The sequence below is a fragment of the Panthera leo genome, chromosome D1 (assembly GCF_018350215.1).
Source record: "Panthera leo isolate Ple1 chromosome D1, P.leo_Ple1_pat1.1, whole genome shotgun sequence".
NCBI classification, from domain to species: Eukaryota; Metazoa; Chordata; class Mammalia; order Carnivora; family Felidae; genus Panthera; species Panthera leo.
In genome coordinates, this window is record NC_056688.1 from 19,462,240 (window position 1) to 19,606,418 (window position 144,179).

The 144,179-nt window shown below is 44.3% G+C and overlaps 1 pseudogene; it reads right to left on the reverse strand.

Annotated features, from left to right (window-relative positions):
- Window positions 1-5,370: 5,370 nt before the first annotated feature.
- On the reverse strand, window positions 5,371-5,869 carry LOC122201148 (annotated as a pseudogene).
- Window positions 5,870-144,179: the final 138,310 nt, after the last annotated feature.

The window sequence follows — 144,179 nt, forward strand, 5'->3', positions numbered from 1 at the left end:
TTGGGGGAAGCCCTGAGCCAGGCATAGGACATACATGATTTTATTTAAACCTATATGGCTGATACTGTGCCTTCCAGTTTACAGATTTTTTTAAAAACGCCCGGAGCATTCTCGTTACGAAATTTGCTACAACCACGTTGCTTGACAGCAATCAAGCTACACCTTAAAACCAGACCAGGCTCACTGCCAAGTCCATACCGTGCTGCCCTGTAGGTCATCACGTCCATCCCGATGCCTCTGTGAGCCAATTCACCCTCCCCAAACTCCAGGAGATGGCTATTGTCCCCGACTCGGAAAGTAAGTCTGAAGCCTTACTTTGTTAAGTCAGGAGGACGGTGGAAACTTTTGTGTTGTCAGTAGGAAGGTGGAAAACAGCCGGTCACCATTTCCTAGACAAGCATCCTCCTCGGACCAGAAAATTCCTCTGACGACACCTCAGTGTCATTTTCTCGAGTATAAAATAGAGCCGCCGTGCCTCAGAGAGTGAATGAAGGTTGTCCTAACCGCCGAGCTTTCCTACCCAGACAGAACTAGAACTTTCCGCAGGGAACAGGAGTGAGAGCCATTGGCAGGACTGGATAACCGTGGACAGGTGCTCCTGGATCAGATTCACGCCGCAGCCAGCCGTGAGGGCAAAGAAGCGAAGTTCATGGAGGAAAGAATGATGTTGAGAACCAACGCACCTTCCCAGTTACCTGCCACCGCCACTCGCGGGATATGGGGTGGGCGAGTGCGGAAAGGAGGCAAGTAAGCCACGGCAGCTACTGATTTGGGGACACCGTGGATTGGCAGGCAGCCCCCTGGCCCAGCACCTGGGGAATAAGGGCAGCTGCCCAGGACACATAAAAACACAGTGGAGACCGGAGGAGAGGAGCCTTCTGAATGAGAACCCAGCGGCAAAGCAAGACATTGCCAAGTGCCACACTGAACACGGGAAAGCTTTCCTGGGCCCTGGATGTGAAGGCCACGAACAATGAAAGGGGAAGCCCGGAGGGAAAGTAACGCGGACACTGACGCCTGCACTAGCCCAGTGAAACGCCTTCTGCAGTTCTTACGGGAAGCCAAAGAAACAACAGTCCGGCAGCGGCCCGTCCTCTGTCCTCCGCGCCACACCTCCTTCCCCATCTGCATGTTGGGTCAGGAAGGACAGTGGTGGGCCCGGCTCCCTGCAAGGGATCAGGACGGTACATCTCAGAACAAAGCCTGTGCTGTTCACCTGCAGAACAAAGTTCGCCCTTAATGAGATGTGTGTTGGGGTGGGGGGACGGGGTGGGGTGGGGGCGCCGACAGGAATGTTGTTCCTTCATTCCATTAAAAAGGGATTATGGGCTGACTGACCAGGTAAGCAGTGTGATCTGTGAACAGAAACTGGGCCTTTGGAAGCGGGACTGTGGTTTAAACAAAAGCCTTAAGAGACACAATCAGCAACTGTTCACTGCAGCAGGGTGGCAAAGCGTGATGTCTGTGTTTGTGCGTGCGTGCAAGGGCGTGTGCAATATTTTCTGCTGTTGCTAAGACGGTTTCCCCCCCTCGCTGGCCTCTCGCCCAATCAAAAGGTAGCTGCTCCTCATTGGCTGCCTGGCTTTATCGAATGACCATGACGAGCTGGGGTTGAGCCCACCTCATTGGTTTATTCCTATGGCCCATTGTCAGGGGAGAGCAAATCAGACACCTAATCAATATTTTGTGAAGTGGCACTAGACTCCTGGCTAAATTTGCATTAAACTCCTCCCTGTCTGTGCCTTTGCACTCAGATAGCATCATATTAACTTCGGAGGTAGAGAGCGAGGCAAACAATCAAACACTGCCATCCTTCAGCCATTTTGGATGTTTTCCTGACTCTTGGCAAAAATTTCAGAACGACAAACACGCACCAGAGGAATTGGTTATAAACAAGATGTAAATCTCCTGAGCAGAAACAAAACATAACGTAACTAGGCTAGATTAGTGGTGTCCCTTCTAGATGCAGATTGAAATCTTTCCTCCCTCCCTCCCTTCCGCCTGCCCTCCCTCCCTCCCTCAAGTCATTCAACAGATATTTATTGAACACCTACTCTGCGTCGTGTTCTCTTAGGGACCCCGGATACATCACTGTGCCAGACAAGAAATGTTTCCTTTCTGGGCTACTCCATAGCAAAGCAGGGCATGAGAGGGCCAGGGGTCACCATGCTCTATAAACCGTCTCAAAAGGAAACCGGGCTCTGATCATCACTCATGGAATGAGGTGGGACCGAAATTCCGCAGCTGGGTGTCTCCCAGCAGGAGACACGGATTTGGAAGCAAAAGTAGTTCTAGTGACCAGCATCTCCTCAGAATTCTACATAAATCTCAGATAAAACGTGGATGCATGGTGACCTTGAGGAAGATAAAAATGTGCGGTGTTGGGGCACCTGGGTGGCTCAGTCGGTTGAGCATGCGGCTCTTGGCTTCGGCTGAGGTCAAGATCTCACAGTTTAGAGGGTTCAAGCCTGGCCTCAGGTTCTATGCTGGCAGGGATGGAGCCTGCTTGGGATTCTCTCTCTCTCTCTCTCTCTCTCTCTCTCTCTCTCTCTCTCTGTCTCTACACCTCCCCCACTCATGCTGTCTCTATCTCTCTCAAAATAAAGAAAGAAAGAAATACGTAAAAAAATTTTAAATAGAACAATTGTGGTGTTAATAAATTTCCTCTCTTTCAAAGAAAAAATAGAAGCAACCAGAAAAGAAATTTCACATGCCCTCTACAACGTCTCAGCAGCTCACCCATGTCTGTGTTCCCTCCTGCTACAAGGAACAAAAAAAAAAATTGTGTTTTCATCAAACCAACCCATTTTATTTATGTGCTTACCCCATCCCCCTTCGCCCAGCTCAAGAATTCCTATAATTCTCCCTGCATTCTCCTACATCATCGATTTTTCAAATCTCCCCGCTCTTCTGGTCATTTCACATCATGAAAATATTCTGCAATATCCTCTTCTTTAAAAAATGAAGACAGGGCACCTGGGTGGCTCAGTCAGTTGAGCGTCCAACCTCGGCTCGGGTCCTGATCTCACAGCTCGTGAGTTCGAGCCGCACGTCGGGCTCTTTGCTGACAGCTGGAGCCTGCTTCGGATTCTGTGTCTCCCTCGCCCTCTGTCCCTAGCCCACTCGCATTCTGTCTCTGTCTCTCAAAAATAAATAAACATTAAAAAAAATTGTTTTAAATGAAGATAATAAAGAAAGACACCTCTTTATGGATCCAGGCTGATGTTCAACTAAAACACACTGGTACCACCATGTTGGTTGATAAAGTCCTGAGACACTTCTAGGCCCATCAGGATGCAACCACTGCCCTGAGCTTCCCAAGTCTCTCCTCTCCCATTTTCTTTCAACCCAACCCCTCCCCCGGGACCTCATGGGCATTCCATAATCCAGCAACCAAAGGCTTAAAGTCTGATCGGCGGGGCCCTCCAAGACCCTGCTCCAGACCTATAGCCAGCATCCTGTCTGACTCAGCAGTGCCTGGGCCATAAGTGCGTGCTTGCTCACACCCTACATTTCAAGTCGTTACCCCCTTCCCCATTACTTTCTTCCCCTTTAAAACAAAACCCTTGTAAGAGATGTCTGTTCTCACTCTATCTCTCCTCCTCTTTTCTTTTGAACGCCATCCAATCAGTGGTCACCTTCCCAGTGTTTCCAGGATCACAGTTTTTGTCAGGGTTATCAATAAGACGTTGCCAAATCTAAAGATCAGTCCTCAGTCCCCCTCTTATTGGGCTTACTTGGCAACGTTTGACACAGCGAACCACTCCCTCTTCCTCTCCTCGAAACCTCTTAATTTTTTCTCTTTCTTGTCTCTGAGACGCCAGTCTCTCGTCGAGTTCTCCTCCTTCTTCTCGGTCTCCTTCGGTCCTCCTTTGCTGATTCCTTCTTGTCTTCTTGACCGCTAAACGTTGCAGCGTTTGAGGGCTCACACTTGAGACCTCGTCTCCTTTTCTCTCTACGTCCACTCTCCGGTGATCTCTCCCAGTCATTTGACACTGAACCCCCATCTAGGCACCAATGATAGTCAAATTCCTATCTCCTCCTTCAAGGTTCGTCCTGAAATCTAGATTCAAATCTTGGGTATTTAATAGAAGTCTCAAATTTAAGTCACATAAAATTGTATCCCTGATCTTTCCCCTCAAAAGATTTCCCCTGCTCCTGGTTTTCTTCATCTCAGTAAGTGCTGACATCATTTTTCTCATGGCTCAGTCCCCAAACCCTTGGATTAGGGCTTGATTCTTCTCCTTTTCTCATACCACACTACAACCCACCAGCAAATTCTGTCATGCCAGCTTCAGATCGGATCCAGAATCCAATCATTTCTCACCATCTCCCACCACAGCCGTTTAAGACCAAATCACTGTAATGTCACCCTTTTATTATCACAGAGACCATCCAAAGGCCTCCCTGCTTTCACCTTTGCCCCCTTAACCATCTGTCCTCCACATAAGGCAGAATAAGTCGCTTCAAATATAGTCAGTTCATGATACTCCTCTGATCAAAGTTTTCAGAAGCCTTCCATTTCCTCCAGAATAAAACTCAAAGTCTATATGCTATTCCTAGGCAGTGAAAGGCACAGTTAACTATAAGACAGTTGCACTCAAGGAGTCCACTGTTCATGAGCTGGATTCCAGCTTTACTTTCCTGTGTGGCCATCTTGCAAATACGTTGTTAATCACAAGAAAGACTGGGTGAGAATATGAATGATGTAGTATACAAGTCTAAAAACAAACAAAAGCAATTTGTGTGCAGCTGAAATCTAATTGGTCAGTTATAAGCTGAAACATTTTATTTAAGGGCAACATAGTCCCTTCATATGCATTAAAGTGATTTCATTTTGTCTTCACTGACATCCTCAGCTGATGTTAAATCATATCTAATTTCCAACATACATAGTGAGCACTCAAAATACCTGGGGAATAAATTAATGCTCAGGAAATAAACTTATTTCTTACCTGTGATGATGGCAAGGAGAACCAGCAAGTGAATATCTACTCCATAAGGTCTAGTATTTCACTTACTTAAATTATCTTTTTATCCCAACTTTATTATTTTTTTTAGAGGGAGAATCCCAAGGAAGCCAGCGCAGAGCCCGACACGGGGCTCAAACCCACGAACCGTGAGATCATGACCCGAGCTGAAACCAAGGGTCAGACGCTTAACCGACTGAGCCAACCAGGAGCCCCTCAACTTTATTAATTCTAATTTAAAGGTGCAGCCACAGTTGTGTGGCTCAGGAAAGCCGAATGCCTTTCTCAAAGTATCCTAATAAGTGGCAGAGTTTCAGACTTGAACAGTGGTCTGTATGGCTTCAACACCTGTGCCTTTGCCATGGTCATCTCATGATGAGTCACTGCACTATCCCTCTGATTTTTCTTTTTCTTTCTTTCTTTTTTTTTGTAACAACCCATAATCAGTTCATTCAAAAAGCTGATTTAAGCGTCAGCACTGGTGACTTCAACCTCGACTCCTGGCTCGAGACCGATGGAAGTAATCTGCGAACAATCTCAGAAGGACTGTGCAAATCAATGAGTCGCCTGCAGCTCCTCACCTGAAAACAATCCCAAGTCTTAGAACCTTCACCACGAAGAGTTTTTCTTGTAGTGATTTTCAGAGTCTTGGTAGGCATCCGAACTGGTCCTTTCACGACGAGATTCTTTTCCTTTGCGCCTCTGAGCAGGTCAGCGTGTACCTTCTCCAATGATTGCACGTTGCAGCTGGTTAGAGTCATTCTAATTTGGTGAATCACCACCTCAGGTTCCCCGGGTATCTTCCCAGGGTCTTTAAAAGTGTGTTCCTCGGCCAGATTGAACAGTGATGAATCAGGAGCTGGAGTGGGCCATCCAGAGCTCCACTCAGCTGCAACCATGCCTTCTTCAAAGAGTCTCTCTGACACTCTTAATATTATAATGCTCTGATCCATTACTGTCCGCACAGACCTCCAAGATCACTGAAAATCGAGAGGCAGCTCATCTGTCCTTAGTTTATGGATGGGCATGCTTAGCTCCTAAAGGGCTCAAGGTCAAGTAAGGAAATGGAAAGTGCAGTCTCTTGCTTTCTTCTCTCAGTCCCTCCTTATTGGTGTCTCATGCTATCTTACCCACAGTTTTCTTAGTTAAGTGAATTGGACCATTGACCCTTTGAGTTCCAGAACCGATTTCCTAGTCTATAGCCTCACTTATTTTATAGCTTATTAATCATCTTTCTCATACACAATGCTTTAAAAAGCCAAGTCCCCATCTTCTGGAAGGTAGGAATATAATGTTTTTTTCTGAAGATGCTCCCAACCCCATGGGAGTCTGAGTCCAATCTGTCAGTCCTCTGATGTCAAATTTTCAATCAGGCATTGGCTTGTAATATGAAAAGACTAAACACATTTGTGCACATGAACTTGTATATTCTCACATAAGCAAATAATGAAAATATTCAGCGGGATGAAAATCCCCTAGATTGCACGGTATTTTTGAGACTCAAGTTTCTATTAAGTAATCACGATCTGCCCCTACTCACACACACAAAAATGCCCCCTTTTGTCAGTAGTTTCTGCGTTGAATGGTAATTCTACGGTCAAGGGCAAGAGCCGAAGAGGAGAATCCCACTGAGGAAACAGAACGGTAGAAAAACGGTGTGTAGCCTCTGGCCCAAAAAGACTGACCTCGGAAGCCGGGTGAATACGAAGCCCCAGCTGGCTGAGCGGGTCAAGATGAAAGCATAGTTATTAGAAGAAGCTCAGCTTCATTTCAATTCTCCAAAGTAGAAAACAGTAATTCACAGAGAGCTCTGTGATGGGGGTCAATGCCATGGAATGAATAAACGAATGAATGATCATTCGGTCATTCAACAAGTATACCTGCTGTTTTCAAGTCACTGTTGTCAGTGTTACAAAGGGAAATCCTTTGTGAAATGTTCCATTGTAAGTACAAGTTGTATATAAATAGCCACTTTGATTGAACTTTGCTCCTAGGCACTTCAGCGCTTGTAAACCTGTTCAGCCTGCCGAACGCAAACCCTCCTGGGAAAATCAGAGTCGGCAAAATACGAGCAGAGCAACAATCCCTTTAGTACAGACCACAGGAAGAATTTGAACACATGAAAACACACAATCAAGACAATGAAAACGGGTAAACCTCTTTTAAATGAATTCCTAAGATGATGTGCTCCTTGGAGGAAATATTTTTGCGATCAAGACAAGTCTAGCAGTTGATCTATGTAGCTCCAACTTACGGTCCAGGACCCCGAATAAGTGCATTTTTTTTTAAAGTAGGTTAGTCGGTTTGGCTTGCTAAAATTAATTCAGGAAACTGGCTTTTCAGAAATCAATCCATTTTCTTAAGATAAAGTATACCCCGGGGGTGCCTGCGTGGCTCACTCGGCTGAGCGTCCGACTCTTGATTTCGGCTCGGGTCATGATCTCGTGGTTCGTGAGTTCGAGCACCGTGTTGGGCGCTGCGATGACAGGGCGGATCCTGCTTCAGATTCTCTCTCTCCCTCTCTCTCTGTCCCTCCCCAGCTGGCGCACTCTCTCTCTCTCTCAAATAAATAAGCTTAAAAAAAAAAAAAGATCAAGTATACCCCAGAAATACAATAGATGCTGTCACATTCATGTAGTTAATGTGCTTTTTTTTCTAAGTATTTTCCATGTGTGACATGCTCATAGGATTCCTGAGGGCAACATTAGAGTTAAATTTTTTGGAGTCCAAACTCTAAATCCATGGCCTCCCCAGTGGAAACACTTCTGTGGAATGGTAAAAGGTTACCATCACACCAAACACCAAGGGCGTGTGTATGTTGGGGAGCTACCAACCCTTATGAGCCATACGAGTTGGTAATTTTTTGGTAGATCCAGTCTGATCCTCCTAGTACCTCCATGAAAACTGTAGGGCTCTGCAGAGAACAAGTCTGAACACCACTGGCCTACGTCCTCATTTCTCAGAGAGAGAAACTAAGGCCGAGAAAGACAAAATGCCTCGTCCAAAGTCACATAACCAGTTATTGCTGAGTTAGAACTAGTTTCCTGATTCCCAAGGTAGCGCTTTTCCTCCATCTAGACTCCTCTTAATTTCAGAGCCTACTGCAGTCTCCCTACAGCAAAATTTCCTCTCTATTTCAGGCAACCAGAGCAGGCCAGGTTGGGTCTGAGCCACCCAAGGCCATTTGTCAGTCTCCCACCAGGCAATGCCAACCCCAGCATCTGGTCCTGGTCCCTAGGACTTATGCTCTCGTAATTAAAGAGCTGGCATATATAAACAAACTGTAACCTGAGCACCGCATGGTCAGTAAGTAGAGGTCAAGCATGGATGAAAGCTGACTCACAAGGTAAGAAGGAGTCAGTTTCCTAATTTCCAGCCTTGTTTGTCTCTGGTGACAGGTACATAAATATTGCAATTGCTACAAAGAACCTTTTATAACTCTTAACCCAAAATATTCCTCACCCCCACAGCAAGTTTCACAAAACTCAACGCTATCCCATTTTGGCTAGGTGGGACTGTGTGGGGGCCAGGGGTTTGAGTTGGGGTTTGATTACTCAGTGAGACATGCCAGGGGCAGCATGGGGAGAAAACTCTCTGTGGCTCTTGGTGGAACACGAGGACAACCTTATTGGCTCAGACTATATAGGACTGTATAGGACTTTACCAGTTCTCTTCCTGGGACGGGTACCACTCCCAAGAGGCCCCACCCAGACAAGACTTGAAAGGTCTGCAGCAACAGCAGCAGCGTAACCTGAGACCTGTGCTATTGTTCCAATTGTTGCCGTCAGGTCGGGCCCATTTTGACACACCAACAAGTTGTATTTCCCTCCTTGTGAAACGGTCTAGACACGGACGACTCAAACCGTGGTCCAGGGTATCTCCCTCACCTGGAAGCTTTGTGAAACAGGAGGGATGTCAAACCCCAACCCCAGACTGAATGAATCAGAACCTACAATTTAGGCAGATCTCCGGGTGACTGGTGTGCATCTCAAATGTGGGAAGGAATGATCTAGAGATGGAGACCAATACTCTCTGGATGCACCATTAGCTCCATCAATAAATTTTCAGTTAGTGAACCTCCTTGGGTTTTTCTGTGAATTTAAATGGAGAAAGGACCCCAATGAAATCCAAAACCTCCTTAAGATGTATTCGTCTTTTGTTCTAGGAGGTTTTTTCCTCTGAGGGCTATTGGGGCACAATTTGCTTTGGATCACCAGTAAGGACCCGAAGCAGGACTATACATCACAGACTGTGATAACCAACAGTAAATATATTTGGCATTAAGTACTTCTCCTTCACATCTAGACATCCAGCTGGCTGCCAAGTCCTTTTGATTGTGCCTCCTAAATGATTTTTTTTGAATATTCATTTATTTTTTCAAGTATAATTAATATACGGTGTTGTAGTGATTTCAGAAATACGCACCCCTGTGTTTATTGCAGCATTATTCACAATCATCAAGATATTGAAGGAACCCAAGTGTCCCTCAATAGATGAATGGATAAGGAAAATGTGGTATTTATACATATTGGAATATTACTCAGCCATTAAAAATGAAATCTTGCCATTTGCAACCACACGGATGCTCCTAAATGATTTTTTAAATCCTCCTTTCTATCCCCCTTGCCCTGCTTTAGCTTAGGTCCTTATCATATATGATGTGCACATTAAAACAGTCTCTCAACTTCACACCCAGTCCCCTTATGCAATATTTTGCTCTCATCCAGTGCCTCCTCCAAACTGTCATCAGAAAGAACATTCTCAGAGGCAAGTTTGATCACATTATCTTCTTAAGTACTCTAATGATTTCTGATAAAGTCAATACTGTCAAGTTTTTCACACAAGGTCTTTGGTGATACTGCTCTTATTTAGCCACCCAACCCATTTCTCCCACTTTCTACTTTTACACCGACTTCCTAATACACCTGTTACATGCCTCTCCCTTTTCCCAAGCTGCTTCTCTGCTGCAAATCCTTTTCCCTTCTCTGTCAAATAAACCTCTTCTTATTTTTTAAGACCTTGGATAGACAGTCCCCGATTTATCATGGTTCAGCTGATGATGGTTTGACTCTGTGATGGGGATCTGCATTCGGTAGAAACCGTACACAGAACTTTGAATTTGGGTCTTTTCCCTGGCTAGCGCTAGGCGGTACAATCCTCTCTGGAGACACTGGACAGGTAGCAGCAGCCAGTCTCAGCTCCCAGTGAGCCTTGCAATCCCCAGGGCCAACAACCATTACACTGACAACTGTTCTGTACCCACACAACCATGCTGCTTTTCACTTTCAGTACAGTATTCATTAAGTTACATGAGATTTCCCAACACTTTATTACAAAAAAGGCTTCGTGCGAGATGACTGTGCCCAACTGCAGGCTAATGTAAATGTCCTGAGCGTGTTTAAGGTAGGCGAGGCTCAGCTACGATGTCCGGTGGGTTAGATGTATTAAACATATTTTCAACCGACAACGGATTTACTGGGACGTAACCCCATCGAAAGTCAAGGATGCTCTGGGATTCCTTTTATCACCTCTATCAGCGCCTCTTGACCATGACTCTCTACCACTGAGTAGAGCTGATCATCCTTGGATCCCAACAGCACTTCATGTTTGCCCAATTGGCGGCACTTTCATAAACTGTTTGTCAACTTGTCTCTGTCCTTGCACCAGTTTATGACACCTTGGGGTCAGGAGCTATGTCATATGCATCTTGTTCTTCTTGAGTACCAAGTACCCCTGCCAACACATAGTAGGCATTCAGTGCATGTTCGACGAAGGAAATAATGAAAGGGATATAGTCTCTGTGCAAAGTAGGTACCACATTATTCCTTCATATGTGAAGAATACATAGCAACCGCAGATCTAGTGGAAATATTTGCAACGGATTGACCTTTGTGATTCTCCAATGACGGATGTTAAGGAATTGAATTGATATTAATAATGAAATTACCTACGTTAGTTTGGTCACTACCCTAACGGGAAATGATCTACCTCATATCATTTATTAACCATGTAATTGCCTGTGACATAAACTCAGCAGAGTTATAGCTTCAAGTACAACCAAGCCCTACCTTCTGGGGACTGTCAGTCTAAGATAGCTGACATGGACACCAGCCACTCTCCCACATGGTCAGAGAACTCTTTCCCTTGGGGCCCGATGGTGTTGTCAGGAGGAGAGAAAGTCAAGAGATGAGGCCAATTAAACAGATGTAGAAATTGGGTCTCGGCCTCTGCTCCCCCATATCCCCACATTGGGGTTCTTGGGAGCCTCTGCTTCAAGCTCAGCTCAACTGGCCTTCAAGATCGATTTGGGACTCAAGTGGGAAAGCTTTCAAGAGCTCCGACTCAGCAGTCTCCACTCAGCGGTCAAGCTACATTGCACCCTATCTTCCACCCTTCCTTCCTATTCTCTACTCCTAAAGCCCAGAACCCACCTTCTACTCTGGTTTCTGCTGATGAGAACATGACAACAATACTATTTCACGTGTTAATTCAATCTTACCATGTGCCAGGTACCATTTGGTATACTTTATGTGTATGAAACAAATTTAATCTTCGCAACAAACCAATTTACTAAGTACTGAATTACCTACATTTTACAGGTGAGGGAAACACAGAAAAGTCTCCATAGATTGTTTACTTGTTGGTCTCTCCTGATCGTGCTCTGTCTAATTACTGCAGAGTCCATGATGTTAACTACTTTGGGCTGCCCTACCCTTCGGATATTATGCTCTGAGCTTTGCAGCTGGATCTGCACACCCTCTTTGCCCATGCCACATGTCCCCTGCCACCTCCCAGTCTGGCCATCCCATTACAGATTAATTTGCTCATTCCAGCCCTGTCCCGAAGAGGAGAGCAAAAGACAGGCATAAGGTCATTTATTTTCCACTCTATTGAATATGGATACTACATTAATACTCATAGGAAGAATTAGACTCAGGGTATATAATACGAATAAAACACCAAGTGGTGACAGGCATCCACACCACATGATATCTGAATTAGAGGAAGAGGAAAGACAAGGCACCATTTTTAAGAAGGCACCATTTTGCAGACATTCTCCCAGAAATCCATCTCGGTTCTACAAACTCTTTTTGTAACGAAACACAGGATGTCCATTAGCAAGCTGAAGGATCTACACACCATAAGAAACCAACCATTACCTGGGAGAGAGAACCATGGAAACACCTGGAACAGATTCCCGATTTTGTCCCTCACACGCCCTTTCAACCAAGTGCACATTCATTGACTCTCACATTTGCATAGTTAGATAATAACAGCTCTCTGTTTCATGCTCAGCACTGAGGTCAATGTCACAAGAAGCTGTTTAGCAACCATTCCCTTTTCAGGAAGTTCTGTGATCAGGTAGAAGACAGGACTTGAAGAAGGAACAGAAGCCACCCACTGCCCTGGGCTTGGAGCTCTAAGACAGACTTCATTTCCAGACACAGATATGTACATGGGGTGCCCATCAGTATCCTCTGTGTAGCTTTGGTAAACACAGATTAGATTTCATTGGCTTGGTCCAGAGCTCTAAATCAGAATCTGCTAGCCAGATAGATAGATATAGATAGATAGATAGATAGATACAGAAATAGATAGATGCCCGCCATATAGAAGATAGATACATATAGATACATAGATAGATATGATCAGTAACATTAGGAAGTACTGCTAGAATTCTCATTTTGGAAGAACAAGAACATTAATAGCATGTATGTTTTCTCCTCCAATAATGTCAGGAAATGTAAATGAGATACTGACAAATTAAACCAAAAAAACTAGGAACACAGGGAGTGTCCTTAAATCTATAAGTATTTGGTCATGTTCAAATGGGTTCTGAAAAGTCTCATCAATGATGATGGTTCCTCAAAGACATCTAATTTGAAAGAAGAGGAAAGAAATTAATGTATAGCAGGCCTTGGTGTAAGAGAAACATATTAAAAATTCTTAAATAATAAGAGATAAATTAAAGTATGATAGAGGAGTTTTAGAAAAGACTCATGGCAAGGTTTTTTTGATTGTAGTCCACTAGCTGGTACATTTAAATTGTAGTTTAATTTACAAATATTTGATGAGCATAATGTGAGGAGGGATATATTCATCTGTTTGCTCTATAAAAATAAATCGATGCCTGAATAAGAGTCTAAATCCGCAAAGGTGAATTTTCCAAAGTCACAACACTGAACGGATTAATCTTCTCGTTGCCCATCAACTTCGGCCCCCCTGTTGATGACAGCACTTGCTTAAACCAGAAACATCATCTAAGACAAAGCTGCAATCATGTGCTAGGTTGCGCGGGTCTTATACAAGCAGGACCTGCACAAAACTTCAGGAGCTTCGGGTCTTTTTTAACCAAGACAGGTCATTAAAAGAAATGAAAAGATGTCTTCTGGAGGCTTAATTAAGGAAGTTAATTCTAGGGCCCATCATAGGCCCATTAACCTTTCTCTGTTCCTAAAATATCTTATGTAATGTCAAAAAGAAGGAAAGATGGGAAAAGGAGCTGTGTAATTAAACCTACTTAACCTTAAAATGGAAATGTGTCAAGGGACAGAAGCAATTGGTATAAAGCTCCTAACCTGTATTTACGACCCCAAAACCCAGAACCCATATGCCCCGTCTTGCTTTGTTTGACTCACATTTTCTTTGCTACGATGTTGGACAATTTGGCTGGCGAATTCACTCGCTGTGTCTGGCCTGAACCATAAGTCAGTTCTCAAAATGCCGGAAGTGCAGTACTATCCTGGCACGGGGAACAAATAGCTTACTGGTTTCTATACAGATCTGCTGCCACACATTCTTCCAAAGTTCTTCAAGGCAATGATTTTCCCTGATCCAGGAACTCATTTCTTCCCCGGCCTCTGAGAGTGTGGCCGGGCTGGGGCTGAATTTGGTTCGGGATCCCAGAGTACCCGTTGTAATGTATTATTTTCCACGACGGTACATTGTTAGGCATGCAAATTCTTCCAGAATGCCCATGTATGGCTTGTTATAAAAGGACAGAGGCAGAGCAAGACTTTGCCTGCCGTCTTGACCCCAGCAGAACCTTGCCTGAGGAGTGTTACTGGCCGGTTTCCGCCCCATTGGGGAACCATTGCAAGGCTAGGGCAAGGTCATTACAATGGTTTCTTTCTCTTTGCTTTTTTCTTTTTATGTTTCATGTTTTTGCTTAAATTCCAGTTATTGAACATACAGTGTAATAGTTTCAGGAGTAGAATTTAGTGGTTTCGGTCGCACTTCGTCACCTAGCTTGCTCTGAGTTCTGTGCCTGGGGCCGTATCAGTAGGCAGAGGAGCATTTTCAACCGGTCCAAAACCAATCTGAAAATGCTACAAGTTCCAAAGCTTAACATAAGCAGTCAGGTGTCTATTAAATGCCAGAAGATCATGAACGCTACAGATCATTTGTGATGACTTTGTATCCTCCAGGGGCCTCTCAGGCCATCTTCTCATATTAGGGTTGACAGACAAGACACCTGTATTTGTATTTGCTAAATCTGGCAACCTTACCTGATCTCCAACTGGGAATCATCATCCAACACCATAAAACAGGACATTTTAGAGAGAACTTGGAACCAGCCCCTAAGGCCTCATTTTACATATGAGGAAACCCAGGCCAGTCAGAGACAGTGTTTGGACATGAATTCAGCCTGTTTTATGCCCATTTTATCGCCCACCACCCAAGCTGTCTATTAATGATGCAGTATTTTTATTGTTGTGATTGTGTTGTTTAACTGAGCTTTCCAAATATCTGACCTTTCTTGAACATTACCCACTTCTAGCCTCTCTGCTAAATCCTTTAGCTAGACAAATAGGAGTACTATGCCCTGCCCTAACCCTTTTGGCTTCTAGAACTTAAACTGGTTATGTGCCAAGGAAGATAAAAATTTTAATTTTTTGAATACAGGCAAAGCACCCCAAAAGAATGTTTTCAAACCTAAATATAAAGACGCTCTTGTATGGATACTATTTTTTAAAGTGTTTGGGCCTCTGTATCCCTCTATCAGTTAATCATCGATGCTGGTATTCCAGGCAAAAGTCATAAATATAGTCGAATCTCAGCCAAGCATTAGGTCACTCTGTTCTGCAAAATCAGCTGGGAGAGATTATTCAAATCCAGTCGGATCCTGCCTCATACCTTCTTCAGTCGCTATCCTTTCAAAACTTTCTTTATACACCTTTGCTAGAAGATGTGTTATGAAAATCCAATATATATAGAAGTCCCTCATTCACTTATGAAGACACAGATGGAAGAAAGAGACTTGGCTACATTCAAGATAAATTTGTTCCTCTCTGGCCATCCCGTGCTGTATGAACGTTATATGCGTGAGTGCCCTTCTTATTTGCGATATGATTTCTTTAGGTCTTTCTCTCAAAAATAACTGATTTTGCACATCGTTGTAAAATATAGCCTTGGACTTTGAAATATAGCCTTGGACAGGCATCACATACTAATATAAATGAGTTTAATCTAGGACCTATACAATACTAATATTAATCCAGTTGGAAATTCAGGTTTTATTCATGCCTTTAAAGGGTTCATATTTCCAGACGATCAGTGTTATCAATGGAATTGTGTCCTCCCAAAATTTGTATGTTGAAGCCCTAACCCTGACGTGGCTGTATTTGGAGATATGGCCTTTAAAAAGGCACGGGTAAATGAAGTCATGACAGCGGGGCCCTACTTCACTGTGACTTTTGTCCTTACAGGGAAAGGAAGAGACCTCGTTGATGGGCATGAGCAGAGAAAAGGCCACGTGAGGACACAACAAGGGGGTGGCCATCTGCAAACCAACAAGAAAGGCTCAGAGGAATCCAACCCCTGCCAGCACCTGGATCTTGGACATCCAGCCTCCAGGACTATGAGGAAATCCACTTCTGTTCAAGCCACCTGGTCTGTGGGATTTTGTTATGGCGGCCCCAGCAAACGAATGCAATCAGAATGACTCTTGTGACCATTAACCAAATAATGACTGGAGTGCAAGATAAACGAAAGCACAAATTCTATCTTGTTCACTGCGAAATTCACTCATACGGTGCCCAGCAAACTGGTCCCAAATTAACAGCTGACCCAATAAAAGGAATGGATGAATGTTTTTAAGCCCACACCCTAGCAAAGCAGGACCAGCCACTCCTTGTAACCACAGTGTTAAGACTGGAAGAGCAGAGGCTTTGGACCCAGACGGACTGCTTTCGTTCTTTACTACCTGCAACCTTGGGCAGGTGTCAGAACCTTTTCAACCTTAGTTCCTTGTCATGTGGTTGCTGTGGAGGCTCATGGAGATAATGCCCCTGGTGGATAATAAGTACATGTAAAAAGCGACAGCTGCTATGGTGATGATATTAATGACGGCGACCTTCATGGATTCATTCCTGTATTTATTCAACAACTGTTTATTGAGCAAACCCCTTCTATGCACCCAGCATTGTTTCTGGCATTGAGAATAAAATGGGTAATGACACATTGTCTTAGCATACCTGTGCCTTCCATTCTAGAGAGCAGAGTCAAAGATCACTGGAAATAATAAAATCATTTCAGAGAGGGATAAGTGCCACAAGGAAAACAAAGCAGAATAATGTGGTGGGGACCGTGTATGGCAGTGTGTGTGCAGGGGGGCAACCGGTAACTTCTCTCTGGGAAGGAGACCTTGGAGGCTGAGTTTTGAGTGATGAGAAGTCAGCCTGGAGAGTGTCTGGGGTAAGAGCATTCCAGAGTGAGCAGCGGTACAAAAGGCCTCGGGAGGGACGGCCTCGGCATCTTCAGGGAACAGAAGAAGGCCAGTGTGTCTGCAGTGCGGTGAGCAAAGGGGAAAGAGGTACAAGATGAAACCAGAGAAATTAGCTGGAGCCAGATTATATAAGGACTTACAGGCCAGGGTGAGGTGTTGGCATTTTTTTTTTCCTAACTGTAACGGAAAATCATTGTAGGGTTTCAAGCAGCGGCGTGAAAATGAGTTGATTTATGTGAAGACCAATACTCGGCTGCTGTAAGGGTGACAGGTAGTAGAAAGGCAGGCGTGGAAGTAGGAGGCTGCTCAGGGGTCATGTCCAGTAGTCGGGGAGGGACGGCATTGGCTTGGACTGTGGGGGTGGTGACAGAGCTGGATAATGGACGAATAGGGATTGTTGTGAAGGCAGGTGGACAGAGCCTCTTAGGGGTTGAATGTGAGCAGCAGAAGAATGAAAGGGTGAAGGACGACCCCTAGGATTCAACGTAAGGAACTGAGCAAAATGGTGCCATTTATCACGATCCACTGGGGGTAGGAAGCAGCGGGAGAGTCAATGGAGATGACACTGACCCTGACTTGGTCTCTATTTATCAGTAGAGTTGATGCAGCTTCATGGCCTAGCCAGCTGTAGCCTATCTCTTAGGAAAAATCACCAGAGCTTAGTTGCCAATATTGCACATTGATTAGCAACTCATTGATCATCACCAAGCCTCACCCTCTAAGCAGCCGTGTGAAAAGTGATGTGGGTGAAACTTGGCTTTGTCCTTACACGCCTGTTCCAGGCCTCGGTTTTCCCCCCTATGGAATGAAGCTCTGTGTGTGTGTTTATTTTTGGATATTTCCCACCTGAACCGCGTCAGCTCTCCTCACTCTGGAGAAGCAAAACCAGAGCAGGGGGGGCTCTCCTAAGACCCGGAGGACGCATGAGTAGCCAACGGTCAATACTTGAACACTGAGCTCCTCGTACAGACTTCCGATTTCTTGCCCTTCCCTGCTACTTCTTTCTCTCTCAGGCATCAGATTCACGGCATCACCTCCTTCACATAGAGCTCCTATGGCCGCCGGTGGCTGGCTTTAATTAGAGTGCGTTACTGAGCATCATTCCAATGTCGGCGGTGTTACATTTCAACATACTCAGACACCATGACAGCCACAGGGAAGCACGCGTTGAACTAAACTGGGAGATAATTAAAACAGGTAGGAGTAGAGATTGTTCATACTGGCCTCTCCTGCACTCCGACCCAACCACCCTCTTCTGGTGTCATGTCTTTCCGTCTTTGTCTTACTCATTTTTCTCTCCGGCAAAGGTGACTCTACAGTGGGCACCTAACAAGGATGACAACGCCATGAGCAAGAAAAGAAAGCAAGGAGAAATACAAAATGTTTGGCCCGAGAAGCTGCCTCTTGGGGTTTTAAAACCATCCTTGAATAAAGCCAGAATGAACTGCCCAGGTTACAAGTGTCCCTTCCTAGTTCAAAGACTTCATCGGTCTTCATTTTGTGTCTACACGAGGGTAAGCAGAGTTTTCTTTCCATTCCACTAAAGAGAGGAGAGACACAAGTGGCAGCTAACTGAAAATCACTGACAATTAGTTTTGGAATTTCCTTCGTGAAAATGCATCAGTCATATGCAGTCGCCAGACACGTTCTTTGTCACTTATTCCAAAAGCCACCCTCCCATTATTAACCACCACTGTCACCCCAGCTTCAGTAAAGTGCAAAGCGCTTTGACTGGCAAAATGGAAAAACTCGCCTCTCTGTGGCTTGGATAAATCCGTTAGCCTTGTTAGAAATCAAGGTAAGGCAGGATTCTGGGAGATGCCATTGTGAGCCATCGGTACAAAAAGTTAAGCAGGCGACTTGAAGTCAAGCCCAAAGTAGGGACATTTGGAAAATTGCCCCGAAATACATGGAGGATCCCACTTCCAGATTGAAATAATTTTAATGTGTATTGATTTTTGAAGGAGAGAGAGACAGAGCGTGAGTGGGGAAAGGGTAGAGAGAGAGACGCGCACAGAATCCGAAGCAGGCTCCAGGCTCCGAGATCTCAGCACAGAGCCCGATGCGGGGCTTAAACCCACAAACTGCGAGATCATGACCTGAGCCGAAGTCAGACGCTTAACCGACTGACGCACTCAGACACCCCCAGATTGAAATAATTTTAGACAAAAGTAAGTTCTAAGAAGAAAATCCACCAGGTGTGGTGGTAGAGAAATAAGGGGTGACCAGGCGAGGTTAAATTTAAAATGAAAACATGGAAAATAAGGAGGAGCCAGGCTAAGAACCAGAAAGGGAAAGACGACGACAGGTTGCAAAGCTCCTGGTGTCGGAAAGAGCTTGGTGTGTTCTAGAAAGTGTCAGGAAGCCAGGGAAGGCTGAGAAATGGTGACAAGGGGGACAGGAGCCCCAAATGAGGTTGGGGAGTTTAGCACGTGGACAGGAGCCATATCCCATATAGCATTTAAGGCAGGGGAAGGAGTTTAAATGTTTTCTGAGTAGAACTGGAGGTCATTAAGAGATTTAAGCGTGGGGAAGACATGAATTGGTTTTGTTTTGCTCTGTTTTGTTTTGCTTTTTAAACATCCCTCTAGAGGGGCGCCTTGCCTGGGTGGCTCGGTTGAGCGTCCAACTCTTGATTTTGGCTCAGGTCAGGATCTCACGGTTCATGGGATCAAGCCCCATGTCGGGCTCCACACTGACAGCAGAGCGCCTGCCTGGGATTCTCTCTCTCCCACTCTCTCTTTCTGCCCGCCCCCCACGCATATGTGCACACATGCACGTGCACCCTCACCCTCAAAAACAAATAAATAAACATTTAAAAAAAAAAGACGATCTCTCTAGATACTATGTAGGGAATGGCATGTCAGGGGTGGTTGGAAGGGCAGAGTGGCCACAGGGAAATAGATAAGGGAGCCACCGCAGTAGCCTGGCCAGGAGACAATGATGATGTGAGCTGAGATGATGACAAGAGAAGATGAGGAGGAACAAAGAGCGTGAAGTATATCGTAGATGTCCAGTCAAGGGGACTCACTCATAGACTACGTGTTGGCAAGGATGGAAAGACAGAAATTAAGGGTAACTCCTAAGTTTCCAGCCTGGGTCCACGGGGGCGCATGTAGGACCAGGAGGGATGGAGGTAGAGTATGGTAAGAAAGAGTTTGAGAGCAGGAGAAAATCAAGAGTTCCATTTTGGATATCTTAACACTGCGATTCCTGTGAGACATCCAATTACAGCATCCTCTGTAGTTAGTTATCAAGTAAAATATGTGAATGTGGGGCTCAGAGGAGAGTTTGGATGAAGATATAAATCTGGGAGCATCCACATGGTGATGCTATGTAAAGTCCTTGAGTTGGATGAGCTCACCTCGGGAGGGAGTAATCACAGATACAAGAGGATGACCCAGAGTTCAAATAGAGGCAGAGACTCTTACCTCCATGACAGGAAGCAAGGGTGATTCAAGGCACGATACCAACCCAGAGCGAATGGAATGGAAAAGAGAGAGACAGCCAGAGAGAATGTGTCTCCCACCCCGGTGCCCAGCGCCTACCTCGAAAACCACAATCAACCCTTGTGAAGATTAAGTGACATGATGCAGAGAAGGGCATTTAGTGAACTACAACTTGCTATTTCCTATGCGGTACAATTAGCTTACTGTCTGATCCTGGATTTATTTATGTGTTTGTTGCTTTTCTTCTCACGAAGAGGTATATTCCTAAGGTCGAAGATGCCATTATGTCCACTGGTGGTTCTAAAATAGGTAAATGTTGGCTGATGGGCTGACTGTTATCTTTACTATATTCAAGAGGATAGCTGGCCTGCCTCAGGTTGGGTTCTGAACAAACCATCATTCCATCCTGGCCACTTCCTACAATCTCACATTTGCAGGGCAGACATCAGAACTCTTTAATCCTGATGAAATTATCTGGCAGAAGCTCCTTTTCTCAAATCAATACGAGGAGGAGAGATGCTCATCTGTTCAGAAGGAGTTTTTTTCCCCCCTTAGCTTTGCCAAGAAATTTCAAAATCACACACAAGAATAAAAGCGCTCACTTGAACTAAAAGGAAACAAGGATTTAACAAGAAGTCTTGTAAGGGCTCTGTACTTCAGCGGTCTGTGCGGGGAACATCAATATGGCAGGCTATCAGCAAGAGCGGAGCAAATATTCCTGGAGAATTTTGTGACAAGCAGAAAAAAAAAAAACGAATCTTCTCATTTTCCTCTATCAAGTTGTGCTCGTCTGTTTTCCCAAGAAGACTTCTTCTTTGCTTCTGTCTTTTTAAAGCCAAATACAACCCCAATCAACAAAAATGTAAGATACTCTCACTCTTATTAAAACTTCACCTTTCTTTCTCACAGGACTTCTCAACTTCCTTCTCCACGCACATGACTTGCAGGGAATCAGAGGTGAGAAAAGACTCATCTTTTGTTGCCAAAGAGCAAGAGGTTTAGAGGCGAAGCCGTGTCACCAGCAAACAATAGGACGTACTTCCAAAAGCATGATATGGGAAGAGGCACACTGCCTTGTCGTCCACCAACAATAAACTCTGCGTTTATTTCAGATGTTGTCTACTGAACATGTTGTCTAAGGCTAGACATCTGAAAGGTCTAGCCTTAGAGCTACAAGTGATAATGACCTTACCTACATGGAAGTTGTCTAGATTTTGTAATCAAAGAGATTCCTAATCTGTGCGCTACGGGCCTTGGGCAAATTATTTCTTTGTGCCTATTTTTTTCATCTTAAAGATGGACTGATACCATTTACCTTGCATGTGAGGTTTAGAGCCAAAGCACAAAGAGCTGGTACAAAGCATGGTGGGAAGTTAAGGCCTGGGGGACAGACAGATAAAACCCAAAGGCCTGCTTCCTACGCTACGGCGGCTGTAAGGACTCATGGAAAACAGGGAGATACAGTAAAGACCAGAGATAATATTTCTGAGCTCTTACTGCATGTTAGAAATGAGATAGGACTTTCATGAAAACTAAGGCATTTTCTAAGTGACTCAGTAGAAGGTGATGGAGCTGGAACTCAGACCCAGGCATGTGGAGCCCAGACTTCCTGGTCTTCCCCACTATAAGATACTGCTTGCCTCACGGTATGTATAGAGAAGGCAAACACGTGAAAACCAGAATAACGGAGCTCCAGTTTTAATTTCCCATAAATTAAGCCACCTAATTTGGCCCTGGGAATGTCATCTCATTTCTGTGACCCTCAATCTTCCCAACTATATAATGGGGGTGCTGGATACGACCGGATTCCTAAGGTCATGTTTCTTCTACAGTCCTGCGGCTCTGTGATTTTTTTCCAGTTTTATGTAGATACAATTCACATATAACATTGCATTGGTTTAAGGTTTACAACCGATGATTCAATGCGTATATAATGTGAAATGATCACCACAATAAATTTAGTTAACATCCATCACCACACATAATTTCAACGTGTGTGTGTGTGTGTGTGCGTGTGTGTGTGTGTGATGAGAAGTGTCAAAATCTACTGTCTTAGCAACTTTCAAATATATAATACAGCTATGTCAACTACGGTCCCCATGCTGTACATTACATTCCTAGGACTTATTTATAATTGGAAGTCTATGTCTTTTAATTGTGGTCCTGTGATTTATACTTGTTAGAATCGACTAAGGTCATTCAGCTTTCCAAAACTGGTGAATTACTTGGCGGACGGAGTGGAAAGCATGAAAGTCTGTAAGATGAACCAGGTCTCAAAGCGGGCTAAAAAAAAAAAAGCCCACTGGTTCTACCTTGAATGTTGAGAAATGAAAGAAAATGGCATTTGTCAGACATAACAATGGGACATTCTACTGTGCCTCTCCATTTCATCGCCGTGACAGAGTTTCCCGCCACACTCAGACATGAAATGGTTTATACCACGAGCAACAAGGAAAAGGGGTGGATCTGAAGAAGCAAGGGCAGATCTAGAAAGCAGCCAAGGCCACAGTCACAGCCCAGTCATTACGGCATCCGTCGCACCTGTGGGAAAGCAGAGCCTAATACTTCCCTGGAAAACACAGCTGTCATGGGGCAAAACCAGGGTGGAAGCCACATGTCCAACACGCTGATCCTTTCCTTTGACTTTTCTGCTGAACAGCGTCAAGTAGGAACCAAAGATCGGACTGTCTTGATCCAGCATCATTTGGCCTCACGTTTTCAGGTATAGAATCATGGTGCTCCCTGCCCCCACTCCCGGCTTAAGCGTAATGATTAAGTCCCATCAGAAATGGCTGACAGAAAAGTCCTGTCGTGGCTCCAATCTAAATTGTGGAAGCATCAGAATTATATGGCGCTTTTATTATCTTGTGGAATGCGTGTCCCTGGGGTACTCCTTTGAGTTCAACTAAAATGACAGTTTAATTCTCAGTAAATGAGTGCTAATTAAAATGCTGGGGGAAAGGCTGTCATAATTGAATAATGAGAATAATGCAGCGTACATTTGTTTCAAGGTTCCTGGAAGCTGAATTTAGGGATCCAATAATGGTCTCTACGAGCTCACAGGCAAAATCAAGTCTCTGAAAAGCATTTACTACTCAGCGTGTGTATTCACTAAACTAAGTTTTTATCTCGGGTAGGAATTGTTTTAAAGCGGCTGCGAGGGATACCTTGGTGGCTCAGTTGGTTCAGCCCCCAGCTCTTGACTTTGGCTCAGGTCACGATCTTGCAGTTTGTGGGTTCAAGCCCCGTGTTGGGCTCTGTGCTGACAGCACGGAGCCTGACTGGGATTGTCTCTCCTCTCTCTCTCTCTTTGCCCCTCTCCCAAGCTCTCGCACTTTCTCTTTCTCCCTCTCAAAATAAATAAACTTAAAAAAAAAAAATACTGCTGTGAATAAGTCTTACCTTTACATGTGTCTCTTGCAAAATGTTGGTAAACATGGTCTCGCTGTAGATATTATGAAATGTAGAGCAGAGAGGAGCCAGTGATATAGAAATCTGTTTTTTATCTACTTTTAGACAGGTACCTGTGATCACCTCTCTAGATTCAAATCTCTAGAATGGAATACTCTTTGACATATTAATGCTCTTGCAAAACTGTAGAATTAAGGGGCGCCTGGATGGCTCAGTCGGTTAAGCGTCCGACTTCAGCTCAGGTCACGATCTCGCGGTCCGCGAGTTCGAGCCCCGCGTCGGGCTATGGGCTGATGGCTCAGAGCCTGGAGCTTGCTTCCGATTCTGTGTCTCCCTCTCTCTCTGCCCCTCCCCCATTCATGCTGTGTCTCTCTCTGTCTCAAAAATAAATAAACGTTAAAAAAAAATTTAAAAAAAAAAACTGTAGAATTAAAAGATGCCAAGATGAGAACTGTTCAGAAGGAAGTGACATGATCTTGTGGAAAGAGCATTGGATTCTCACCAATAATTCTAAGACAGGATGTAAATAAGGTAGCCCAGGTCCTGATCATTTAGTTGAACCTGTTTGGAGAATAATACATTGAAAGTAACTTTAAAAGGAAAACTATTACATAAATGAAATAAAACTTTAGCATTTGGTTGACTCTGGTATAAATAATAGGAGCCTTGTATTTATTTTTCTAATTCAGATAACTCTGGTAGATAGATAAATTTTAACAGGTTAGACCCATTTGGCCAAGCTCATTACTGTTAGCACATTACTAGGAGAATCTGAATTATCCTAAAATACGAAATTTGTCCTTCATCCCACACAATGCCCAATTTATATACGAGCCCCCACCCCCAGCTGCTGAGATAATTGGATTGACTTTCATGCTTCTGGGTTTCTGCGGTTCCTTTAGCCCCTTCCACCCCAGTAATAGTTAATTTCAAAGGCTTCAGCATTGTATTGAGTCCAACCTATTCAGTGAGTTTCTGTCCTGTCCTTAAAGATCTATGGGAAAAATAAATTCTATAACCTTCTTCTACGCCTAACAACTTTTACAGTGAGTAAATTCTGTACAATCTGAATTCCTTGATTGTGAAAAAATGTCCCCGGGGCCACCCATTGGGAGGCCTCCCATACACTTACTAATCCAACACAGCTTAGAGGCCTTGACAGATCCAACAGGGCTGGTTAGACACCCCCCTTATGAATATGCAAAGACAATCTTTCACTTACAAAAGAAACTGATATAGCCATTATGGCCTGTGGTTAATCAAACCTCCATTCACTTCCCTCTGCTTTGAGAACCGTCATCAAGAAAACGTGTTGCTAAGCAAACTTAGCAGTAAGGACCTGGGTCCCGTAAAAATGGTTGCCCAGAGGCCAGCCTGCTTAGAAGTAAGGATCCTGGGTTTGTTTCTTTTTTCTTTTTTTTTTTTTTTTTCAGCCTCTAATTTGATTTCCTATAAAATCTAAGCTCATCATTCAGTTAAAGAAAGATTTGAAAGTTGCTCACACATTCTTCATTTTAACAAGTTAGAGTTTACACACACACCAATTCACATGCACACACACGCTCACTCACACCAGGTCCTTCCACTTGCTTCTGTAACTGCTTCTTGGAAAACATCCAAGCTGAGGCCAAGGAAATGCATAATAGAGAAGCTGCTGACTTTCCAAGCATCTGGTGAATTCACAACTTTCATTGAGCCTTACATAATGTATCATCAATATTCATTCTTTCACAGACATCTATCTTAGTCATTCCCACCTCCCCCGGGGAAACACGGTCAAGAGAAAACATAAAGGACACTCTATCACAAATCCTTACTGAACAGCACACAGGAGCAGAAACTCACTTCTTAGCTTTGCGACTCATTTTCAGTGTAACCTTAAAATATCACTTAAAACTACTTTTGCCATGGGTTCCGTAGCCCCAGACCAGAGAATAACACTTTCTGTGACACCGAGGTGAATCTTTTAAGCCTGCCCACGCAACAGTGTAGTATCTTGGGTACTGGATTATCGGGTTCTCCCTAGGTTAGTCAAAACCTCTGTCTTGTGGCGTCTAGGTACTAATTTCCTCTACTAGGTGGTGGACCGGGGGTCTCAACTTCCTATTCCAGGCAGCATTTGCACGTTTCTGCTTGCACAAGGATTCAGAGAGACGTGATGGAGCCCACGCATTTGGAAATGAGATTCTGCCAAAATTGTCTTGGGAAAACTTGGTATAGTGGAGGGTGGGTGTCCGTTATAGAGTATGTCATATGATGCTCACATTTAATTGCTTATCCCAAATAACACTGCTTCTACCCTTCCCAGGCTTTTCCATATAATAAACGAATAAGAATGATATGTCTGCCCTCAAATTCATTTGTTGGGGCATTAGTGTTATTCGTGCATTAGATTATTTGTAAGCGATAACGACGACTAGACTGCCCTCTAAGACTTTTAGGCTCCGCTCAACTCTGACCTTCTGTGTAATACGGGTCTCTGTATCCCTGGCATAGCATTTGGCACATGCGAGGTTCAGATTAATCAGTTTTGAGTAAATAAATAAGAAAATGGCTAATGTAGTATTTTCTATTACTTGGATGGTGGCCATAGGTCAGGGTTTCTCAGAATATAGTCCTGCATCATCCAAAGAACTCGTCAAAACATGAGATTCCCAAGCCCTACTTGAGGCTTACTGAATCCTCCCCTCTCTTGGTGGGGCCCAGGACTCTGCAATTTTAATAAACTTCCACATGATTCTTAGGCACAGGTTGGTTAGGGAGCCTCTGCTTTGCTTTTGTTGTCTCAAAAGCATCATTTTTGGCTTTGCTGGAACTCTTCAGTCAACCGGAAGCAACGATGGTTCTAATGTATGAGGAAGTCTTATTCCCAAGGCTTCATGTTCCTACCTGGTTTGAAGACTCATATTTTTGATATTCCAAACACCTCTCCGGTGTTCAATCCATCTCTGATGTCAGATGCATGAAACCAGTTTCTCTTTTAATCTGTTTTGCCATCTGATTGGCATGGATTGATTAGTTAAATTTTTCCAATAAAGAGAAGCTAATGGATCTTTGACTTAAGTGATGTGTGTGTGTATGTGTGTGTGTTTTTATGTGTGTGCATTGAAATGCTGTGATTTTCTTTTGTTTTGACTTGACTCAATTAATTCATCAGCTTGCAACTAGTCAAGTGTGACTTCTTAATAGCATGGGTCATGCTTACTCCTTCAGTCAACTCTCTACCTGCTTTGTCTACGTCTTATGGAAAGGGTTCTTTGGTGGGGGGGTTATTTGTGGATTTTTATATTCAGTCAGGGGTAAAACATGCAAAAGTACACTCTAATAAATATCTAGGTCTACATTCCGGAAGGTCGTGCTCCTTGGGCGTGCCATGGCATAGCTTTATGAAGGAGCCCCGTCTAACAGTAGTTGATGGGAGTCAGAATCTCATGCAAGCCTTCAGAGCAGTTTTTCATCCAGTCTCCTCTCGCAGAATTGACACGTTTTGCACTTCTGTCAACACTGTACTTACGGCTTCCGTGACATGACTGAAACCCCCCGAGGGAAGTGAAGGATGGTATGTCTTTTTTTCTTTCATTCTATCCTCTGTCTCTCCCAAAAGCATTGGGGAAAAAATCCAAGATGAGATGCTCAGTTCTATGCAGGTGACAATGCAGTCATGTGAATTACTAATTAAGTATAACTCAATTTCTCAGACCTCAGGGTCCAGAGAGTTAAAAATCAAACATGGGGAGGGGAGTACACTGAGTCCCTCTGGTGAATCTGCTGGAGCCTCAGCTCCTCCAGGATCACCTCAGGGCCTCTGGATAGCTCACTCTTCCCCCTGAAAGTCTGAGGGTCCCCTCCAATGGCGCTGATCAAGTCTCTCCCCTGCTTGATGGCCTCCATTCTGGCTGCCCTGGGATCTGTTGATTTCATTGCTGGACACCACTGTCATTGATCTTCTCTCCTCCATGAGGTCCCTGATTCTGAGTTACTTTGGTCCTTACATGGTCTGGAATACTTCAAAACTTGTACAGGGCAAGATTGGGGTGGAAAGCAAAGAGAAAAGGTAGAAGAAAGGTTCTTCCTCCCCTAACAGTAGAATGGCTTCAATAAGTCCAAACAAAATGTCTTAGAAAGCCAAGTCTCTCATTGTGCCTCTGATGTGAGCATTATTTCACGTGATCGATTTTTCGGTTACTTTCATGAAACTACATCCCTCCAAGGACAAAAATTAAAATGTTGTCTCTCGCTTGGGGTCAGACAGCAGTGTGAATTTGACCACACCCAAGACCAGGGCTCTCTGCTTCCCATCTACTGGGGACCCTGGGCAAGAAGAGGGCAGTGACCGCCCCCTCCTAGCTGTCCTGGTTTCAGGGCCAGCCATTGGCATGACAGCACTAGCCTGTCCACTCCCTGCTTCTCCTCTATGAGACCCTGAGGGAGTAGGAGTCCAGCAGCCTGCCCAATGAGGCTCAAGTGGCCCAGAGCAGCTCCCTTCCAGACCCTTTGCTATGTACAACTTAGCCAGATCTGCCAGAGATGAAGGCAAGCCCCCTCCAGCTACCCAGCAAAATTGCCAATTAAATCAGAGAAACTAAATTGGATCTAGTGGATGTCTCTGACTCAGCTGGCCCTAGGGAAACAGTGACTGCCAGCAGGTGGTTCAGAGCAACTCTCTGTAATATTCATTTCACGTTGCTTAAAGATATGAAAAAGACCAAGTCTACCAGCTTCTGGTGTTTGACAAAGCAGGCTGCTGTTGGATAATATTTGAACAGACAGCTGTGTCTGAGTGTGCCAGGGGAAACCTTCCCAGGCAATCGAGTAAGGTCAGCATAAATTCCTCAGACTAGCTAAGAACTGGGATGTGCCTAACCCCACGAAAACCGAGGGGCAACTTACGTGCACTGTTGGTTCTTTCATACACACGCTGGTTCATTCACTCGTCATTCATTCACTAGTCACCCAACAATTATTTATGGAACTCTCATCTGTGCCCATCTCTGTCCTCAGTGCTGGGCACACACTGTCCCGGGCACCACAAAGCCTGAAGGCCGGGCCCAATTCTGACGATGCTTGTACTTCCTCATGCATCAGTCAGAACCTTTCCTGAAAAACCTGCAGGACACAGTTCTTGCTAATATGCATCAAGATTGTCAAAAGTACTTAACTTTTTAACGGCACAATAAAGTGGCCCAACGAATGAAGCATGTATCCTCTGTATTCAACGTCAAATAGAAGCTTTGTCTAAGCCAGCAAGAGGCCCAATATCGCCTAATATTCAATCTAGTCCTTACTTCATCCCTTTGCAAAGAAGGCCTGTACAAAGTGCAAGGTGCCTGTAGCTAGAAAGAACCCAACTTGGACGGTGCCTAGAAATAACACAAAACAACAAAATCACAACCACGCACAAGGCCCTCTGGATGAAGCCTTAGCCCAGCAGTAAATAAGGGCCAACAATGTCCGAATTCTGAATTAAATGTCACAAGAATGCCTTCCTGACCTCTGTCCCCTCTGGATACAGAGACACATGTCTTCGCGTATGTCTTGCTCATACGCAGTGGGTCGGCCGGAGCCTTCCCGACACTCAGCGACTGGCATATAATTCTTATCAGCTTCTTTCCGTGGTTGTTCAGAACATATCAGATTATAAACAAACTAGAAGGGAAGGGAGGGAGAGGGGCTCTCAAGTTAAGCAGGAGATGACAGGAGAAGCTGAAAGTTGATAATGTGGTAAGAAGAACTGACATCAGACACACAACTATTCCCAGTAGTTAATGCTCTTAAAAATAGTCAAAGTTCAACCTGCTTATACTCCCCTGCTCAAATGATAAAATACTTGGGATCCAAGTTAAAAGCTTTAAGAAGATAACAAAGTGTTTTCTCCATTTTAATATATTTCCATCCCAAAATGATAAATTAAGTTCGCCTGTGTGCAAATTTCGCAAGTAGTGCTTGAAATACCACCTTCCTCTAGAATGGCAGCTTGAAAAGTTTGTTAAAGTTCTTAGATGTATATTAAACCCTTTGACCCTCATAGCAACCCCGTGAGGCAAGTAGACCGATCTTGATGGTTCCACTGTTCATCTGTCCTTTCATTGATTCTGTCAGCCAATGACCATTTGTTGATTACCTCTCTGTTCCAGGTAGTGCTCTCCCCTAGGATCCTGTACTCCCCAGTATGGCAGCCCCGAGCCCCATGGGGCGATCAAATTAATTCAAACTACAATCCCAAGTCTGTATATGCTGGACACAAGGGTAAAGGAGAGGAGGAAAATGAGAGTATGTGCTTGTCCTGGTCCAGTAGATGCTCAACATGGCCCCGTATCTTCGTGTGGGAGGTGTCCTATGACTTCCCTTCTCCTGTCAGCTGTTCTTTGTTCTATCTCCAATGTATCCCATCCACCTGCCTGTAAGGCAGCACACTGCCAAAACCAGTTAGGCAGGTGACCCTCTCTCCCTTTTCTCAATGATTTCCAAGAACCCCGCACCCACAATGGTAAGCTACTCTAATGACTCGTAAGCGGTCTACCATTTTTATTGCTAATAACCGAAAATGTTTCCACTGAAACAATCCAGCTCTCTCCTTTCTTTGCCTTCACCTCTAATTTTCAGACGGAAGAAGCTCAAGACGGTAAAACTCTCTTTTCTCAAAGACGAGCTACATCAACCTCCACCTCCTGCTGTGCACCTCTCTGCCGTCCACCTCCAGAACGAGATCTGTCCCTTGAAGAATGTCTGACGCACCTTCCCAGGGACTACCCATGTCTTTCTTTCCACCAGGAAATCAGAGGTTGAAAATGAATGGTCTTCGGTGCCTCGGAGTTTTGAGAGGCTTGATTTCTTTTTTTAAGCAGAAAACAGAGAATCAGGATGCAGATGGAAGTGTTATCAGATCCCAGCAAGAAAACACATGAAGCAATGCAGAAACTAGGATGGGTCTGATCTCACAAGGGTGCTGGAGGCAAATCCTACGACGAATGCGGCTCATGAAAGAAACACAAAGGAAGTGACAGAAATGTGAAGAGGTGACTGTAGAGGCCAACGTGGAGATGCTTAAAGAAATTATGGGACAGGTTGCATTAAGCCCAAAGGGAAATGTAGACTCTGTTGTCACCATCAAAGGCTTAGCAAACATCTTCACCAGACATCAAACATTGGGGAAGCCCTGCAGCCTTAGCCAAAAAATTAAAATTAAAATTAAATAGGATAAAATAAAATAAAAATCACTAAGTGTTCCTCTGTGAAGACTGGCACAGTGAATGGATGAAGGGACAGTTGTGGGTCAGCACAGCTTTCAATTGTAAAAACCCTCTTTTGGCTCGGACCTTTCCCCCTGAATATCAAGTACTGACTGAACACTATGGCAGAACAGGCCACAGTGAAAGAGGCAAGTGGGTCCCCGCTCAGAGGGAAAGAGGATGATCTGAGGCTCAAAGCGAGGCCTGGATTCCAGAGGCCCCCATCCAGCTACAGGTGTTGAAAACCATCAAGCACGGGGCTTCTCTCTGCCTGACCCCGAATTAATATGAGCCCTGTGATGCTCCATAGCAGATGCGGCCCACAGGGGCTCATTCCGCCCTGAGTATACTTCAGTCTACCAAGATCTAACCTTCCTTCTTCCTCCCTACTTCCCAACCACTGGATTCCAGAATGCAAACCAGCTCCCTCCTGGACTGGAGTCCTGTTTGGAGCACAGGTGATTTGCTGGCTGTCGCTGGGGAGCTGGAACCCGCGAAGCAGCACTCTGACCTTAACAGGCCTGGAAGCATCAGCCTGGGGAGTAGTGTCACTGCTTTGAGAGCCTTATTGCAATACCCGGCTCCCAGACCGACCCCCTAAGAATACTGAGCCCAGCCTGTGTTGGACCCAAATCTGCCACCTGCCTTGATGCTGTGACTGGGTACGTTCCTACAGCTGTGTTTATTCTCCTAGACCTGGTCTACCCTCTCCCAGCCAGCTGATAACTAAGACTCTAGGAAGCTTCCCATTTTAACTGTGTGCAGATCTGAGATACCAGCACCCAGTCATACACACGAATGCGGTGGAGCCTTGTAGGCCCAAGTAAAGAATTTGGATTTTATTCTAAGCGTGATTGGAGAATTTTAGGCAGACGAATGATAAGCTTTGCCACGCCTTTTAAAAACGTAACTCTGGCGGGGCGCCTGGGTGGCTCCCTCGGCGGAGCGTCCGGCTCTTGCTCTCATTCAGCTCAGGTCACGATCTCACAGTTCATGAGTTCGAGTCCCGCATCAGGCTCTGCGCTGACGGTGCGGAGACCGATTGGAATTCTCCCTCTCTCCCTCTCTCTCTGTTCCTCCCCCTTCTCTCTCTCTCTCTCTCAGAATAAATAAATAAACCTTAAAAAAAAGTAACTCTGGCTACCATGTGACGAATGGATCTTGAAGCGGTAAGAGAAGATGCGAGGTTATAAGTTAGAGGTCCAGCTAGCCCTCTAGTACTTAACTAGTATTCACATGATAGCCCAGGTGAGAAAGAGTGGTGAGTGGGAGTGTGGTAGAGTGGAAACAGAAACAAAAAGGTTAGAGATGTGTTTTCAAGGCAGCTGATTAACATTCTTAAAATTTTTTTTTTAATATACTTATTTTTGAGAGAGAGAGGCAGAGAGCGAGCGCAAGAAGGGGCAGGGCAGAGAGAGGAGACACAGAATCCGAAGCAGGCTCCAGGCTCTGAGTTGTCAGCACAGAGCCCGACGCGGGGCTCGAACTCACGAGCCGTGAGATCTTGACCTGAGCTGAAGTCGGGCACTTAACCTACTGAGCCACCCAGGCACCCTGATTAACATTCTTTTTTTTTTTTAATTTAATTTTTTATTTTTTAAAATTTACATCCAAATTAGCATATAGTGAAACAATGATTTCAGGAGTATATTGCTTAATGCCCCTGACCCATTTAGCCCATCCCCCCTCCCACACCCCCTCCAGTAACCCTCAGTTTGTTCTCCATATTTATGAGTCTCTTCTGTTCTGTCGCCCTCCCTGTTTTTATATTATTTTTGTTTCCCTTCCCTTATGTTCCTCTGTTTTGTCTCTTAAAGTCCTCATATGAGTGAAGTCATATGATTTTTGTCTTTCTCTGACTGACTAATTTCACTTGGCATAATACCCTCCAGTTCCATCCACGTAGTTGCAAATGGCAAGATTTCATTCTTTTGGATTGCTGAGTAATACTCCATTGTATATATGTATACCACACTTTCCTTATCCATTCATCCATCGATGATTCACATTCTTATACAGATAAAAATGATGGCTGCTACCTTTGTCCATGTCAGGGGCACATGGGTTTAAACTGGAACACAACGAGGAACTCAGTAAGACATAAGTAAACCTCATGTTCATTCGGGACTAATTAGCACCAACATATTTATCCATACGTAGACCTTGGAATTTTCTAGGGCGACTCCTCCGGAATAAAACAATTATCTAAAGTAACCTCAAAGATGTAAACTTTATCAATCCTTTCTTCCTGGGACCTAATGGTGTTCTGCTCTAGAAAGTACTCCTTCCCTAAAGAAAACTTTCCCAGCGTTAAGTGCAACAATAGAAAACTAACACACAAACCAATGCTGTGCAATGGAAGTAAGAGCATCGCAAAACATTTTGAGGGAGTCTGCCGGAGTGTGTTTCAAAAATGTATCTTGAGTGCCTACCATGAGCACATTCGAGAAGTTCCACAAAACAATATGGGTCACTGACAAAGATTCCTCCATCCATTCCCCTGAAGGAACAGCCTTTGGGATAATAGGCCATATAGCCCGGAATATGTTACACTCATCGACAATATTTCCAACGTCATCACCAATTATACATCAACACAGAAGGCACCTATTAATGCTCTCATTTGAATTCATTCAACTGCATGCAAATGGCTCAGCCAATGGAAGGATGGTTTGCCTTCTAATATAACAGTGCAGTTTCTACACCACGGGCAGAAAAATCATTCTCCTTGCTGAGGAGTTCTTCACAGAATTGTTCATTTGCCTACCCCCTTTTTCGGGGTCAATCAATCTTAGATCCTTTAAAATATGGAAATATGTCATACGATTTTATCAACTGGAAAAGGTGAGTCAGGAATGGTCTAGTGGTGGCAAGCTGGCAAGCCTCATCATAGGCCCAAAGTATGTAGTTTATGTGTTACATACACGAAACGCACCAAAACCTAGAGCAGCACCCAAGACTCAGGGCACTGGTCTTACAGTGCTCCCAGATGTGTAGGGAAGTGTGTGGCCACGTGTACTAATTAAAGTCTTGAAATGCAAAGTTGATTTTATACATGCGATGAAAACCCATCGTTGAATGAAACTCCCAAAGAAGACTGTAAAGTAATACAAATGTGTAGCCATTGCTGCCACAGCATACGTCGAATTTCTTCAGTCCTATAATAAGAGCAAAGATCCCTTCTCGATTTGGATTGTGATTCTGTATTTATATAGGTATTTATACAAAGTATTCTTCAGGAGGAAACAATCGGGACCCCGGCGCTATCTGCTATCTCGTGGTCCTGTCCCATTCCAACATTTAATCATTCTATCACCTTATACCATGTGTTTTGAAGATTTCGCCAAGAAATGCCACCCTTTCCCCACAACAAAATCTAAAAGAAATTCCCAAATTTGCAGTTTGAGACAGATGGCTTAGTTATGCAGTATAAGCAGCAACATCCTAACGAGATTGTTGATTTCACTTATGAAATTTGCCTCCGAACAAAGACTGATGGTTCTTGGAATTAAAAAAACGACAAAACAGTGCTACAGTAATCCCACCCGTGTATCAAATTATCAAAGGTCTTAGAAGAACAATGACAGGTACAATTGTTACATGTGTTCTTATCCCAGAGACCATCAGAAGCGAAGCCACCCTTGTGGCCTCAGATCTTTTATTTTATTTGCTTCAAGACAAAATGAAAGTACTCTATCACCACATAGATTCCAGAAATGGGGCTTTAAAAAAAAAAAATGTCCAGCAGGCTCCCGGAGTAGTTTCAAACACAGGAGCTACTCAGTTTCCAGGTTGGAAGCAGCATTTGTTTGCTCTTGTGGTACCCGAGAGAGGATTTATACTACCAGACGCTGCCAGCTCTCTCCTAAAAAGGTTTTCTTCTGGTTGCCGGATGATCCCCTGCTAAAAAGTAGGTAAGGGCCACGAGGTCTTCTGCCAGCATCACTTACTGGAGCCAGATACTCCAAACTAAAACTCTAATAGGTAACAGCATCAACTCCACGATCTCAAAATAAACAGAATCTCTACAGTGACCCAGAATATACGTGACGTATATAAGGCCTGCAGTCTATGGAGAGGCAACAAGCACCTGGTCCCTTTAGGTTCTATCTACCTGGTCCAATAGATGTTTGGTACTTTTGAGGTTGATATCTAGTAAATTGATTTCTTTCTATACGTTTTTCTTTCAATAGTCCTTTCAGAGATAATGTATGCAAAATCACTGTTCTTGAAATGCCTTTATACATGCTTACTTTAGCAAGTTTTAAAATTATGCGATATGAAATTTTTTTTTAACTTTTTAATGTTTATCTATTCTTGAGAGAGAGAGGGAGAGACAAAGTGTGAGCGGGGAAGGGGCACAGAGAGAGGGAAACAGAATCTGAAACAGGCTCCAGGCTCTGAGCTGTCAGCACAGAGCCCGACGCGGGGCTCAAACTCACGAGCCGTGAGATCGTGACCTGAGCCAAAGTGGAATGCTTAACTGACTGAGCCACACAGGCACCCATGATGTGATATAAAATTTAAAAGGATATGGCAAACATCAGGGAGGAGGACTTTGGTTTCATCAAAGCCAGTCACCATGAACACACACCCATCTGGGATGGGAAGAGAGGAGTTCTGGTGTCACAAGTCCTAAGTGTATTAACGGTGTCTCTACCCACTAACTGCAAAACCCTGGAAAATTCCTCCAACATTTCCATGCCTCAGTCGCCTCAGCTAGAAAACGGGAATAACCCTATTTCCTCAGCCTACTTCACAAGATTAGTGAAATACTATATTCCTTTTGCAAATTTTAATTTCAATTCATGTAGGTGAATGTATGATCAATCAATTATAAAATTGGGATAATTTAAACAAGCAGAATAGAAAAAAAATCTCTCCCTTGTGAACCTGGAAATCAAATATATCTCCTCAATCTCCAGAGTCAAGAAATTTCTTTTTTTAATTCTGAGAGATATGTCTGGTAACAAAGCCAATAACAGCTGAGCCCTTACTATGTGAACATTTAATTCATTCTTGCCTCATCTCATTTAGTTCTCACAGGAAGCTTACAAGGGAGATACTCTCTCTTTTTTAACAAAAGTTGTATGTGTTTTATATGAAGCAAAGGAAGACTTATTTTTCCTGAGCCTTTTCCATATTTTTAACCAACTGTGTTTTTTATTTTTTAAATTTTTTTTTTCAACGTTTTTTATTTATTTTTGGGACAGAGAGAGACAGAGCATGAACGGGGGAGGGGCAGAGAGAGAGGGAGACACAGAATCGGAAACAGGCTCCAGGCTCCGAGCCATCAGCCCAGAGCCTGACGCGGGGCTCGAACTCACGGGCCGCGAGATCGTGACCTGGCTGAAGTCGGACGCTTAACCGACTGCGCCACCCAGGTGCCCCGCAACTGTGTTTTTTAAACAGTCTGATAGGGGATAAGTCAAGCCCTTTCTCAGTTTTTTATATGACTTTTTGTGTGTGTGTGTGGTTGTTATTTTGGGGCTTTAGGCTTATCTTTTTTTTTTTTTTTTTTTTAATACATCTGATGGACACACTGTAGTCCTGGTTCTAGTATTTTTCTTTTAACTGAAGTATAGTTGATGTACAACGTGATGTTACTTTCAGAGGTACAACATATGGGTGAAATACTCTTACTCCTGATTTAGGAAATATGAGTGGAGCTTAGCACATTAAGTGTTTCTGCCCCCTGTCACCTCCCTAGTAGGTAGCTGAGCCAGCATTTGAGCCTTGGATAATCTGACTATAAAACCCATACTTGAAATAAATGAAACAGAGAACAGAAAAAAACAACAGAAAAAAATATTAACCAAACTAAGAGTTAAACAAAAGATAAACAAAATTGGCAAACCCTTAGCTAAGGAAAAAAGAGAAAAAACTCAAAGCAACAAAATTACAAATGAAAAAGGAGACATTACAATAGATACCACAGTAATTCAAAGGATCATAAGAAGTATAAATAATTATACTTTGTTTCAACAAACTGGACAACCCAGAAGAAATGAAAAAATTCTTAGAAACATCTAACTTATCAAGACTGAATAAAAAATAAACAGAAACTCTGAATAGACCAATTACTAGTGATAAGGTTGAATCAGTAACTTAAAATCTCCCAATGCAGAAAATTCCAGGATCAGATGGATTCACTGGTGAATTTTCCTAGACATATGGAGAAGAATTAGCACCATTCCTTTTCAAACTCTTCCCAAAAAAATTAAAGAAGAGGGGACATTCCCAAACTCATTTTAGAAGGCCAGCATTATCTGGATACCAAAACCAGAAAAGGACACTACTAGGAAAGAAAAATAAAGGCCAATATCCTTGATGAATACAGATGCAAAAATTTTAAATAAAATACCAGCAAACTGAACTCAGCAGCACATCAAAAGGATCATTCACCATGATCAAGTGGGATTTGTCCCTGGGATGCAAGCATGGTTCAACATACATAAATCACTCAATATGCTATATTGAGTTAATATAATGAATTAAAAAAAAAAAACATACAGTCCTCTCAATATATGCAGAAAAGCATTCAACAAAATTTGACATCCATTCATGATTTTAAAAAAGACTCGACAAATTAGGCATAGAAGAAACATATCTCAACATAATAAAGGCCATATACGACAAGCTTACAGCTAACATCGTACTCAGCGGTGAAAGGTTAAAAGCTTTTCCTTTCATTTCAGAAACACGACAAGAGTGCCCATTCTCACCACTCTTTTTTTTTAACGTTTATTTATTTTTGAGAGATAGAGAGACAGAGTACAAGCAGCGGAGGGGCAGAGAGAGAGAGAGAGAGAGAGAGAGACAGAATCTGAAGCAGGCTCCAGGTTCTGAGCTGTCAGCACAGAGCCCAACATGGGGCTTGAACCCATGAACTGTGAGATCATGACCTGAGCTGAAGTCGGATGTTTAACTGACTGAGCCACCCAGGCACCCCTCCTTCTTACCACTCTTATTCAGGATAATACTAGCTAAAGCAATCAGGCAAGAAAAATAAAAAGTACCAGAATTACAAAGGAAGAAGTAAAATTATCTCTATTTGCAGATGACATAATTTTATATATAGAAAATTCTAAAGACTTACCCAAAATCTGTTAGAGCTAATCAATGAATTCAGTAAAGTTTCAGCATACAAAATTAACTCAACAAAAATTAGTAGCATCCCTCTACAATAACAATGAAATTTCTGAAAAAGAAATGGGTTCCATTTACAATAGCATAAAAAACAATAAAATATTGATGGCTTCCTGTCTTACATTGAGGTCTTTCATCCATTTTGAGTTTATTTTTGTGTATGGTGGAGAACAAACTGAGGGTTGCTGGAGGGGTTGCAGGAGGGGGGATGGGCTAAATGGGTAAGAGGCATTAAGGAATCTACTCCTGAAAGCATTGTTTCAGTATATGCTAACTAATTTGGATGTAAATTTAAAAAAAAAATAAAAAATAAAATTTTAAAAAACAATAAAATATTTAGTAATAAACTCAACTAAGGAGGTAAAAGATCCCTATGCTAAAAACTATAAGACATTCATGAAAGAAGTTGAAGAGTCATATAAATGGAAAAACAACCCGTGTTCATGGAGTGAAAGAATTAATATTATTAAGATGTCAATAAAACCAAAAGTCATCTATAGATTCAATGCAAACCCCATCAAGATCCCAATGGCATTTTTTTCATAAGTAGAAAAAACACTCATAAAATTTATATGGATACACAATGGCCCGACATAGCCAAAGAAATCCTGAAAAAGAAGGGCAAAGCAGGAGGTATTGCACCTCCTGATTTCAAGCTACGCTATAACGTTATAGTCATCAAAACAGTATGGTACCGGCATAAAAACAAACACATAGACCAACAGAACAAAATCGAGAGCCCAGAAATAAACCCAAGCATATATGGTCAACTAATATTTGACAAAGGATCCAAGAATACTCAGTGGAGAAAAGATAATCTCCTCGATAAATGGTACTTGGATAATTGGATGTAAAAGAATGAGACTGGACCCATATCTTACATCACTCACAAAAATTAACTTGAAATGCATTAAAGACTTAAGTGTATGTCCTGAAACCATGAAACTCCTAGAAGAAAACAGGAATAAAATTCCTTGTCATTGGTCTAGGTAGTGACTTTTTAAATAGTGACACCCAAAGCACAAGCAACAAAATAAAAAATAAACAGGCGGGGCTACATCCAACTGAAAAGCTTCTACGCAGCAAAAGAAGCCATCAACAAAGTGAAAAGACAACCGATAGAATGAGAAATACTATTTGCAAACCACATACCTGGTAACAGGTTAATATCCAAAACATATAAAGAACCCATACAACTCAACAGCATAGTAACTCAATTACAAATTGGGCAAAGGACCTAAATGGACGTTTCTCCAAAGAATATACATGAAAGGCCAACAGGTACATGAAAAGCTGCTCAACATCACTAGCCCTTAGGGAAACGCAAAACCACAATGAGAATTCACCTCACACGCGTTGGAATGGCCATCGTCAAAAAGACAAGAGATAAGACATTACGGCAAAGATGTGGAAAAAAGGAAACCCTTGTACCCCACTGGTGGGAATGTAGATTGGTACAGCCACTATGGAAAACAGTATGGAGAATCTTCATCAGATTAATATCATCCAGCAACTCCACTGTGGGGAATATATCCAAAGGAAATGAGAACACGAATTTGAAAAGATATCTACACCCTCACGTTCACATAACATTATTTACAAAGCCAGGATGTGGAAACAACCTAAGTGTCCATCAATGGTTGAACAGATACAGAAGCTATGGTAGACATATACAATGGGATATTATTCAGCTATAAAAAAAAAAAAAAAAGGAAAGGAATCCTACCATTTGCAACAACATGGATGGACCTTGAAGGCGTTATGCTAAGTGAAACAAGTCAGACAAAGACGGATCCTCTATGATCTCATACGTGGAATTTTAAAAACAAAACCAAACTCAGAAAAAGAGATCAGGTTTATAGTGACCAGAGGGGGAGGGTGGGTGGGAAGAGAGAGGAATGGAGGAAGGGGGTCAGAAGATGCAAGCTTCTAGTTTTCAGATGAGTAAGTCCTAGGGATGTGATGCATGATGCCTATAGCTAGTGATGCTGTATTGTATACAGGAAAGTTGATAAAGACTAAAGAGGTCACCTGACAAGGAGGGTTTTGCCCCCTTTTTTCTTTTTCTTTTCTTTTTATCGTATCTATACAGAAAGGTGAATGTTAGCTGAACCTATTGTAGTAATCATTCCATAATATATGGACATCAAACCATCACGCTGTATGCCTTCAACTGATACAGTGACGTGTGCCAATTGTTTCTTGGTAAAACTCGGGGGAGAATCCATGCTTGTGATGACTGTTTAGATGATCTCCTACAGAGCTGTGAATTCTTAACCCAGCACCTTCCAGGGCAGCCTCCTCACCCTCCTCCCCATTCCACATCCGCTCACCGGTTGTCTGCAGCTCTGGGCTGTTACTCCTGTTCTCTCTTCCTGAATTCGTCTCCTCTCACTTGCTGGATCCTCTGCAGCCTGTCAGACTCACCAAGAGCCTTGGCCTGAGCGTATGTGTCTCTAACAAAATCCCATTTCATACTGATCACTGTCTATTGTTGCGTTAATTTGTCAATCACGTCTTAGATGTGTCCTCCAGCTTGGCTCTTCTGTGAAGGCATCAGATGTGTCTCCCGTCTCCCCCCACCAGTGCCTAAGCCTATACTCGGTTGATAGAACATTCCTTTCTTTTTTTTTTTTTAAGTTTATTTATTTAGTTTGAGAGAGACAGAAAAAACGAGAGCACAGGTGGGGTAGGGCCAGAGAGAGGGGAAGACGGAATCCCAAGCAAGCTCCGCACCATCGGCGCAGAGCCCGATGTGGGGCTTGAACTCATGAACCGCGAGATCATGACCCGAGCCAAGATCGAGAGTCCGCCCCTTGACTGACCGCACCGCCCAGGCGCCCCTAACAGACCACTTCTTAAACAACTGCTTGCAGACATGAACAAGGCTTTTATTGGCCTTACTCAAGTCCAGCCTGGCTTTCCCATTCCTGACGCCACTCCAGGCAAATACGCCCAAACGACACGCTGTGCACGAGCGAACAAGACCAACCTCTTCACGTGATTGGGAACACAGACAAACGAGCAAAATGTGTGAGGCGAAAGACGTGTTAGGCACCCAGGGGCACAGCCACCCCAACCTCTGGGGCCACAAGAAGGTTATTTGGCAAGTCTGATGCTGACACTGAACTTTTTTTTTTTTTAATTTTTTTTTTAACGTTTTATTTATTTTTGAGACAGAGAGAGACAGAGCATGAACGGGGGAGGGGCAGAGAGAGAGGGAGACACAGAATCCGAAGCAGGCTCCAGGCTCTGAACCGTCAGCACAGAGCCCGACGCGGGGCTCGAACTCACAGACCGCGAGATCGTGACCTGAGCTGAAGTCGGACGCTTAACCGACTGAGCCACCCAGGCGCTCCGACACTGAACTTTTAAGGATTGTGTAGTGGTAACAACAACAAATGCTTATGGAATGTGTCCCCCCCCTTCCTGGCACTTCAAACGTGCCACCTCGCGTAACCCTCTCGATAATTCTGTGAGGAAGATGCTATCGTTATCCCATTTTGCTGACAAGAAAACTGGGGGCTGAGGTAGAATAATTAAGCCCAGGGTTTTCGGTAAGCGGGACGAGGAAGACTGAAGCCCAGGCAGGCTGGCTCCCAGAGCCCACTGCTTTAACCAGTATTCCCGCCTTCCTCTCAGGGAGGTTAGTCACTGAGGAGGGAGAGAAAGGACGGTCCGGGCCGAAGGCCCTGCACACGTAAAGGACACGTGAGAAGCTCAAGCAGCCTGCATAGCGAAGCTGAAGGAGCTTTCTACAAGCCTCTGACAGTTCCAGGTGAGGCTCTGGTTCCTCTGAGATGGACATTTCGTCATTTTCCAATGAAGGAACAGTGTAGCCACTCAGCCCTGGGCTGTGCCGCACAGAGGCCTTTTGTGAGCGGTGTCCGCCCTGCCCGCCTGTCCTCGTGGCCCAGTGTGGTCCCTGCTGTGCATCAGCAAGCAGATCTCTGACCTTGCCTCAGCCCCGTGGAATGAAGGGATCCGGAAAGATCCCAAGAGCTACCCTAGCTCATCTCTCTGCTTCCAGAAAGGACTTTTCTGTACTGTCAGACTCCTAGGGAAGATACCACAACTCCCTTGACCTTGACCTCCCCCTGCCATGTCAAACCACCCTTTCTATGAAGACACACTTCCTTGGGTCTAATATGATTCCTTCCTGCTCAAAAAGCCTGGCTTCTCAGCTCTGTCTTCGTGTGTGGCAGAACAGTAGGTGACCTCTGAAAAGACTGCCTCAAACACCTGTGACACAGCCACCCTTGGACCCCGGGATCTGGATTTTCCTCCTGGCCCGACCCCTTGCGAGCCGTGTGACATCTGACAAATCACTCAACCTTTCAGTGATTCAGGTTCTCATCTGTAAAATGGGCACAGTCCTACTTGTCTCTGAGGACGAAATATAGACAAAAGACTTCACACAGTGCCTAACTCATCATAAACGCTTACCAAATTGGAGCCTAAAAAGTGAAAAAGCTAATCTCTTGGGCACCTGCAGGTCCGTACACAATTTGGGGACTAACAAAGCTCTGGTCAGCTTTTCCAGAAAGAACAACAACAACAACAACAAACAACAACAAATCAAAGGCCTGAAAATAGTGAGTACACCTGTAGCCTTCTTTTCTACCAGTATGCAGAAATATTTGTAAGGAGCAGTTACCTATCAGTTACGTGTCAGTTATAAAAGTGTTAAATAAATCCATGAAGGCAAAGAAAAAAAGAGAAAGACACAAGCACCATCCTGCTGTTGCCATGACAACGAGGCAGGTTACCTGGACAAAGATTTTGGAAGTCTCTTAAAAGAAGAGCCAGAGATGTTTCCATCTCTTTGGGGAGGGACATAATCTTTCTTTATCTTCCACTAAAATGCACTTGTATGCTGAATGTGTCCCAATTAACACAGGGCAACATCTGAGAGGAGCGAGGACAGGACGTTGTGAGCAAGCAGGTGGTGGGATGGAAAGAGAGTTGGCAGGGGGCTGCGAGGTAGAGGCAATATCAGTGGAAAACGCAAGATCAAACTGCCAGGATCTGCATTGTTTCATTTAAAATGCCCAAAGAGCATTCACTCAAAAGCATCGTCCTTACCCACAAAGACCCCCAACCGCCGCAGATTAACTTTATAAGAAATTGAATCTTCACCGAGAACACTCTCGTTTCTATTAACAGTAGCGACACGAAGAAAGTGATTAAAAACTGTGGTGGGCAAGATTTTTCCCTGAAAGTCATTTTTTTCATACGTAAAGGAATAAAGAGCTTGGGACTCATGACGCGCGTCCCCCCCTCCCATCTCCTCGGGTGTTGCATACAGGTCGTGTGTCTGTGTATGTATGTGTTTCCCTCCTACGATCCGCAGTTTACACGTAACATAATAATCTTGCACACCTCTCTCTCATTTTTGAGTTAATCGATAGCATTTTTAAAGCAGCAAATAGGGGCTATTTGTAATAGTATTTCCTTTAATTGCATATTTTTCAAACACAAGACTATTAAAGTAGCTGTCCATGAAAGCACCCATTCAACTCTCCTCTGAGGTGCCCCTTCATTCTGAAAGGGCTCACTCGTCAAGCTCAATAGCATCTCTTGGCTGCCTGAGAAAAAGCACTGGAGGGAAAAAAAAAAAAAAAAGCAACCTATTTTCCAGATCAAAGTAATCCCTACTCCATTGCCATGGCTGCAGACGTCTCTTTCTTCTTTTCATTGACCAGACAAGGTCCTTCTCAGCGCCCTGCTTTTTTTTTTTTTCTTTTTCTTTCTTTTTTTTTTTTTTTTTTTTTTTTTTTTGCCTGAATTTGTTTTCTCGTTGGGAAAAGTGGTCATTAAGGTATTAGTTTAGGTTGATTGGTTCTTCAGCAACAGAAGAGGCTTCTGATGCTTTGTTATCTCTGACACGATCTCAAAACAGTGGCCTGATTATTATACAATATAGAAATCATAACTCAAGGCAGCAGGCTTCCCGTTGAAACCCATGCAGTGAATGTGGGTTTGTGATTACACGCCTAACCTACTGGCTGCCTTTTGGGCCTGAGTGTCTGGCCACATCCCCGGACATTGCGTGGGACTTCACCTCCCTGCCCTGGCCGTTGAGCCCCCCTCCCGTGGACCCGAATCCCACCCCCACCCCTAGTCGTTGAGGCCACCGAGCACTTGCCTCCATTTACTCCAACCAGTGGCGCATTCAGTAGAAAGAATGGGGAGAGGGAGAGGGATGGCTTTGATGTGTCCCGGGGCAGGAAATCACTTGGATGATTCTTCCAGGGCCACTTGGCAGCAGGTAGAGGGTGGGACAGCTGGTGGGAAGGTCGGCGGCTGGGATGTGACTGCTCAACCGTAGCGGGTTGACTGTGCTGCCCCTGCAAACTTAGAAGTTTATTCCTATCGTCTGGTAGGGGGGTAGGGATAAGGCAGAAAGATCAGAGGGCTTGGCACATACACCTGGGAAAAGGAGAATTCCAAACTATCAAATAACATGCTGGAAGCTTTCATTGACTTTTCAAGACCAACTGACCCAAGTCTTCAAGCCCAATCTGATAAGGACGTATGACTGCCAACACCCAAGAGGTGGGATGCATGGTAGTTAGCCCCATGGAGCCTGAATCCAGACTTCAAGCCTCTTTCTACTCATCTGCCAAAATACAGGTGGTAACAGGTTCGCTGTGGGGATTAATAATAATAATAAAAAAAAAATAATAATAATATGTGCCATTCTCACTACGTGCCAAACACTGGGCTTGGCACTTGATACATGGTGTCTCATCAAGCCTATGGAATATTTCCTATCCAACGCCCCCTCTTTCTTACAGGGAAACAGGCGTAGGAACCTGAAGTAAGTTATCCAGGGTCCTGCAGCTGGAAAGTGAAGCGGGATTCAAACCCAGTCGGCCCAAACTCCAGGGAACTATCAGCCAGTGAAATCCTATACAAAGTATTGATTCTGGTACAAGACACTCAGCAATATTACTGAGCGTTCATTTTGCATCGCCAACATTAATTGTCAACCTCCCTCTGTGGCTTCGTCCAAACGAAGAAAAGTACGCGACGGGGCTTCGGTCAGTGAAGGCTTTACGAAAGCAAACGCAGCAAAGTTAATTACGGTGACTGGAACTGGCACACAGGATAACGGACAACATTTCTTGACTCGAAACTTCCGTGGAGATCAATAGCGCTTGAGGCCTCCCTGGGGGAGGCAGGGGGCGGGGGGCGGGTCGGGGACGGGAGCTCATTTCTAAAGGCGGCGCAGCCAAGAGGTATGGCCAAAAGGTCTACAGACACTGGCGTCACGGCCGCCTCAGCTGGGTGCAGGTGGTGATGTGGATGGTGCTTCTGCATTAGCCGCAGGGAGATGGCGAGCAGAGCCGAGGGACACAACCCAGTTAGCCATACCAGAGAACGCCTGACCACACACTCCCTGCCTCCCATACTCAGAAAATACGTTCACAGAGGCTCTAAATCTTTCCCTGTTCCTATGTGAAGACGCCCGCAAGGAATCCGGTGCTCCTGCAATCTACAAACTCTTAGGGAAACCCAGAAAGCTTATTTAGAAGCCTCCTTCGTTTCCTTATTGGATTAGTATTTACTGAGACCCCTCTAAGTGCCAGGCACAAAGAATATAAAAAGGATCGACTAGGTCCCTGACCTGTGGCAGGAGGAGGAGTCAAGTGGTCAACACTGAAGCGGACCGTATTATGTCATTTGAGGGACCGGTGTCCGGAGAGCCCTGGGAAAGACGGCGAAGGCCAGGGGTGCCTAATTCTGATGTGGAGGTAGAAGAAAGTGGGGTGGTGGCAGGGGGTGGGATCCTGGAAGGCTTCTCAGAGGAGGTGCCGGGTAAAGACGAGGGTGAGGCAGTATGTGACTGAGGTCCTGACGACTAAATCTGGCTCCGTCCAACGTTCTTGCCTGTTGTGCGTATCAGTAAGAATCATGGGAACCCAGAGCTCCCTCAGAGGCTGTGGAGGACACACAAAATAAGTAAGAGATAGGTCCCCCCTCCCTCCGGACACTTAAGATGTGATAGCGATACAATCCCAACTTTGGCTTTACCACTCTGCAAAGCCTTCTAACGTTTCACACGCAACAGAGTAAGAGGAAGCCAAGCGTTAGCGGGAGGCCGGGAACACTCCTGAATGTGACCGCCAGCTGGCACCACGGGAACGCCTACAAAGAGCCCAGTCGCGAACATGGTTCTTAACCATCGCCTTGGAGTCAGGTCAGCTCCCCCACACGCTGTTTGAACTTGGCCAAGCCACCTAACCTCCCGGAGACTGTGTCACCTCATCTTCAAAATGGAGATCCTAACGGCTCTGCTTTCTAAGGTAGTTGTGAGGATAGTTGAGATAAAGCAAGAAAAGTGCCTGGGTCAAGGTCTACCAAGAGGAAGCTCTCGATAATAACAATAAAGTTACGGGATGCTTATGACTTATAGTTATTTACTTTTTAAATAAATGCGTTTAAGTAATATTATTCTTGAGCTGGGTGACACGGTAGATACAATACAGCTAATGGCCACGTTTAGACTCTTAGCACGTGCCAGTCACTGTTCCGGACACTTTACGTGTCTTATTTTAATTCACTGGATTCTCACGACACTAGGAAAGGTGTTATCATCCCCAGTTTACAGGTAAGATACCTTGGCCACAGAGAAGTTAAGTAATTTGCCCAAGGCCACACAGCAAAGCCAGGATTCCAACAGATGGGAGGGTGGCTCAAGCTGTACTCCCAACCACCCTGGGGTGCTGCTTCTTGTCACAACGAATCAGACACGACCCTCGAAAAGAATGCTGGAAGGCAACCTGACGTATGATAAGTCTCCGGAGAAGTAAAAATCATCAAAGTACCCAAAGAAGAGCTGATGAGATTGACCCAACCCAAACGGGGACATCAAGGAAAGGGAACCGTGAAGGAAAGCAGGAGCGTGCTGCGTCGTGGAAGCAAGAGGAAAAGAGTTCGGAAAGAAGCGGGTAGGCGGTGGCCGGCCACGCCAGGTACTACAGTGATGGAAAGGTGGAGGAACCTTCAGAACAACTAGGATATAGCACAGCGAGGAGCGCAGTTAAGGGAGAGAGCAGATACCACGGAGGGCGGAGGGTAAAGCCAAATGACAAGGGACGGTAGGGAAGCGACACCAGTCGCTGTAGACTTCCCTTTTGAAAAGGTTAGTAACAAAAGGGAGGCGAGAGAGGAATGCCAGTTCAAAGGATTTTTCCCCTCCCAGACGAGGGTCCTTTGTTTGTTATCAGAATGGAACTTACGCGTAGAGAAAGAGCGAAGGTGCGGGAGACAGTTGTGGACAATTTATGAATGAGCGGAGAACGTGCACAGCTTCTGTGGAGTGGCTCCAGCAGGGGCTCTGGCCTCGGCCAAGAAGGACGCGCTCCTGCCTCTGATTCAAGAGGGAAGACGAGACGGAAGGAGACAGAGAGACATTTTGATATGGAGGGGCGGTGAGACAGCTCCCAGGAGCTGGTTCTAACCTTCTCGGCACGGACAGTTCTGGGAAAAGAAGCAAGGATGTTGCTGGACGCTGTCTGGACAGCTCACGATGGAGATGCCATTTCCCCTTTTGGGCCGGCTGGCAAACTCTTACTAACCCTTCAGAACTCTGACCACCTCCTCGGGCCTCCTAGGTGCCAAGGCAGACCCGGGGTTCGGTCACCTGCACTCGTTCACTTATCCCTCCCTTACTACATTAGTCGTGCCGTCTTGTAATCAGTTTCATTTACGTCTCTCTCTTCTTTCAGTCTGAAGTCCTGGATGGTGGAGACCACATTACACTTACCTTAATTTCTCTCCCACCTAACCAGTATTAAAAGATACGCAGTAAATGGCACGTCGAACAAATAAAGACATCAGTCCATAAGCCATACATAAAAGGACTCCAATTCGGACCCAGAAAGGGAGTGACGTTTTCGAACTAGCATCCTAAATGTCTAGGTTCGTTTCAGATAGAAAACAGTCTGCTCTTGGGCAATTACCCTAACCTCTCTGCATCTAATAACCCAAGCTCTGAAAAATGGGAGCACGATCCATGGAACTGTGGGCTTCATTAGTGAATGCCAGGAAAGGGCTTTTTAAGTGGCAAAGCAGATAATTACAGAAAATGCCTCTGAGGGAGAAAGATGACAAAAATGCGTCTGAGGGACAATGGAGGAGCTTTCTTCCAGGATTTCCCCCACATCTCGCTCTGACATAAGCAGCTACAGAGGACTCAGAGCCCTCTCAAAGGCCCTGCGCCCCTAGGTCCCAAGGTTATGTGTTCACCAAGTTCACGAACGGCTGTGAAAGACTATCTGTTAGAAAGCACAAGAGTCCTGCTACTCAGCACCTCCCAGCTCAGGGCCGATCTGCTCCCTACTTAACTTCCAGCTTTTTCTATTGTTCTGTCTTGTGGCTCCCGATTTCTGCCTTTCTAGAGCAGCAACAGAAGCCACTCAATGTGCTTGACCCTTGGAAACACACTCGTGCTCCCAGGAAATACACGATCATTTATCACTGCCGTTTTCCAAGTGTTAGCTAGATAAAGAGATACCTAGGTAAGCCCTCAAAACAGCCACCAGCTTATTTGCTCAAGATGTGATACAGCCTACTCCAGGTAAGCTGCAAAAACAAGGTGACGCTGAGTAGTAAGACACGTTTGCATTCTGGGCTTTTTAAAAACAACAAATTTATGATTGACACATTTTACACTTATTTCTAAGGCCAGAGAAATAGAAGGCATAATGTATTCTGGATGGCTGGTCCTAAATGTAGAGGAACATTGCAATGGAAAAGTTTAGAGATGATAATTCTAAAACGTCTGTGTTTGAGTAGTATTATAATTCCTCTCTACACACACAAAGAGGCACGTGGGCACACGCACACTCCTCTAAAATTGATTTTGCCGAAGATAAATTCATAATTAGTTTGCCCCCCAGATACCCACATTCCATATTCGTAATATGTGTGATAATAATGGGTAAAGATAGTCTAGAATTTTTAATTGTCACAGTTAATCAAAAGGTGACTATATATAGAACAGATCGGAGCTGGAAAGAATAGTAGAAGAAAAAAAAAAAAAAGAATGGGGGTTAGAAGTGAAGAAAAGAATGTGACACAAAAAAGAAAGATAAGAATAAGAATTTATTACGAGATTTCTGTGTCAGTCAGGGGTCCCAATTCTTTTCCAGACTGATTCTCAATCCACGTTCAGACATCTTCAGAATGGGGGCACTTCAGGTTTGAGAAAGGCCTTAAATTGGCTATGTATGTGACACCGAAGAAGGTTTTATTTCTTTTTTTTTTTTTTAATTTTTTTTAATGTTTATTTATTTTTTTGAGACAGAGAGAGACAGAGCATGAACAGGGGAGGAGCAGAGAGAGAGGGAGACACAGAATCCGAAACGGGCTCCAGGCTCTGAGCTGTCAGCACAGAGCCCGACGCGGGGCTCGAACTCACGGACCGTGAGATCATGACCTGAGCCGAAGTCGGACGCTTAACCGACCGAGCCACCCAGGCGCCCCAGAAGGTTTTATTTCTAACACTGCAGGTTGCTTGCTTAGTATCAAAGCAGTTCACTGTCTGTAGTTCTGCAACACCAAATGTAGAAAATTTGCGACGGCTCTAATGAAAAGTCTGCTTGGTATCTACATTAGCTAGTTGATCTTAACGTTAGCCACTCAGAGCTCCTTTGGAAACTTATAATTAGCTGGGAGAGAGAAAATGACGGCGTGTTCTTACTACCGACAGGACTTCAAGGTCCACACAGAAGCGGAAAGGCCCTTAGTCAAGGATACCATATGAGGAAGCCTTTCAGTTGTTGGAAAGTCCGGCTAAATGACTTCTAATATCCCTTCACAGCTGTGAACTTGTATGATTCAATGACCTCACAGGCAAATCGCGAGATTATTCTGTGATGTGGACATCACCGGGACATCGCATCCCTCCCGGAGAGACCTCCTGTTGAATGCATGGAGAAACTTCTGAAACAAGAGTCGACTGTACTCTGAGTGACCCACACACCTTGCAGTGACCCTCTGTGCTGCCTGAGCCCTGAGGGCCTGCTCCGTGCACCCTGATGACCTGATGATAAATTCGCTCGGCCCCCATCCATCCAATGAAATATCTGTCCTTAGCAGAACCTCAGCTGGTGTCCTTCTCTGGGCAAAGTCGAGGTAAGTAATTTTAGAGCGCGCCATACCTTAGAAATTTGGGCTCACCTGTTCCATCAGCCGTCAAAACAGAAACTAAAGCCTCACTCAGTAAAAAAAAAAATAGTGTTCCACCAGTATGTCATTAGTGTTGAACGGACATAAATTAAAAGAGTGGAGGAGATCTTTGGTCTTTTTTTTGAGGTCTAGGACCTCAAATCTCCCTCCTTGATGCCTCCACACAGGTTTTACTCCAAGTACTGAATGTGGAAAGATTAAAGTCTAGGGAAGAAAAAGTAGGGTGGAAGGAAGTCGGGCGGGGGAGGGGCCGGAGGGGCCACATCATGATTCAAATTCTACCGTGCAAGTAATCAACTGTGAGGTATATCAAAAGCAATCATAATAAAAAGCATAAATCCTCAGTGCATACCCTTAGAATCCAAGACTTCCAGAAAACTGTGGGATACAGGACATCATTTCAGCTATGCACTTATAGGTTTATACAAAGGCTTTGGCTTTCAAGTGACTATTTTGGAGTAAAGAAGAAGCAAAGCCACAGCCAGAATCTAAGGGCCAAGATCTGAAAACCAAGCAAATATATAAAAATGTACAGTAATTCATAGGTAAGGGGTTTTGATCCAGTTGTCTGAATATCTGCCTCAATTTCTATTGTCTGTTTATTTGCATTCATATCTCTTGCCGTGCTCACCATGGTTGACTAGCATCCCATAGAATCACTAAAAATGTTTCACACGAATCCAAATTCTGCTTGTCCTTAGGTAAGAGAGATTGGTTGAAGCGCTTCATATAAATGTCACTAAGGAAAGTCTCCATTTAAAGTGTGGGTAACATGGGGCGCCTGGGTGGCTCAGTCGGTTAGGCGGCCGTCTTCGGCTCAGGTCGTGATCTCGCGGTCCGTGAGTTCAAGCCCCGCGTCGGGCTCTGTGCTGACAGCTCAGAGCCCGGAGCCTGTTTCGGATTCTGTGTCTCCCTCTCTCTGACCCTCCCCCGTTCATGCTCTGTCTCTCTCTGTCTCAAAAATAAACAAACGTTAAAAAAAAAAAATTAAAAATAAATAAATAAAAATAAAAATAAAGTGTGGGTAACAGGGGCGCCTGGGTAAGTCAGTCGGTTACGCGTCCTACTCTTGATCTCAGCTCAGGTCAGGATCTCACGGTTCGTGGGTTCACGTCCCACATCGGGCTCTGCGCTGATGGTACGGAGCCTGCTCGGGATTCTGTCTCTCCCTCTCTCTCTGCCCCTCCCCCACGTGTGCTCATGCTCTCTCTCTCTCAAAATAAATAAATAAACTTAATAAAAAATAAAGTGTGAGTAATAATTACTCCGTATCTTCTTTCATGTGTATTTGAAGTCCCTGCAACTTTTCAAAGCGTTTTCACGGAGAGCATTTCATTGTGGTGTCTGCTTCGTGAACAGACTTCAAAGAACATTACAACCACAAACCTGCCAACCGCCCCGCTGAAAGTTATGCCTGGAGCCTGGTGCCTTTTGGTAAACTGTTAGCTGTAGGTCATTCCTACTCCAGGCAAGTAAACATCCATTGCAATTCACCTGGCTAGAGTACAACAGCAATCAGCGTTAGAGAAAGACAGTGCTCAAGTGACAAGTCGTATCAACTCAGGCTGTAGAAAGATCCAGAAGGTCAAAATACAGGTCTTCTTAGTCCTTGCAATGTCGAAGGAAGAGATCTGTGTCCTTCAATCACCCCCATAAGTAATGTGTCCACGGTGTTTATAGCTTCCTCCCATCCTGACATTTCCTCATAATTTAGCATTCCTGGTAAGGCTGCAATGAAAGCTGAATTTTTCACTGGAGCTAGGTCATGCTGACAGTGATAGCAACTGACAGGAGATTAAAAGGAACCAAAGATACTGTGCTGAAAATGTCTCATCAAGGTCACCCACTCGTGATAAGGCAAGTGGAGAGTGAGGGAGAAATACAGGCTTATCGCTTAAGAACCAACGGGGACAACGACATTATCTAATTATTCTTCTTCAGTCCCATCTCCTCCAGCCTCCCATTCGTACACACATGCTTTTAAGCAAGTCTATTATTTAAAAATTACCATAAGACGGTTCTCTTTATCCGCCAAAGGTACAGCTACTATAAAGGCGGTGACGCCAACTTTCCCAATCCTGCTGAGCAGAAGTCACCCCTGTGTCACTCAGCTCATGCCTTTACCACAGCACATACATGTTATGTGACATTCTCCCCCCAAACTGTGACCCCTTCATGTGTTTGAAGCACGTCTCCCTCTTCTTTCTTTCTTTCTTTTTTCTTTTTTTTTTTAGTGTTTATTAATTTTTGAGAGAGAGAGAGAGAGTGAACAGGGGAGGAGCAGAGAGAGAGGGAGACACGGAATCCGAAGCAGGCTCCAGGCTCTGAGCTATCAGCACAGAGCCCCACGCGGGGCTCGAACTCACGAGCTGCGAGATCACGACCTGAGCCGAAGTCGGAGGCTGAACCAGCTGAGCCATCCAGGCGCCCCCCCGCCCCGTTCTTTCTATTTAACTACACGAGGTCAGAGCTACCTAGCTATTAAACCTCGTGATTCTCCCTCTCTAACACAGAGTTGCTGCTGAGAAGTTCCTGCCAAGCTAGGGACTACTTTTTCCGGCTTCATTTACATCCAGATTGGCCACAGGACGAGATTCACTCAGTAGAATGTGAGCGGAAGGGACGTACTTGACCTTGAGGTGTTTGTAACGCACCACACAGCCACACTCTCTTTTGCCCGCTACCAGCGAGGTGTAAAACTTGATGAGGCGAGATGCTGCCCGCCTGATGAGGGCTCAGGAATCACTGCATGGAAGAAAGCTACTACGGACTAGAAGCAATGTATTGGACCAGGACAAGAGGAAGAAATGGACTCCTATTTAAAAAAAAAAATCTTTACATACTGTAGGGTCTATTTGTTATCTGAGCACACCCTAACTAATACATTGAGCCTAATACAGTGGCATATATATCCATTCAAGAGCTAATGAAGAACTAAATGGGGCAGTCCACCATTTTCCTATGAAAGAGCCTGATTATTTTGTACTTTGCAGGGGAAAGGTTAAGCAGGGACTGCATCTCACGAAATGACATCCAGTTCATCGTTATTACGGAAATCATCTCAGAACGCTATATGGAACGGACTGATGCTAGCAGGGTTTTTATGTTCCTTCAGATTCATAGAGACATGTTTAAATTTTGCTACTGTGGGAAAATGTTGAGGTTGTCATGGCGACAAGTTAAAGCAACAGAGTGCATGTGATGTACTGGGATGCTTGGTGCTAGCCATGCCAGCAAAAACATAAAATGATTCTATCGTACGGAGAAAACTCTACTAAGGGTTATGGTGTGATAGCCAACTCTTTGTCTTTCGCCTTCTAGGAACGATAATGGAACGCACCGATTTGCTAACAATCTTGACGGTACTGCTAGTTCCACAACGAAATGGATTTTAGAGTAAAGATGAGACAATTGGTAGAGGATCATCACTGTATCTCCACCCTTCTGGAAAAATACATACATACATACACACACACACACACACACATGCGTTGGGCCTACACAAGTAAAATCCGACTGAGTTGATGAATTGAATGGACAATAAATTGGAAGTAAGCAATCAAATTAAGCCCCTCCTGAGCAGAGGTTTTAGAGCAAATTTCTTAAGTAATTACCCCAACTCTTTGATTTACTTCACCATGCTCAGAGAGTCTTTATTGATCCCTTCTCTGTGGACCAGGAGCCTAATTCTCTGCAATATACTTGCTCCTTATTCAAGTTATCATCACTCTCTTATGAAAATTAAATGTTTCAAGCAGGGCTGGTCTACCTTCCCCCGGGATATTACTCTCCTCTCTGAGTGACCTTAGGGCTTCAAAATGTCTGGAAGCAATAATCATGAGACAGCACAAAGGGCAGGTGGCTCGGATCCAAATTAAAAAAGAAAAGAAACAGGTTTGGGCTCATGAAATGTGGCAAGCTGGAGTAGAGATGTTTGATGGGCAAGCACACTTTGGGGAGACCAATATTGCTAGCTGTTCTTTGAATGGTAAAGGTAAAGAAAAAACTCTCCTGACATCTTTTCTCATTAATGCCCGAGAAAGTAATTCAGGAAAACTTTCAACTCTAAGAAGAAACACGGAAGGGGCGCCTGGGTGGCTCAGTCGGTTGAGCGTCTGACTTCAACTCAGGTCACGATCTCGCGGTCCGTGAGTTCGAGCCCCGCGTCGGGCTCTGGGCTGATGGCTCAGAGCCTGGAGCCTGCTTCGGATTCCGTGTCTCCCTCTCTCTCTGCCCCTCCCCCGTTCATGCTCTGTCTCTCTCTGTCTCAAAAATAAATAAATGTTAAAAAAAATTTTTTTTAAATAAAAAAAAAAGAAGAAACACGGAAAACAATATGGCATCCCTACTTTTGGTCTAGACTCCCCTTTTCCTCTTTCTCTCACCCTATCATTTCGGTTTCTATGTGCTGATCAACGAATGTCTTCTCCAGCCCCTCCTAGTCTCATTCCGAAAGCATACTGGCAACTTCCTGGAGAAGAAATGCAAGCTTTGAGAGCTCTTCCCTCCCTGGGACAGTAGAAGCCATGCAGGAAAGCGATTCCAACCCAGAGAAGCCATTACTATAGTGAAAAGCATGACACAAAGTCATGTGCACTTTGGACCCCACCTGCAATGGCATAAACCATTTCAAGGCAGAACAAAACGGCATAGACAAACATAAAGAGGAACTGAATTCAATCACAATGCCAGATGGTCTCAGGCGGCCCTTTGACTGCTCCTGGTGCAAACCAGGGTCAAAGACATCTGACGTGGCTCAGTAGACACAGGAGATCAATAATGCTAAATAGCAGTGTCTGCAGTGAGAAACAAATCATTGCAAATTTAGATAAAACGCTCTCCGTGCTCAGGGCTCCTGATGGAAGCCCTACATCTACTATACTGGCATTGCCCCCATGACACCCTCTCCCTGGGAGGGGAGAATGAGGAAGAGAGGCAGGGAGAGAAAGAGCAGGAGCCAGGGGTGGTCCTCTAGCTGCTGTGTTGTCTCCCACTGAGAAGCCCCAAATAGTTTAGCGCCCATCTGGCCAATTCAAGGAGAAAACACGGAGAGTGTGAGCTATTTTGAGAATGATGAGGACAAACCATACCTCCGTCTCAGAAGAGACTGGGAGGTAGCTAAATGAAGTCAGGAACAGTAGGATCAACAGAAAGCAAATTCTATTTAATGACTTAAACTTACTGAGGACTTATCACACGAGCCAGGTCCATTTTACTACCAAGGAAACTAAGACTTGATGAAGTTAAGCCACATTCCCCACATCCCAGGATTGTAAGCAGTAAACCCAGGACTCACGCCAGCGCTGACTCACTACGAAGTCAGAGAATGGTCTTAACTCGATGCCACACAGCTCTACATACGGCTCGCTTGTAAATGCCACTCGATGGGTTTCTCAAAGCCCCTCTCTTCCTCATGGTCTTCATCATGTCGGGGTCAGTGGTTGTGTCCTTGACCTATCTTGATGCACAGAAACAAGGACAAAATGTCTCCAAAGGCCACTGAGCTGTCTGGGCGGAGGGTGGAGGCAGAGAACAATGGCTTACAGGGAAATGCACAGGGCACGGAGGTTGAAGCGTGGCACTAAGCCATTTGCTTCCCTTGGCCAAGTCTCCTCAGAGAAGCTTGGGTGGTTGAACTAAGGATAAACTGGCAAATTCTATTGTGGCTTGCTCAAACCGCCACATTTTCATTGTTATCGTATGACACATTGTTGTAAGAACCCACGCTAACAGAAATACACAGGATGCAGGAGGCAGTGTCGATTTCCAAGACTTCAACTCCACGTTGGGAGCACACTTCTCAGGACCCTTCTGCTGAGGCCAGCGGTCTGTGTCTCCCCAACCCTCCTGACCCATTTCACAGATGCTGCACTCATAGGAAAAAAAAAAAAAGAAAGGGAAAAAAATCATACGGCCAATATCGACTTTGTTTTACTTGCGATTAAAAAATTACTCTTCGGCCTTCGGAAGGAAACTAGGATTTACTCAGCAGGTCCGATGCATAAGCCTCTATGCAAGGTGATTTAGCCACATGCTAGCTTATCAATTTCTCACAACCACCTTTTGAGGTACCCCACACCCACCTTCCATGGAGGTTGATGGAACTGAAGTTTTCAGTGATCAGTCTGCCCGGAGCCAGGACCTACGTGGCTGCTCGGGGACTCAAGCCTATATTCTTAAGACATTCAAAATCAATACTCTTCCTTCTTTTAAAAAATTTTTTTTTTACATTTATTCATTTCTGAGACAGAGAGAGAGGCCAATCGTGAGTGAGGGAGAGGCAGAGAGAGGGGGAGACAGAATCTGAAGAAGGCTCCAGGCTCTGAGCTGTCAGCACAGAGCCTGACGCAGGGCTTGAACTCATGAACCGGGAGATCATGACCTGAGCGGAAGTCGGATGCTTAACTAACTGACTGAGGCACCCAGGCGCCCCAGTACTCTTCCTTCTATGCACTTCTCTGGTCCTCTTTAATGATTTAGGTCCTTGCCACCCTTCTGGGTCATCATTCTCAACTTTAGCCATCGTAAGTCACTTAAGTAGAAGGTAGAGCATATCGAACTGAAAAATTGTACTGAGATAAATGTAAAGTCAAGAAGTTAAGGCTCTGTCTACAATCCTACATTCAGTGGTTTGCCTCTCCTCTGTCTCTCTCCCCTAAAACCGAAATACAGAAGGATCATTCCAATTACTTGAAAGTTGATTAGTTGATTGGTTAGTTGATTCCAGATTCCCAGAGACTTAAAGAGACGCATTTCCTGTCCACAGAAACTTTCATGGATAATGTCTATTTGGAAAAGGATCTCCGATGAGCAGACGTAACTCACTTACGGACTGTTCCACCTCTGAGAAACAGGGGTGGTAGCAGAAAGAGCGGGGACCTGAGAGTCATCCAGACCCAAATGAGAATCCTGGCTCCCCCCAACCCAGGTCAAGACAGGCAAGTCATTTTCCTTCTCTGAGGCTCAGTGTCTTCCTGTTTCATATCGGAACGATGCCACCAACCTCAAAGTGGCGCTCTGTGGACCAAATGGGATCATCCACACAAAATGCCAGCCATCACGCCTGGCACATACACGCGTTCATTCAGTAAAGTGGAGTTTCCTTCTCAATCCCTCTGATCTACCTGTTTATTGTCCCTGAAGGAGACGGCGTGAGAGCATGTGCTGTGCCCACTGCTGGTCGAGCCCAGAGTCCACCTGGCGAAGGGAGGAGGCATCGATCTTTTGGCTTCTCGCTTTCCGCAATTTTAATTGGCCGAAGGAGGCGGCAATTTATAACCTTGCCATTTATCCGCGGCTACCCTGGCGCTGGTGGCCAGGAAGGTGGCGTTTCAAAGATGCCTGACAATTGTTAAGGCCAGATGATTACTTTACTACTATTTTGTGTGTTGTGTAACAGATCTCCATATTGTGTCATTCAGAGTCTCTCACAACTGCTTGGATCCCACAGATGGCGTCTCCGCTTTTATACCGCCCTACTTTCCCGGAATTTCTACATCTCCAGGGCCATTACCGCCTCCTGACTCTCTCACACTTATCCTATTATGCTATTATCCTGCACCCAGCACTGGCTGTTTTATTTTCTACTTTCTGCCACAATATTATGGGCCCTGAGTTGCAGCCTAATCTTAGATAGTGTCTGTCTGTTTGTGCACTCCACTGGGGAAAAGGGAGGTGTGGAACATTCATTTGTGTACATACCAGGCGAGAGACAATGCCAAAGCCTTTCAGTGAGCAGGAAGCAGCATCCTAACGGAATGCTGCAGGCAGAGGAAAAGGTAGCGTGCCCCAGCTAAAATAACTAAAACCCACAGTTGAAAGTCACCACACACCCTGATATGTACACCATCCACACTGAAAGGGAAGATTAGCAATTAGCTGGTAAATTATCTTTACATGCGTTCCCCTCTAAAAGTCACTTTGGAGCCTTAACTCTTTAAAGGGACTCCCTACGCAGCATTCTCTGTCTCCATCGCAGCTGGCTTTCTGTGTAGATGGAAGACGCTAGAACCCGAGGGTTGTTCAGATCTAGGGCCGGGTTCAAATCACACCTGGATTTCCGAGTAGTGGTTGCATCAGCCAGGCTATAGTCTTAGCTCTGTAACCAACTTAGCAAGTTGCTCAATGCCTTTGGGCTTCTATGTCCTCATCTATAATATGGGGTTGACACTGTTTACCTGGCATGGTTTGGGGAAGGTAACTGAAATATGTGTGAGCTTGTGATATTGTGCCCGTGACCAGAAGAACTGATATTTATTTATCCCGCCCCCTTCTTTAATACTCAAATAAGCCACCAACCCACACATGGCTCTAGCATGTTAATTCCAATGGCCTAGCTTCCTAGGTAAACTGGTTTCCATGGGGCTGGGTTCATCCCCCTCTTACTCAGCCCAGGGACTTAGAATAAGGGCTTAACAAATATTAGTGGAATTAGGGACAAGTGGAATTACAAACCTGCAGAACAATTGGTGAGTTCAAAGGAAGAGAGGATCACAGCTTTTTAAATTAGATTCTTTTCAGCCATACCCTTACAGATTACCATTCATAGCACCCTCGTCGAAAATGGTCTATTCCTCCATTTTATATACAAAAAATAGAGAGGGGGGAAGAGGGAGGGAGGGATGGGGAGGGGGAAGGGAGGAGAGAGGGAAGGAAGGAAGGAAGGAAGGAAGGAAGGAAAGGAAGGAGGAAGGAAAGAAAGCAAGAAGGCAAACACCTGAGAGCTTCCTATGTCAAACAACAGTCCCTGACTGCCCATCTTAAGCAGAATGCTCATAGAATACAAATCAACTTCACTACTAGCTACTTCTAAAGGGTAATTAAGAAGGACAATGTGATTTGGGAAAGGTGGGAGGAAAGAATCCCTAACTCCCAAGGCTGACCAGAAATGACTTGAATTCTCTGACGTGTTATATTATCAGCGTTACTATCGCATCCGGGCGATGTAGCAGATGGAAAGCTCACAGCGTTTCGTGGAGTCCCAGGCAGATCATAACCAGACGGCATCTTTATTTACTGAGCACCTACTATGCGTTCACAGCTCAGCAGCCCAGAAACTAATTCAGATCAGCTTAGCCCCGGTGGGATAAAGTTTGAGCCATGCATGATAAAGCTTGAATTAAATGCTTATTTAGAAGGAAGGAACAAGCAAGCTGCCTCGAAAAGAAGGGAAAAGGGCACCGGCCCCCATTCTGGGAGGGGCAACGTCTAGACCTCCCCTCAAAGAAAGTCTTATGTGTGGACCCAGGTGCTGCTGAGGGGGGCCTGGTGGGGCGGTGGGGGATAAAAGGCTTTCTGGAGGCCCTCTGACCCCAGCCGTCCCACGGGAAATGAGCGAGGAGGCTGCTGGCTCGCAGACAAGCAGGTGTGCCCTTAAGAAGCCACGGAGATTAGCTGAGGCTTATCCAAACCTCTGCAGGAGGCAAATCTCTCCTGGCTCTCTCAGGGGACCTCAGCACTCTTCTGGAATCAAATAAGCCAGATGCAGAATGGACGTCAACTTGGCCTTTGTGAATCCAGGGCCCCAGAGCAGGAATCTGGACCCCATAACACTCACCAGGGCCCCCGGTGAAAACGCATTTGCGAAGAATATGTTCAGAAAAAGGAAGAGAGAGCAAAAGAAATGACCGTGAGTTGGAATCACAGATAAATGAAGCCTTGCTTACACTTGGATCTTTGTCTTTGGGGCAATTTTGACACAGCCCCCCTCAACACTCCGCATTTGGCAATTTGACCAAAAGTTTCTTCTTTCTCCGGAAAATGTGGCTTTGGGGGAACGTAGGCGGCATCTGCTCTTCAGCAAAGGTAAAAGCCAGAAGGCTCAGGAGGTTGCGATCCTCCTTCTGAGGAGCCCTAAGAGGAGAAAATGTGCACTAGGTGTGCACAAGAATCCTGATTCTGCTGCATACAAGCTGTGTGACTCTGAACAAGTCCCCTAACCTCTCTGAGCATCAATTCTCCCATCCTAGGATGAGTCTAACAAGGGCTCCTTCATGGAACTGTTTTGAGTATTGAACAGAATAATAGCTTGTACACGCAGCTGGCAGAGGACCTTGTATACAGAAGGTGCTCGATAAAGGTAGTTCCTTCTACTCTTCCCTCTTTCGACAACCCAATTCCCTGCTTAAAACAGTAGATAAAATCCCTTCTGTTTGACACTTGTCAACAGCCATTCCCAGTGAGGGGTAATTCACTTGCCCAGAGCTCACGCAGAGGGAAGAGTGGAGATCAGAATCCAGATTTCCCCAATGCCCTCGGTAGTCCTTGCTGTTTGATTGGCACCATCAAGAAGCCCCAGTGCCCAGTCTCAGAAAGGTCCAGGAAGGGCTGTGGCAGAAGGGAGACCTCAGAATCAGATGCTAGTATACACAGGGTACCTCACAGAGGAGCCCACGAGGGGGCCAGCGTCGAAACCGTCTCTGAAACGTGGCTGAAACTCACCAGAAGACACGTGGGATGTGTGGGGTTAGAGGTGGGGTGACCTTCACAGCTGTAACTAACATTGTGACCCAGAGGCCCCTTATCTTTTAAATTGGTCGCACCGCACGCGTGCCCACGTACAAGACCATTGGCTCCGGAGTCTCTGAGACGTGGAGACGTCCCCGGTGCAAGGATAACAATGGTATGACTGTTTCCACAAACCGTCCCCTTCCCTGGAGCACACGTGGCGTGAGAAGGAACGTAACGCCAGTGATAGGGTCGAGCCTTCTCTCTACCTGGCTCTCAGGTCCTCTCTGCCAGCCAGACTGTGGTGAAGCTTATCTTTGTTTCTTCCCAGAGGAGGCTGAGTTCCTACTTCGGTTTGAAATACTGGATGATTTTCAAACTAGAAGGACTCTCCTATGTGTTTCTTGCTCATTTCATAAATGAAGGAACTGAAGGAGGCTCTGAGATGGGGAAATAACTTGCCCAAGGACACGAAACTAACTTATCACCTCCTCCACCGACCCACCCAGGGTGTTGGGGACCCACGTGGACGGGAGAAACAATCTCTTTGCACGGTTTCATCATGGTAGAGCTAACTGCTCACAGAGCGCATGAAGAAGGCGGTCAAGGTCAAGTGTGATAAGAACACAACCAGGATGACAAATGTGCGGATATTCCGTTATACATCTTCAGGAAAAAGTAAATACGTAAAATGCCAAAAAGCCCTCGCAAGTAGTATTACTTTCTTAATTCAGAGATTTCTTTACGGGTCCCCAGGGCAGTCTGCCATAATTACTATGGAGATGGAAAGTCACTATAAATACATTCTTTGGTTTAGTCTCATCACGTCTGATAAAGTTGTTTCATTCAGCTGTGATTTACTGATCACCTACCACGTGTCCAGGTATGTCCTATGTGCCAAGAACATGTAGGTGGACAGCCGTGGCCTCTATGCTCAAGAAACTCGCTGTCTAAGGAAGGGCAAAAACAGGTGCTACATAAAATAAATCAAAGACCCACATGTAAGGCCTCCAACTATAAAACATTTTAAGAGAAAATATAGGGGGGAAGTTTTATGACATTGGATTTGGCGATGATTTCTTGAATATAACATCAAAAGCCAAGCAGAAAAAGAAAAAAAAAATAGATAAATCATCCTACATATAAATTTAAAACTTCTGGGCATTGCATGACATGATCGGCAGAGTGGAAAAACAACCTACTGAATGGAAGGAAATATTTGCAAATCATCTATCCGACAAGGGATCCCAAATATACAAAAAAATTCCTATAACTCAGCAATGAAAACAAACAACTCGATTCCAAAATGGGCAGAGGACTTGAACAGAAATTTTTGGCAAAGGAGGCATACGAATGGCCAAAAAGTACACGAAAACATCACCACTCCTCAGGGAGATGCAAACTAAGAGTACAGTGAAATACTACCTCGTGCTGCTTAAGATGGTTTGCTACCCCCCAAAAACAGAAGATAAGCACTGGAGAAGGCATGGAGAGATCAGAAGCCTCGCGCACTGTTGGCCGAATGGAAAACGGTGCGGCCAGTGTGGAAAACAGCATGGTGGTATCTCCAACACTTAAAAATAGAACTACCCGTGATTCCGCAATCTCACTTCTGGGTACACATCCAAAAGAACTGAAAGCAGGGTACTGAAGAGATATTTGTACATCCATGTTTATAGCAGAATTAGTCAAGGTAGCCAAAAGGTAGAAGTGACCCACGTGTCCATCAACGGATGAATGGATGAGTGAAATGGAATATTACTCAGCCTTAAAAAAGAAGGAATTCCTAACACATGTTACACTACGGATGAACCTTGAGGACCTTATGTTAAGTGACAGCAGCCAGCCACGAACAACAAGCTGTGAGGACAAATGGTATGTGAATCTAAAAAACAAAATAAACAAACAAGCAAGACAGAAATAGATCCAGAAGCACGGAGAACAAACTGGTAGTTTTCTTTTTTTTTTTTTAATTTTTTTTACATTTATTTATTTTTGAGACAGAGAGAGACAGAGCATGAACGGGGGAGGGTCAGAGAGAGGGAGACACAGAATCTGAAACAGGCTCCAGGCTCTGAGCTGTCAGCACACAGCCCCACGGGGGGCTTGAACTCACGAACCGCGAGATCATGACCTGAGCCGAAGTCGGACGCTTAACCGACTGAGCCACCCAGGCGCCCCCAAACTGGTAGTTTTCAAAGGGAAGGAAAGTCACGAGGGGGAGAGGGTGATATCAGGGAAGGTGGATTAGGAGACACAAACTTCCAATTCTAAGTCACAAGGATTAAAAGTACAGCCCAGGAAATAGAGTCAATGATATTGTAATAGCACCATTAAAAATGGTTAAAGGTAGTAATTTTTATGTTGTGTATATTTTACCAAAAATTAAAAAAATAGGGGGACCCTGGGTGGCTCAGTCGGTTAAGCATCTGACGACGGCTCAGGTCATGATCTCACGGTCCGTGAGTTCGAGCCCCGCGTCGGGCTCTGTGCTGACAGCTCAGAGCCTGGAACCTGCTTCGGATTCTGTGTCTCCCTCTCTCTCTGCCCCTCCCCAGCTTGCCATCTGTCTCTCTCTCTCAAAAATAAATAAACATTAAAAAATTTTTTTAACAATTTAAAAAAAGAGAAATACAGGCACTGCCATTAGTGAACTTACCAGGGGCCAACGTAAGTCTCTAGGGCCCCAGCAAAGCCCATGCTATAGGTGAAGCCCCTATAAAACCACTTACAGGGAAACATCAAGATTCTCTGTGAAAGCATGTTATCCTGAGAGGAGAAGAGGGAAAGCCTTGCTGAAGAAAGCTGGTACACGGCAGAGCCCTACCTACTCTCTCGCAAACCATAAGCCTCACCTGATGATCATACAACCAATAACGTTAAACTTCTGCTTCAACAGTGAGAAACCCCTTGAAGGCGCCATCTTGCTAGACGAGACCTCCCCGGACGGCCTAAAAGTTCTAAACCATTAACTTCTGCTTTTGACCGTTACAAGGTTTTGCTTCTTGTCTTTGGGCCGGGGCGCTAGGGACTGAGGAAATCTTTGTAGGTATCCGGCACGGCTTTTGAGACAAAACATTCAACTTGCAGAGAAGGACTTACCAGTTTATTTCATCTGACGGTATTCCAGATCTTGTAGGGCAGATCTTCTGGAGCACCACAGTCGTGGAAAGACGGGAATGACTGAATGCGGAACACCAGCATCTTTATGGAGAGGGAATTCAAGAAAGACAAATTAACTGAGGGAAAAGGAAAATAATTTCCCCATGGTCCCAACATTCATATATCTCACCCAGCTTATGGGTGCCTTGAAAACATCATGCCTCTCTCTTCAGCATTTAAGGTTTTTTTTTTTTTTTTTAATGTTTACTTTTGAGAGAGAGAGAGAGAGAGCGCTCGAGCAGGGGAGGGGCAGAGAGAGAGGGAGACAGAACCCGAAGCAGGCTCCAGGCTCTGAGCTGTCAGCACAGGGCCCAACACAGGGCTTGAACTCACAAACTGCGAGATCACGACCTGAGCCGAAGTCAGTCGCTCAACCAACTGAGCCACCCAGGCACCCCTTAAATTTTTTTAACATTTATTTATTTTTGAGGATGGGGGGGAGCGCAAGCCCGTGGGGGAGGGGCAGAGAGAAGGGGACAGAGGATCCAAAGTGGGCTCCACACCGACAGCAGCAAGCCTGATGCGGGCCTTAAACTCAAGAACCATGAGATCATGACCTGAGCCGAAGTCAGCCGCTCAACCTACTGGGCCATCCAGGTGCCCCTCTCCTCAGCATTTAGTAAGGTCCCTTTTCATGTGTTGGGTGGGCTCGATGCTGTGCTAAGGCTGGGGGTACGCGGAGAAGAGACGCAGCCCCTTGCACTCAAGTTTACATCCAACGGAGCGAAAAAGCATGAATTACCCTGTCATCTTGGACGACATATTGTGGCTCTGTCTACGGAAACTAAAGGAAGCCAACGTGCCCCCCACCCCTTCTGCCGCCGTCAGACAAGAAAACGAAAGCCCAGAGGAACAAGAGGATAGACAGGGAGCGTCTCTTCACGAGCTTGGCCAGATGAGGTGGCGGTCTCAAAGCCATGCTCCCCGGTGCACAGCATCCCTCTCCCTACATGCCCAGTCTCTGCCGGGACTTGGTCGGAACCCGTGGCTGAGGCTGAGAGTACAGGACTCCATCCCTATCCAAGCCCGGTAGCCTCCCAGCAAGGAGACGCTCCCTGTCCCTTGGCCACAGAACATGCAGTCATAATACCTCGGGTCAAAAGGCGAGCAGCCAGCCAGTGCGCAAGGCGAGCCCATCAGCACCACTGTCCCAAATGCAAGGCTGTCTTCGCGAATTAAATATGACACATCCCCATGATCCCACGGCTCTGATAGACCTCACCGCCTGACATGCTGGGTCAGCCTAATTCCCACCCGTTTCAGACACCCAAACAAATTAACACATGCTCCCCGATGACGCAAAACTCTGTGTGTGCGTGTGTGTGTGTGTGTGTGTGTGTGTGTGTTGAAGCCTCCGTGCAACTCCATGACCATCAGTGAAATATTCATTAGACTGGCACTGACCTATAAGAGGGAGGCGACATCAGCCGGCCCTCGAGCCTCCGCTATTTCGAAAGTCAGCTTCTCGCCTCGGTCAGGGGAACGTATTTAAACCTCAGTGCGGGGCCCTCACTCTCTTTTGCACGGGCTCCATCCACCAGGCTGAATGAAGCTTTTAGAACCAGCAAGGACCAGATGGCCCTCCAAGATCATTTCTGAATGTTTGCATCTGAGTCATTTGTATGCGGAAGTCTTCACAAAATCGCAATCTGGGTAGCAGGCTCCAGGCTGAGTCCAGCTTTCCAGACAGCCCATCTTTGCCTACAATGGAGAAGACAAGCACAATATTGTAAAGCTCCACAAAAATATTACAGCGTTTATCTATATGTGTAGCATCAAATACATGAAGTGTCCCTGTCAGGCTGTCACTACAACGGTAGCGCGCCACAGCCTCCCTCCCCACCACCCCCCCCCACCCCCACTCCCACCCCCGGTGATTTTCCTTTTTTCCACTGCACCTACCATTTCTCCCCCCACCCCACCCCCTCCCCCGGCACAGGCTGAAAGCCAGCTTTGTGGATCCGCCAGCAGAGGGAACTAAGGTACCGGTGCAATAAGCCGAATCCCAGCAAAGAAGTCAGAGCCCAGAGAGATTTAGACTAATGGCAACGGGCTCCAGTCTCAGCACATGCTGGGAGCTCTCTCGCCAGAAAGTGGCGTGGGATGTTGCCAGAAGCGCTTTGGCAGACGGGGCTGCTCAACCGAGGGAGAGGGAAGGCAGCGAGGCGAGCAGGGCGTCAGAAGCCCCGGGGAGGGCAAACAGGCTCGTTAGTGGGAGGCAATCAATATAAAGGGGGTCCACCCAGCACTCCCCATCCTGGGTATTCACCCTGGAGAAGAGAAAGCTTACGCTCGTGCAAACGCTCGTGCATAGATGTTTATGGCAGCTCTATTCATCATCACCCCAAACTGGGAACGAGCCAAATGTCCTGCGAGCAGCGAATGAATAAACCAAATGTGGTATATCCATACAACGGAAAACCACCCAGCATTCAAAAAAAAAAAAAAAAAAGAAAAAGAAAAAAAAGAACAGGGGCGCCTGGGTGGCTCAGTCGGTTGAACATCCGACTTCAGCTCAGGTCATGATCTCACGGTTCATGAGTTCGAGCCCCGAGTCGGGCTCTGTGCTGACAGCTCAGAGCCTGGAACCTGCTTGGGATTCTGTGTCTCCCTCTCTCTCTGCCCCTCCCCCACTCACGCTCTGTCTCTCTCTCTCTCTCTCTCAAAAATGAACAAACGTTAAAAAAATTGTTTCAGGGGCGCCTGGGTGGCTCAGTCGGTTAAGCGGCCGACTTCGGCCCAGGTCATGATCTCGCAGTCCGTGAGTTCGAGCCCCGCATCGGGCTCTGTGCTGACAGCTCAGAGCCTGGAGCCTGTTTCGGATTCTGTGTCTCCCTCTCTCTGACCCTCCCCCGTTCATGCTTTGTCTCTCTCTGTCTCAAAAATAAATAAACGCTAAAAAAAAAATAAAAAAAAATTTGTTTCAAAAATCAAAGGTGTAGAACATGAGGGGAAGGACGGGACAAGCAGACAGCAAGATCAATGAATCACGGGCATCACGGATGTAGAGCTGAGGTAAAGCACAGAAGACCAGAAGCAGAGTCAAGCCAGGAGGACGGGCTGATGGGGACAGGCCCAGAAGATCAGGCTGAAGGGACCAGATCAGCCGTCTGGACCCTCGCGGGGTTGGTTGAGCAAGGAGCCCACCAATCAATGTTCACGTGGCCCCAAGGGACTCTGTTCACCCTTAGGAACCATTCATGGTAGCATAGAGCAGTCTCAAGCTCTTTCTCCCCCTCACTGGCTGGGAAGGAGGAGCTCATCCGCTTTGGGCAGGGGTTTAGCCGAGAAGGCAAGTGACAAACAAAAGCTAGACAAATCTAATCTAATCCTCTGATTTCCAGATGAGGAACCTAAGAGAGCCCTCACATCTCACAACCTGTTGGTGCCCCCAGAGGTCCTAAATCCCAGCTCTGGACCCTTTCCACCATGGCTCACGTTACTCTCTCATCAGTTCTCTACCCTGGGATGGTATTTCTTCTCATCTGACCTGGGCAGGCGGGACTATGCTTTTCCATTTAAAAAACAGCAAAACAAAGGTGACTCCTCCTACGTCCTATCCATGTTTCTCCTTTCCAACTAACTCTGTAGAGCTCAGAGGACGGAGGACGGCCTCACACTTTGCACCCATGACTCTCTTGGACTGAATGGTATGCAAGACAAGCCCTAGCTGAAGAAACAACGGAGATCAAGGTACTGATTCACTCTGATGATATGAGACGTGAGATTTCACAATAGGAGCTGCGATGTGCAGGTGAAATCGCAGTCAAGTTACTTCCTCTCCCGAGACGTAACTTGCTGCCCTGTAAAGTGAGCTGATTGGGTTTGAAAAGCATCACGGTGCTTTCCAGTCCTACAACGTTATGTTCCATGTTTAGTCTTAAGTATAGACGGCAAACATTTAAACCACCGCACACACAAAAATGAGAAGTTTAATTCAATAGATAGTTATTGACAGCCGCCCTATTTTCAGGCAACACGCTAGTGAGGAGGTATTTAAGGATATGTAAGAGATGAATCCTACCTTTAAGCACACACAACCTAATGGATCAGAATAAGACTCTAGATTAAAGGCTCTAGAGTGAAGGCACACTGTTTCCCTTGGAACCTTTTGGGTCAGTTGTTTAACCTCTCTGAACCTACTTCGTAATGTGTAAATTGTGAATGATAATGGCTCCAGCTAGGAGTGAGACATAAATGAGGGTATATGAAGTTTTGTTACTAAGCCATTTATATTACCGTTCTGCCCTCCTGAAACAGCATTTTTCTTTCTCAGCCCGGACCGTTTTGCAAACCGTCTCCATTTTTAATCGCCTCATTTCTTGAAGTTGAATTTTCTATCAATGCTTTGAGATGCATCTCAAGTTCCACTTCTCCAGGCCGACTTATCTGTCTGTTTCAGCCAATACAAATCTCCCTTGTCTCTGGGTTTTTTGGTGCCTTGTTAAAACCTTTGTATGGTCTTTTCTATGGCTTCATAATTGACTCAGGTGTGTATGGTTGTAAGTATTCTTGAACCCCAGCTTCTTATGCTACTAACTGCCTACAGGGACCTTGAATTCTACAGGTGTCAAGTCGAATCTATCCCAAAGATGCTGTTCCTCTTCTAGGGCTCATTTCAGTTAATAGTTTCTCACTTGCTTCCACTAGCTACCTAAGTACTTATCATGTTTCCTGTCCATCACACCCCCCTCCAGTCCATGCTATTAATCCCAATTTACATGCATCACTCAAATCATCCTTTCTCAACTCCATTGTCTCGGGCTTACAGCAGCATTTCTCGACTGGGTTAATGGCATGGCAGAGGGCAGGATGTCTCAGTACCACCGAGCCAAGCTTTTCAAAATATCCTTATTTACCTTCCAGTCACCCCATATCAGATCAGAAACTTGGTTAAGGGAAAAGACAGAAGACCAGGGAGGGGAAAAAACAGCCTGTGTCCTCTGCACAAAGCTTCCCTGGTTATTCCGATGTATTGCTCATCACTGCTGAGAACCAGCGTTTCAACCCTCCTCCTCCCCAATCCTTTCTCCCTCTATTGCCCAACTTACTTTTCAAAACTTCCAATAACAACGGCGCCTCATTGCCTTTCAGGAACAAACAAACAGACAACAGATTCCTGAACCTGGCTTTCACATGGCCCCAGGCCGCTTTCCTGACCTGGTGTCCTCCAATTTCTTCCATGCCCAGGAAGTTCCAGACAAACCAACCAGACCTCGTTCTCCTAGACACAGCATACCCCCGATTCACGCCATTTCCCCCTTGGAATCGCCTTCTGTTCTCAGCTCACTCACCTCGCTGAAAAAAAACCCACTTAACTTTCGATGTCCAAGCCAACGCCAGCTCCTCCAATGCCGACCCTCTTTCAGGCAGAATTAGCTGTTCCCTCTTCTACACCTTCCCAGCATTCTATTCACGGGGCTAACCTACTGACCAACAGTTTGGGTAAGCTACCTTTCTCGCCTCCCTCCAAAAAGACATAGGCCCTTCTTTTTGGTCTCCTCCGTAACCAAGTAACTCTGTTACACTTACACCCTATTCCACTGTGTGTGCTTGAGTGGGTGCGTGTGAGTGGGCACTGAGTTTCATAACCTGTCTGTCTACTACATTAAGCCACGATCTCCTCAAAGATCAATACTGTCTTATCTTTCTTTGAATCCCTCGCGCCAAGAGAGAGCACAGAGTTTTAGTAGCCACTAAATAATTCTTCAGTCAAAATTAAAATTAGACATCATCCCCTAGTCAGCCTCTCCCAGCCCTAAGAAGTGGGCTTCGGTCACCACAGCACACTGTGCATACCAACTTTAACTGAGACTATCTGCCGATGAGTCCGTGTCCTTGACTAAGCCTGGAGACCAATGTTCGAGAACAGCGGAACAGAGTTTCCCGTTGTTTCTTTTCAGGCATACGCACCGCATCTTTCCCCACTCTTACGTTTTGACATCTCCTCCAGCCCTGGACTGAGAGCAAGCATTTAGCAAGTATCTGTCAAGTGGCAGACCCTTCTTGAATGTTCCAGAATAAGTTGAGAGGACGCCATGTCCCTCTCAGCTGTGTTTCCAGGAAAGGACGGATTGAGCCTTTCAGGACTACACCCCCCCAACCTTAACTGGTGTCCTGTATCTATCCTGGTATTTCAGTGTGATTCGTCAAGTCACCACAAACGAGAATCTGTCACTGTCCTCATTTCCGGCTCATTTACATGGTCCGACACCAGCCACTTTGCTCCTCTCCAGTTGTCCCAATATGTTCACCAGATTGGCATGTATCATACTAACCTTGCCCAGGAGTAAAAATAAAATAAAATAAAATTAGATGAGACACAGAAATAAAATTCTCAGATAAATTAAAAGTAATGCCTACTTATGTGACAAGTTCTATTCGAAACTGAGGGTTGGGTCACTGTTCAATGCAATCAGAGTACACAGGCCTACTGAGTAATGAAAACTTTTAACATTACTTTCCCCACAACTGAAGAATTTTTGAAATTTTGTTTTTAAAAAATACACCACAAATACCAGGCCGTTTATAAGCATAAACTCAATCTCACCTTATTATGAAAAGTTATGGAGACACTGCATGGTGTGTTTTATTTTACGCAGTAATAACTACCTTGTTTTTTAAAAGCGTAAACATGATAAAACCTCCCTTTTTCTCCATATTTAAATAAAATAATACACATAACCTTATACAAGTTTATAAACGGCTCTACCATTTTGAATGCTGAGGCACAACTTAGTGGCCACCATCATTCAAAACATCGTTAGCTCCCGAGCAACCAAGGAGATCATTTTTCTAGAAGTTGGGAAATCGCATTAACTTGTGTTAAGTAAAAAGGAAAAGCTCACCATGAGTCACAGCACACAGACAGGGAGGAGGGCAGAAAGCACGGTAGCCATCATAACATATCACAATAGCAGAGATGTCAAAAAATTTTAGAGTTTCCTTCCAGATAGGTCTAGGTGTGAAATTACTTGGAGGCAGAAAATAATGACCCTGAACTTCTTATTTAAGATAAAGGACATGGGATATTGGTGAACTTTAATTCACATTTTATGACAGTATTTAAAAGTCCCCAGAGTCATGATTACTCTCAATTTCTAGGATCTAGGACAGATGATTGTCTTTCTGCAGTGAAGTCATTTGTGTGATTAGCTGCAGTGCTGTATTTTAAGGCCCCATTGAGAAGAACAAAATGAAGTCAAGAATTGAGGCACTAGTCCAGATTAGTCTTATAAAATCTGATACTAGAAAGAAAGATTAGTCTTGGCTTATGGGATCGTAACTGACCATCTATACCACCAACACTCACTGGTATAAAATAAAGTGACATGGAATGTCCAACCAACCAGTCCTAATCAGGGAAGGACAGGCCCCAGTTCAGATCCCCATGCTGAGTTGCCATTTTAGGTCATTTCTCAGATTAGCAACGAGTGGGCAAGAAGAACCATTTTTAGAAGTTTTCTTTAATCCATCCTAATGTTCCTAGATGTTCCACTTTGTCCAGGCTTTACATGAAAAGAAAGTTCAAAACTATCTTAAATGTCTCTCCAATGTGCAAAAAGATTGATCCTCTTTACCAGGGAATAGGTCTCTGAAACCAATAAAGTGCATCTTACTGAAACAATCTTCCTCTTCGACTGTGAATTTTTAAAAAATGGTTTCATGTTTATTTATTCTGAGAGAGAGCGGGCGAGCAGGGGAGGGGCAGAGGGAGAGAGAGAGAGGGAGACAGAGAATCCCAAGTAGTCTCCACGCTGTCAGCACAGAGCCCAATGCAGAGCTCCATCCCACAAACCATGAGATCATGACCCGAGCTGAGATCAAGAGTTGGACGCGTAACTGACTGAGCCACCCAGGCATCCCTCGATCATGAGTTTTTAAGGGCAGGCCAGGTCTTGGGTCCTACTTATGTATGTGAGGTGGGGGGAAGTCACTCCTGTCAAGAGTATAAAGACACATTAGACTGTGGTCATCAAATGACTTCAGCTTTTTGAGACATAAGCTTTGCCAACAGTGACAATAATCGGTTTCCTTCGAAAGGCTAAACAAAGTCAATAAATTACATTCACTCTAGGGGTTCTTGGATGCTTGGATGACCTGGTTTCACTGGGCAAATGGCACCGGTATTTCCTGGCAGGCTTTATTTTAGTCCTACCTTGCCAGTCATTGGAGCGAGGAGGGAAGGACAAGAGGGCCCAAGGGGATGGGGACTTGTAAAAGGGATCGGGGAATACCGGAGAGGCATTACAAAATGGCTAACTTTTGGAAGGATGGCTAGCTTGAGACATCCCTTTTGTTTTTTTAATTTATTTTTTAAATTTACATCCAAGTTAGTTGGCACCTAGTGCAACACTGATTTCAGGAGTAACTTCCTTAATGCCCCTTACCCATTTAGCCCCCCACCCTCCCACAACCCTCCAGGAACCCTCTGTTTGGTCTCCATATTTAAAAGCGAGATATCCCTTTTTAATGGCCTCCCACAAACTTTCTAGACGGCACTGCCGGAGTAAGCATTTTCTGGATTACATACTCATGCATATGCATAGGTAATATTACATTTCCTGTTCTCATCGTTCCAGATCTACTCTCAGAGAAGTTGGTAGAGGAGGGATTTTCTCCAAATCATCAGTGTTTCTTTTACATAGAATTCCACAGTAAATGAATAAAAAATAAAAAAAATAAAGCCTTGGAGTGCCACATTAACTTCTCCTAGAATACTGTTGGGAGCCTTATGCTGTGCTTAAAATGTCAACTGTCAAAATAATATAGTTATTTTTCCAGGAAATCCCAAATATCTGCAGTGACCCTAGCAAGTCTATATAAATGAAATAGTACCTACATCCCTCTGACCCTAGAAAAATAAATCTGGGGAGAAAAGAGAGCTTAGTCAAAGCATCCTTTGTCCATGGAAACCTCGTTTTCCATATTTGCTTATTTTTAAACCCAACTCCTGAACATAAAACATCATATCCAAGTACCACCTCTTTGCTAATTTAACAAGCCATTAGAAGCTCTCGGTTTGCCTCCCAAAAGATGACAAGAACAGTTTGTTGTCCTGGTTGATGATCCCGGTAGAAAGTCCTCATTTTACGCTTCTTGTGAGTACAAGGAACCCTGTGTCACAAAGGAAGTTAAATGAGGGACTTTATCTCCGAAGGCTTCATACAGTTGAGTAGGAGGTGTACTATTCATTCGGAAGGGGATAACACAGCTCACCTACAAATTTAGAAAAGAAAAAAGAAATCCAAAAGGGTTTAAAAGGTGGTAACCCTGAAAGGTGTGTCTGGTACTTAACTGCAGAGTCTCAAAAACTATATGCTTTTGGGGGGGAAAAATGTTTTCAGTTGAATGAACGCGTTTGGAATTAATGAGGGGACTGAGCATGAGTTTCCTTAGCATTTTGGGCCAAACCCTGCCATTTTGGTGGCTATAGTAAATCAGCCTGAGGGCATGTGGACAAACAGAAATAGAACAGCTACGTCCTTCTTTTATCTTCCACACACACACACTCATACGTGTGATCTTTTGCTTGATTCTTGGCAAGGTATTCTTCTAAAATGCCAACAGATAACTATTCTTCCCTTTGATTTTTAAAGAGGTTTGTATTTTCAGCGCCCAGAAGATACAACGCACAAATAATATGCCAACCACGTTGTGTTCAATATGTACGATAATAGAGGTGGGCGGTCCATTTTTCAGAAATGCCCAGGTTAAGTCTTCTGTTTGATTTGTAAGTTCTACGTCTACTGAAACAGCTAGAGCCAGCTGTGTAAAATATTTGGATTACTGCTTGAACTTGTGCCTTTAAAATGTCTGGGGACTGACCGTGGCCACAAGAGCAGTTGCTCCTTTTAAGTAGATCCAGCAGAAATTAAATATCTGCAGGGGGGCACAGGCTAAGAGATGGGGCTCCCTCCAAGTCTGTTCCCCCATGGCTCTGAACATCCCTTCCAGCTCCCTGGAGAACCACGCTGTTTGGAGTGCAGCAGGAACTTGTTTACAGCACTTCAACCAGAGGGAGACCCTGAGCCTGTCATTAACCTCTTTGCCATCAGCATTTTAAAGTGGAAATACTAGCCAGCCTTGTAATATTTCAGCCATTTTCCCCTCACTTCACAATGTTGCCAAAGTAGACGGGTCAGAAGATGGGACTCTCCATTTCTCTCGGCTCAAAACGCTCAGAAGAAGTTAGCAATACCAACTTCCCCATACACAAAAGGCCTTGGGAACATTTGTTTAAATTTGACTTTTGAATCCACCCCAAGCAACTGTTCCTTGGCAAGGGATATGTAACTTTATCACAGATAAATTTTCCTTGCTCACAATTCCTGGCCTGGAGTTGATGTGGGGATCATGCAGATGTGTGTTGGAAATTAAACAGGGTACTACCAGGGTGGCCGCAATTAAATTCAGACTTGCATTCAAACCATGCCCTGTGCTGCATTTCCTCGAGAACTTTGCTTTCTATAGACATTTCGAAATGTTCCTTCACAAAAGGAGGAGGCAGGGTGGCTGGGCCCAAGTCCCCTAAATCAAGGCAGTGAGAAGAGAAAGGGGGGAGTGTAGTTGTGGGGTGTCAAAGTAGCTGTTCAAATACATGGATGCTCAGACTTCTAATTTAGGGTGTTTTCTCGGGGAGCCCAAAAGTTATTCTCTCCTACATTCGCAGACAGGCTACAATCATTATTTGGAAAAGAAAGAAATTATGAGCTCATATGGAACATCAACCCACCAGCATGTGTTACAAAATGGAATGGTTCCTTGAAAGAAAAAAATGTCTTCCTCTGCTTAACATACATTTTAGGACGGAAAGGCTGAATGTTAGCAAATCCTGATAATAGTAGAGTCCTGGGCTCCTGTAAGAAGTTGTTACATGGCTTGAGAAAAAAAAAAAAAAAATGACCGATTTGGAATAATTTTCTACAGAATTACAGATAGTACAATATTTAGAAGGAAGAAAACTATGGAGAATCAATGTTAGACGTGATTTTTCCAGGCTACAACTAAGTTTATAAGAATCTGGAAGTTTGTTTGCTTTTTGGCAAAATCGCTTGAACGTGGAGTTCAAATTTAATCTGCTTTCTGATTCTAGGCAGAATCGGTTTAATCGCTTTTATGCATTTGAAGAAATATGGATTACATTAAGTTAAAGTGGCTGAAAACAATTCCCAGCATTTTCATGCCTATGCCAAATGGCCATTTGAAATACTATGCTAAAAATCTACTTGAGAGTATGCTTCTATAACCTTTGAAAAGTTTGGGAGTTATCAGAGGAGTTGGCCTGCTCAAAGCAGATAATCACTTTTGCATAAATGTCGCCCAAAAGAACAGCTCTCTGATTAAGGTGCAAAATAACATAATCCCAAGATTCGTAACCACACCCGGGATGGTCAAAAGCATTTTTTTTTTTTTTTATAATATACATTGGCAAGTTATCACACACATTTCACATGCAAGCTTAAATGATCTGAAAAAGACAATCACTGGCTCAGGCTGAACTGATTTCAACATTTGAGCAAATCACAAACAGCAGATCTGGCCTTACTTAAAATTTCCATCTAGTTGTTGAACGGAACAAAAATAAACAAATGGAAACCTTGACAGATGAATAAGACTCTTCTCATGATTTTTTAAACCCGAAAATGCAGCAGGAAACAAATCCCACCATGGAAGTCCTTGCAGACAAACTGCCTTTGGCATCTAGTCTGGAGCAAACAATCTCCAAAGACCACCCCCCTCGCTCTCCCACCAGAACCCTCCACTCTTGCTTTATTTCCTAATTCCGTGGACTGGATTGCTGAGCTGTTTATCAAACAGTGTGCAATAAAATCGGCTTCACTCTACTACTCTATGAACTCTTGCAATTTTCTCCCTCCTCCTGGACAGAGGCCACTAGTCAGGGAAAGCCTCAGGAAAAAAAAAAAAAAAAAAGGCAGATCAGGGAAAGCGAAGAAACAATAGACAACCATGGCTTTGACAATGCCTTCCCTCAACCCTCTTTCTGCTCCTGCTGTGACACTTGCATTCAAGAGCAAGGGTGGCTGCCATCGGATGCGTGGACAATGGACTGAGGAATACAAGGCAGGGGGGAAAAAAGGAGATCAGATGAATTCTGAGCTACGATGGCAGGGCTCTCACCTTTTCCGTGTGTTTGCGAATAGTCTGGATGGAGGCGTCCCGCAGAGAAGAAATAAAAAGGGTGTCTGAATTGTTGGATGGTTCTGAAGGCTTCTGCATGTTGCAAACGCATTTTAGAACTATTTGCAGGGGTATACTTGCTGCCAGCCATCTCCCTCTCCCTCTCTCTCTCTCTCCCTCTCTCTCTCTCTCTGTCTCTCTCTCTCTCTCTCTCTCTCTCTCTCTCTCTCTCTCTCTCTCCTGTTTTATGTCCTGCTATCTCCATCACACCTCTATTAGTATGAAGACTTTCTGCCTGTGTAAGTAAGTGAGAGTGTGCGTTCCTTGGTGTTTGAATCAAGACCCACGTCCGCATGCATTTCTAATCTAAGGAGCCTATAGCGGTTACTAGAACTATCAATTAGTCAGCAATAGCAGAGACCCTCAACGCCTCTGAAGGAACAAAGGTGGAAAGACATGCAAATACCCTGGCACCTGGATCACGCAACTTGCTGGCTACAAATAGGGGCATCTTTTCCTGGTTTTTTTTTTTTTTCTGTTTAACTCTCAAATCTATGTGATATTACAGGTTACTAATGTATCCAGCTGCATAATTAGGTATGGGAGCGCCTCTAGGTATATATGTTTCTTTGGCATCATTGAAATGCATTAAGCTGAACTGAAAGGAAATACCCAGTGACAAATCAGAGTTTATGACATATTTGATCCATGCTCCATTTTAACAACTGTAAGTAGAGCTTCAATTAAGTATACGGTAGAGTTCTTTGTGCATTTCAGTGGCTTTTATGAAAGAAGCTAATAAAATAGTGACACAAAGAGGAGGGGGAGGGATTCAGCTATAGAAAAGCGTACGTGAAAGATCAATTCTCCCCCATAACAGATAAAATTACTTTGATTAAAATGCAGGTCTGGGTGTTAACACTGAGTGGTCTGCTCTGGGGTGTGTGTGCATGTGTATTTTTTTTTTTTTTTTAATTGTACGTGTTGGGAGTCCCAGCGTACAGTGGAAAGTTCGCTGGTAACTTTCTCCGGATATATTCTGTGCTAACAATCTGAAGCCACATCAAGAATTCTTTTATCTCATTTTGCAGAAGCCTCAAAAAAAAAAAAAAAAAAGAAAGAAAGAAAGAAAGAAAAGAAAGAAAAGAAAAGCCAACCCTTTTGAAAAACAATGCTTTGCCTTACAGTTTTCAAGGACATCAAAATATTGCTAACTTGAATACACAGGCAGAAGAAGAGAGGTCTAAGTAACAGTTGATCTTACTCACTTTTGAATATGGATAATTTCAAAGGGAAGGGTGTGCTCTGTGTGCTCTGTGATTTTTCCCTCTTGTCTGGGCCATGAAGAGCTGCATTTTTCCCCCAGCACTTCTTGCCAGAATCGAAACTATTTGCAGACAAGGTATGGTAAACATCCTGGAAGTTACGCATGTTCTCTAACTCCATAAACAAGACAGAAAAGTCTCGCCTGAAGGCATGCATTTACAGCCAAGCGGTGGCAGGGGTTGCAAAAACAGTGTCACCTTAGTTCCATCTGCTATTTACCCCTCTTCTGGGGTCTGCCACCCTAAAGAGCAATTTCTGTTTTCTTGCTTCCTATAGACAAAATGGCTCAAGCAGTCATTTTTTTCCCCCTTTTAATCTGGCAGGTAACTACGCAAGCCGTGCAATTTGGAAATAACCCTGGAAGAGAACACCGCAACGACGGAGCCTGAAAGCGGAGTCGCAGGGAAGGGCAGTGAGCCCAGCAAGCTTCCTTCCACAAGGAGGAGACGTGTCAGAAAGGAGGGTGCACCGGGTCCCCAGCAAGATAAAGCCGGGGTAGACAGGGAGGCTCAGGATCCCCCCTCCCCTCCCCCAGCACACCCCATCACTTAAGAAAGAAAGAAACCCTCGCGAGGTCGAGAGGGAGAAGGGAAATAGTGCTAAATAGCTGGCGAGGTAACCCACCGTCCTGTTTGCTCCTTGGCGCTTGCGGAGGGGGATAACAGCCACAGCAGTGACAAACGGAGCTGCCATGTGCCAAGTGCAACCTCTGCCCAGTGCTCTCTGCCTCCCAAAAAGGAAAGAAAAGCATGCCTCGGACAGAACACACAACGGGAACGAGCAGGCGCCATCGGCAAGTCACGGACCCCAGCAGCACCGGCTGGTCTCTGAAAGCCCTGTATCAAGGGTCCCATTCAAAGGCAACGAAGAAGCAGAGACAATGGCAAATCAAAACCTGGCAGGGCTTCCGGAATAATTTAACTCCTCACTCCAGAATTTAGATGGGTATAGCAAGAAACACAGGCGAGAGAGAGAGAGAGAGAGAGAGAGGGAGGGAGAGAGAGAGCTCCTTCACACCAAGGCGCGAGCATATGCCTGCCTCTCTGTGGATGTATTTTTAGACATAATATCAGGGGTAAGGCAGCCTGTGCATTCATCAATAGCATCCACTTCTCTTTTTCACTCTCAGAGTAGCTGATGATCATCGGAAGCAGCCCGCATTTCTTCCCAAGCCGAAGGTCAGTGAGGAGCACCCCAAGCCCTGACCCATTGTCTCTGAGCTCAGAGAGCGTTAAATCCATTTTCAAGATGCGTTCCCAAATGAGGTCATTCCATGTGGCAATTGGTTCACTTCCTATCTTTCCACAAATGACTTATGCTACCATCCAAAAGCACAGCCAGGATCAGAGATCGCACCTTGAGAAAGGCGATTCAAACAGCATAGGCTAAGGATAAAAAAATAAATACATGCAAAATAAATATGTAGTAGGACATGTATTATTAGGAACGTGCACGAAACTTCTAAACTTCTCCAAACAAAAATGTTTATTGAAAGCAAGGAATGGATATGACTTAGATGTGCTTTTACATCCGAGTATTCTACGCATTCACTTGAAGCTTCAAATACTTAAAAATAATAAACACAACAGAAAAATAGAATGAGTGGAAAGTAAAGGAGACATGCTCAGCCTTCGTGAACAAATCAGATATAATGTAGTATATGCTCTGGTCCAAGCCTAAGAATTTTCCCTTCACGTGGAGGATTACAGTATTTAAAAACATTCCTTTGAATTTTCCATATTAGAGTACACTTGTGAAATATGCTTGTGCGCATATCTACACGTATACAAAATTCTCAAGTTAATTTAAATTTATGGGAGAAATTCAAGGGATAGTAGGTCAAACAATCCAAAAAGAAAATAGCCATAAAAAACAATCCCTAACCACACAGCCTCTCTCTCAAGTTTCACACAGCACTTGAATGAGATGGACGCAATGGTGATGAATGAAAATAATGGTTCACAACCACAATCTTCCAAATGAAATTACTTCAGATAAAGAGCAAAATGCCCACTTCCTTGTTTTTGAGTCAGAATTTGTTTCTGCCAGAATTGGTTTGTTTTTTTTTTCAATGTCATATACATGCAAGATGGATGATTTCCAACTCCACAAATAAGCATTCTGAGTTTTGATTTGCCTTTTAAGAGTAGAAACAGTTTATAATTTCACATTGTAAATCTCACTAGGACTGAATGCTCTTACAAGGATTTACAGAGAAAGAATAATTCATGTCGGACCAAAAGGCTTCTTTCAGTCAGTTTCATGCAGCTTTCTTTCCAACAGCTCTGGGCCAAAACGAATGTAGAATCTTGAGCTGAACTATCCATCACATTTCCCTGGTCTTTCAATTAATGACACTGCAATCAGATCGATAGAATGTAATAAGAAAAGAGCTTTGCATTTCTATACCTATTAATTCGTTGAGTAACTCCAGCCGTAAAACGTGACTTGAAAGGAAAAACACTCAAGGAAAATGAATTCTCTTAGCATATTGAGCAATGACACCCTGACCCAAAAGTGAACGCTGGAGTTTCTACCTTCCAGCCAGGGTTATTAGGATCTAAAGATCAGACTGTTTGGAAGGAGCAAACTTAACTTTGTTTTTTGTTTTTTACAAAATTTTACAAAATCGGTCAATTTCTGGAATTTTGGAACAAACATCCTTGAAAGGCAAGTCAGAGTATAGGCTGAGGTAGCCATTGCTTTCTACTTCCCAGGGCAGCCCAACTGCCCAATTTGTGATCTTAGTTTTCTAGGGCATTGTGCATAGAGGAATTAGATTTAGAAAGAGCGGGACGGGGAAAGAATGGTGAGAAGGCTAATGGAGCTCGGCCACCTCCCCAATCGCTAGCCTTGGTCCCAGACCATGCGGACAGAGACAGACAAGGATACAACAGTGTCTGCACTCTCCATGTTTACCACGAGTGACAGAGGATGGGGCAAGTAGGAATTCTCTGTGGGAAGGATGAGGCAAAAAAAAAAAAAAAAAAAAGGCTGTCCTCCGATGTCCTCTAGAATCATGGGCACGTCCAGACCCTGATGTCACTAGCGATGAGCACACAGTGACTTCATGAACTCAGAAGCAGAGAGAAGAGAGGCAGTTGCCAGGGGCAGGGGGATGGGGGAAATGGGGAGATGTCAGTCAGGATACGATCTTCCAGTTACAGGATGAGCAAGTTCTGAGAACCTAGTATACAGTGTAGTGACTATAATTAATGAGACTATATTGTGCACTTGAAATCTGCTAACACACACACGCACGCATAAACAGTATGTAAGGTGATGGACGTATTAATTAGCTTGATTATAGTGACCATTTCATAATGTATACATATATCAAACCATGACGTTTTATACCTTAAATACATACAGTTGTTACTTGTCAATTACACCTCATAAAGTTGGGGAAAATCCCAGTAACTTCAGTGGTAAGAAGCAGACTCAAGTAAATGAAGGTTCTGAGATGGTCCAATCAACCACTGGTATAGTAGAAAGACCTTAGGTTTTGCTGCCAAACTAGGGTTTGAATCTCAATTGTATCATACACTCTGAACCTTAGATTTATGTTAGCAAAATAGAGATATTATGGCTTAATTCAAGGGCTATTATGAGCTTGAACGACATCGTGTGTGTCACACACGTGCACGTGCTAGCTAAATTTTTTTTAACTTCTTTAAAATTTACTTATTTTGAGGGGCACCTGAGTGGCTCTGTCAATTAAGCGTCCGACTTCGGCTCAGGTCACGGTCTCACGGTTCAGGAGTTCAAGCCCTGCATCAGGCTCTGTGTTGACAGCATGGAGCCTGGAGCCTGCTTTGGAGCCTGTGTCTCCCTCTCTCTCTGCCCCTCCTCTGCGTGCTCTCTCTCTCTCTCTCTCAAAAACAAACATTAAAAAAAATTTCAATTTACTTATTTTGAGAGAGAGAGAAACAGAGCACACGAGTGGGGGAGGGGCAGGGAGAGAGGGAGAGAGAGAGAATCCCAAGCAACATGAGGCTTGAATTCACCAACTGTGAGATCATGACCCGAGCCAAAGTCAAGGGCTGGATGCTTTGCTGACTGAGACACCTCAACTCCCCCTCTTGCCGATATTCAAATTTCCACATGTAACACGGCAATAAAAATCCAAGCTTATTGCACAGATTAAATGAGATAATGTCTAGGATGCTCTCTAAAGTGCCCAGCACTACATAACAAAAGTGTATTATTATTATTATTATTGTTATTAGTATTATTATAAAATAACAATCAGGCTTTTTTAAAACTGCACACCTTATTCAGTGCAAGACGTATAAGATGAATAATGTAGTCCAGTATCTCACCGTGGGTGCAATTATATATTTCAGAAATCTCAGTTATCATTTCTACCGATGGAGGCGTGCCAAGGACTTGGTCACCATCAACCAGCCTTCAGTGGATTCTCCCTTAGTTGAGGATGACACTGTTTAAAGGTAAGAAATAAGGATTGGAAGTTCCTCGATGAAATTCCAAGACGAAATCTAGCAATGTGTCAGAGACACCTGTGCTAAGAGGTAAGCCTATCACTACTCAGTGTTCCCTGTGTTTGTAATAGAAGGAGAAAGGACCAGGGCACCTGGGTGGCTCAGTAGGTTAAGCGTCCAACTTTGGCTTCGGTCGCGGCCTCACGGTCTGTGAGTTCAAACCCCGTGTCAGGCTCTGTGCTGACACCTCAGAGCCCGGAGTCTGCTTCAGATTCTCTCTCTCTCTCTCTCTCTCTCTCTCTCTCTCCCCCTCTCCTACTTGCTCTCGGTCTCTCTCTCAAAAATATTAAATTCTTTTTAGAGAAAGGATCTAATTATTCATTTGTTAATATTGGCATGACAATAAAATATTCACAGAGAGCAGTCTGTGTGGGAGGTATAGGAAGAAAGATTTGGCCCACGAAGAGCTTGAAGTCCAGGGAAAAAAATTTTAAATCATAAAACGAAAATAATTTACGAAGTGTTAAGTAAGAAAAATACTACACGTCTTGGCATAAAGTTTTGTGGCAATTGATACTTGGCATCGGCAGTATTGGAAATATTTTTAAAGGACCCTTTCTATCACTTTGTCATGACAGTTATTAACTAATGAAATGAGACAATAGATGAGGGAGCTTAAAATAGTTGCTACAAAATATCCAGCTTTATAAAGACATCAAGTTCATTATCTATGCATGGTTGGATGGAAAACATCAGGAGGTTTAGAGAAACTGGAAACTATGGCAATGGTTAACTGAAGAGAACGCCTGCTGCTTGTTAGGAAAAAATTAATAATAAGAAGAAAAGCTTCTACTTAAGTAGCATTTAAGCAGTGCCAGGCAATGTGCTAAGCGTTTGAGGCCTAAAAACCCACCTAATGCCCACAACATCCCTGGGAGGTACATCCTATTGCTATCATCATTGTTACACGGATGAGGAAACTAAAGCACAGAGAAGTCAAGTGACCTGCCCCCCGTCACACAGCTAGCACACGGCGGTGCCACATTTCACACCCACGCAACGGAATGCCTGAGCCCACGCTCTTGACCGCTGCACTCAGCCATCCCTCAGATTTCTTTTCTTCTCTCCCTAGACTCCCACCAATTCTAATGTGCAGCACAAGGTGGGACTGAATGGCCAGCAAGCCAAGCCTACTGTGGGTGAGCTCTGAGAGAAAAAGAGAAATAGTACACACGGTCAAATAAAATGTAGGGCCAGAAGCAAAATACAACACTGTGAAGCTGCTGGAAAGCCCGTCTTCTTTCCTCTAGTTTAGTTTCCAAGCACATGCGTTTGTGCATTTATTCAGCAAATGCTCACTACCTGCCAGACCAAGCAGGTTCCCCCCCCATAATATCCTACAGGCTAGTGGAAGAGACCGCCACTAAAACAAGTATAATGTAAGTGGTTGGTTAGAAAAACTAGAATTGAAAAATCAGAATATTTGTTTTCCACCCAGGATAACTTCCAGGAGATCAGAAATGTGTGCATCCAGAAACTTCTCAGAGAGGAACACATCTCAATAGAACTTTCATCTGGTGGTGTTCTAACCACAGTCCCTTCTTTTAATTTGTCTTTATTGTCTCTGTACCCGCGTGCTATGGGTTCCTCAGCTGGAGTCCCTGCTGACTATCTTGAAGATACGGGTCGTCTGCTTCTTAACCTACCCCATCCCAGATACTACAAGTGAAGGAAGGAAGACTCCTTCCTCTCTGCCTCTCTCCCTTGATGTTTAACAGACGCTCAAAAAAAAAAAAACCCAAAAATTCAAATAATGCAGGTATACGCTTTTTAATATTTATTACTTTTCCTGATTATAACAGCAACATACGCTTGCTACCAAACTTTGAAAAGAAAAATAACAAAAATCTAAAGATTATAATTAAAATTATCCATAATAATAGCAATTAAAGGTAGCCACGTCTGCTATTTCAATACATTTCCCTCTACTCTCTTATATAGGTGGATGTTCATGTTTTCATATGTTTATGTATGTTTTACAGCATTTGGGTCATCACGTGAATAACTCTGCCTCCTACCCTTTTAGTGCGACATCATTTTAAGAGCGTTTTTTGGCGTTTAGTATCTTTCAAAACATTGTAACACATTATCTAATATTCTATTCTCTGGATATAAGTTATTTAACTATTTTCCCAATACTGGAAATTTAGGATGCATCTAGGATCTGTATTATGTATAAGGTTGTAAGAGACATCTTTTTACATAGCTATCTGACCTCTTTCCTTAGGACAGATTGGGAGTGGATCAGATTGGACCGAAGTGGTTTTTTTTTTTTTATGTCTTGCAAAACTGCTTTCCAAAACCTTTTTGCCAATTCACATACTTAGTTACTGGAGGAAATTCTCATTTCTCTGCAGTATCATAAGCCTTGAGTTTTATTTACTTTAATAGCTACTAGTTATTTAGCAGAGCTGTTTAATTTTTATTTCTTTGACTCTAGTAAGTTTGGACTGATATTTTAAGAACTCATTAAGCATCTCGAAAATTTTATTAATTACCTGTTTGTGTCATATATATACATACATATATATGTATACCTTATACACACATATATGTATATTTATATATGTATACCTTATACACATCTTATATATGTGTATATAAAGGTGTGTACCTTTACCTTATATACACAAATATATATGTATTTATATGTATACTTATACACACAGACACACATATATATATGTATACCTTATACATACCTTATATATACATACCTTATATATACACATCATATATATATATATATATATATATATATATATATACACACACACACATATACATATATATATATACACCTTATACACCTATATATATGTGTATATACATACATATATACATACATATATATATGTGTATATATATATATATATATACACACCTTATACACACACATATTGTCAACTATTGAGAATACATTTTCCAAGTTGCTTATGACTTTTTTAGTTTACCAAACTTTTGGATTCTATATATGCAAATGTATTGATATTTTCCTTTGTGGGATCATCAGATGCTTTTACATCTTGAAGTACTTTTCACTCAAAATTAAATATTCACCTACGCTATCTTCAAGTTATTTTATATGAAGACGTTTTACACGTCATCTGCCCCAAATATATTTTGGTGCATTTTGTAAGATAAGGATATAACTTGAGGGTTTATTTCCCTTCAACTGGCAATTTTCCAATATCCGTCCCCATCTCCATGATATTTTAAGTGTCCTATAGTGTATATGTTTGAACCTGTTTCAGGGCTACCTATTCCATTCAGATGTTCATATTTAAATTCTTTCCAATAAATGAACTGTCAAAGCAGTTTTCTATGTCATCATCTCTCAGACTGGAAGACTTCTATCAGGGTGAGAGACAAAAATAACCTACTATTAAGGACTGGGCTGAGTTGTATTGCTGATTTTAGGTGTGATAAGACAGCTGCTAAAGCTAGCTGGGTCTCAGGATTGGCCTCGATGGCTAAAGGGCTGAAATTGAATTCACAGGAGCTGAGATTAGGGCAGAAGATTCCACCTTAAGGCAACAGGGAGAGGCAACAGTCGAAGGGGTTAATCAAATAAACATCTGCAGGAGAGAGTCAAGACTCGGGTACTGACAAGACCACTTACAAATTCAAGTTTGAAGGGACCAGACCGGACTTGAGCTCATCCTCACAGAACTCGATGAAGACAGGAGCCAAAGCAGCTCCAAGAGAGGAAGACAGAATAGGAAAGTAGTGTTGGAACGGTTTGGGGGTAGGGGGGGTGAGGGGTATCCAAGCTCACCTCCTGAGCTGGCATAGGGACTCTGCATGGATAGACAGAGTGAGTCAAGGCCCAGAAGCACAAATTCATTTGGGTGCCCTTGCTAAGTTTATACTTCTCCCAGACAAATACATGACGAATGTATTATAGAGAACCGACGTGGGTCATTTAGAGTCCCCTCTTTTTCTCTGGTACAAAGATTGAGTTTTGACTGCAACGAACGGAGGGGAGACCTGCCTCAGTTCACCTTCTCCCAGGCAGCGGCAGAATCAATTCAAGTGGAAAGCATGAACGGCGAAGCAGCTCACTGAAGTGTGCTTAGTCCTGCAAAAGAGAAGAGGCGCCAAGGGAGGGAACGGGTCAATCTGACGATGCGTGGTTGTCAAAAGAAAGAACACTTCCCCTTTCGAAGGTGCAGGGAGCGAAAGGCTGTGGCGTTAATTGTGGAAAACCCTGTCAGCTTTCTCCTGCAGTTTGGATGGACCATCTGCACGGCACACAACTGACTAGTCCCCCGCTGCCGCCACTCTGAATGGTCACACAAGCGCATTTCTGGGAGCGCGTAGGAAGCAACGCGCTGTGGCTGGAAACATGGCCTTTCGAGGAAGCTGATCAGAGCGTGAGTCTTGCTACACCAACAGCTTGCTGTGTGATCTGGAGTAAGTTCCCTGACCTCTCTGAGCCTCAGCGCCATCCCCTGCAATGTGGGCACAGTAATTGTACTGACCTCACCGCGTCGTTCTAACGCTATGTGAGAAAGCCCCTGTGGTCTATACACACGATACGTGAGTCTGACGACGTCGCAGCATTCAAATAAATATCGGGCTGAGCTAGGAGGCGATATAAGGAATGCCAGCCAGAGAACGAACCCCGAGTTCAAATGGTAGCTCTCTTACTTGTTTGTTCGGATACATCCCTCTACGTCTCGTCTACCAAATGGGCATACGCGTGCCGCGACCCACGCTCCACAGTGCCGCAGCGAAGGTTTAATGAAACGATACATCCACAGAGGCACTTCGAACAGCGCCTGTCTCTGTAAAAGTCAGCTGTTGTTCTTACTCTTGTTTTAGCAGCCAGGACGTGCGGCTGAAATCCCCGGGGTCAAAAGTCAGTAAGAAACTGAAAACGTGAAATCAGGGGAAACTGCTTCTCCTCCGGAAATACACTATAACCGAATCTGATGTTCCGAGTTGATTTTCCCACCCCTAATGGGAAATCCACATTGCAATAAAACGGATTCCTGTGGCAACGCTAGAGGCCTCCAGCATGTAATCACAGACAAGGCAGCACCCTCTACAACAGCTGGGATGACGGTTCCGAGGGTCTGGTGAGTTCATTCGGAGGGCACAGGGATGTCTTTCCTCTAGACTGTGACAGCAGGCATTCTCTCTCAACTGCCCTCTTGGAGGTCCTATGGGTGGTTTCCCAGCCAGGAGCCGGGAAACCTCCCTGCCTATTATAATCATCCCGAGGAGACCCTGAGCGTCCTGATTCCCAAGACCATGCATCTCTACCCACACTTTTATGTTTATTGTTAAAACATTTTTTAGTGTTTATTCACTTTTGAGAGACACAGAGAGACAGAGCATGAGTGGGGGGAGGGGCAGAGAGAGAGGGAGACCCAGAATCCAAAGCAGGCTCCAGGCTCCAAGCTGTCGGCACAGAGCCCCATGTGGGGCTCGAACTCAGGAGCTGAGATCGTGTGAGATTATGACCTGAGCCGAAGTCGGACGCTTAGCCGGCTGAGTCACCCAGGCGTCCCACGCTTTTATTTTTAAATTCATTCACCCAACTATCAAACATTTATTTCTGTGCCTAGGCCAGGGGCTAGGCAAATCAGATTCCTGACTCATGGAGCTTACATTCTAGAGGGAGAGCCAATCGCTAATCTAGTAACCACACAGGTAAACATATAATTACAAATTGTGATCAAAGTACAAGATCATGTGCATCTGCAGGGGAAGATCGCCCCAGGCAAGTGGCGCCTAAGCTTATGTGCAGCATGAAGCAACACCAGCTTTGAGAATAAAATTTTTATGAACATTGGCTTGAAGGGGGGAGCCTGGGTGGCTCAGTCGGTTGAGCGTCCGACTTCGGCTCAGGTCATGATCTCACAGTGTGAGTTCAAGCCCCGCGTCGGGCTCTGTGCTGACAGCTCAGAGCCTGGAGCCTGCTTCGGATTCTGTGTCTCCCTCTCTCTCTGCCCCTCCCCCACTCACGCTCTGTCTGTGTGTGTGTCTCTCTCTCTGTCAAAAATAAAAATAGACATTAAAAAAAAAATCCATTGGCTTGAAGGAAGCAATCCACAAGGTTGAGGAAATTACTGATCGTGCCCTCCAGAAGTTATGCTGTTCTTAGTGAGCACGTGTCTAGCAATGCAAGAAGCCTTACTACCTACGCTTACCAGCCCTCGGTTAAAAGATACAAAGGTAAAAGCACATGCCAGTCCAGGACTGCCTAGGACGAGGAAGGGAAAACAAGATGGCCGGTCACAGAGGAAACAAGATGGCCAGTCACAGAGACTTTTCCATGGAGCCAGTTCCCCCTACAGCCCCTATTCTGCATCTCATAGACAGGGTCCTCTCTGGAGACCGGGCAGCCCAAAGCTCCGTCAACATGAATAACAGAGGCCTTGGTGGTTGGGGAAGGGTGGAGACTATTGACCATAACATAGATGGGATGGTCCCTGCAGCTTGGATAGGAGGAGCCTCTGAGGAAGAAAGGAATGGAATCTTAAACTCCCAGATAGTCTACACAGAAGTTAAGATGTTCCTTCCAAACCCTTTTTCATCCTACCAAGAGCCAATTCAAGACTGGCCTGGTTCCATGCGACTTCCCTACCTCCCAGAGCACGTATCGTCTCCCCTGCGGTCTCCTACTTCCACGGCGCTGTGCTGCATTGTTCTCCAGTCACTTAATGAATTATTTTCTTACCCGCTCAGTATGATAGACTCCTCAAGGACAAGTACTATCCCTTTCCTTCCTTTGTATTCCACGAGGTGCTCAGTTTAGCATCGTGCCCAATCTAGGCATTTAACATATCAATGCCTGTTGGAGAACTGAATGGTTTAATTAATCCATATAGCTGTAAGGTTTCAATAGGTTAAAAAAAGAAGAAGGTGCTCTGAGTATAACAAAACCGAGCCACCTCTGGCTAGGGCTAGAGAGTCACTTTAGGAGAGTGTGTTACATTGCGGATTGGTTATTTAAATGGAGGGCATAACGTCCTAGATGTGGAGATTGACATCTATCTAGGGCAGTTAGAGGGCCTCTTCACCTAGCAACATGTGATGGACAAGAAAGACCTTTGTAAGCCCTTCCATTTCTAATTCTGAGTCTGTAGGTTCGGACTTGTTGCCCTCTCAATCCCAACAGTCCATGGTGTGAATGTTAGCCAAACCCTGGAACAGGGTCCCGAATCGTCTCACTCAAAAGATGCTCTGAACACATCAGATCCCTCTAGGCTCTGGAAGAGCCTCCACCACCGCCACCAGCACCCCCAAGCACCAAACCAAAGCATATTCTCAGAAACCATCAGGGTGCGGCCAGGGGGGTAATTTCACCGGCGCCAGGCTTACATGGGCGGGGGGGGGGGGGGGGGAGTGAGGAGAAAGAGAAACTGGTTGCCCGAAACAATTTGTTTGAAAGCAAAACAAGGAAGATTCAGGCCGAGGTACACGTGCTGTTTTACTCTCTTCCTGTCTTAATAGAAGTACTGTAGCAGGTGACCGGTTTTTTTCTTTTTTTAATTCTATGTTTTTTAATGTTTGTTCATTTTTTTTTTAATTTTTTTTTTAACGTTTTTATTTATTTTTGAGACAGAGAGAGAGCATGAACAGGGGAGGGGCAGAGAGAGAGGGAGACACAGAATCGGAAACAGGCTCCAGGCTCCGAGCAGTCAGCACAGAGCCCGACGCGGGGCTCGAACTCACGGACCGTGAGATCATGACCTGAGCCGAAGTCGGACGCTTAACCGACCAAGCCACCCAGGCGCCCCATTGTTTGTTCATTTTTTCAGAGACGGGGCGGGCGCCGGGGGGCGGAGATAGAGGGAGACGTGGAATCCGAAGCAGGCTCCAGGCTCTGAGCTGTCAGCACAGAGCCCGATGTGGGGCCTGAACCCACGAACCGGGAGATCATGACCTGAGCCGAAGTGGGACGCCCAACCGACTGAGCCACCCAGGCGCCCCCATCAGGTAACCTCTTGAGGCAGTTTGGGGGAGCTGATTATTCTCATTTAAAAGTCCTAGCTCTTTCATTCCCAGGTAGGATTAAAGGACTCCTTTCTACCTAGTTCTAACAAGCTTTAGGAAGACACACAGGAACATAAAACTTGCCTCTCTGAAGGCGCCGATAGCCATCAAATACGATGTCACTGCCTCGGAAGCCGCTGAAACAAAGGGCCAGTCCTGTCCCAGGGTCCGGCAGCGGCCAGGCTGCGGGAGAGAAAGGTCTGAGCCTCCGTACAGAAAGCATCCATCACTCCCTGGACTCGTGCCCCAGCACAAAGGGCTTGGTTTTCTCTCGTTAGGCAGCGCAGTATGCCTCTTACACACCCCTGGTCACACTCCGTGACCTCCTCAGTTGGTGTGTTCTTTGTTTCCTCCCCTCCCTTCAGAGTAACTCAGCCAGGACAGAACTGAAGCCCAGCTAAGTTTTCATTTTAAATGGTGGCCCCTCTCTTGGGAGTCTCAGATGAGTTTTCTGCCAGGCAGGTCACAGGCTTTCAAGTCAGAGAAAGTCACGGCTTTCCTACCTATTGTCTACCTGCAGGCAGGGAAAAAAAAAAAAAAATACACGCAGCCTCCCCACAAAGAAATGGGAATGTGCTTTCCCGGGATGACTCCTACTGGTCCACCAGTTTGGAATTATTTTGCTCCCTTGGACTGTTCTAGTCCTGCTTAGTACCTACCCCTGTGCTCACGGTGCCCCCTCCCCCTTTCACCCCACCCCCCCCACCCCAGCCTAAACTCCATCCAGTCGGAGTTCAATGAAATCAATTCACAGATGAAGGAAGAAAAGTATTCAGAGAGACAGATTTCCCCTACGCAGCAAAAACTGGCAGCATAAATCACAGGAAATGATACGAAGGGGCAGGAAAAAGCCCAGTGGGCTTCTTAGTCCATTTCGCATTCAGCCTGGAAAAATGACCCCCTAATTTATTTTAGCCACATTACTCTCTGGTCGGGATGCCCTTAACCTCACTCTGAAGATTTCCGAGTACTTCTCGGTTGTGCTTCTTGTCTTTAAACCGGGGAATCTGGCTCATTCTCTAGCTGTTGAGTAGTCCATATACTTAGACGTTTCCCCCTACATAACCATCTGTTCTAACTTGCTTTTTTTTTTTTTTTTTTTTTTTACCTCTTCCTCCCACTAGCTCTGCCTCGGCCTGCTCTTCTGGCTGATTCACTGATCTTTAACTTCTCCTCTGCCTTTATGTCTGGTTGCTTCTGTTTTGAGGCAGACAATGGAGGTGATATAGGCCATTATTCATGAGCACTTTCAAGGGTAACTGTGAGAAGTGCCTCCTCTCCTGACCCCTCTTAGCATAAGAATTACTGGTAAAATTCTGAACTGGAAACAGAAGTGCGGAGAAACATATCAGAGCACGACTCCCTCTTGGAGCAGCTTTCTAGAGAAAGAACCTTGGGGAGAAGGGGTCCTTAAAAACAAACTCTTTGAAGCGAAATTTTAAAAAGCATGGCCCACGCAAAGTTGAATGTTGGCCGTAATCAAGACCGTCAATTCTCCACCATCCCCCACGGCGTGGGTATGGCAACACAAATTCAAAAATAACCCTACAACATCATGATAGCCAATCGCTCAAATGGGGTCATCTCCAGTCCTAATCAACTATGGGTCTTTCACCTGTAGCCAAGGGGCCTCTTCTGTTTTCTCCCCTCCTCACCTTTACTTGATTCGGCCTCAGAGGAATAGTGACGAGGCAGAAGGTGAGTAGTGGGGAGGAGAAAGCCTAACTCACCCGCTGGCTACCTAATCACTTCCTAATTACTCAGGAGTTGCCGGTCAGAGAAGTGTGGGGACCCTGTGAAAGGCCTGGAACTGTGGTTCTCAGAGAGGTTTCATTCAACAATTATCATTCATGTGCTAAACCCCCTGGTCTCTGTAAACACAGGCAAAACAAAGCAGCTCCTCACTACCCATTCTCCCTGGGCCATCTTTTCCAGAGCAGAAGCTTCAACTCCCGTCTCTCTCACTGATACGGCTCATTCGCATTCCCTTTGCCATCGAGATCTCTCTCCAGAACACCAGACAGATACTGTGGAAGTCCCACTAGACTTCTCCCGGTGCTAATAATGGCCAGCAATCCACCCTGCGACCCAATCCAGAAACCTGGGAGTCACCCCGGCTTCCTCCTCTAAATTACCCACTCCCAACAAGTCCTCCCAAATATCTCCAAACACATCACTGACCTAGGTCACTTTTCCCGTCCCCTGCTGTAGTCTTAATCCATCTCTGCAGTTTCTCTTGCTTAGACAATAGCAACTCTGCTTCTGATAATCATATTCTCTAATCCTTCTCCACGTAAACACCAGAGTGTTCGCTTTCAAAAAATGAGCCTGCCATTTTGTTGTTGTTTCAAATCATGCACTATGCCTTGGGCACGTTTAAGATAAATGTCCATCCCCTTCGCATGGCATAAAATCCCTTTGCAATCTGACTCCTACTCGCTTCCTCAGACTCAGTTTCTGTCAACCCCTCAGACCCTCACGGAGGTCCAACCATACGGAAGTACTTGCGTTGTCTGAGTGTGCCGTGTTCTCCCACGATTCTTTCCTGTCTATACACCATTCCCTCTATTCATAATGTCCTCTCTTCCTTTGGCCTTTTGACTAGCTAACACCCGCTCATTAGTCAGGACTCAGCTCACGCATAACTACCAAACTCCCCTGCCACTTAGGTGCTTTCTTCCTTGTACCTTCTTTCATTATTCAACCAACATTTTTTATGAAATGCCTGACACATTGTTTCCTACACATCTGTCTCACCCACTAGATGTGAGCTCTCTGGGCCCAAAGGTTGTACCGCTCTTGTATTTTAGCATCCTCAACGCCTGGCACAGTGCCTAACCCAGAGCAGGTGGCTCTAAGAGCATATTGAGTGAATATACTGGGCACGTAGAGACCAAGAGTAAAGCCAACGGTCCACCCTTTCCCCTGAAGAAATGCTCCTTCTGGTTTTCTCACGGACCTTGATAAACAGTACAGTTATTAGCAAGAGCCCTCCTCTCTGAGTTAGAACACCCAGGTTCTAGGCCAGCTCCATTATCAGGAAGGTATGAGATCGGGAGCAAGCCCCCAAAAAACAGCCGACACTCATTCAACACTGACGATGCCGTGGACTCCCAGCTAAGCATGTGACGTGCATGATTTTATTGTTTCCTCACAGCCAACCCGGGAGACAGATATTACCATCATGCACATTTTACAGATGAAGCATTTAAGTAACTCAAACCCACGTTTGATATCGCCCCCCCTTCAGCTAGACTACCGAGATACAAAATTGAGACATGGTATATACAGGAGCTTTATAAATTGTTGAGAGTTATACGAACGTTACGTCGCCATAGTCACAGAGAGCGATGAAGTTTGTCTAAGTGTCATGGATGTTGTGTGATTATCATGAAAAGTAAGAAATAAAGATTTTTTTTTACAAGATGAAGATCCAGCTTACACGCCCAAATTAAGAAGATTCAGCTGAGGAGCGTCTGGATGGCTCAGTCGGTTAAGCTCAGCCGACTTCGGCTCAGGTCATGATCTCACGGCTCGGGAGTTTGAGCCCCGTGTCGGGCTCTGTGCTGACAGCTCAGAGCCTGGAGCCTGCTTTGGACTCTGTGCTTGTGTCTCTCCCTCTCTGCCCCTCCCCGACTTGTGCTCTATCTCTGTCTCTCAAAAATAAATAAATGTTTTTTAAAAATTATATATATATATATAAAAGACTCAGCTGAAGCACACTCCCAAATCAGAAGCGTATTATAAAATCGGAAGCCAAGGAACACAATGTGTCCAACCCCTTTTCATTTTGTAATGGTAGAAAACCAACGTCCAAAGCTGCAGAAAGCCACATAGCTCAACTGTACATAGGCTAGGACTCCTGAGTCAATACTACACTATCTATAGCCCACCTTGTGTAGACAGAAGTTTATGGATATGAATATGAAGCTTAGAAAATAGAACTGTTGGATCTGAGTGTTCCCTTTAGAGAGCACCTGAGTATTTCAGAGCCAACATTCAGCTCACAACATGCTCCTGACATCTCTCCTCAGAGGCATTTTTCATGACCATGTCTCGGGGCACCTGGGTGGCTCAGTCGGTTAAGCGGCCGACTTCGGCTCAGGTCATGATCTCACAGTCTGTGAGTTCGAGCCCCGCGTCGGGCTCTGTGCTGACAGCTCGGAGCCTGGAGCCTGCTTCAGATTCTGTGTCTCCCTCTCTCTCTGACCCTCCCTCGTCATGCTCTGTCTCTCTCTGTCTCAAAAATAAATAAACATTAAAAAAATTTAATAAAAAAATGACTATGTCTCTCTGTCCTAGGCATCCAACGAGTACCACATTCAACAGGGCCAACATACAAAAGGCAAAAATAACATTTATCTGGGAAACTGAGCTTAATAAGAAGCATTAAGACGTAGTAGAATGAGTAAAGGCTTTTGCACCAAACAGATGTGAGTGGAAATCCTAACTCAACCACTTCCCGGCTCCTTGGTGACCGAGCAAACCACTTTTCTGAGCTTTGGTTTTTCTCACCTCTGAAAATGAACAAATGATGCGTCATTCCTGCAGGAATAAAATCTTTGCCACAATGTGCCATCAGTGTTGGCTTCTCTTCGATTCATTCGAGGTGCTCGTGCACAAGATGAGCCTTGGCCGCCTTGCCTACTCATAACTCTACTTCTCTACTTTTAAGAAGTGACAGCGTGCGTCTGCTATAACCACATGTAAATACAGGTGCATCAGAGGCATCAAACATATTTCTCCTTTCCTTATCGCAACCACCAAGTCTACATCCGGGCAACTGGAGGGTACTTAGACCATCCTTAGTGAAGAACGGATGTGGGGTGTGTGCGGTGATACTGAGTTCTCCTGCATGACACATTTCAGAAGTCTAAAGAGGATGATCCAATGTGGTGAAGAAAATTCACATCAGTTGAGTACAGACTCTACTGACTGCAGTGAAGAGTCTGGGCTCTGAAATCAGACCCTCGTGGGTTCAAATTTCAGTCCAGCATATACTGGCCGCCTAGTGTTGGGCAAGTTACTTCTCGTTAGACATGCAACTTCCTTGTCTGTAGAATGGGCAGAACGATGGAGCCTATTTTATAGACACATGGTGACAAATCATTGCATATGACATAGTTAGCACCAAGCCTTACACAGAGTTAAGGATTTAATAGATGCAACCTGTGGTCATACCTACTTCACATGCGTTGTTAGGTGGGAGAGAAAAATAGCAAGAGAAATATACACTTGATTCTGCTGAAAGAGCTGTGTTTTAGTCGTATTGTTTGGCAGCTGGTATCTAAGGCTATACTACTTTGTGTGGGGAGTTTTTCAAGAAGTCCACTTGTCCACAGGTCCTTCCATGTTTCTCAAATTACATCATTTGTCTGGGAAATTCCCAGGCCCAGTCCACCCTTTCGTCCATTAAGAAGCCTTTAAAATGCCTCTTGAGGACTCCTCACCCCACGAAACGTGCCAGGAATCACCAAAGGAAAATGGCGGCCGGTCCCACTTGTGTCTTACCTAAAAATGAAGTTCTAAAGACTTCTCCCTTCCCTCAAGACCCCATCAATGCACTTTCCTTTGGTATCCATTTATACGTGAACTGCCCATTACTTTCTTACCTGAAGGAACTGAGATTCACAGAAATAGCATTTGAAATGGCATCAAAAGATGTGGAGCTCAAACCCTGGCTGTGTGTTCACGTGGGCTTCTGTGTAGGTGCTTTATCTCACTGACCCTTGTTGTCCTCATACAAGAACGGACGTAACAACATCCAGACAATGGAATATCACTCAAGACAAAAAAGAAAGATGCTATCAAGTCATGAAAAGACAGAGAGGAAACTTAAATACATATAACTAAGACAGAGAAGCCAATCTGAAAAGGCTACACACTATATGGGTCCAACTATGAGATATGCCAGAAAAGGCAATACTGTCGGGGCACGTGGGTGACTCAGTCGACTGTCCGACTTCGAGCCCCGCGTCAGGCTCTGTGCTGACAGCTCAGAGCCTGGAGCCTGCTTCGGATTCTCTCGCTCTCTCTCTCTCTCTCTCTCTCTCTCCCTCCCTCCCCCACTCAAGCTCTGTCTCTCTCTCTCTCAAAACTAAACATAAAAAAAATTTTGTTTAAAAAGAAAGAAAAGGCAATACTATGGAGACAGTAAGAAGATCAGTAGTTACGTAGCTTGAGGACAGAGGAAGGAAGAGGCAGAGCACAGATTTTAAGGGCAGTGAAACCACTCTGTATGATACTATCCATAATGGTGGAGACATGTCATTATACATTTGTCCAGACCCTTAGAATGCACAACACCAAGAGTGATCCCGGATGTAAACCACACACTCTGGGTAGTGTCAGTGGGGGTTCACCGATTGTAACAAATGTCCCACTCTGGTGGGGGATGTTGACAGTGGGGGCAGCCAAGCTTGGGGGTAGGGAGGTCCATGGGAACTCTCTGTACTTTCTGCTCAATCTTGCTGTGAACCAGAAAGTACTCTAAAAAACAAAGTTAATTTTTCAAAAAGGGCTATAATATTATCACATGCGGTTGCTGTGAAAAAGATCAAAGGAATAAAGCATGTACACCTGCTTCCCAAAGCACCCAGAACGTTGTGCGTGCTCACTAAATGTCAGCTGCATCTAAATGTTCCCTTATATATCCTGCTCGATTGTAAATTCCAAGAAGGAAGGCACAAGCGACCACAGCATTCTAGAAAATATCTAGCAGAAATCTAAAAACAACTAGTCACGAAATGTTGATAGAAATGAGGATAATAATTATTCTATGACTCTGCAGGCTATGTCGTATACATTCATTAACTCTTTCGTCTGTGCTTCCTTAAGGAAGCGTGCGCTTTTTCTACGACTGAGACAATTTTTTTTTAATTTCACTCATTAGCAGTGCACACACAGATCCGCACATTAAAATCAAATGAATGAGGGCTGAGACTAGGGTCAGATGGGTGAGGCCGGGGCACCGATTGAAGGTAGATACAAAAATCCCAATCATCAAGATATATAATATATTTAATTTTTTAATGTTTATTTATTTTTGAGAGAAAGAGAGAGAGAGACAGAGCGTGAGCAGGGGAGGGTCAGAGAGAGAGGGAGACACAGAATCCGAAGCAGGCTCCAGGCTCCGAGCTGTCAGCACAGAGCCCAACACGGGGCTCGAACTTACGCAAGATCATGACCTGAGCTGAAGTTGGACGCTTAACTCACCGAGCCACCCAGGCTCCCCAAGACATGGAATATATTAATGCAACATTATAAAAAAAATCAATACAAAATATCCTTTTAAAAAAGACAGGATCAGTATTAGTGATTTGTCTTTTTGACTTAGGTCCTAATATGTCTTGGCACAGATCTGAGGCGATCCTTGGACACCTGCCACAGGTATGCCACAAAGTTAAACCTTAACGAGCTCTTATTCAGGCACCTCCTCTGCACCGATGGTACCAGATGTATCATTGGTCCTTTATTTTGAGGAGCAATTCACTTTCGTAATCATGCCCAGAACTACTCTTTAATTTTTGCACCGGTGTTCATTAGAGGGTATGTTTTAGATGGTGATTTTAACACCATCTTACTAAACATCTTACTTTAACATCTTATTAAAAAGTAAGAGCCACAGAGGGGCACGTTGGTGGCTCAGTCAGGTGAGTGTCCGACTTCGGCTCAGGCCATGATCTCACGGTTCGTGGGTTCGAGCCCCGCGTCGGGCTCTGTGCTGACAGCTCAGAGCCTGGCGCCTGCTTCGGATTCTGCGTCTCCCTCCCTCTCCGCCTTCCCCTGCTCATGCTGTCTCACTCTTTCAAAAATAAGTACATTTTAAAAATTAGAAAAAAAAGTAAGAGCCACGGAGCTATCTGTTTCCAATATCTAACTCCAGCTCTCTTATTCTCTCTCCATAACACCGTGGAATAGTTCACTGGTCTTTGTCACTTGGTTATGGTAAACCAAGAAAACATGCTCAGTCCCACAGCACGTCCCAGGTCTTTGGCTTGAGCAAAGGGTCCGGCAGTTTATCCACACACAAGAACTGAAGTACAATGAATGGCAGATGTTCCTGGTCCTGCTCTCCCCTTGCTAAAACACAGTGAAAGCCAGGAAGAACAGGGAAAAGGGAAGTGTGAGTATATTAGGGAGGCTGAGGGATGAGAAGCTTGGGAGGAGAGTGTCAGCAAATCTCCACGATCTCACGTTCCCAGATGATACCTGGTCTCATTTGTCAACAGACAAACCCTACAAAGACAATGAGCTGGCTCACTCTCTTCCTCGTGGAGATGATTCATCATTCATTCCATAGATATTTCCTGAGCACCTGTTAGAAGCAAAGCATCATGCTTTAAACTGTTCAGGATACCAAAGGAAAATGTCAGCCTACAAGCTGCAGGTTTGGCTTTCATAAGACTGGCCAACCGATATAAAAGATAAAGTTCAACAAGAGCCTTGTTACGATCTATGCTACTTTAACATAAATGCCATTTCCGTATTTATCTTTGTCACACTATAACAAAAGACAGGTAGGCATCTATCACCATTCCCAGTTCAAGGGTGAATATGCCACTTTTGCTTATAAATGGCGGAGCTAGAATGAGAACCCAAATGTTCTGGCTTCTGCAAGATAATGCAGTGTGTGAGGAGGTCCAAGGAGGGAGGATAAATCACCTAAGGGTTGTAGGAGAAGACTAGAAATGGCAGAATTACTTCTGAGTGGTGGGGCACAAAAAGTGGTTGTGAAAAAGAAGAGTAAAAATGGGTGAAAGGATATGGGGAAACATCTGTACCTCTGAGGATGCAAACGAAGGACATTCCAGGCAAAAGAGGATGGTGTGGGCAAAGAATACAGGTAGGCAATCAAGGTGTCCATTGGCCAAAGCAAGCAGCACAGAGGGCTGCCGCAGGAAGTTTTTGCTTGGGAAGAAGTATCAGCCAGGGGCGCCTGGGTGGCTCAGTTGTTGGTAAGTGTCTGACTTCGAGTCAGGTCATGATCTCACAGTTCGTGAGTTCAAGCCCCACACTGGGCTCTCTGCTGTTGGTGCGGAGCCGGCCTCCCTCGGATCCTCTGCCCACCCCCACCCCCGCCCTTGCCCCTCCCCTGCTTGCCCTCTCTCTCTCCCTCTCTCTCTTAACAATAAATAAACTTTTTTTTTTAATCTTAAAAAAAAAAAAAGAAATATCAGCCAACGTGGGAAAATCAGGTCATGGGTAGATTGTGAAGCCTTAAATATATGGCTCAGGAGTTTGCGCTTTATTAGGTAGGAGGCAGAGAGATTAGAGCTCCACACAGAAAAGTGGTATAAATATTAATTTTAGGAAGGTTAATCTGTTTGTGGATTGGATGCAGGGTGGTCTGGTGGAGAGAAACTCTGGACCAAGGAAACCCATAAGGAGGCCATTTCAGGGGTCTACGTAATAAGATCCTCAGCTAGTGATGGAAAGGGAGAAAAATCAAAGGGAGTTGTCAGAAAATCTGGTTTCAATTCTTTTACTGTATTCATTTCCAAATGGACTGGGGAAAACTAATACGGCCATGTCATTTGATGTATATTTTTATTAATCAAATTTCATAATGGAATACATGCCAGACATTGTATTAAGCATCAGGACACCGGGGGTGAAAAAGACAAGTCCTTGCCTCTGAAAGGCCAGGGGAAAGTTCCAGAAAAAGCAAGCAGCTGTCCTGGGGAAGTCAGGGAAGGCTTTATAGGATTGATGCTTGAACTAAGCCTTGAAGCATGCGTAGAAAGTTTGACAGAAAAAAAGGAGTGAGTATGTTTTGTAAAGAAGGAGAGAGTATATGGGAAGACATTAAAGCAGAAACAGCATAGGGAGTTTTAAGAATTCCAAGTAATTTGGTGGGGCTAGAAGAATGGCAAATTTGGTTGGGGTTTTTTTTTTTTTCAGCTTTATTGAGATATAATGATATAAAACATTGTGCAAGTGTAAGGTGTACAACGTGATGATTTGATGTATGTATATCGTAAAATGATCACCGCCATAAGGTTAATTAACATATCCATCACCCTTTACAGTTACCTTTTCTGTGTGTGGTGAAAACATTTAAAATCTGCTCTCTTAGCACCTTTCAAGTACACAATAAAGTATTGCTAATTATAGTCACCATGCTGTCTGAACGTTATATCCCCAGAACTTAATCATCTTATACTGGCATTTCATACCGTCTGACTAGTATCCCCCCCATTTCCTGCCCTTCACCCCCAGTCCTTCAACCACCACACTACTCTGTTTCTATGAGTCCAGCTTTTTCAGATTCTCCGTAGAAGTATGATCACACGGTTCCAATGGTGAATTTGGGCAAATGAGAGCAAGCAGGAGGAAAATGAGAAGTGGCCTTAGCGTCCACACAAAATTATTGAGACCTGCTTCTGAAAAGGAAGTGGGGCCATCACAGCATCCTAGCCGGGTGATGGCATGATCAGGGTGGTGGTATAGAAGGGTAATTCGGACGAGGCTGTGAAGAAAGGACGAGAGAGGATCAAGGTTGGAGACGGGAAGGCTGTTAAGGGAAATTTACCAGTTTTCCGGGGATAAACAAATGAGAAGGCAGGGCAATAGAACCAACAGCGATGGGTTGATATTTAGGAGGAAGAACCTTAAGAATGTTCCTTAAGGGACATTCCAAAAGCCACTCATCCATTCATAGAGGACAAACAGCTTCTAACTTGTATGCTACCTTCAGTTGTTTGCAGTCTCCTGGAATTTCCTGCAATACTGTCTTAAATATCTGGGACCAGACCAGGGTGATCAGTCAGCGCTGCCTGCCGCAGGTAGGGCATGGGGGACAGGTGACAGGCATACTGTGTATTTGTCATTTCTGATAGCCAGCACACTCTCTTGGAACAAGATTAACCTAAAGCAAGACAGATAACACACTATGTATGAGCTTGTTTAAAGGATCCCCCAGACAAGGAAACCATGGCATCTCATAAAAACTCATTCTACAGTCTCACAATTTTGATTATTAAAAAAAAAAATTAATCTCTGAAAATTGTTTTCTCCCCTCAGTCCTCTTCTCCAAAATGAATAATTCTCATTAATTTCATCTTTCCTCTGGGGCCTTATTCTTCTCACATCTGCCCTGGATGTTTACATCTACAACCTGAATCCTTCCTTGCTTCCTAAATCTATCACAATAACCTATGACCAAGATTTATGCTCTGTCACTATCTGTCCTACTCAATATTGACAATAAGCGTATCAAGACCCTCTATCTCCTTGCTGCCAGCAGCCTCCTTACTCTGTGCTCACCACACATTATTGTGTCCTCTTGCAGTGCTGGCCAATCCCTGTCGAGAATTGGCCCTCTTGCCTTCCCCCTGTAAAATATATCCTTCCCCAATTTCCAAGCTGTATTCAAGATGGCGGGAAGACTTTCTGTTGTGATACCTTGCTCAAAAACAGGAGCGCACATGCACACATTAACACACACACACACACACACACACACACACACACACCCCTTTCGGGTGTAGAAAGTAATGGCACTACATTATTAAAGCCACACCCCTTCTGCATTTATGCATACAATAAAGGACAGGATAGCTTAATGGTTAAGAGCTTGACATCTAGAGCCAGACTGCCTGGATTATAATCCCAGATCTGCCATTTATGGGGCCAATGATTTACAATTGCCATGATTCCGTTTCTTCAGGTGTATAAGGGAGATCATAAAAGTATAGTACCTACCCCATTGGCTTATTGTGAAAATTGAATGAGTTAATATATGCGAAATGCTTGGAACAGTGCCGGGCACATGACGAGCTCTATATAAATGTTAGCTACTATTTATTATTGTTGGTGTTACAGTGCAGTGGTTAAGAGCAGAGTGCTGGAGCTTTCTGAATCTCAGTTTCTTTATTTAAAAAAAATGGGTGAGATGGGGCATCTGGGTGGCTAAGTCGGTTGAGCGTTTGACTTCAGCTCAGGTCATGATCTCGCAGTTCGTGGGTTCCAGCCCTGCATTGGGCTCTGGACTGACAGCTCAAAGTCCGGAGCCTGCTTTGGATTCTACGTCTTCCTCTCTCTCTGCCCCTCCCCTGCTCATGTCCTGTCTCTCTCAAAAATAAATAAACATCAAAAAAATTTTTTAACTTAAAAAAAAGGGTGGGAAAATACCTATTTTATAAGATTGCATGAGGAGGCACTGAAAATGCATAAAGACTTAGCACGTAATAAATTAATAGGCTATAACAACAATCATGTTGTTATTATAACTCAATGCTCTCTAGGAACTATATGAACTTGTATTTATTTTGTAAAGAGTCTGGAACATCAGAGACCATCTACTCCAGTGTCTTCACTTTACGGAGGGTCTGCCGGAGAGAAGGTTGACGTGACCCCGGAAGGCAGATCCTCTTTCCACCCAGATCCTCTTTCCATCAGATCCCACAGCATTTGCTGTTTGCTTTTCTTCTCCTCTGCGTACATGTAATCCCTTCCAAACCATACAGTGCACCGAAAACAAGAACTAATTCTCCATACCTTTGAAGTTCTTGGGGTCCCTGTCCATACCCCAAACTCTCTGGCCACCCCCAAAAGACCCAGAACCGCACTGAGTGGACAGCAGAAGCCCAAGCCGTGCGATCGCCTGTCTAAAGTTTTCAAGTTCTTCACCTCTGAAGTCTTGCCATACAGGGGTGGCTATCTGTAATGAAAATGTCTCGTTTATCTATGATGAAAACAATTGACTCAGCTCTTAGTGCAGCGTTTGGCATTCTCTATGTTCCGGCTAGTATCTTTCCATGAGCCTCATACCCTATCAGGTCTGAAGCCATGAAAAGACACAGACAATGATGTTAAGGGCAAGTGAGGGCTGGTTTCATGTCTTACGTATCCCAAAGAGTTTCCCTCGATGGCTATAAATTGAGTGGAAGCAGCAAAGATCCGTTTCAGTCATTGAATAGTGAGTCCAAACAAACTTTGCAGGTCACAGCCTTTGAGCCTAATGAGATCCTTCTTGAGCAGACTCTCCATTTCTTCCAGTGCCCCCTCCATACCTTGGCATTATGCAGAGACTGCATTTTATTCTTCTCTTCCGTTCCCTTGCCCTCTCAGTCTCTCTCCGTTCTATCCTTTGCTTTTTTCCTTCCCTCCTTCCCTTCCTTCTCCCGTCCCTGCCTTCACGATGTCATGTTTTTCCCAAATGACAGTGAATAATGGCATCTCCTTACGAGTGTGAAGTTTTTTCAAGTATTTGACATATTTTGACATATTTCCTTGGTTTTCTCACTGGATCTTTCACATCAGCCCCCATGAAATAAGGCCAAGTGGCCATTTTTACAATTACTAAAAAGAAACCCAAGGAGGTCACACAATGAGTTAGTAACAAAGCTAGGAAAAGGACCCATGTCATTGATTCATTGGTTCGCCCATTCATTCACTTATCCATGTTGAGATCTGTGATGTAGAACTATGGATCTTCATAGGAAGCCAGACTCTGTCCAGGTCGGATTTCTACACCAGCGGTGCCCACCAGCAGTGGATGCTTCTAGACCTCCAGCACCAGGAAGTCAGCTAGGTGGGATGGGGCCTTTTCGTCCCAGTTACTAGAAAACACTAAGAGAATGTCTAGGGAAGCGCAAAGTGCTTCCGAGAGAACACCAGACTTTCCATTTCTATCTTCACCCCTTGGTGTGACCAGCCATAAGAAATGCTAAGTGCACCTTTCATCAAGCCCGTCCTCCATTTCTCCCCATCGTTCCTACATATGTTCAACTATAGTATGTATGACACCTCAGTCCATTTTCTTGTGTACATGTTTATCCGGAACAGCTAAACTCTTAGCTCTTGAATATGAAGACTTAGCTCAGTACCCCACACACTATGAGCACCTAGACGGTGTATTAGATGAGTAAGTGGGTTAATTGATGAATTAATGCACTGCGGTACTGTACCATACTTCCTCCAGGACACAATGGGAACCTGGAAGCCAAAATGATAGCTCACCGACTGCCGTATCCTCTTTCCTTCTGGCCCTGAAGTCTAGACTGAATGACAATGGGGCTGATTTTCATCATCCGACTTAGTAAGGGACTCGATGCGGCAATAGCAGAGGAGGGTTTGATGTTTGGCTCTTTGCTGATGCGGAGACAAAGAGGCAAAGGGAAATAGTTCTTATCAGAGTATTTAATTATCTAGACTTTGTCAGGACATGCATTATTCTTCCACATATCTCTGCATGCTTCCAAAATGTTCAGAGTAACAGATTTCCACTTAGGAAATTTGAGAATGCTTAATGACTTTCTTTGGTCTGAAAGAATTAGCATTCCTTCTAAAGGAAATTAACTTCCTCTAAAAAGAACATCTTTTACACCGGGGGAATCTGTCCCCACACTTAGGCCAATGTTTATGAAAAATCATCAAGCTAGAAATAACTTCTGGACCAGAGAGAAGGGAGGATGGTACGTGGGACTTGGGACTGAGGCTTTGCCAGTGAACCCTTCAGCCTCCTTCCATTTCTTTTGGCTCTCAATTCAGTAATTTGAAATGTTGGCAAAGAGGCTGGTGGATGTACAGAAAGACCCCTTACATGTCAGCCGGTGCAGCTTTCTTCCACTCTGAACACAATGAAATATGTGACTTACCACAGACACAGGCTGCAGGGCTGAAGAGAAAGGATGTTATAACTCCCTAAGACAGTCCCGAGACGAGCAGGAAGCAGGGAGATAAATGCTAGAGAATGCAAATAAGATCGCCTGTGTGTTGAAGCCCTGGGAGAACAGGAAGGGATATGAATTATAATTTTTTTTGGCTTAATGCACAAATCTCTCCAGATGAGGCAGCCCTGAGACATTTCCACAAGCTAGTGAAGGGGAAAATAAAAAAAGCAACTTTTGCGGAAACCCACAAGCGAATACTTGATCTTGCTCAATTTCAATCTGTTTCTTTAGGAACTTTTTCCCATAAACACAGGCCTGGGAGCTGAGCAGTACGTGCACAGGGCCCATCTTCCAAGGGCTCAGAGACAGACCTCCATGTTCCATACTCAAGCCAAGGAAAACAGACTGAGAAAATGATCACCTCCAAGGAGCTGCTTTCCATCATCTGCACTTTATATAAGGGGGAAACATGCATTCACAAAACCCCAGGGACCCAGATTGTATATTGACATCTTCCTTTGCTGAGTCTAGGAAGAGTTAATCAGGTTTTGTTGAGCCACAATTGGACTTCAGGCCCAGGTAGAGATGCATGAAAGTTCTAGGCGCTCCCTATATTCAAAAAGATTGTCTTGTTGTATGTGTACGTTGGCACAGAGTTCCCATCAGCCCAAGGCCCGAAGATGACATCCCTACAACAGATTATTCAAAGTGCAAACAACTTTGCCAGCTGAAATGCCAGAATCCTTGAAATTGAGGAGTAATGGATCGTAGAGACAATTCTAGAGCTGGAAAGGGCTTTAGGAAAGGATCTAATGACACCTAAAGCACAAGCAACAAAATAACAAACGAGTGGGGATACATCAACTGCAAAGCTTCTGGACAACAAAGGAAACCATCCACAAAGCAAAAAGACAACCTACAAAGTGGGAAAGAATATTTTCAAGCCATATATCTGATAAAGGGTTAATACCCAAAATATATAAAGAACTCCTACACCACAATAGCCAAACAAACAATGAATTACAAAATGGACAAAGGACCTTTGTGTGACTTCTCCAAAGAAGACACACAAAAGGCCAACAGGTACATAAAGATATTCAAGATGACTAGTCTTTAGGGAAATGCAAATCACCATGAGATCTCACCTCACACATGCTACAATGGCCATCATCAAAAAGACAAGAGATAAAAAATGCTGGTGTTAACGTGGAGAAAAGAAAACCCTGTGTGCTATTGGTGGGAATGCCAATTGTTACAGCCCCTGTGGAAAGCAGTATGGAGGTTCCTCAAAAAATTAAAAATAGAACTACCATATAATCTAGCCATTCTACTTTTGGAAATATATCCAAAGGAAACAAAAACACTCACTCAAAAAGATATCTGCACCGCCATAGCAGCATTTACCCACAACATGGAAACCTAAATGTCCATCGATGGATGAATAAAGAAGTTGTGATGTGTGTGTGTGTGTGTGTGTGTGTGTATATATACACACATATATATGTACATATATATACATGTATATGTACACATATGTGCATATATACATATACATGTACATATATACATGCATATGTGCACATATACATATACATGTACATATATACGTATATGTGTATATACATGTACATACATGCATATACATGTACATATATATACATGTAATATATATGTATATATATGTATATATACACACACACTATTATACATATAGTGTACATATAGTGTACTTATAGTGTATATTATACATATAGTGTACATATAATTATACTATTATATGTACATATACATGTACATATATACATATATATGTATATACATGTACATATATGTATATACATATATATGTATATATATACACACTATTATATATGAAGTATACATATGGAATGGATTTATATAATATATATGGAATATATATGGAATGGATATATATATATTACTATATATAATATATACTATATAATATATATGGAATGTAATTACATATACAATGGAATGGATAAAGTTGTTATACACACACACACACACACACACGTATATGGAACTCGAAGCCATTACGCTAAGTGAAATAAGTCAGGCAAAGACAAATACTGTGTGGTCTCACTTATATGTGGAATAAAAAAAAAAGCTCACAGAAAAATAAATCAGACTTGTGTTTCCCAGAGGTGGCAGTGGGGGAAGGGGGAATTGGAGGAAGGTGGCCAAAAGGTACAAAGTTCCAGTTATAAGATAAATAAGTACTGGGGATGTCATGTACGACAAACAAGACAAGTTCAGGTAACACCGCTATGTGACATACAGAACGGTTGGTAAGAGAGTAAAACCTGAGCGTTGTCATCACAAGGAGAATCTTTTTCCTTTAGTATTTGTTTCTTACTTTTTGTTTCTGTTGCACCTATATAAGAAGATGGAAGTTAACTGAACCTACTGTGGTAATCACTTCAAAATATATACAAATCAAATTATCATGCTGCACACCTTACACTTATACAGTGATGTATGTCAATTATTTCTCAGCAAAACTGGGGCATGGGGAGGGGGGCGAAGGAAAAACAAATGAAATGTTCCAGGTCAGCACACGGCATTTTGCTGACATCGTATGTAAGCAATGCCCACCCAAGAACTGGCAGTGGTCTAATTTTAATTGTCCTTCACAGTGTGAAATTAAGACTTAGAAAGTCACTTTCTTTACTACTATCTTAGGCGCAATGTGCATCTTTCCTTAGATAAGCACAGCTTTAAAAAGTTCACACAACTGAGGGGCACCTGGGTAGCTCAGTCAGTTAAGCATCAGACTTTGGCTCAGGTCATGATCTCACAGTTCGTAGGTTTGAGCCCCACGTTGGGCTCTGTGCTGACAGCTCAGAGCCTGGAGCCTGCTTCGGATTCTGTGTCTCCCCCCTTCTCTGCCCCTCCCCTGCTCATGCTCTGTCTCTCTCTGCCTCTCAGTAATAAATAAATGGTAAAAAAAAAAAAAAAAAAAAAAAAATTAAGACAGTTCACACAATTCAGATTGTTCAGCTCAACTGAATAGGTTTTGATACAAAGTTACATTTATAGCTATTAACCCTTTTTTTCTTGATTTCATACAGAATAGTTCAAATAAGACCCAATAGAAAAGTTTTAAAAATAAATAAATAAAATGATGTTTGCTGTAAATGAATACTCCATTCTGTAAGAAAACACTAAGTAAATGTTCTTTAGAAGGTCATAGTATACACAAGTAATAAAAGAGAAGGGAACAATTTTATAAAGAGACATGGAAAATTGATTGTCAAAGTATATTTGAAACCTTCCTTAACTTTAGGATAATATCAAACAGAACATCTCCTCCATGGTGATACTAATCTCTTTTTAAAAGAATCAAAGTAAAATCCCATTAATTTGGGTCACACTAATTCAAATTGAGGATGATTCAAACCAGACAGCTAAACTTACTTTTATATACAAATCTCTTGAAAAGTCAATTAGAAGCTTCTGCACAGCAAAGGAAACCATCAACAAAAGAGCAAACAGAACCTAAGGAGTGGGAAAAAATATTTGCAAACCATACCCAGAAAGGGGTTAATATCCAAAATACACACGGAAATCATACAACTCAATAGTAAAAACCCAAGTAAACCAATTAAAAAATGGTCAAAGGAACTGAATAGTAGTTCTTCCAAAGAAGACAAACAGGCAACAGATACATGAAAAGGTACTCGACGTCATTAGTCTGGAGGGAAATGCAAGCCAAAAGCTAATGAAATGTCATCTTTCACCTGTTGGAATGACTACCATCAAAAAGACAGAAGATAACAAATGCTATGAGCGTGTGGAGAAAAAGGAACCTTGTGCACTGTTGGTGGGAGTAAATGGGTACGGCCATTATGGAAAACAATATGGAGTTTCCCTAGGAAATTAAAACTCGGGGGGGCCTGGGTGGCTCATTCGGTTAAGCATCCAACTCTTGGTTTTAGTTCAGGTCACGATCTCTTTCATAGTTGGTGGGTTCGAGCCCTGCGTCGGGCTCTATGTTGACGGCTCAGAGCCTGGAGCCTGCTTCGGATTCTGTGTTTCATCCTCCCTGCCCCTCCCCTGCTCGTGCTCTGTCTCTATCTCTCAAAAATAAATATATGTTAAAAAGATTTTTAAATAAAAAGGAGGAGGCCCTGCTGTTTGCAACAACCATGATGAACCTGGAGGGTAGTGGAATCTAAAAACAAAAAACAAGCCAAAAAAACCCAAAAAACAAAACACTCAAAGAAACAGAGTAGAATGGTGTCGTGAAGGACTGGGGGAGGTGAGGGAAATAGGGAAATACTGTATTATAGAACTGAGATTTGCAAAGAGATTACAACCTAAGTGTTCTCAATACTCACACAAATAAGGTAAATATGTGAGGTAACGTGTTACTCAGCTCGATGGTGGGAACCTTTTCACGATGTATGTTTATCAAATCATCAGGTTACATACTTTGAGGATGTTATCGTTTTTATTGGTCAAAAGTCAATTAGTACAAAGAAGAAAAAAACAAAACCCTAATCGGGTTAAGGCACTTTAGCAGCACCAATTACACACAAATAAATGTCGTGTCATACATTTCCTTATCCATTCATGAAAAGTGACATGAAACTTGCAAATGGCGGTGCTTTGCTAATTCTAAATAACAGCACAGAGGGGAGCAGACAGCTTTGTTCTAGGAAGACCAGATTCTGGCATTTCTTGGGCCATGTACCAGCTGCACACTCTTGGAGAAAATTCCTTGATGTCCCCGGGTCTCCATTTCTCTGGGAAAAGACACTTTAGTCTTATGTTACCCAGGGACCTGAGACCTTCTTGAGCCTTTCAGCTTTTAGGTCTCTGGTACAAATTTCCTGCGAATACCAAAAATGTATTTCTTTTACATCCCTCCTTTGGGTCAAATTTCATATTCGTTTCGATTGACCTTCCCACCAATTAATTCAACCTAACAAGATTTTGTTGTAATAACATACACATCTTTCAGGCTGCAAATTGAGGCATACATTGACGAAAAGAACGTATTTATCTTTGGTGCTGCTCTGAGCACAAACAGATCGGCAAAGCAAACACAGTTTGATGAGGATGATGTTCTTTCTTCCCCGCCTTCTTCATTTCTGTGGCAATCTCTGCCATTTGGAATCGAGCGGGTCCTCATAGTCGCGGGATGACATTTCTTCCTGGTTAGTACTCGCCTCTTTGCTATTTCATAACCAACTTACAGTTTACATTTGAGAAACGTCTTCATAACTCAGTGCCCATATGAATAATTCAAGCGCAACTTTATGCTCCAAAAGCTCATATACCAGAGTAAGATTTACTATAGGTTAAAAGCAGGTTTCCTGTGTATATAAATGGTATATGGTGATAGTCTCACTTGAACCAGGAAAATTGATGCCATAATATCACTTACTTCTCAGAGAGGAGAGCCTCTACATCCAGTGAATTATAGTGTAAATAAGGGAAAAAATGGGATTTGAACCATAAAAATATTTTTGAGATCTAGTTGCCAACTACTACCTGAATTTGGTAACTCTATGGCTTTGGACTAATTACTTAAACTTTCTGAGCTTCGGCTTCTTTAACTATGAAGTGGGCATAATTATACCCAACTCACAATGAAATTAGGGACTAAATGAGATAATAGATCCGACAGTGTTTAGCACATGATCTATCCCAGAGGAACCCAGAAACCCAAAGAATACACAGATATTCATCTTTACCTATGATGGGCAGGACATGAACCTCAAGTAAGCGTTTCTATGAAGAGAGATATTTTTAGAAAGTTTTTCTTTAATGGAATCAGAAGAATTGAAAACACACAAAGCATAGAGACGAGAAAACAAGTTTTCTGTTTTTAGCCCTGGCTGTTGGTATTTGTTTATTCCCTCTACTTGATTGTTGGCTTTAAAAGGGCAGTCACAGAGTGTTATCTTTGTCCCCTGGTGCACCTTGCAAAATCCTTACATATAATATGTGCTATGTGAATATTTGCTGAGCGGAATTTATCTTAGAAATCTTCTGTCCATCGAGACTTAGATTGCTTTTAACCGATAACGGTATTTAGATACAAAATAGTCAACTTCCATGACCCTAGATGGGTCAGCAGACCAGACACTGCACAAGAAAAGTACTGGACGTCTGTGAATCCCAACTAGAATATTCCTATATCTTGGCCCTGTAAAAATACCTGTCCCTACACAGAAAGAAAGGCTAGAGTTCTGAGAGCATGTGGAGGTTTGCTATTTGGTCTCTCCCCAGCTCACAGTGGGCACTCCATTCGCTGGTGACAAAAGACTGAAACTAATTTGTTACAGAATTCTGAGCTACCAACCACTTTTAAGAGTCACGAAACCCATTCTTCCCTTGGCCTATCAAGCACCCACTTCCCGGGGGAAGAGCTTCCACCCTTAGCCAACCAAGTACCCTTTCTTCTTCAAGTGTCATCAGAACTGATATTAACGAAATTTTGATGATGTTGGAAGATCACGCGTTGATTCAATATAGATTGGAGTGACTACTGCATGCCAGGCAATGTTCTAGACGCTGGGGATTGTTGTAGTACGAACACACACACACACACACACACACACACACACACACACATCCATCAGGCCCTCTTGTATTGTACATTCTAGCAGAGCAGGGACAAACAGTGAACAAATAAGTTGAATATGTAGTAAGTCTGATGGTGAGAAGTATTTGGAGAAAAATAAAGAAGGGAAGAGGGACCAGAAAAGCCAATGGGAAATGAACTCTTGCAAATGGCAAAATTACAGCAAGAAATAACAAAAACACTGGACCTCTAAGCATATGTGTTACATATATATATGCATATATTCATATATATATGTATATTCATATATATTCATATATATGTATATATATGCATATACATATACATATATGTATATATGTATGTATATACACATATATTTACGTATATATGTACACATATACATATATACATATATACATATATATGTATATATTCATATATTCATATATATACATGTTTCTGGTGTATGGACTGGACACACACACACACACACACACATATATATACACACACACATATATATATATACACAATGTTATATATGTATAAAGGTCCAGTCTATACACCATACACATGTATATATATGAATTTATATGGACTATTCTTTGTATACATATATATTTATAAAATAAGCCCATGGTGATTATTGTAATAATAATTACTATTTCTATTAAAATCTTTCCAGAAGGTGTAACAACTAAGCGTAGATACAATGACAAGCAGAACCCAGGCAAATGGCAACACCTAACACTCGCCGAGTATCAGGCATTCTACCAAGCAATTCCGTGTTTCCATGTTAATCTTCACAAGACTAAGAAAGAATTCGTGTTCTCTTTTAACCAATAAGGATAAGAGAACAGCACCATGAAGCCATCGGCCTGAAGTCACAGAATTAGTGGCACAGTTAGATGTGACTCTAGGCCCCAGGCTCTTGATACCAAACTGCCCTTTGCCCCAAAATCATCCTTATTTGAGAGATTTAAATACCCATCTCCAAGAAATATGAGAAACCCCCAATTTTCCACAAGATAGAGTATACCTTTGATGTTTCACTTACAGAGAAAATCCCATCACTTCACTCTAAATTACGGTAAATTCCAAGTGTATCTTTCTGGGGTGAAAGCGTGCAGCATGGCACTGTTTTGAATTCTTCCTTAAGCTTCTCTGTTCAGAAACACCAAAAATCTGTTGTAATTTATGAAGATGAGACAAGACAGACCTGAAGAGTAAATGAACAGTGGGTTCAAGAGGAAAGAAACACAAGGTGGATTAGATGAAGGTCACTGGCAAAGATTTGGGGAAGACTGTAAGCCAAGACCGTCCTCTGCTCCCTGCAGTGGACACCCTAAATTCTGGACCAGCCACTTGGAAATGAGAGTTGGGGTCCTAGGGAAGACGGAGTGAAAGTATGTGGGCTGGTACAAATTCACCCCTATTTGTAGTGGCAAATAGAAAAGTGAAACGCTTAAATTCCATGCTATGGCCAGGTACTTTAATTACATTTTAACTATTGAGATCCTGCTTTGTTCCAGAAATGATAAGACAAGCTAGATGTAGAAGAGAAAAAAGGAGAAAAATAAGGATGCTACCATAAAACGGAGACAGGAATGAAGCCAATGCAAAAAGACATACGTGAAAGATCTCTACATCTGCAGGGGACACGGTGGGGGAGGCGGGGTTCAAGTTTTGCTCTAAACTGGCTGGCTGTCAATCAAAGAGGAAAACCTGATCAGCTATACAACTCCCAGTATCCAGAAGACAGAATATCTTGGTAGTCTTCATATACAAGGAATTGTTATTAAAGATGCCTCTTCTCCCCACAGAGCGAACCTCTCCAGCTGCAACAGAAGGCGGAAGAGGGTGAGCCCTGTTCTTCACGAAAAGGAAGACAGGATGGGGTGAAAAGAACATGTGTTCCTTCCCTTCCAGATGATTCTGTTTGTTACAAGGATTAAATGGCGCCATGTTTGTGGGTGGTATCTGACCCATGGGAGAGGCTCAACAAAATGGTGTCCTTGATCACGAGGATGAAGCTAGAGAATATGAGATAGGTCAGGGGGGGTACTACTCGGGAGGCTCCTAGCTCACTCGTCGTTAAGTAATCTTGGCAAAGCCGCCCTATCCCTGAGCCTCATCTATAATGGTGGGACAACGTGATCGACTTCACGGGCTTAACGTAAAAATTAAATGCGTCCAAAAACATTTGAAGTGAAAGTATGTTCCACAAGGAGGGAACCATTGGCCGGCAATCACGCTAAGGCAGCGAAGACAGAGCCACACACAACTGGTCCCTAGGGAATGCTTTCTTCCCATGGTGATGAAGAGCGGTTGAGGTAAGACCTCTCTCCCTTTGCACTCTCTGCCCTGTCACCCGAAGACCTTCATCCATACGTCTCCCCCTGCTTTGAATAATCTTCCTCCACTGCCACCCTTCACCTGAAACCACCTACTCACCGCTCAGGGCTCAGCCTCAGACTCCCTTTTCCCAGAAGTCTTCCCTGCCTTTCCCAACTGGGCTCCATGAATCCCGATCCAGCTGCCCTACTTGTGTCTGGTGAGAACACGGTCTTATACTATTCAGTTTTCTTGTGCAGACCCATCCACGGGGCTGCAAACTCCTCGAAAGGAGGGAACCCATCTCTTCCCTCTCAACTGTGGCTGGAGCCCTGTTCCAGCACATAGAAGGCACTCGGCAAACACTGAGTTGTGAGATAACGAATGTGGATTCAGCACCTAGAAGGCTGGTCACGTGGCACTCGTTTTTCTTGGGGGGCTACGATGCTTAGCTGATTGTCATCCTTTCTTGCACTAACACGGTAGCGTCCAGGGCCTCTACTCGAATTATCAAGTGCTGGAAATTAATGGCTAAACCTACACTCGTTCAAGATTCAAAGCCCTCTTCTAGAAAGCTTAGCAACATAAAAAAAAAAAAAAAAAAAAAAAAAAAAAAAGGAGTTTAGATTTGAATTTTTCATCCCAGAGCATTTAGAAGGGATCGATAAATCAGTTCAACAAACATTTACCTTGAATCAAGTCCTTTTGCTTCAAGTTTTTTACATCTTTGTACAGTTCAAAAGAAATGTAATCCCTTATAGTCTCCCTTCATTTGTTCATAAAGCATTCATATGCTGGTTTGAATGAGCTTTTTAAGATGAAAAAAATTGCCCTTTCATTGAAGAAGTTGAAAGCAGTTTTTCCTCTTAAATATGGAGGTCGTTTTTTACTGACTGGAAACGTTAACACACCAAGATATTGCTGCCTCCTAATGCCAATATTGTTGCCTATGAATTGGGAGTATCAGATTTGACTAAATTCATTTTCCTATTATCTATCTATATTTTTAGGATACATCTAAGATTGCGGTGGGCCATTCCAAGCTACTCAGCAAGTCAGCTATGTAAGCTGTCGGACAACAGTGAAATTTTCAGCAAATAGTGAAAAGCGAGTCAAGTTTTGGTCATTTACAGCAACAAAGAGCCGCTGAATGGAAAAATAAAATCATTTGGGCTACTCAGTGCAGCTAACACCCAACATATGACCTTTCTTCACAGCCTTATAAATATCTTCTGCATCACAAGGACTGCCAGAATTGACGAGACTTTAAAACAAAGCTCTTTATAGACAATGAGCTATTATCCTCTAGGACTTAGCAAACTGGCTGTCAGCCAACCTTATATTTGGATACTCCTGGAAGGATAAAACATGACAGTTAATTGGTTTATGTGAGAAGAGTAAAACATCTTAAACAAAAATATAGCCCATGCCAGTCAAATGTTATAGAAAGAGTATTTTCTCAGGAAGTCATGTCCACAGTATCAGACAGATAGAAACAGAATATCTTACATAATAGCTAGTAATGTATTTCCTTTGGTATTATGTCTCTCTCTCTCTCTCTCTCTCTCTCTCTCCCTTTACTTACTAGCTATGAACATGTACAATTCCTTCAACTGAACCAATCTTTCAGGGATCCCCAAACCACAGCAGTTGATAGATAAGAGATCCAATCTCATATATTCCTAGAATAAATTCCCTAAGGACTCTGTCCACTACCGCCACTGAGACTTCCATGCCTATTTCTTATGAATCAGGAGCTAAATTACTATTCTGCAGTTGGGTTTGAACACACACACACACGCGGACACGCACATGCACGCGCACACACACACCTCAAAAGAGTATCAACAGTTTACTTGATTAAGGAATAACTTGTATAGTTTCCTGAATCTGCCCTAAAGGAGTGGAGTAAAATATCACTTGAATGAGCAGTGCCATGGAAAAGGTTCTAGAAGCCAAAGAAGGATTACCTGGAAGCTTAGTGATCAAACTGAACAAGAGAAACAAAAGAAAAGCCAGAAGGAAACCCTACTTACAGAAGGTGAATAGTGTGCTCGCTCAGTAGAGGAAGAGCACAGATATGGGTAACAAGGTCAATGGGGAAGATGAGGCAAGGGTTAGGAAGTGTTGAATTGTCAATCCTAGAATGGCCAGTTGTGGACATGTGGTGAGGTGTTCCTTGGAGGAAAGTCCCATACCTCTCACTGGGCGTTGGTGGAGAACAGTATTCCTAAGGCAGGCCATCTAGTTAGAACATCCTCCTTGGTCCCTGACACAGGGAGGACTCCGTGTGTGGTCACCTGTTGTCACTGTGATTCTGTACTGGATGGCATGGTCCCTGCATCACGTTCCAACTGGAAAAGTCCTCTTCCACTTGCAAGTTCAGACTTGCGGCTCTTCTCATTCAGCCCTCGCTGCCTCATCCGGCAAACAGATCAATATCTAACCTCCCTAGAGACCAAGGCCAAACACCAGGTTGAGGAACCATAGGAGGCAGGGAGTGCAAGGCTGCCACGCCCCCTTTGGCGAGGGACTGGGATCAAACCAGAACAAAACCCAGCTGAAAGCAGCTAATAATGTGTTGCCGGTGGGTGTTAAGCCTGGATGAAGAGGCAGAGGCAAGGAAGGTCTATAGTGGGGGATACGGAGTGTTCAGTAGGGTGGGCAGGGTAAGGATGTCAAGAGAAAGACATTTTTTCCTTCCAATCATTCTACTGTGCGCTTTCAAAAAACCTGAACATCACAGAGTTATCGATTATGGATAGGTATCTTCTGATTTGCAATCTGCTACAGGATAATGTTTTCCTAATTTGAAGAATATCCTTATTGGCTCAGAGAAATAAGACAATGGGTTTAATTTTCTGTACTTCCAATGGCCCCAGTTATTTCCAGTAAGGAATCCTAAATTAACCCAGGAGACATTCCAGGGTTTCTTTCATTGGTAGCTATTCCCTTCCACAGGCATTTGTTTCCCCAATAAGCCATGAGCTCTCTAACACCCAGGCACTTTACTGCTCTAAGCCCTCTGGACTCCAAGACTTCTCAGATCCCTCCCCTCCGGCAAGCCATACATCTGGGAATATACTCTGTGTTTGGCCCGAGTATGTCTTTACGTAGGTATTTTATCTATCTTACTACAATAACAAGCACACGCCCCAGATGGGAAAACTATGCTGTGAAAAAACAAGGCTCTGTCAGCACAATGTCTGGGTGTGGCGAACACAGGCAACCAGATTGTGTGCAAGTCAAAAAAAAAATTAGAAAAAAAAAAGCGTTTTCTGATAAATAGCTCAAGCTAATGGAACACAGTTAAGAAAGAGAGCGTATCAGATATTCCATCGATTCAAATCTGCTATCACGTGGCTCAGACAGGGTAGAAAATATAAAATAAAATAAGATGCTCTCAGAGTGACTCCGTAGTAAAGCCTCGCTAATGTTACGGAGCCCACATTCTCGTGTAGGTGGCTTTTAAATTTTCTCAACCCCGTAACATGTGGTCAAAACACTTCACTGCTTAGTCCTCTCACTCCAAAATGAAATTCTGCATTATTCTGGAATGTGTTGTTTGCATTTGAGGAAATTCTGAGCCATCAAACGATTAGATTTGGATAAAATAAGAAGGGAAAAGAAACATCCCTCCTAATTATTTCCACTCTAGATGTGTCAAAAAGATAGTTGCAAAGAACATGGAAAATTTCATAATCCCCACTGTTACATAAACATTTTCTCATAGCTTGTTTCAGAGTTTGGAAGTGAACAGAAACTACTTCTCAGCCCCATTACATGATGGAAGAATCGCAGGCCCAAAGAAGTCAAGTAACTTGACCATCGTCCCGCAGCTCAAAACAGGGGCTTGGTTCTCTGGCTCTAGGTTTCTCTAAGACTATTCTGTCTGGCTTGACTCTTGTTTGGAATAAAATGCTAGGCAACAGAGCCCCCACAGGCAGCCTGTTGGCAGAAACCTGCTCCTGTTGGGGGTGAAAGTGTTGAACCCCAATTGCTAAGAATAGCTCAAAGCACCTTGGAAGGAGTGCTGGTTTCTAAAGAAATCCCCGCTTGGAGAATGTTCCTCCTTCTCCCCGGCCCATCTGTCGTTATGTGTCTCAGGCTATGCATCAGAGATCGTGCAATATATGGAAACATATTGAAGGTATTATATATGTCAGAGTCGTCTTCTCTCATATTTCCATTAAAAGCTCTCAGCTATGCCAAAACTTTCTCATTCCCAAATGAGGTACATTTCAGTAAATGAGATGATGGATAGAACTTAAAGAATCCTCTAAGGAAGAGACAGAGCTACAAAAAAGACAGGGAGAACTTGCCAAAAAAGAAAAAAAAAAAAATTACAGGCAATCTTAGAAGAATGGCTTTATTTCTCTGGTGATATACGGTCTTTGAAGGCATAAAAAAAAAAACAAAACCCTGCGATGTACAATTTCAATTCATGTCACTTTCCTCGCTTCTTTTTCTAAACTAGACCACGAAGATCAGAGGACCAAAGGGTGGACAGAAGTGAGTCTATGTGGGCACGTGGGAGTGTGGCCATAACGTGCATGGATGCTTTCATGATGGTGGGATCCCGTCTCTTGGAAGGAATGTAAAGATTCAACAAACGTTCACTTCCAAATCTTTTGCAGCCTTAACTAACGGCCTCAGAGTTTTACGATACACATTTAAGCTTCAAAGAAAGTTTTTGCTTCGGGGAAGACCATTCTCCAACAAATACAGAGTTTTTTATTCACTGAATTCCCACTCGATTTGGGACGCAACGTGAGGGACTGGAAAATCAGTTGTGACCGAGAGAGACCCAGTCCTGCCCTCATGGGGATTATATTCTACTGAGAAAGCCTCCTGGAGATCATGTCTTCAGGCCAGTTTGTAACATATCTGTCAACGAGATCCTGTCCTGGAAACGGGATGTAGTAGCTGGCCTCCTCACATCTCTCGGTCTCTAGATCACCTCAACACCCACCACGTGGAACCTTCCCGAGGCCTGAGTCTCTCTGTGACAACCCAACTGCCAGAAAAGAGCAGCATAAACTATGTGGGTCCTTCCTCTTCCCATTCACCCGAAATGGCTCTTGCCACAAGTGCCTTAGTAATTACTAACCCCTGGTTACTGTGCAGTTTTTCTCTGGCTTGATCTTACTCCGTCATCCTCTAATGACCCCTTCCTTTGCATACACCCAGCACTGTGGTGTACCTCCACTTAGTACATGCTCAGTAAATACAGTGTAGGATCCAAACAGTAGATGACACAAAGAAACAGAAACGGCAGCTTTTATATTCGAGATGTGAGATGTGCTCCATTTTTTAAACTGTCCCTTATTCTGGATGGTACAACTAACACTATTAAAACAAACGCATGCGACACGCTGTCACACGAGCAATCGCTTTGTTACTCTGGAACTCGCCACTCTGCTCATTTGATGACTCTTTACCCTCCACCTTGATCCTCGAATTCAATGGCTTTCTACTGGAGACGTCACCAGTGCTCCTTTGAGCATATCAGCATGTGTGTGGTTTGTTTACCGACCCTCCAAGGATGCTTAGAACGCAGCCATAGACAGAGCACCCGAAATGCTAACAAAAACAAAATTGGTCCCCCCAGTTTAGTTTGAAGGCACCAGAAGATATTTGCTGGTTGTATTCATACTTTTCAAACCTTCCTCTGGTTCTAGAATCTGTCTTCCTCTCACACCTTCCTGAAGTGTTCTGACCTCTCCCCCGGGTGTGTGAAGGTCAGATACCTAATCTCCCCTTCTCTCTCTCACTAGCCTTCATGACATGACTTTTGTGCACATAATCAACTGACCGCATAACCCGAAGTTCAGTGCCCTCTGTACTTGATGGAAGGGCCAGCAGTCTATCCAATTCATACTTATCTTCAATAAACCAACTTCTCACTGTCATAACCCTATTTTATATTGAAGCAGAAGTTGTCCTAATTAACACTACCGCTGGATGCATTTAGCCTGACTCAGGGTCTGTAAGTTTAATTTAATTTTTTTCTTGCTACTACACTAATAGAGACAAAGTTACATCATTTTAAAAATGCCTCAGTATCCCTTTCATTTTTCATTCTGGAAATAAGTAAATGGTTTTAAACCATTCTTCATTCTGAGTTCCAAAGACCTTGGCTGACCATCCTCAGATCCACACAGCACCCTCCTAGCTGTTCGTTCTTCCAAAGAATTCAGACAGTTTTCTTCCTCCTAAGACAGCAGTAACAACATTCCTTTCCTACCTGGGGGTGGGGAGAAGGAGGGGGCTGCAAATTCTAAGAAGTTTCAAAACCATCATCTTTCATATGGAAAAGTCATCCTTACACCCATTTTATAGATAAGAAAGCTGATTTCAAGTTCAAAGACGTGCTGAAATTAAAGTCGCCGGAAAGTGACGTACAAGGAGGCAATCCCAGGTCTTTCCACATCTCAGTCCAGAGACCTTCCCACCCCACACAGTCCTCTCTCCACGCTCTCTTGGTCCGCCTCTGGTGTTCAGAACAGGCTTTCTCCCTAACACACAGGATCCTGAGGAAAAGAAAGCATCTTCCTTTCTTCCCTGTAGACTGACCAACCTCTAGGAATTCCTTTCAAATTTGGAGGAAGAAGACATATCTAAAGCAAAGACCTAAGGGGAATTTTTTTTTTTCCTACACGTGCCTTCTTAAGAATTCTACTTCCTGGGAAATAGTAACCATTTCTCAAATGCTATCCAGTGCTTGGCATAGGTGTGAAGGTTCGACGTAATTTATACTCACTGAGGAATAAAACCTCAGACACTATGTTGCTAGGGGAGATGGTGTTAGGAAGGAAGGCAGACCCCAGAATCTCCTGTCTCATCACTAGGCACCTGCCCAACTGGGCTACAAAATTTCCAGCATTCTCAGCTGTCTGATGCACTCCCACACTGGAAAGAAAAGCCCTGAGCCAGAGTCTGTAGCACCTGCACACTGATGGCTTCCCTGGAAGCAGCCACACTCCCCACTCGACCTCAAGATCTCTCCCTCTGACAGGTCACACAGCAGAAACGCTCCTGATCAAAGAGCGGAAACTCTGATTCGTGATTGCGTCTCATTCATTTCTGGGTCTTCAGTGCCTTGCTCAGTGCCTCAATACATAGAATTGAAATTAAACCTTGTGGGAAGAACATTACAATTTAACTTTCTTGGCCAAAAGTTTTCTGCCTCAGGTGAATTAGGCCACCACCTACTACCTGGCCAGTACAGGGCTTCCTTCGGTCTGAGACCCTGAGCCCATCACATAATAAAACCCTCTCAAACCAACATAGGGACACAGACCATCCTAGATGATGAGAAACATAAGAGTTCTGATGACCAAATGTACCGGGTAGACTTTGTTTGTATCTTGATTCAAACAAATTAACTGAAAAAGCCACTTGGGGACAAATGGGAAAATTTGAATATGGATGGGATATGTCAAAGAAAGATTATTGTGGGTGGGATGGCTTTGTGTTATGTAAAAAAAAAAAAAATACACTTTCTAAATTTTTTTAACATTTATTTATTTTTGAGAGAGAGAGAGAGCACAAGCAGGAGAGGGGCAGAGAGAGACACACACACAGAATCCGAAGCAGGCTCCAGGCTCCAGGCTATCAGCATAGAGCCTGACGCGGGGCTCGAACCCACGAACTGTGAGATCATGACCCGAGCCGAAGTCAGATGTTTAAGTGACTGGGCCAGCCAGACGCCCCAAGAAAATACACTTTGTAAATGCTATGATATCTGGGATTTCCTTCAAAATACTTTAACCAAAAAAAAAAAGGTTAAAATCTAAATGATTGATAGATTATGGATATACGGTAAACTATTCTCTTTACTTTTAAGCCTGTTTGGGATTTTTCTTAATAAGCAACTTTTAGGGGCACCTGGGTGGCTCAGTCGGCTGAGCATCCGACTTCAGCTCAGGTCATGATCTCACAGTTCATGAGTTCGAGCCCCGCGTTGGGCTCTGTGCTGACCGCTCAGAGCCTGGAGCCTGCTTCTGCTTCTGTGTCTCCCTCTCTCTCTGCCCCTCCCCTGTTCATGCTCTGTCTCTCTCTGTCTCAAAAATAAATAAACGTTAAAAAAAAATAAATTAAAAAAAAATTTTAAAAAAAATTAAAAAATAAGCAACTTTTACAGGAATGCAAAGCAGTCACTCATTACAACGTGACAATATTCTGCCTTTACTGACAAAAGCATAACTTTCATATATGATCCAACATGAATGCACACATATTCTCACATACTCTCTTGGAAGTAACTGGTGTTTCTAGATATTTCACATGCAAGTTCACTGAAGTGGAAATTTCGATAGCAAGAGCAATTAAATGTGTTTTTAGGGGCGCCTGGGTGGCTCGGTCGGTTGAGCATCTGACTAGCTCAGGTCACGATCTCGCGGTTTGTGAGTTTGAGCCCCCCGTCGGGCTCTGTGCTGACAGCTCAGAGCCTGGAGCCTGCTTCGGATTCTGGGTCTCTCCATCTCTCGGCCCCTCCCCTGCTCATGCTCTGTGTCTCTCTGTCTCTCAATACTAAATAAACGTTAAAAAAAATTTTAATGTGTTTTTGGTATGTACTGAAATAAAATAGAAAGCTTGTATCATTCTACTGCAAGAATGTCTCCTCCAATCTGCTTTAATCAATCAGTGTATACCACTGACCGATTTCAGACCAGCTAGACTGCAAACAAATTCACTCCCTCAAAAAAAAAAAAAAAAAAAAAAAAACCCAAATCAACAATTCCCCGATCACATGCCAGTCACACAAACAGCCGGTTTGCCATTGCAGAACCACTGGAACTCTAAGTATTGCTTTCATTAGATTTAGGAAACATTTAGGGTTCCTCCCGTGAATCAGACACTATTCTATGCCCTTCCCAAATCATAACTCGTTGCATTACTAACAGTAACCCTTGAGGTAAATGCTATTTTGATCTCCCAGTTTACAGATGAGCAAACTGAAGTACCGAGAGGCTAAATATCAGAGATTTTAGCGGAAGAGTTGGGATTTGAAGCCAGGTAGCCTGCCTTCCAGAGTCAGCACTTAAGCACGGTGGCATGGTGCCTCTCATTAGAGTGATTAATAGTCACTGATGGGCTACTTTTTAAATAAAAGTGAAAGATCACCCAATCTTAGCAACCTACGGTATTTTCTTAAACATCCACGAATTGTAGGGAACACAACAGAGGCAGAATCGGAATCGGGTATCCTAAGATAGAATCCACTGTCTTTTAGAGAACTGAACTTCCTCAAGTATACGACTTCTCTCCAGGGCTCCCCAGCCCTAGAACCACATTTACCTTCACTCTTGTCCCCTTCTCTCCAGGCTGTTTTCCTCTCCCTGTCTGGCCAGCGAACTCCTATTTGGAAAACCAGCCCTATCAGCATTGCCCCTCAAGATCTGACCCCAACTTTGGACTGGAGGCATTGGTCTCACCTTCCTCTGCATTTCTGTAGTCCTAGCTCCCCATTATATCATAGCTCGCATGGCGTTTCAGGTGGCTGTTTTTTACCCCATCTCACAGTAGTTTAGGGGATCCTCAGAAAGAGAAACCGTCTTCACCTTCACTGTTACTGGCATCTGGTAAACCTCCTGGCTTGGAGTAGGGCCTTGGCAAATATTTATTTGTTCACTCTGTCTCGTCGTACATCAGGGTCATCTGACTACCCTGCGGATATTTCTGCCCTAACGCTTTAAGAACCTTGACCATGACTCTGTGTATCGAGCTTATTTTCACCATCAGGCTAAGCTCCTTGGGGACAGGGGAGGGTGGCACTACTTTCTTGGGTCTCTCACGGCACCTACCACAGTGCCTTGCTCATGGTCACTGTTCAAAGAGAACCAATTACCAACATTAATTATTGTTCCCCTATAGATATCGCAAGTGCCAACGGCTAAAGGTCCAGTCGGTGGAATGATAGACCAAATATTTGTGACATTTTTCTAAAGAAAAAAGGAGGTCTTTAGCCCAAGAATGGGACGTCAAGCCTCTGGAAGGGGATTTGCAGCCATCTTGACACTTGTCTCCTTCGGTCATGGCTGCCGCCCTTTAGAATTTTTTCAGTTGAACTGAGATGAGAGGCCACAGGTATAAGCAGGAGCCTTTTTCTTCGTGAGAACACAACCACATAAAAATAAGCACAAAAGATTATCTTGGGAGATGATGATACCAAAAAAACTAAGAGTATGTGGAAAAACCACTTACAGCGCAGCTGCTCTAGGATTGGGCTCAGATGAAACCCGGTCAAATCCTAACCACTATCTGACATCAACAGTCTTGTCATTTCTTGGTGCTCGAGATACAGCAAAACAGAAAGCAAAATGGGGAGGGGGAGAGATCATAATTCATTCATGCTGTGGTTCGTTTCCGTACCGAACGTAACCACCAGAGTGAACTGTAGTTTTGAGAAAATATGTATTAACCCATCCATTTCACTTACTTAGTCTTACTTTTTTTTTAATGTGGTTACCATAAAATTTAACAAAACACACATGGCTCACATTAGTTGCTTGTGTTACATGCCTATTGGGTAAGGCTACTATAAACTACAAGCCAGCAGAAACCCAATCAGACGTAGCTTATGCTGTAAATTGTCTTCCCTGAACCCCTTCCCCCACCCACGTGCAGCTACAATGGTCTAGGAGCTGCTTTAAGTACGCGGAATGCAATTCACCGCAGCAGAAACTGGGAAAATCATAGCCAAGGCTAAATGGAACGAAGTTGCTACAGCGCAGAGAACGCAAAAAGAATAGAAAATTCTGAAACCATTCCCTTCTGACCCTGGAAATCAGAGACGCGACGGCCACTGAAGACCCATGCTCAGACAAAGACCACCTCTTCTCAGCTCAACTCTACCATATTCAGCTCACTGACGAAGAACCCCCCGCCCCCTCCAAGGCATCCTTCGAGCTCCCTGTCCTCAGGAGACACTAAAGCATTACAGAGCTTGGTAATGGGAGACAGACATTCCTTCTGTTACCACACTCGGGTAGTTGCTAAAGGTCATTGATATCTGCAGTAAATTTCCACTGGCTCTGTATGGAAGGAATGGTAGTCTTTGGTCCTTTCAAACGAGGAGGTATCATTTATTTCTTATGTTTCCATTAAAAGCACAAGAGGGGAAGTCCCAGAGGGAATCATACTTACGAAATAGAAAGCGATTATCTTTCTTTTTACTCCAACTTCCAAGACGAGGAGGAAAATTCATTGATGAGTATTTATGAACTAATGAGGAAAGAGCACTTCAAAAAGGAAAATGGCTCTGAAAAGCACTGCATTATTCTGATTGCAGAAAATGGAGACTGAAGAGAAAGGGCACTCTATAAAATGTCCTCTGCAATTGGATCCGTCTCTCATGGGCCTCTCAGATTCCTTTGTCCCTCCCACGATAATAACTTGTCTTCATGGCCATAGCCAAGAACACATTCTTTGTTTGGTTACATAAGCGTCTAAAAATAGCAATTTATCATGGAAATGCTAAATGACCCTTGAAGATAGTGTTTTGATGGGCTATTAAGTTATGGCAGTGCGTATTTTTTGATACGTATGATAATTAAAGATAAAAATCATTTTTGAGGCTTTTCCAACCTTAAAAGTACATCAATTTCACGCTTTGGGCATTTTTCTCTTAAAAAACACGAAGCGAAGTTTCCCCGTGGTCAAAAGTAGTTTGACCATAGATATGGAAATGAATGTTTTCCTCATTAATGAGATTTAATGGGGAAAAAAAAAAAAAAGAAGGCTAATTCAAAGTATAATTTTTTTTTTCTGTCTGTCTAGCAAGGTTTGATAAATGAATTCAAAGTAAAAGAACCAGAGGAATGAGCTGGCAGAATATTTAAAGGGAACCTAACAATGCACTGCTCGTTTCTTAAATCTAGCACCGTAAAACTCCGAGTCCCAAGAGATAATCTAACTGGTGTCTCGCTAAGACCAGAGAGGTTAAGATGCCTGCCAAAGTTGCACAGCCAGGTTGCAGTCCTCCGTCCGGGATCACATATTCATTATCATTCTCCGGGACACCAAGTGAATAAATGAAAAGAGCACCTAAAACAGAACTTGAGGACTCGTGGAGGTACAGAAAACCAAGACGACGCTACTGCCTTCAGAAAAAAATGTACAGAAGTCGAGGAGACGTTTCTTCACAAAACTCAGCCAATGATCAAGACCATGTAAAGAGTCAGAAAGCTTTCCTATATAGTAAACTTATTCAGGTGTGGGTTTTCTGCAGAATTCTTTTCACTGAGGTGAAAGGCACAGAAAATGCACATAAAATTAACCACTTTCTTTCTGGTTGTTTATTTTATTTGTGTGTGTGTGGTTTTTTTTAAGTTTATTTTTGAGAGAGAGAATGCGGGGGCTGCCGAGAGAGAAGGAGAGAAAACCCCAAGCAGGCTCTGCAGTTTCAGCCCAGAGCCTGATGTGGGGCTTGATCGTATGAACCATGAGATCATGACCTGAGCCAAACTCGGATGCTTAACCGACTCAGCCACCCAGGCGCCCCTGAAATTAACCATATGCAAGTGAACGCTTCTGTGATATTTAGTACATTCTCCATGTGGTGCTGTATCGGATTCGAATACATTTTGATCATCCCCAAAGAAAGCCCCACGCCCATTATGCTGCTACTCCCTGTTTCCCGCTCCCCCCCACCCCCCCAGCCCCTGGCAACCACCAACCCACTCTCTGTTTCTATGGATTTACCTATTCTGGATACTTTATATAAACAGAACCATACAATACATGATCTTTTGGGACTGGTTTCTTTTACTCAGCAGAATGCCCTTGACGTTCATCCACACCGTTCCCTGTGTTAGTGCTTCACTCCTTTTTACGGCTGAATAATATTCCATTGTGTGTCTGTAGCACAGTTTTGCCAACTCCTGATCCGTACGTAAATATTTGTGGGAATTTTTGATCTCCAGTGCTCTCTGAGCATCCCACCCTCAATTAACACTCTTAAGAGCCCTCACTTAGAAGCCAGTCATTCCCGGGGCGCCTGGGTGGCGCAGTCGGTTAAGCGTCTGACTTCAGCCAGGTCACGATCTCGCGGTCCGTGAGTTCGAGCCCCGTGTCAGGCTCTGGGCTGATGGCTCGGAGCCTGGAGGCTGCTTCCGATTCTGTGTCTCCCTCTCTCTCTGCCCTTCCCCCGTTCATGCTCTGTCTCTCTCTGTCCCAAAAATAAATAAAAAACGTTGAAAAAAAATTTTTTTTAAAAAAAGAAGCCAGTCATTCCCTGTTCAACAAAAGAGGCCACAGCCTGGGGAGCCCGGGTGGCTCAGTGGGTTGAACATTCAACTTTGGCTCAGGTCATGATCTCACGGTTCATGAGTCTGAGCCCCACAACAGGCTCTCTGCGGTCAGTGAAGAGCCTGGTTAGGATCCTCTGTCCCCCCGCCCCTCTCTCTATCCCTCCCCTATTCATTCTCTCTCTCTCTCCAAAATAAATAAGCATTAAAAAAAAAATGGGAAGCTGTGTTTATACCGCACTAAGTCAGTGTCACAACTTTCTTTGTCTAACCTGTTCTATTCCACAGACCACTTCTAACAACGACCCTGTGCACAGAGTATTATCATCACCGTCTTTATTTTGTAAGTGAGGAATCCACTGTCACAGCCGGTAAGTGGCGGAAGCAGGACGGGACCCCCTCCGTCTCCAGCCACCCAGCACTGGAGGTCCTCCAGAGACCCACACTAACCAGGTCGTAACTCACTCCATTGATGATACAATGTTTCTATAAAACTAAACTTGGAAGAAGGGTCTGCACATTCAGAGCCAAGAAAAGCCTCGGGGTAACTGGGTGGCCCGGTCGGTTAGGCATCTGACTTCGGCTCAGGTCATGATCTTACAGTTCGTGGGTTCGAGCCCCGCGTCGGGCTCTGCGCTGACAGCCCAGAGCCTGGAGCCTGCTTCGGATTCTGTGTCTCCCTCTCTACTCCTCCCCTGCTCATGCTCTGTCTCTGTCTCTCTCAAAAATAAACATTAAAAAAAATTAAAAAAGAAAAGAGAAGAAAAGCCTCAAGTCCTAACCAAGCTGAACTGTAAATATATGTTCGTAAGTCAGCCCCCTACGGTTCATAAGGCAATTTCCCCAACAAAGCTTTTCCCAATTGTATAAACGGTTTGTAGGTTTTCGTATTAGCCCAGCAAAAACCTAACCCATCATGTAGCAGATCTTTATTACCATTGCATCATCAGACTCAAAATTCACATGGTCTGTTGTCTTTATGACATGCTACGTTCCGACCCGAGAGTGGAGGTATTTGCAACTCGGAGCCCGGTTGCTGTCTGCACACAGGCCAGCCCCTCCCCACGCCGCTTTGTGCCAACAGTTGTGGAAACTCCAGGAGCGGTGAGATGAGGAGGCTTCCCTCAAAGAGGTTCCCAGGCACGTCTCCAAAGAAGAACAGGACCCGATACGGGAGCTGGACGTACTCTCAGAGCACAGAGGCAGGACGTTCAGGAAGGGTTAGGGCGAGGTGGGACAGAGCAGAGACAAGGTGTGTATCTGGCATTTTCGTGGTGAGCTGTAGGTGAGTTCCAAATCATAGCCCCCAGTAAGTTTTGATGGTAAGTGGAAACACACTGGAACATTCTATCATTCTGATAGCATAGATGGTTGAGAGAACACCAGTTGTCCCCACGTCCGAAGAGCTCAAAAGAATACAGGGCACATTCTTTCCCGGACAGTACGCTTGAGTTCACAAAACACCTTTCCGCCCACTGTCTCTCAAGGTTCAACACGACAACTCCGGGAGTTAGGACAGATGCTAACAGACCCATTTTACAGATGCAGAAATCGATTGTTAACAGTTACATGTTGTAGCCGCACAGCTCATAAGCTGTGGAACCCATACGCAAATTCAGGCTTTCTTAAAAAACAATCTGCGTTGGGGCGCCTGGGTGGCTCAGTCGGTTAAGCGTCCGACTTCGGCTCAGGTCATGATCTCGCGGTCCGTGAGTTCGAGCCCCGCGTCAGGCTCTGTGCTGACAGCTCAGAGCCTGGAGCCTGTTTCGGATTCTGTGTCTCATCTCTCTGCCCCTCCCCCATTCATGCTCTGTCTCTCTCTGTCTCAAAAATAAACAAACATTAAAAAAAAAAAAAAAAAAACAACAATCTGTGAGTCCTGAGTTCTCTCTGGAACAACATGCTACTTCAGGCCAACTTCAAGGGAGGTGTCGGTATCCTAAACCTGCTTGCAGAAAGGAAAGGAGCAGAGAAATAAAACTTGCCCCTGGCGAGGGAAACAGCGAAACGCAGCCTCGCACACTGTTGATGCGGAAGCGACTATGACTTTCTCTGGAGCGTTTATTTTGTAGCGCATCCCTCCCCTCTCAAAAATCCTAAGTCCCGAGACAAAGGTTACCTCACAGGTGGCGGGAATGCAGTCTGCCACATATAAAGGAAGAGAAGAAGATTCTTTTCAAAGGCCAGATCCTCTCAAACCAAACCAACTTCAGCTATCCCAGGGATATTTACAGTTACTCTTAGTCCTATGCACTGGACTTTTTTAATTTGGCTCCAAGATTATCCCTTCTTTTTTTTTTAAGTTTATTTATTTTTTTTGAGAGAGAGAGAGAAAGGGAGAGAGAACGAGCGGGAGAGGGGCAAAGAGGGAGAGAGAGAGGGAGAATCCCAAGCAGGATCCACACGTGCAGAGCCCAACATGGGGCTCAATCTCCCAAACCATGAGATCACAAACCTGAGCCAAAACCAAGAGTCGGATGCTTAACCGACTGAGCCACCCAGGCACCCCTTTCCCTTCTTCTTTAGGTTCCTGGACTGTCTGGAGTTTATAGACATGAACTCCATTAGCCAGCCTCACAGCAAACTGCTATTCTAATGCCCAGCCCAGGTTATATTATAACTGATGATAACACATGTGGAGATAGTTGATTTTATTCCCTCCAAAGAGTGACAGAGAAGCTGTATGCGCGTCGGGGTGGGGTTGGAGGCTAGTATATGAGATGAATGGTTTACCCTTCTTCCCAAGGCTGTATCACACCTCAGACGGACTGACGGTAGGCATGAATCATATGAGTGGATGTTTCGTAGCCTGCATGTTTGGTTCAGCTCTGATTCGTCCCCTTAGTGGCTTTCTAAGTGTTTGGGCAAATTTTGTGCCTCATGCCACTTACTGCCCAGCTTCCACTACTCAGTGGGTGATCCTGGTAACATATCGTGGCCCCTGCACTCCTGAGGTATCGTGGACTCCCAGCGGAACATAGAAGCAGACACCCTGGACTTGAATCCTGTATTTGCTATTGATTAGCCACGTGACCTCAGCGAGGCAACAGGCTGGCCCGTGAGCCAGCATTTCTTCAAGTATGCACGGAAAAGAACAATACCTCCTTCTTAGCTTTGTTCTGGAAATGAAATAAAATAACGTATATGAAAAAGATCTTGAAAACTTCTCTTTCTTAATTTTTTTTTTAATCTTTACTTGGAGAGAGAGAGAGACAGAGTGTGAGCAGGGAAGGAAAGACACAGAATCCGAAGCAGGCTCCAGGCCCCGAGCTGTCCGCACAGAGCCCAACGCGGGGTTCGAACTCACCAACCGTGAGATGGTGACCTGGGCCGAAGTCGGACGCTTAACCGACGGAGCCACCCAGGCGCCCCGATCTTGAAAACGTTAAAGTGCTCTTCAGATATGACCTCTCCACTCACTCAACAAATGTGAGTCCCCATCCAGGCCAACATGAGAAATAATCTACATCCTTCCTTGCGGAAGGTTATCACCAGTTTTTCTTAAGAAGACAGAAGTTGTCTCCACAGGGGGCAACAACGAAGTGGACATTCGAATCGTGATCTGATAAAATCAGACCACGGAAAGGGTCACCGGGTGCATCGTGGGCATGGAGGGCAAGGGGGGCGCTTATGTTCAAGTGGTTCGATTTAATATCTCACATGTAGGTCTGTGCGATCCCAGTTCCAGGGACTGAGACATGGATGCCCTGTTGTTGAAAAATCCCATGAAGAAGAGAATATGACTTCGCTGTTCGCCTCCCTGACCCCAGTAGCAGCTTTCCATCATTTCATTAAAAAAGAAAAAAAAAAAAAAAGACCACATACTGCTCAATATGGTGACTGGTTCCTGGACAGTCAAGACGTTATTTTCAAACACATTCTTTCGTTGCTTTTCCATCCCCATGGGGCCCTGCTCTAATTCCTGGCCTCCTGAAACCCCGTGGTTGGGCTTCCATCCTGCCGAGCAGATTTTCAAACAAAGTCCCCTTGCTGGGTGCATAGAACTTGCCCTCCAGAGCCGCGGGCAGGCCTGTCGGGGGCTCCAATGCCGAATTCACTTCCCACATCTTGGACACATCACTCTCTCCCCACTCCCCCCCTCTCCCCTCCCCCCTTCATTCCTAAATCCTACAGCCATGACAGAAATAAATTAGCCAGAGGTACAGGTCACACCTTGGAGAGCAGTAAACGTTCTGTGGGAAATCAATAGAGAAGATGGGATTCTCAAACAGCTGAAGCAGAAGGAATGATGCATTGATGGCTATACATAAACCAAACAAAGGAGCCTGAGAACAGCCTTCCAGGGAGGGGCCGGTGCCCTCCGGGTTCATTTATTCCAACACCTGAACCCGAGAGAGCACCGCAGAAAAGATGTTCCCCAGGCACCTCTGCTCCTGGAGCTTCCCCCCCCCCCCCAACCCCCCGCCCCAGAAAGGTTAAATGTTGCTATGCGAATATTCGTGAAAATTAAAAATGATGTTCAGATCGTGGATGCTAATGCTGCCCCCCAGCACCCCCCCCCGGCCCCCGCCCCCCGGAAGCCCCCTGGGAGGGTCCGAAGCTGTGTGTGTGAGACATATATCTGGTTCCAGAAAAACTTCCCTCTGTGGCTGCTGACAGCAAAGGCAGGGAAGGACGGTTTTACACAGTTAACTGAGGCCATGTAATGCCTAAAGCCTGAAGTGTGATGAAACAGAATAAGCTTCAGGCTCTCACTTAGACCCGGGGTTCTAGTCCCGGCCTCGCCACTCTGCAGCCAAAGGACCTTGGGGAGGCTCCCTGTAGAAAACGGACCGAGAGGCAACTGAGAGGGTTGAAAGGATTGAAACACGTGGTAGAAAATAGGCAGTCACTGCATGCTCCTTGCTTTCTTTCCCCTCCTCTACCTGATGATGAGTAGCTGTTTAATTTCTGTTGAGCTCCACAGTTTTACTCACCACAGACCTTTCACAGAGGTAGCCTCTGATAAAAATGTAATCCAATAGGAAATCCAAGGTCTAGCAAGAAGAGGTGGCTCATGGGCTTTCGGTACCCCCACATCTGTATCAGCGCCTAAATGCCACCCCGAATGAATGATCTAAAGTAGCATGCTTGCTGCGTGAACACAGTGTCCAAGAAACCCCGCCCCTAAGAACCTCACACATAGAAATTCTGGAAATTGCATTTCTCTGTACCAAGAGCCCTCTTTTTTTCTCCCGTGTCCTTTTTTTTTTCCCCTGCTTCCACGAAGTGCGTTTGTTGAGTGATTTGGTTCTCTTTTCCTCCTCAGTTGGAGCCTCATCTTCCTCTCCCACCAGCTGAATTTCAGTAATGAAACAAATACTTCCAGTAGGTAAGCCCTTACAAACTATCTACTCCACTATTTACATTCTCAGTGGCTTTTGGTTTTAATTGTGATGGAATATACATACTATAAAATTTACCATCCTTGCTCATTTTAAAATATGCAGGCCAGTGACATTAAGCACATTCGCATTTTGTGCAACCATTGCCAGCACCCATGCCCAGAACATTCTCATCCTCCCAAACTCAAACTCTGTACCCATTAAAAGAATAACTCCCCACTTCCCATTTTCCATATAAGTGGAATCTTACAGTAACTGCGTGCGTGTGCCCGGTCTGCCTCCCATAGCGTGAGGTCCTCAAGGTTCATCCATGTTGCGGCACATGCGAGAATTCCTTTCCTTTTTAAGGCTGGATAATATTCCATTGCATGTATACGCCACGTTTTGTTTATCCATTCAGCCACTGATACACCCTTGGGTTGCCTCCATCATTTGGCTACGGTGAATAATGCAGCCATGAACATGGGTGTTCAAATCTCCCTTTGAGACCCTGCTTTCAATTATTGTGGGTCAGAAGTGGAATTGTTAGATCACAGGTAATCCCATGTTTACCTTTGTGAGGAACCGCCATATTGTTTTCCACAGCAGCCATACTATTTCACATTCTCACCGACAGGGTACGGGGTTCCAATTTTTCCACATCCTCACCAACTCTTGTTATTTTCTTTTAAGTAGCCATCTTAATGGGGCGGGGTGGGGGGGGCGGTTCTCCCAACTTCTCAGGGAGTATGTGGAAATAGACGTGTGTCAACAATTCGTTTGGTACCCTTGGTTTGTTATCCATTTCTCACGGCATCTGGGAACTTCCTATGGTTGATCCAATTCTGCTCTGGCTACGTTTTCTGTCTGGTTCCCCTGTCTTTTCAAAGACGTCCACCTTCCAATAATCTGGCAAATACAAAGTTAACTTGGGCAAAAAAAGAAAAAAGAGTTTCCAATATTCCGATATAAACCGGTTTGCCCAGCACTGCCCGCAAGACCACCTCCCATCTAAGTAAGTGAAGGAGAAGCCTTTTTTTAGAACAGAAAAGCAGAAAGCACGAGAACTCTCAGGTAGCAGCTGAGGGGGAAGGAATAACCACAGGTAAAGCAGGCCACATGTTTAAAACTCACTTTAATGGTGATCCCACCTGAGGCAGTGCTCACTGGTCTTCCAGTCCTCAGGTGTGAAAACTGAGGTACAGGGGAGTGAAATTAATTTACTCGAAGTCACACAGCTTGGAAACTCCAGAGCCGGAACCCAAATCCCAGGCATTTCGTTCCAAATTCTGTTTTTAAGTTACAGGATACTGCCTGATAATTACAGGGATTTTCGACTGCTGAAGCTGCAAAATTTTTAAGGACTGATTTGTGGGGGAACAAAAGAAGAATTTCGACTTGCTGTTCAAGTGGAGTGGCTCCCCCAAAGGCAGGTGGTGTGCAAAGAGCTAATTAAGCACTGTGGGAACGGACTTGCCCAACTCTGGACAATACACGGTGATGGATCCCAGATTGAGGCAAGGCCGGCATCTCCCATCGAAGGAACTCGCGGAAATACTACTCAACGGCTGAGAGGCTATCGGACCACCACTGCCTTTTTCCACCTAAAAATGCTTCCCGGATGTCTTCCTAATTCTACATGGTGTTGTATGCTCAGTTGGCCGATCCGGTGAACTCTCTTTGCCTCCATGGCCATATACCCTCTCCCCTCCCAGAAGATTTCCTCCTCTTTAAACTCCCCACAGGGATACCGTGAACTTAAAGAAGCTAAGGTTGGTAAAGCATCAAACCTAGTGGAGGATACATAATAGATGCTCAAGAAACCAACACCCACCTACAGTCCCCAACCCCCCACGGTGACCTTCCCTTCCCAGCATGGACAAGCGACCGAAGGGTCGTGGCAAGGCACCGAAACTCTAAAGTGTTTAAGAATGTTAAATAGACATTTAAAATCTTGATTCGTCAGCCACAGTCCCTGAAATCGGCTTCATACTCGGGTACCATCACACCTGTTTTGACGCTTTGCCCTTCAATTCCTATGTACCATTTGTTCCGGTGAGTGCTCTGCCCTCTGTTTGGTTTTGCGGGGCTGTGACATGCACTGACTGCCCTCTATGGGGTGGGGGGGGGGGGGAACCTCAATTACAAAGCACTGATTTAGTCAGAAGTGGACGACCCTGGAGCTGTCTCTCTCTAAGGGGATCTTTCTAACATCATGCCACGTGTAAGCTCAGACACTCCATCAACCTCAAAGGCCCGGTCAGAAGGGCCAAGAAATACAAAATCGTGGCAGTTCTACAGCCTGTGTGCACAAGTGTCCCCATTTGCTTTTCCATGCCACCTGGATCTAGGAGCCCGGGATCTATAACCCCTGGCTAGCCACTCTTCCCTTCAGAGAGACATCTCACACGCCAACAGTCTGCTCAGCAAGCGAAGGCCACCAGAGATGACTCAATTTGACTCAACGGTCCTGCTCACCCCAGACGCATCCGCCTGGATAACCTCCTGCCAGCCTCTCCCTGGGCAGAGACGAAGAACACCGCCTTTGCCCTCGCTACCTCCCTGCCAGTCAGCACCGTTTTTGTATTTTCAATAACAACGCCTTAAGCGCTACTCACAGGTTGATGGTCACTCACTTAGCACAACTGCCCTGAGAATCCGGGAGTTGAGCTGAAGAGCTGATTGGGGTTCACACTAAGAGTAACCTGCACTCACCTCGGGTGACACGGAACACAAAAAAACGACACGCGTCACTATTCGGAACACCATGGGGTTCGCCGCGCAAAGCACCATGCTGAATATTTTACAGACGTCTTCTCACAGAATCCACCCAGCACCCCATGCTACCTACAAGGAAAACGAGACGCAGAGAAACCCAGCGAAGCGTGTGTGCTTGGTCACGATTCCATATGGCACGCACGTCGGGGTCCTACAGCTAGGATGCAGAGCCAGCTTCCCAGCTCCCTAAGTGTGACTGTGGGTGACATCCATAACTCTTCCAGCCCGGGTTTTCCCCTGCATCGTGGGACAAACAGTACGTAAAGCCCCTGACACACTTTCCCCCTTCATGAACCATGAGACTACTCATACGTACCCTCCGTACGTCCGTAACCCCTACGTAGATTCAAATTCCAGACCCTCAGTTGGGCAACCTGGACGCTCATCCAGCCTCTGACCCGGGGGGCATCAAGTCAACCAGTCTCTCGGTTTTGTCTTTTGGCAGATGAAGATGTCAACACCGGCCCAGTCGATTTTAACAGGTGGCGTCAAAGATAAAAGGAAAGACGAGAAAGTTCCCTGAAAGGTCTGAAGGGCTTCTCAAATTTAAGAAACCATTATACTAACAGATCCAGTTGGAGAGGCTGTGGCACAAAATAACTGTCATTGTCCAAACCCTCCAAGTGAATGGGGAAACTGAGTTCAAGATGCAGAAACGCATCTCAAATCATTCCCGTGAGGGCGCAGGTGAAGTCTTAAACGGGAGCTTGAAGGCTCTGTGTGCTGGGTCTGACTCTGCTTCGGACGACCCGCTGCGCTCCGCTACAAAATATGGATACGATACTTGCCTGCCCCAAGCCCCGTGGGTAGGGTGTGGGCAGGTCACAAAAACACTCCGAAAACTCTAGGCAAGAAAACCTCTGGGAAGTCCGTTCTATGCATTTTTAAAACTGTGACGTCAGCCTTTTCTTCTCCCACCCACTTTCCCTTGTCACAATCTAAATTTTATCCAGATGCGAACAGAAAGAGGCCTTCGGGTTTCCTTTGTGCCTGGAAAAGGTTTCAGTGCCATTTTTCGAGACACGGGTCATGAAGGCGGAACAGCATTGGAGAGGGGGTGCATTGATAGGAAAGGGGAATCGGAGAAAAGAATGCTCCAGAATGTGTGCCTCCTCTTTTTCTATACAGACAGAGCCAAGGCAGTGAAAGGGTCCCTGACGCCAGACAAATGCCCTTGGCCGTGGAAAGCCTTCCAAGCTGCGCTGTCCCAGAGCCCAGACAGCACGCATGCGCGCGCACGCACACACACACACACACACACACACACACACACACACACACACACTCACGGAGAACTGTGCTCTCCCATCCCCGAAAGGATTTGTTGTTTCAATTAAACTTATCAAGATCTATGCCACATGTTAGGGAAGAAAGGAAAAACCAAAACAAGCCTGAATTACTCTGGCTATCTCCTTGGGGATCAATCTATAACAGATAAACCACCACCTATGTGTGGGAGCCGCTATTACTTATGAAAACCAGAGGCAGGTGCAGAATTGCAACAACTGGTACTAAATCAAAGCTCTGGGAGCAGAAGGAAGTGGATTTAGATGCATCCACTTAGCTTCTCTTCTTAGGTCTAAATCACAGGACAGGGAGCAGATCACAGGCCTGGCGGGGTCTGGCCTCTTCTTCCTCGTCTCCCCTGAGGCCCCTTCCCACTTTGCTCACTGCTTCAGCTGCCCAGTAAGAACAGATGGACAGAAGTTAAAAAAGAGCAAGGTCAGCTCCTCAGTGAAGTCCTATTTCACACCCTGCCCCACCTCTATCATCCCTTTCGCCCACATAAAAATGGAGAATGACGGGCAGGGGGCTGCTACCTCTGATTCCGTCTGGAGCTATAGTATTTTTTCATTTACAGCCCCTGGATAGCTAGCTGGTCAGTCTGATTTACACATCGATAATATGTGATGCTTTGTAATCCAGCAAATATTTAATCCCTGGCTGATCAATAATCCTCGCCTGGCTGTTCTTATTTTGAAAAGAAATAAATCCCCTCTTACTCTTAAAAGTCTTGAATAAAACTGAACTGCTTAGCCCAGGATGCACCGTTCCTTCAAGAGGCCATGTGGCTTCATAACCTCAGCCCCCAGATGCTTTAAAGGGGCCGCCCTTGCTAACCTGCTTCTTCTGAGACCCTAACATCTCTCCAATCTGAGTTTTCTGTGCTATCACAATTGATATAGAAGACAGCACACTTCAAAGTCTGATGTACTTTCTGTTAATCCGAAAGGAAAATTATTAATCTAAACTAAACCAGGGAGTATATAGCATGCACTATTTTTTGCATTCACTGCTTACTATTCACCAAGAAGGTCTTGATTTAATTTCTGCATTACAAACCTTGTTTCTGCCTTTCTCCAGTACTGTTTCCCTCCAAAACTACATTTTTAAAAAGAAAACTCGACTCCTACACAGATTCTAAAAACACTGTAGCCCTTTCTCAGAGTTACAGCTGAACACCGTGAGAAATTCACACTACACACAGAAAGAGAGGACTCTCCTCTCCAGAAGGGGCTCACAACGCCGCCTCAAAGCCCACCAAAAGTTCCAAAAACAACAGCAGCAAAAAACAAACTCTCTTTCATCTTTGGCAGTCACAAAAGCAGTAACTTTCACCAAACTAACCCGCGCCAAGAATTAATGTAACACAGAACACATCCACATTCAGACCATTATGGCTACATCAGCTTACCACAATATTTGTTTGAAAAACACATAATTTGTGGCAGAGAGAGAGAACTTCTAATACGAAAAGAGGCCCTTTCAAATGCAAATTAACCCAAAGACATATTTTCCCTGGGTTTGGAAAATCACTCCAACATATGAAAAACATACACTTTGTGTGAAAAAAAAAAATTGGTGTATACCCACTCAGTTGAAAAGGCAATTAAATTTGCTGTAGATTACCTTCACAGTTGAGAAAAGTTAACTCCTGGTTCCATGAGTCCTTAAGGACTTTATTAGCATTCACTGACCTAAGCAGTCTTCAGTTCCCAGGTAGCAAAGTTTCTTTTCTTCGCCACTGAAATGCTCAAGTGGACATTGAAGGACATTGTATTACTGAACTGATCAGAAATGAACATTGTTTCCAATCTTCTGGCAGGAAGAAAGAAAGAAAGAAAGAAAGAAAGAAAGAAAGAAAGAAAGAAAGAAAAAGAAAGGAAAGAAAGAAAAAAAGAAGGAAGGAAAAAAGAAAGAGAAGGAAAGAAAGAAAAAGAAGGAAGGAAAGAAAGAAAGAAAGAGAAGGAAAGAAAGAAAGAAAAAGGAAAGAAAGAAAGAAAAGAAAGAAAAGGCAAAATGCAGTCTAATCGAGCATTCTTTCTGGTGGAAAAAAAAAAAGTAAATCCAGTATTCTGGAACGAGTTCAAACATAGCTTGACAAGCTACAGGAGAATTTACACTGAGCATGCTTAGCCCCGCACGGCTTGCATGAGACACTCTTAATGAATATTACTTCCTTCCCACTGGCTATTCCTGCTGGAAGTCCACACCCACTCCTCTTTCAGAAGTCAGGAATTTCGCTTCAGCCAAAGTCCAGAAAACATGCTTATGCAGAGGCAAGGCCCCACCGATCCATAAACTTGCAGGTTGTGACCTGCGGGGTCAGTGTGACAAATAGAACACGGGGGTGAATTTTTTTCTGCCCTTGGTTATATTCTCAGCTTTGTGCCTCTCCTAAACTGCAGTTTCCCCGGAGAGAAGAAAAATGGACAGCTTTCTTGCTAAAGAACACCACGTCCTAAATGCCAGTTAAAGGCCTCTCGGATCAAGCCTCCAAACCCAGATTGGAATAAGAGTCATTTGCACACTAAAACAACATGAGGGTTTAGCTTCTGGATAAAACTGTTGGAAGATTTCTCCCCACGAGAAATTTCTGTATTCTTTCTGGTAACTTGTGCATCATGTCTCTCTAAAATGCTACACACCAGTGCACAAGCTGAAAATATGTTCAAAATCCAGATTTGATCCGTCGTGCTGTGTCGGTGACACAAAAAAACAGTTTTATGTTTTAAGCAGTGCTGTCCCTTTGCCTCTTCTTGACTCTTTCTGTCATCTTTTTTGATAAGAGAACTGTAATTCTGGAAATTTAAAAATAGACACCTCGGACAGTCAGAAGGCAGGAGTCTAACTCTGCAAATGAAAAAGATTAAGGAAGAGAAGGGAGAGGGGTAGGGACAGGGCCTAATATAGACAGCATAGGAATGGAAGGGCATTTTATATTTAAAGTAATGATAATAATAATAATAATAATAATAATAATAATAAAATATTTTTGTTGTCCTCGTATTTTCCGGGTGACATTTGCATGTTTCTACTCTCTATCAAATTGCAAACCATAAACATTATTAAATACTGTTTTGGAATTAAAGTGTGTATTTGCCTAGACACATACACAACACACACACACACACACACACACACACACACCAATTTGTGTTTGAAAAGAAGTGATGTCACAGAGAGTCAAAGGCAAGAGCAATGCTCTAAAGTGTACAAAGAAATATGGTGCACCCAGCCTTTGATGCAAAGCCTGCCTAGCCAGCATTGATTGCTTCGATTAATAAAAGGGACGTCGATGTTCCTTATGAGTAAAGCCCTTGCCTGTCCGTACCTACAACCTTCTCCGCAGCTAGCTGCTCTGACATGTTCCCCTTATCTGAGATCCTTGCCTGCTGTTGAATAAATAAAATTTCCTCAGACATATTTTCCTTCCTGTAATTATACGGTTTTTGGAGAGTTTAGGCGTGGGGGTTGTTTGTTTTTATGCTTTGCCAAGGGGAAGAATAAAATTTAGCCCCCTCGTCCAACTGTGTTTATTTGTACTGTTACAGAGCAAACTAAGTTTTTCAGAAGCTAAAGCCCAAGAAGCCCAAGAGAAACCGAGTTCTGAAAGGCTAAATAACCCTCATGGCCTGGCATAAAGTACACGTAAAATAGGAAGGATGTTTTATCACTTGACCTAAAGTGATCACCTGGAGAGCAGAGAGGTCCCACAGCACGGAGGGGAGAGACCCTTGTTCAAGGCCGGTGCTCTGACCCAGAGACAGCCTTGCCTCTGGACCATCAGGCTACGCTGCCTTTTGGTCTTCTCCCATGAGGACGGGCACACATCCCTGAATCCAAGCGTGCTGTTGATGGAAACAGTCATGCTTTTTCCAGCTTGAATTGTAAGATGATGCCATGCGAAGCTGTGATGGTCTCTACAATGACATCTCACTCATCTATTCGAATGACAAATATTTGCTGAGCCCCTACCGAGGCACTTCCCTGGCACCGGTAAGATGGACATAGTTCCCATCCTCAGGGAGCTTACACTCTGGTAAAAATGTGAATGAATAAATAAATAAACAAACAAACAAATAATAACAAATGTATTCACAAACTGGAGTAAGTGAAGAGAGGGAAGTAAAAGGGACATGAGACAGTAAGTCATGGAAACCAAGGCATGTGGGTCAGGGGCAAGGAGCCACGGAATCAGGAAAACGGGAGGCATGTCTGGGGAAATCATCATTGGCCAACGCAATAGGTACTAAAGAGAAAAATATGTGACATGTTTTGGTGAAGGCCCTGAATGCAAGATTATGGCATTTGGATTGAATATGGGTGTAATGGGAAGCCACTGAAGGATTTTTAGAGGAAAAATTCTAAGTACACCTATTCATTTAAAAACCTGAAATGTTAGGGGCGCCTGGGTGGCTCAGTCAGCTAAACATCCAACTTTGGCTCAGGTCATGATCTCACGGCTCATGGGTTCGAGACCCTCTGTGCTGACAGCTCAGAGCCTGGAGCCCACTGCGGGTTCTGTGTCTCCCTTTCTCTCCGTAACTCCACCGCTTGCTCCCTCTCTCTCTCAAAAGTAAATAAAACATTAAAAAAAATTGAAATGTTAGCAGAATATAGCCATTTGTAGGAGAGATTGGGGATTAACATGAAAAGACCAATTTTTTGTAATAGCCTAGATGAGAGAGACGGAACCTCATCGAGGACAGTGCAATAGCGACAGAAGCTAATGTGAGAAGCAATACGGAAGCAGAATTGATAGGCTTTGACAATTTGACAGCTCACTGGGTCCGAGGTGAGGATGAAGGGACATTTACGGGGAAATCCAGGAGTTCTCACCTCAGTAGCTCTGAGAATGGTGATACCTTGAGCAGAGATCAAGAAAATCGGGGAGGTGGGAGGGTCATGTCTGGCACATGGCAGCTGAGACGTTTACTGGATGGCGGTATATTGAGTTTAAGAGTTACGACAATATCCAGCCTACACTGGATAGTTGGGGGTTATGTTTTAGTTGGGAATTATGTTTCACTATTAATAGAATTAGTTGGGCTTTTAGTTGGGAATTATGTTTCGCTATTAATAGGAACCTGATTACAGTCTCTTCAACACCTACAGATTTATTTTTCTGTCATTTGAAAGAAATTCGGAGGCTGATCGTTGCGAAAGAATCTATGCTTCCTACGGGACCTACAGATAGCCACGGAGGTGATGGATAAAAGGTGCCTTTTATTAACCCTAAGGTAAAGGTGACGGGCAGCCAACAAGGAACTTGCTTAATTCATAGAACAAAAAAAGTCAAGGATGGATGACCAGGAAACTGAAGGTAACCACTCTACTAAAAAAAATCACAATCTTTTGAGCAGTTTCTGGAATAGATCCAGAACCCTTTTTTTTTTTAATTTTTTTTTTTAACGTTTATTATTTTTGAGACAGAGAGAGACAGAGCATGAACGGGGGAGGGTCACAGAGAGAGGGAGACACAGAATCTGAAACAGGCTCCAGGCTCTGAGCTGTCAGCACAGAGCCCGACGCGGGGCTCGAACCCACGGACCGTGAGATCATGACCTGAGCCGAGGTCGGACGCTTAACCGACTGAGCCACCCAGGCGCCCCGATCCAGAACCCTTTGATTGAAGGAGAGGCTAAGTTCCCGTGAAGAAAACTTGTGGAACACAGCAAGCATATATGAAAGTAACTTTCCCAATTCTTCCCCAAAAGGCAAAGTGATTGGACGAAAGTCACTTATTGAGAAAAGGGGAGTGAGGAGGTATTTTGAGAACGCATTGAAAGCTCAGCCTTCATGGCTACCCTGTTGGAGTGGGGGCTTTGGGGAACAGGGAATAAATACACGGAGTCTTCTCCCAGGTCCAAGTTATAGTAACCCCATTTATTCACAGGCCCACCGAGAGAGTCAAATGTAAATCAGAACTTTAAAATTGGCAGGAGCCACACCTTAGCTCCTTGGACGGTGAAATAAGAGTTAGGGAGGAATCCAAGAGGAATCACCACTTCCGGCTAAGACAGTAAATCCAAACGGTACTTTATCTCGGGGGGCAATGGCAGAGAAAACACACCCTCAAGACCCAAAACTGCAGGGGTGATGATCCCCATCATATCCCATTTCATCCACCATTCTGGGCCCTTCAAAACCCAGATGGATTGTGACGGATGACACGATGTACAGAAAAGTTGACCAGGTAGCGAAAAATACCCCAACTGCAGCCACGTTGCCCGATGTGGGATCTTTGCTAGATGCAGAGCCTTAAGCACATGGGATTCAGAAAGCCACTTATCTGGCAAATGTGTTCCATTCCATCTCTATCAGAAGGTAGGATCAGAAGCAACTTGCATCCGTGTGCAATGGACAAAGTATATGTATACACACTTGCCCCAAGGCTACGCTTCCTCTTTAATATTGTCTGAAAGTACCGAACAGTTTGGACATTTCATAGAACACCACGTTGTTCCACTGTATTGATGACATCCTGTTAGTCTGGCTAGACGAACAAGAAAGGGCAAGTATTGGAAGCCTTAATGCAACACATGTGCTCCTGACAGCCGGAAATAAATATTACAGAGAATTAGGGGACCACCGTATCAGTGAGGTTTTTAGGGGAACACTGTTTTGGATCATGCTGGGACTCCCTCTCTGAATTAAAGTACGCATTATTGGGGTGCCTGGATGGCTCAGTTGGTTAAGCATCCAACTTCGGCTCAGGTCATGATCTCACAGTTCGTGAGTTCAAGCTCTGCATCGGGCTCTGTGCTATCAGCTCAGAGCCTGGAACCTGCTTCAGATTGTGTCCCCCCCTCTCTTTCTTCCCCTCCCGCATTCATTCTCTCTCTCTCTCTCTCTCTCTCTCCTCTCTCTCTCTCTCAAAAATAAACATGAAAAAATGTTTAATAAATAAAGTACATATTATTGCATTGTATGCCTTCCACCACTAAAAAGAAGTATATGCCCAGTAAACCTTTCCATATTCCACAGGCAGCATATTCTACTTTTAGGATGCTGCTCTGACCCATTTGTCGGGTAACATAAAAGTCTTCTAGCTTCAAGGAAGCCCTGGAACAGGAATCGAGACCACGCTGCAGGAAAAACCAACCACTTGGCCATATGTCCCAGAAGAGCCTATGATACTAGATGTTTTATCTACTATAAGAAAAGACATCATATGGACTTTATAGCAAACTTGGATGGGAGAATCACAACACAAACTCTCAGGGATCCACAGCAAGACTATGCTTTCCATAACAGACACCTCATTACTTTGACACAACACTCCTTGCATGGCTACTGGACCAAATGCAAACCAGCATGTTTTGGGCCAGCATGATCTGACACATTTGGGAGACAGACAATCTGACCACAGGATAGTAAGGGACCATATGGCCAGGACTACCCAGTAGGGACCGGATTCTATCAGCCAACTGTACGAACTGGGGGGAATCTATGTTTTGTAAGCTCGGGAGGGCCCGATAGCCCTTCACTGGAAGCCGGAAGCAGAAGACCAGGACCAGGCATCGACGGTATTGCAGGCACACACAAGGTGCCTGAGCAGGTGGCCGAGACCCCCGTGTCATCCGCCAGTGCTGCTAAGTTTGGTTCAGGACTGGGCTGGTTCAGTATGTGGCTGCAAGAAAAGCAGGGGCAGCTGTGGTGCTACAGCCCCACTCCAAGATGGCACCCAAGGACAGTGGCGGGTGGAAATTCTCCTAATAGACTTCAGGTGAAGAGCCTGTACATCTGCTTTGTGTCGAAAGAGACGTGGTCTGAGGTGAAAATATACACGGACTCTGGGGCAGTAATGACTGACGTGGCTTACTGGTTAGAACATCGAAAGTCTGGAAGATTCCGCACAGGAGGTTGGGGGGAAAGGGCACGCGAACAGGAGTATAGGGGAAAAAATCACCAAGTATGAAACTCTCTATTGCTGGCTGTGCCCACAAGAGGGCACTCACATGGAATAAACACTAAACAACCAAGTGGACAGAATAATGAATCCAGTCACCATAATCCAGCATAATAGGCTTATTAACAAAGTAGCAATGGTGCTCCTTGGATGGAGGCTCTTCACGGGCCCAGCAGCACGGAATACGACTCACTAGTGCTGGTCTAACTACCGATGCTGCCAAACACTAAGCCTGCCAGCCGCAGAGACAAACAGAGAGCCCCGGATGTAACCCTATCACTAGAGAAGACCAGCAAGATGTTAGCGGCAAGTTTATTACACCAAATCTCTTGCATGCTGCAAGGAGCGAAAATTCCTCTTTACAGGACACCCCGAAACCCAGTTATGGGT